The following is a 144,179-nucleotide window of genomic DNA, read 5'->3' as shown; positions in this document are numbered from 1 at the left end:
CTTCTTATGTGTCTTTACCTTGCAGTTATATAGTGAGTTCAGAGAAGATGAGGGAATTATCTGCAAATTGGATAAGTATATTTTGTTAGGTAGTCAAATTTATACAGGTCTGTGTAAGTAAATTAATACCATTTAAGGTGGTTTATTTGGCTGTCTTTCCACATCCATTCTGAGTATATATGCTCCCTTTAAAGTACTGTAATTCTAACTGTCCCCTAAATCACCTTGGAGACTTGTCTTCTGTCAAACAGAATAGGATTAAAGCTATCAAGAATATTCCAAAGTATATGTCTTTCTAAAATCATGATACCAGTTTTATTTTATGTTTATGACAATGCAAAAGAATCATTGATTTATCCAAAGGCAGCAAAGAGACTTTCTGAAAGTATTGAAAGGGATTCTGAATTAGAATGATGAAGTGCCTAACGTCTGATACTCTATGGCAGAAAGTAGCTCTCTATCATTACAATATATGCAACAGCCAGGCTTTTGTTAAAATGCATTTAGCTTTAGAATGTATTATTTATTAAATAAACTTGACTTTCATTTGCCTCTTTCGTTTTCTTCTCCCTTTCTTATTATTCTAGGATATTCCATGGCCATTTGTATTCAAAACAAAATATTAAGATTGTAGAGTGTTTTCTGATAGATGAGTGGTTTAAAAAGTCCAAAGAAATGTATAACAAATGGCAACATATATCTGGTGAAAACATGCTGGTTGCTTTCTCTAGCAAAGTTATATGATTTTGTAAGCATAGTACTTCATTAAGTAAGTGTCTTCAATTTTAAGATGCAGTTGCCTCACTCTTTAATTTGGATATTTCTAATGTTACAGTAAAGATTTTATGTTGCAGTTACTGAAAATAGCATAGCTATCTAGTTTCTGAATCATTATTTTAATGCTTTGAAGTATAACCATAATGGAATCACTTCATCTTCCTATAAAAATCCAGGAGTGAAGCTAAAAGAAAGCAATAGGACCATCTAGGATCATTAATAATGGACTGAAAACAGGACAAAGCACATCTCTGGATATAACTGCGGAAGGAAATGGTAAGGAAAAAAGCATGCAGCACTAGGAAAGCTATGCTCCAGGGTAAAGTTTTATAATGGAGGTCAAAATTCCATTTCCAACAACAACACTAAACAGGGTACTTAATACAGCTGGAACAAGAATCATTGCTACTGAGCTAGAGAGACTCAAAGACAAAAACATCTGTTTGAGGCTTTGAAAGCCAACTAGAGAATTTATCTATACAACTCCCAGTAACTGGTTGCATGGCTAAGGCTGTTTGGTTTGTTCAGGAGTTGTTCTTTGGGGTGGGGTTTTGTGGCTTTTAGCATACTTTAAACAGCTTAACCACATCCTTTACTATGGGATGAAGCCCTAAAGGGAAGAGGAGCACAAGAAAGCTGATTAATATTCAAGGATTGCCACCTCCAAGCTCAGGAGGTGATCCTGACAAAGAGGAAGTCAGGTAAAAACACTAGAAGGCCTGTATGGATGAACAAGGTTATCCTTGATAAGCTCAAACCCAAAAAGGAGGCCTACAGAGGGTGGAAGAAAGGACAGGTAGCCTAGGAGGAATACAGAGAAACTGTCCAAGCAGCCAAGGATCAGGTTAATGTCATGATTTGAACTTGGCCAGCAGCCCATCACCATGCAGCTGGTCACTCACTCTTTCCCCCAAACAGGAAATAGGGAGAGACAAAATGGAAAAATACTCATAGGTTGAGATAAAAAAAACAGTTTAGTGATGGTAACAAAACAATAACCATAATGGAAAGTACAAACCAGTAATGCACAATGCAATTGCTCACCACCCACCAACCAATACCCAGTCCACTCCCAGCGGTGATCCCAGAAGAATGAAGATCCCACCATTGCAGACCAGAAGTGAGAGACAACCTGCCTCCTTTATATACTGAGCATAATGTCACATGATATGGAATACTCCAGTGGTCAATCCGGGCCCGACCCTCTGGCTGTGCTCCCTCCCAGGTCAAGAAAAATTAACTCTATCCCAGCCAAAACCAGGACAGTTAGGAAAGCTAAATCCCTGATATGATTAAACCTGGCCAGGGATGTCAAGGGCACAACAAAAGCTTCTGTAGGTACTTTGGTGATAAAAGGAAAACTAGGGAAAATGTGGGTCCTGTCCAGAATGAAATGGGAGATCTGGTTATGTGGGATATGGAAAAGGCTGAGGTAGTCAACCAGTATTTTGCCTCAGTGTTCACCAGCAAGGTCTCCAGCCACACCACCCAAGACGCAAAAAGTAAAGGTAGGGACTGGGAGAATGAAGAACTGCACACTGTAAGAGAAGATCAGGTTTGAGACCATCTAAGGAACCAGAAGGTGCACAAGCCCATGGGACCTGATGAGATGCATCCACAGGTCCTGAGGAAACTGACAGATGAAGTGGCTAAGCCAGTATACATTATATTTGAAAAGTCATGGAAGTCTGGTAAAGTTCCCACTGACTGGAAAATGGGAAACATAACCCCTGTTTTTAAAAGGGGAAAAAAGGAAGACCCAGGAAACTACAGGCCAGTCAGTCTCACCTCTGTGCCCCAGCTAGATCATGGAGCAGATCCTCCTGGAAACTATGCTAGGGCAAATGGGAAATGAGGAGGTGATTGGTGACAGCCAACACAGCTTCCCAAAGGGCAAATCATGCCTCACAATATTAGTGGCCTTCTATGATGGGGTTACAGTATTGGTGGATAAAGGAAGAGCAACTGACATCATCTACCTGGACTTCTGCAAAACATTTGACACTGTCCTGCATGACATCCTTGCCTCTAAACTGGAGACACATGGATTTGATGGATGGACCACTCAGTGGATGAGGAATTGCCTGGATGGTCACACTGAAGGAGTTACAGTCAACAACTCAATGCACAAGTGGAGACTAGTTACGAGTGGTGCTCCCAGGAGGCAGTGTTGGGACCAGCTCTGTTTAGCTTATTTTTCAGCTACATGGACAGTGGGATTGAGTGCACCCTCAGCAAGTTTGCTGACGACATCAAGCTGTGTGGTGCAGTTGACAGGCTGGAGGGAAGGGATGCCATCCAGAGGGACCTTGACAGGCTTGAGAGGTGGGCCCAGGCAAACCTCATGAAGTTCAACAAGGCCAAGTGCGAGGTCCTGCACATGGTTCAAGGAAATCCCAAGCACAAATACAGGCTGGGCAATGAGTGGATTGAGAGCAGCTCCGCAGAGAATGACTTGAGAGTAGTAGTGGGCGGAAAACTGAATATGAGCCAGCAATGTGCACTCAAAGCCAAACATATCGTGGACTACATCAAGAGAAGTGTGGCCAGGACACTGATGGAGGTGATTCTGCCCCTCTATTCCTCTCTCATGAGAACCCACCTGGAGTACTGTTCCCTCAACATAACAAGGACATGGACCTGTTGGAGTGAGTCCAGAGGAGGCAACAAAGATGATCAGGGGGCTGGACCACCTCCCTTATGAGGACAGGCTGAGAGAGTTGGGGTTGTTCAGCCTGGAGAAGGGAAGACTCTGGGAAGACCTTATAGCAGCCTTCCAGTGCTTAAATAAGGCCTACAGAAAAGATGAGGAGGGACTCTTTATCAGGGAGTCTAGTGATAGGATGAGGGGTAACAGTTTTAAACTGAAAGAGGGGAGATTTAGATTAGATATAAGGAAAAAAATTCTTCACTGTGAGGGTGGTGAGACACTGGAACAGGTTGCCCAGAGAGGTAGTGGATTCCCTCCCTGGAAGTGTTCAAAGACCAGGTTGGATGTGGTTTTGAGCAACCCGGTCTAGTGGAAGGTGTCCCTGCCCATGGCAGGGGGGTTGGAACTAGATCTTTAAGGTCCCTTCCAACCCAAACCGTTCTATGATTCTATGATCCTAGTCTCAGTCCTCCTTAAAGCCACAGAAAACCATCAAAGCCATTCCTAGCTGCTTCTTCATAGGTCTATGAAGATAATTAAAAGATAATTAAGTTCTTTTTCCTTCCTTAGTCAAGAGTGGTAATCAGCAAGCTGGAGATACTGGGGGAAAAGTCTAATAATGTACATGCTGGAGTGTACTTAACTATACATAGCTCATAATGTCTTTGAGAGAAAACAGGTTTAGTGGTCCAAAGTACTGGGCCAAATAAAAATTCTCTTCCTTCCCTCCCATGCACTAAAGAAAAACACATGTGCACATACACAGAGTGATTGGGGAAGGGTGTCTTTCACCCTGGAAAAAAGCTGTATAAAATATTAGACAAAAAATTAGACAATAGTTGCCCAAGGAACAAGTATGGCTTCCTGGTTTCAAAAAGCAAAGCAAGTGGATGCCTTTATGAGCACATAAACTCATCTATCACATGGGCTTCCACTTGCAGATAGAAAGATGGGAAAATGAGCTGAATGGACTCACAGCTGCACAAATACACAAAACAAAGGTATTTTTCTACACCAAAGACTTAACTCAGCATGTATTCAATCAAGATTGTATTCTTCTATCTTGCTAATTAGGCCAAACATAAAAAGTACTTTCTTCTCACATTTCTGCTCTTTTTTGTACAAATAAAACTGTTTTCCTCTGCTACGCTTCCTCTGTAGTACTTACTTAGTTTTACAAAGCTTAATGGACAATTTATTCCATAATAAGTTACTCTATGCTGTATTTAATGGAAAAGTCTTAGCATGAAAACTGAATGCCACGGTATTATTTTGCAAACTTAAAATTTCAAATAAGAAAACTATCTGAATTGAAATTAATAGTGACAAGTATGTCAAAAAGAATCAAAACAAAATAACCCAACACTCCTCCCTCAAGTACAGAAGCCAGGATTATGAAGGTGGAAGCTGCTGCCATAGAGCATATCTAGGCTACAACAGCATTGATTCCCAGCTCTGCACCAGCGCATAGCTGTGCTCGTCTCATATTTCCACAGCAGTGTCACCACTCCTTACCCTCAATATTATGATTTCATGTGTATGAAGTGTCTTTACCTCTCCTTCTTCTGAAAAGCAGGGCCCAATCCTGTCCCTAACTACCTTCACTCCCCTGATACTCTACCTGGGTTCTCCCACCTCATCATCTCTGTCCTTACTATGTCATATTAGCTTAACTATGCCTCCATATTCACAATGAAAAATGCAAGTCTTCTGCAAGCAAAGCAAGCTGGTGAACACATTATGTACATATTGCAGAAGTTTACCAGCAATTTACCAGCAAATATAGTTGGCTGTACATAGAAGCTTATCTTACAACCAAAAGATAACTTCTTTACAGAAGATGCCACTGCTATCATCTTAAAGTGATCACATTCCCTCATTAGTACATGCAACAGATTCATAACAGCTGCTGGAGTCACAATGAAATCTCCTAAAATAAAGAATGAGATAAAAAATACAGACAGCAGTCTGAAACACCTTATCTGCTGTGTACTAACGATGAACTTGGGAAAGATTACTACAAAGGACATAGCACCAATTCACAACTCTTTACAAGTTATCTGCACCACACGTTTTAAAAAAAAAAGTCATCATTTAAGACCACATACCTATTTTGCATATGATAAAAGACTGTTTTGTACTTATGACTTCTAGGTGGGAACAAAACCAAACAACCAACCCAAGTTCAGAAGAGGTATCACTCAAGACTAGTTTCAACAAGATCTGAGGATCACAGATAGACTCCTGTAGCTATTGGGCTTCAATCAGCTATTTACAGACCACTGGGAGTCTGTAAATTACTTTTAAGAGAGTAGTGAATTTATCTCTAAAAACCACAATATTTTCAGCAGGCTTCAGTGTGCCAGAAAGGGTTCAAGTATTCATGGAAGAACTCTTGGACCACATGAAAAACAGACTGGAAAAATCTCCTTAATGGAAATGATTAGCCAATCTGCAGCAATAGAAGCCCCAGTTCACCAAGATGCACAACCAAAAGCTTAAACATAAGCAGACAAGTTGCATCTTTTTTGACCTCATGTAAAATCCAGTTCTATAGTGCTAGGAACATCAGGTTTGAGGTAGGGGTAACACATTAACATCCTAGTCTTAAATTATGTTGCAAGTGCAGTGAGAAACAGAATGCTCTGTTGGAACAAGCATGTTTGTTGAGAGGTGGTATGCTTCCTGAATGTGTTACAAGAAGTTATTTCAGCTGTAGAGAGAAACTAGGACTGACAAACTAAATAATCTTGAAATTTGTGTGTGTGGGCAGGGTGTATTCTGCTATAGCCTTTACCACTGGAACTCCCCAACAACCCTGGTTGCCAGCAGATATTCACAGTCCCTTGAAACAGAATCAGTAGGCAGAAGACCCATTTCTTGGGCTGTTTTCATTTTTTTTGGCTACTAGAATTTTCACTTCAGCCAGCTGCCTGGGGTCTCTAAAGGCTCTTAAAATTTGCACAGAAACTCAATGCAACTAAAAGATATCCAAGATCAAAAGGCCTACTAACACCATTTATTCAAAAACAGTGTGTGTGTGTCCCCATCTGCATTTCTTACTACTTCCATTACGTTAAATTCAAATGTTTTTAACTAAGAAGGTCTAATTTTGAGCCTAGTGCAAACCCTTCCCTGTGAAACAATGAAAGCATCACATATATCCAAGAGCAGAGTTTAGTTGTAAATGAATAGGTTATTGGATTGGATGAAGCTTCATATCTTATTTCTACAGACTTAGATAAAAGGGATAATTTGAAGTGTATTGTTATATAACACTGAGCTTTTGATTTCATGAAGATTCTTTGTTTTTCCTGTGTAACACTGCATTTCAGATAAAGTATTAGCATAAGAAAGCAATCTTAGTAATGGAAAGGGAAAGACATCTGTCCTTACACTTAGGGACAGAGCTTGTGACAATGTTTACCAACAAGATCATCCAAATTTCCCAAGCAAAGACCTATTTTTTTACTTGCTTATGCCACCATAAACTTTGAAGTCATTTAGGCTGGAATTTTCATGCTCCAAATACTTATGTCAAGTGATTTGTGTGTCCACATGCAAGGAAAGCTTCGGCTCAAACAAGATCAGACTAAAAGAACTTGACAAACTGACCAAAACCATAGAATTGTCCCTTTAAGGTTTACAAACTGTGCTTTGTTACAGAATCTTATTTTGCATATTCTTTTCACTTTGAGAGCATTTGATCAGATTTAATTGAGTCTCTTAACCACATTTTACCTCTTCAAAATGTGTTATAGGCTACTGTAGAAAAAGTTAGAAGCTCCACTTATTTGCTGTAGCTAAGTTTCTGAGGGGAAAAAAAAGGAACTTGCATATGATCATTAGAATCCTGCTGGACTTGAGTAGCTTAATTATCTGCAAATGGTGGCTGCAGCTGTCAAGGGTTTTGTATAAATTTCCATTTCCTTACTGCTCTAGACCATGCCATGTGCAGGTTCTAGACCCAAGAGGAACACAGAAACAAGATCTGTCCAGTGTTTGCAGTGTCTGTCTAAACAGCATCAAAACGCAGAGAGCTACCTTCACCAACTGTAAAGAAACATACCACATCAGAGGTGAAAAAATGTCAGACAAGGATCCTGGGTGCGAGATTGGGACTGAAGCTATGGAAAGTATTGATGAGGAAGAAGACCTGATACACATGATGAATGGCACAGACTGAGGTCAAAACAGATGACAGAATAATATATGATCCTGTAATGATGCATATACAACCCTAAAAACCATAAAGTCACATTTACATATATTAAAATAGGACCAAACAGAGAGCTTCTGTCATTTTCTGATTTTGGGGTGTTTGTCTTCAATTTTAGGATCATTTTTCCTGTTTGTCCTTTTCCTAACCCAGAAATATTCTGTGTATGTGCATGTACCCACATGAAAAAGACAATTTTATGAGTTAGTAACTGTGACATTTGATATGACAGTTATATTCTCTACTCAGAGAGGTGATTCAGCTCTTTTGTTAGACTGTCTCCCCAAAATATTCATCTTTCATTTTCAGGACCAGAATGAGTTGATGAAATTAACTACCAACTGTATTTTTTAACTAATTTTAGGAAAAGGCTGTTTCTCAGAGTTTCATCTTTCCCTCTAGTGATATTATTAACAACCACAGCTTTAGCTCTTGTTGGAAATCTTACATTCATATTTAATTGATGACTTTAGACTACAATTAAGCTAAGTTGTTAACAATTTATTGGTCATCTTATTATAATGCTATAAACAGGCTCAGCAGTTACATTGAAAAGGAGACTGAAAGGAGACCCAGCAACTCTCAGGCTTTCTTCATAATTTGCATCAGCAAGTTTGTTTGTTGTGATAATTCAGTAATATGGCAGAGACTGGAGACACACGTCAAAATTTCTTACCAATAGTTTGCTTCTCCCATTTGCTCCTCTAGCTTCAGGCTGCATGTTACCATGAATGCTGTTGTTCAGAATTTGTAATTATACGTCTATAGCTGATGCACTTCAAACAGCAGCACCAGGAACACAAGAAGGGCTTTGGAAGATATATTTAATCTTGTAATAAAAAAGGTTGTTTTTGAGAAGGATTTAAGGATGTTATTTCATTAGAAATAACTCAGGTTAACATTTTCTTTGGATTTAATTTAGGATTAGTGTTTATTCATGAAATCTACTGTTTTGTAGGAAATATAGTTTCCAATGAAAGTATTATATTCACATAGAATTAAAGCCAATAACATATGAGGAACATAATTAAAAGAGTAATTTTCCTCTAGTCATGTTAATCCTAGGAATCCAGATTTATGCTTAAATTTCAAAGAAGTCCATGAACTCCAGAAAAAAATTTAATCAAAATCTATGTAAAAAGTAGAGAAATTAATGAGGTTTGCATATCAAGACTAAGACTTTCTTCAATCTATTCCACACATGACTTAAACCTGAGAAACTTATGGTTAAAGTAGTTGAATATATTCAATTCAGGGATAACTGACATATTCAACCACTATCTTTTATTTTAAATTAATGTTGATGTGAGTTGAGCTAAACTGCAGTATTTTTTGACTCAAAATAGATAGCACATTTTGACTATATTTTGAGATTAAGATTATAAATTATAGTTTTTTAAAAGTTTCCGAATTGTTCCAATAGAAATAAGTAGAAACAAGTTTTTAAAAACTAAAATTTCATGCTTTTACACTCTCACAAACTTCCACATTAGGAACAGTGAAGTTAAGATTTATCAAGCAAGCGTTACACAAAAAATTTTTAGAGTTTGATACAAGTAAGTCTCATGTGCATCTTACTATTTATAGTCTTTTTTCAGGTCTTTCTTTTCACCCTAGAATGATCCATCTCATTTTCTTTTAGTCATATTTTTAAACAACTCAATAAATAAAATATAGCATCCAGATGTTGCAGTAAGACTGAAAAAGAAACAAATTTCTGTGTGAAATTAACAACTCTACAGTGTGAAGACAATTCTTCTCATGCCAGGGGTATTCATAGCATTAATTAGGGAAAAGATAAACTTTAATAGCAACATTAATTTAATCCTTTTAGTATTTTAATGCTAAGTGTTTCTCAACTAGAATTTTTACACAAGGATTATTTATACTACAAGTAGGAGTATTATTTAAAATTGGCTCTTCCTACATTATTTGCGCAACTAACAGAACTGAACTATTCTGGATAAAAAAAAAAAAAAAAAACAAGCAACAGAAACCTGTCAAAAATCAAATGTCTTAACAACAAGGAAGAGACAAAGTTCTTCAGTTAGAAAGATTCAGAAATTACTAGGCAAACAAAACGAACACAGCCTCAGATTTCCATCAGTTTATAAGACAGCCAGAGATACAGCCTTAAAACAGCAACAACCCTAATGCACTGCATATCACTAACTACGACAGACCACAGAGCCCCAAAAAGCTTCTCAATGTTAGTTTTATTCATCATATGTCAAGAATTGCCATCTGTCTTAAACTACATGCATTCTCTCATTTGGTAAAATCAAAACAGGACAGCAAAATGTTAGCTCAAAGTCCTCCTCTCCACTGTTTTCTGAAGCCACTCCCCAAGGACCTTTAAACTTAATAGCTAGAAACCCTACAAGACCAAATAAATAAATAGAATACTTGCCATGGTTTAACAGTTCTTAGTCAAGCAGGTGAAAAAAAGGCTATACTTTTCAGCTATAAGGAAAGAAAGCCAAGTGAACCACCACTACCCCCTTCATCTGGCATATAAGGCTAGAGACAGTATATATTCCTTTCTCTTAATCTGAATTAATTGACTCCAGGTGTCCCTCTGCAGGAGTGGTGGTGGGAAGAATCACTGATTTAAGGATTTTGACAGGTCCTGTATAGTACCACAGCATTCAAATGCTTCTGTGTATTGGTGTTAGCAACTTATTCTTCAAAATATTTTTGCCAGCTGAAGCACTGAAAGACACTTTTCACTTTTGAGACTAAAGATGGGACAATTATTTTCTTTGGGAAAAAATATAAGGTGAGCCAGAAAGGTCAAATTTAAACAGGAACCAGCTTTTGGAATCCTAAGGCTGTCTGCATGGGAAAATTGCAGTGTGTTCAAGGGATAAATAAGACCCAGGAAATAAATCCCTCTACAGGTATTCAGTGAATTCACACTTCCAGTTACTACATTTTTCTTTCACCACATATACAAGCTTTTAGAGGAGGAGTGGAGGCTGATTTTAGGTTATGGCAATGTAATAGCAAGTTGCAATGTTTCAGAAGTGACTCAGTGACTTAGGACTTCCTTTATAAATTACATAGTCACTCAGAAGTTCAAGTTTTATGGAAAGCTCTTTTGAATGTATAAACAGGAATTGCTGAAATAAATCATACATATATTTTTATATATATGTTGATATACATAACCATTTAAATCACATTGAATCAGCAACATACTGATAAAAACTGAACCTGCATATTTTTGAAACTCTGGCATTCAGAGTTCAAAAAATGGTAAAATCAGTGCAGTATCAATATACTATTTCCTACACTGCAATGAGAGAAGAAACCGTTAGAACATGTACACTCATTTCTAGCCTGCAACCAGATATCCCACCTTAATCCAGATATGATTTTTACTTGAGATATTAATAAAACTCAGAACTAACCTTTGGACTATTTAGACCATACATAGAAACATTTTTGGCCACTATTTGTAGTTTCAGGCTGAAGTTTTGCTGATAGTCTAGAGCTCTAGAGATTCATGTCTGTCAAAGCACCTCCTTTCGTCCCAAATTTACTCCACTTAATTTTAAACAGACGGAGATTAAAAAAAAGCAATTATCACTCTTAACCATGGTTAGCATAGAACAGATTGTGATGACACGGACAGATGATTCTGCTACTTAGAGATGAGGGTATTTTTTCACTGACTGCAACTCAAGTAACCCATTCAAACCTAAAAAGGTGAGCAAATTATGCGAGCCAAACAAGTGCAAGCATCTCTCTATAACCCTCAGGGCTCTGGTCCATTGTTCCCACATCTCATCTATACCTAAAACATACCCAAATAATCGGGAGGGGAAAAAAAACCACAGAAAAACTGCACAACAAACAAAAAACCCCACCAAACCCCAGAACATGTCTTGACAATTCGTAGCTTCCACAGCTGTCCATACCAAAGCATGAAATAGCTTCCCTAGTCATTTATTTTGCCTGCATTGAAATGATACATCTAGATCTGTTTTGCAGCAAAAGCTCTTCGTAAGGCAACTAAAGCGGAGTGGCTAATACAAGCAGAATGTTGAGGTTTGTCATTTCTTAGCCTTTAAGCTCTCATCCAGCCTACAACCACTTTCCATATTTTTGAAAAAATATTCTCAAATCTCACTTATTGTATTATAGTAATAAAGAAACCATGAAGGAGAACTTTTGAACTTTGAAAATAGTCTTGAGAACGTATCTTAAGAAAACATTCAAACTGATATTGCTGAAAATGTATTGTGAAAAGTCAAGAATACATCATTACCATAGGGAATTTCAGGAAAAAAATCTACTGTATAAAGATAGTCTGATAACAGAAACCTGGAAAGCTAACTTTTTGAAAAAAATTACCACTTTTCCCATGTCATGATGTCATACTACAGTACAAAAAGTTAAAGAATAATAAAACAATCCCAGTCTCTCTAGAACAGCTCCCAAAATCTTTCAGTTACAAACCCCTGACTGAGCCAAATAAAATACTTCATTACTTAAAAGGAAATGTAATAAACTGGATTTTATACCAGGAGAGCAACCTAATCAAGGAGGTGTTGGATGCTGATAATGAGACTTTACCAGGAAATCTGGAGATTGGTTTATTACCTACTTATGTGTTATTTGAGTTCAGATCCTATTTATAAATTCAGGCACATTCTCTGCTAGGTCATTCCAATTATTCGGTATATAATTCAGCTCCTGAATCAATTCTATCAAGATAAGATGATGCGCTTGATGAGATCCTATTTGCTGAACAATGGTGGATAGACGCTTCCTTAATAAAAGAAATAAAAAATAATGTGAGAAGGTAAGACAAAGTGGAAAGTGGCTCTACAAATGTGGGCCTGTTTTCTGTGGCACGATGAGTCACAGCCTACCATTTGCATGGTGGAGTGTTACTTATAGATGGAACTGTCAAAATCAGGTTTTCATTATACAGGATGACAAATGTAGTCCTCACGGGAGAATTTTCTCAGCATAATGAAATCTAATCTCTCTAATTTCAACATTGATGTCTGTACTTTTATAAATAGATCCAGAAGACTGGAAGGCAAAAGATTCACTGCCTGTTTATTAGTTTTATAAGAGTTTCACACCTTATCATTATCTTTGTCAGCTGTGACCAATAGCAAGAGAGATGGAGAAGAGACAGAAATGCCCATAACTTAAAATGTTTCTCCCTCTTATGCACAGCTGGTTTCTTCTATTTCTGCTCTGTACCACATTGTTGCCCAGCTGGTGGAACATGGCAAAGAGTACAAACAAGATCTGCCAGACCCATACCCACTTGGCACAGCTTTCAGGTCTCTGATTTTTTGTCTATTGTGAGTTCATGCACATCTTCAGATCTTCCCATGCATTTGGAAGATGTAACTAAAGAGACTATTGCAATTATCTTTTCCTGGTTTCCTTGATCGTTGGCTATGGAATCGGCTTTCTCTGTGACTCTTTGCATATCCCACAAAAAACGTCTTACCAACAGTCTCATAGCTTTTTTGCTTTTTGTCTGTCTGTTTGTTTGTTTTATTACTTGCTTACATTGCAACAAGATATCATGTCCCAGACAGGCATTCGTTCACAATAATCTTAAATCTTAGCACCTTTAACATTTCGGCCTCTGACCCCCTTTGAGTATAGTGGTTTTAGTGGCTCAGGAACTAGCTAAGGATGATGGGAAGGAGATCAAATTAGTGGCTGTAAGTCAAGAAGTACATCTAAGCTCCAGTCTCTGTACCAAAGTTGCCAAATTGGGCAGTAGAAACCAGCAAATCTAAGAAAGAGACAGGGAGAGTAACTGCTGGAAAGAGACAAAGAGATCACTACAGCGAACCACAGACTCATTATCTCATGTAAAATTTGCTTTCAGAAAAGACTGAGAATTTCTTTTTTCCATGATCAAATATAGAAAACAGGAAAAAGGGAGAATCCTTTTAAACTTTTCCTTTTCTACAAAGATGTTTCTATGCTTATATGGCCGTCAAATACTTGTGTTTCTCAACTACAACAGAATTCATCTAAGCACTTGTGTATATCCATTGAGCTGCATATCTCTCCAAAAGAGAAGCTTGGTTCAGAGACTAGCACACAAACATACTGTCAGGGCAAAACCAGCAGCACAACATTCTGCTCCAATTCCCACTTTCATCTTGGCCATTTAATCCGCTTTCACTGTGTCCTCAGGTCAGAAATTATATTAATTAATGCATTATTGATGATAACATTTATTTATAAATATTTCCCCTCAACAGTATCTCTGTGGATAAAGATGAAAGGAAGTATCTGCTTCCTACTATGCTTTAGAAAATGAGGAGATTTGCGGATAGACAGCAAAGCCTGTGCAAGAAGCTTTTATTTGTTATATAAAACACAACTAATATTTTCTCTTACATAACAACAAAAATATGCAAACATTACACAAAGCACAGAATCATAGAAACACAAAATAGTTTGGGTTGGAAGAGACCTTTAAAGATCTTCTAGTTCCAGTCCCCCCGCCATGGCCAGGGACACTAACTGGTTACTAGTCTCTAAAACTGTTTTTTCTTGTATATAGTATAAAGTATATAGACATAAAGTATAAAGTATATAGACATAAAGTATAAATTTATTTAGAAAAATATATTATTTTAGTATAGTTTCATTTATAAACTACCACTCTTCATCTAGTATGCCTCTTTTTCAGAGAAAATGCACAAGTCTTTCTTAAATAATGTCATGAAGGTTCACATTTGAGATAGAAGGATCTAATGTGAAGTGCATATGTACAATACAGGATCAAATGTTCGTAAACCCTGTACAAGAGTCCATTGTTTTTCTTCCACATGGGCGAAGAAAGTAGGCTCTAAGGAGTGAAAAAAAAAAGGAAAATAAAGAAAGCACAGAGATTCCATTAGAGCAGGAATCAAGACAATTGTTAAGACATAACAGTACACCTAATGATAGTGGGAAAGAATTTATTCTTTTCCTTGGTCTCATCCCTTAAAATTACTGGTGGCTTGAAATATCTTTCTTGTTATAGCTTAATAACCAGTCCACTTAACAAACTTGGCAATAGCGTTACTACATTTTTATGAAGTTTGATGTTTCCATAAATGTTTTATATTATTACCTATATTAATAAAGTTACATTACATGAGTACTTTGGTATTCCAGAATAGTTTATTTCATTTCCCAATCAGGAACAAATCTTGTTTCTTGACAACTGGAAGAACACACACAGGTACAGTTTATGAATTCTGGTCCATAATGAAGTTGTTATACTGCTAACTGTTTCAATGATGAGTTGTCGAACCAAGTCCTAATATATAATCCACCAAATTTGGAAGAGGCAACAGATCAGAAGAAAACAATCTCTGCATTATTTGTACACTAAAAAGCTGTGTCAAGCAGGGGAAAGTTTGATTAAAATGGGGGTCAGTGGCCAAGAAGAGTGAAAAATCCCCCAAACAAAATAACCATTTGGACCTAGCAGTCATTAGTAATACCACTGAAGACAGTTGCACGCAGGTGAATTTGGTCCCTATTGGTCAATTTTCTTTCAATATTAATACCTGTTAGAGACAGCATCAGAGGAATCATTAATTTGCTTCTACCTGTGAATATATCTGAATATATCTGAAAACTGGTTTCAAGCCCACAGTTTCTCTTGTTTAGGAAGACTGGAGGTTTCCTGGGTATTTTGTGAGTGCTGGGACTACTTGTATTCCCAACACTCAGTAAGAAAGCAAATGATGAAATCTGACGGATTTATGCAATTCCTGTTTTCTTATTTACTTGCCACAAGCTGCTTCTAATGATCCAGCTGCATCAATCTACTTCAGAAGCCACTCTTGATAGTGAGTGAATGGTTTACAGAAGAATTGAGGGACAGTTCTTGTTTTGAATACTTAGAAACTTGTTCCCAAAGGTGTAAGCATTTTTTGGTTTAACACTCTGGGATTCAGTCAGTGAGCTATGGCAAAGAAATGTAGATTTGACCTTTTCCAGCTAGCATGGCTCCACTGGCGGGGTCATTCCTGTCATATGACAGTAAGAAAAAGACAATATGTTTCAGGAGGAATCACTTTCTTATAACCAAGAATTCTATTAGTTAAAGAAACCAGTGTTCTCTTCAGATCTAGTTGCTGCCTTTCTTCTTCAATCCACAGACTTTTCTCATAACTTTTCTTATATCACCCTGCCCTAGCTTCCTGTTGCAATTTTGAGGAAAACATATATATATAGCTCACAAACTCCAGACAGGTAGGTAGCCACTTCCTTTGTGAGTCTTCTGTCACAAACATGAAGTTTGAATTTGCTGTTAGGGCTCCATATCTAGATGTCCTGCTGCCAGAGGCTTCAGAGCACTATCCAGCCTGAGCATCATGCTTCCTAGCTTGTTCACCCTCCGATTTCCAAACAGCAGCTTTTCTGCCCATGTGCATCTTACCAACATATGTGATGATGAGAAATAAGTATAACAATCAAGATAAATAAAAGGTTGAAAGTCAGAGGAATCACACTGAAATGATTATAAATGAAGATGGAGTACACACTCATATGCATAAGGAACAATGAAGATTACACTGTGACCAGTACTTAATGCTTGTCTTCATTTGCTCTTGTTCAGCATGAGTTCACTTTTCAGATGGCCCCTCTGTGTCTGTGGGAGTGTGTGCAAACTTGAGTACTGGTATTTGTAGAAACAAACAGGTGTTTGCTTGTCAAGTCAGTTATAATATCCATAATAACTAGTTTGCACAAACCAACATGTGCTTGTGTGAGGTAAACAGATGGCATCATATTTTCCCACCTGATGCAAACACTTTTTAAAAGCTTCTACAAATATTGCTTCAGGAGAGTTAACAGTGTCAAATACAAACATATTTAGCACCTCTCTTCAGTTCTAATTCAAGGTATTGATGCATTTGGTCTTCCTCTATCCATATGCCTATGCCTTGAGACATATATTATGTCTCAGATATGATGTTTGATAGTAATTGCGCAGTCTTCCAGTCAGAGGGACTTTTGCCATTGATGTAACTGGTAGAAAAATTACTTCTCCATAAAAGCTTTTTATTTTAACCATAAACTTTTTTCATATTTCAGAATTCCTACACAGCTTAGATCTCACAAGTACACAGCAGGCAATACTTTCACCTCTGGTACAGCTCATGTGCTTAAGAGGGAAGCATGTGCCTAAGTATTTGTAGGATTAGAGGTTATACGATTGCTCTGATCCAGTATTATCACACATGCAGGACAGACGTATTTTCTTAGTTTTTGCTGTTTAAAGCTCTGTTTGGTTAGAAGCAAAGTACCTCATGGCTGTAGGAGAGCACAGATGAATATACTTCCTTCTCAGTAGCAAGGGAGTGTCTGGATATTCAACTATCCAGTAGCATATGTACCTAACTCAAATGTGAAACACGGCCTCCTGTAACTGCAGCACATGCAAGAGCTACAATGCCTGTTATGGGGATCAGAACACCCACTCCTCTGTACCTGAAACGGACACTCTCTGACACATCAGGATGTCTTTTAGCTCTCATTGAAAAGGCAACAATGGAAATCCCACTGTGAACAAAACCTGAGTTTTGTCAAAGTCTTGCAAATTCCATGTGAGTAGGTCGTAGATTGACTGTTTTCTAGAAGTCTTAGATTAAATTAGACATATAATATCTAATGAATGAGTTATTTCTCTGGATAGGAAACAACTTCATTTAATTCCCTAAATAGCAGATTATTATTATTTACTGCCCTTGTCTCAGGACAAAAGTCATGGTCATTTCCATGCTTTCTGCCCCTTTCATTTGATTTTCTTTGCACAAAAGAGACAACTGCTCTCTGCTTGATCACTTGTAGGACCCTGTGTCAGAAACAGCAGTTCAATGTGCAGGACAAATGTGTACAACACCACACAAGATAACCAGCTGACAGGTCTGGTAGGATTCACCTCACTTAATTCTAACTTCCTTCATCTGACCTAGCTTGCTAGCCTTGCTTTACCTTAATAAGGAGAAAGAAGCATTGCTGGATACACAGCTCATGTTACTTTATTTAGATTTACTTTCATCTGAAAACACACTGTATTGATTATATTGACTACAAAAAGGGTGACTAGGACAATTAACTCCTCATGTAGACACTAGGATGAAACCAGCTCTCTGATCAAAAGAGCTTACTATTTAAAGTGGGAGGTAAGATACAGCAAGTCACTACTGCAAACCCAGAGACAATTGAAGTAGATTCTCTCACAGATAGCTCAAAAAGCAACAGCTAAACAGACAATATTGATCCAATTGTTTCAAGCTATTGATATGGATGACAAATAAGTCAAGTACTCGTTAATAATACAAGTCAGTGCAAGTTCTTACACCAGTAGGTTTGTTGTTTTGTGGGTTGTTGCTTTCGTTCACATCAGACTTGGGCTGGAAGGAAATTGGAGGCAGTTTACACCAATATAAAACCAATAGCAAGCAAACTGCAACCAGACACACCTAAATTAGGAGAGAGTTTCTTTTTAAACCGCCGTGTAGTTCAAATCAAAATAATATTACTGAAATTAATAAATATTTCCAGAACCCTGTAGAATCTGATTCTTGGGAACTTTGGCCCCAGCCTTTATCTCATCACAGAACAGGCTCAGTAAGAGAGAGGGAGGTCTCACATAAGCCATCTTTGTGATCTGGTGATGCTGACCTGCACCTTAATCTAAAGAAATGTAAAGACTGTATCTGCTTCATCAGACATCCCTCTGTGTCCCCTGCCAGCTTCCAGAGATAATTCCTCCCCCCATAAAAATCTTCCAACCCCAGAAAATCTCTTACTCTCCCATTCTCTTTCAGAAGCTGTGGTGCCAATGTAGAACTGTTGACAGTCCCCACACTCTATCCCCAAATCCACTGGTTTTGTCATATATCCAAGAAGGCAAACATAAAATGGAAGACAGGAGAGCAAATAGGAGATTGTACCACTGAAGGCCATTCTTGTTTTCAAAATCTCTCTTACACAATGTTATCTGTACGTCTTCAGAAAAAAAATGAACTTTTTTTATGAAAAACAGCAAGATTTTGACAGGTGTTCTCAACTTTCATCAGCATAAAACCAAGACATATTTTTATTTCTGTCAAAGAGAAGGTGGCAGAGTCAGTTTCATTTCCCTCTTCCCACCAAGCAGAACAGAAGCTACAGCCTTGTCTCATGTATTCCAAGAGAGAATGTGAAGAGGCCTCTCATTTTCATATCCTGAGTATGGAAAACCTTTCCAAACTTTGTCATCAGAAGCATCATTTTTCTACAGAGCATTTTGGTTTAAACAGCCAAATGTTTCACCTTTTTCTTTTTTTCTTTCTGATTTTGTTTTTAATCTATTTTGGTTATTACACAGACTGCCAAAGTAGCAGAGAGAGAAGATGCTGCAGTGCTAGTGCCTGACTCTATAGACATTGTATTTGTTTGGAAATGGAAAAAAAAAAAAAAAAAAATTTCTTCTAAAACCACATTAAGAAAGACAGAGTAAGACTAAAGAAGTACCATCAGGAAACAGGAAGTTTGCCATGCTGCACCTTCACAATGTCTTTGACAGGTAGAAGGACTTTAAAGAAGAACCAACATCATCTTTCCATCCACTTCTCTCACAGATCCACGAGTAGTATGAAGTAAAGTGGTAGAGTCAATGCATAGTATGAAGTAAAGCAGAAGAAGAGTGATCAGTCCAGGGCCCTGTAGCTGATGTCATATCCTGACACAGTGTTCATCTGTAAAACACAATGCTCTATTCATATTGCCACTTTCCCTGGCTTCCTTTAACGATAAAAATAAAGTGCAAAACAATGCAAGGCAGAAAGGAAAAAGTATTTACAAGCCAAAATGATGCATTTAGAGAAACACAGGGTCTCTACTGTAGGAATCAAAATGCTCAGAGTTCAATAGATACCCAGATTCAGTGTCAAATGAAGAGTCTAAATAAACACTAAAATAAACAGTGTGAATTAAAAAGAAACAAACAAACACCTAGAATGCTGCTAAACCAATTTCTTTTTTAAAATGTGATTAAGATTTAATCTCTCTTTCATTGTGGTAGGAAAACAAAAGTGAAAAATAAAGACATTCAGACAGCAGATTAAAAAAATTTGTGACAATGTTGTCTGAAAGCACAATATCTGTTTACTCTCTTCAGTAAATTTATAACTGAGTAGTCATTGGCAATAACAAATGCTGTAATTTTCTATGAGCACATACTGCAGTGCTGTTCAATTCTGACAAAACCTGTTGAGTAATCAAAGTTTCAGATACTTTACTCTCATGGCACTAACATTCAGGACAGTAATAAAAGGGAAGTCAGAAACAAGAGCACGAAAAGAACGAATATTAGCAGAGAGTTATTGTGAGGGACGGGAGGACAACTTTGTTACAGAGGAAACTTGCTGGTAGCTTCTGTACCTGATTCAGCTATTGGGCACAAATCATACAGGTGTGTTTTAGCACCAAGTCCTGTGTAACTGAACCTAGTACAGAACTGTATCATGACTTTGTAATTATTCTGTTTGCTGATTGACTACCAACAGTAATTTATAAATAAATAAATAAATAGAAACCATACAAAATAACCTTGACAGCTTCCATTTCCAAGTTATGCCAATACACTTCCATATTTCTATAGAATCCATATATTATGACATACTATTAATACAAACTTTCATTTCAGTGAAGATCAAAGTCTCCTTTTCCAAATACAGATCCTTTAGATGTTTCTGCAATATAGGATACTTTTATTTAGATTAGATCTACTTTTATTTAGGTCTAGACACCCAAGTATAAAGGTAGATCCGTACCTCAGTTAAAATATATCTTCCTAGATCACATCAGAAAGCCCTGAAAAACACTTCACAAGCTGATGATTGGTTATCTTAATTCAGTAAGCCATGTGTCCCATATGCTGAGCCTTAGGACACTGAAATAGAGCATCTGTTCTACTGCACCACATTGCACATTAAGATGGCTGTGAAAACCTGACTTCTTCTAAATGGTTCAAAGCAAGTGGGAAACCTATTTCACATAAATCAACAGACACAAAGACTCCAAAACCTTTAAGCTGTTTTCCAAATTAAGCTACAATTTGAATTCTTGCTCACTTTTTCCAAAGCCATATGTTGCTTTCCCTTTTTATTGTTTAATATACTATTTAAACTTCTCATATTCTCCTTATCCCCATCAGTGATTATCACTGCCATTCAGTTTGGTGATTCTCTGCTTAGCTTGTCCGAACTTGCACTTGTATAATCAGATAAAGGAACAAATTCATTCATGCCTGTTCATTCTGGACAGTGACCCGCACTATGAGTTTGGTTTCCATGTCATGATAACAAGAACATGAGTGAAGGTTTGAATATACATAATTAACTGACACATAATAACACAGACTTTTTTTTCCTTTTGTTGATAAGAATAAGGGAAAAAAACACTGACAAGATTTATCCCAATTTTATATGGTACATATAAACATGTCTTACAGTCTTAACGTAGACAGTTTTTAAAGCTCATGAAAATAACCCTTCATTGGTGTTCTGCTTGACATGTTATTTTATGTTGATCTTCCATGTGTTTCTTATTTTGAACTATCATTATGCCAAAGACCAAAATTCATGTAATACATGGAAATAATTTTTGGTTTGTGTGATCATACATGTAGGTGGGCTAGGATACTTCCTGCCATGTCTCACATTTCAGTAATGTGATAACTGAAATAACCTTAAATGTCCTTCAAAGCCATATGCAAATAGGCCTTGGAGATGAAGGAGCATAACTAGTGATGTCAAAGCTGTTCTGCTTTGGAGAGACAAGAGGGAACTAGTTTCCTAGTTTCAAAAACTTCAATTTCACTTCAAATATTCAACTACTCCACCTCATTAACTGCTAATTTGTTATTAGATGCAACATAGCAAATATGGTATAAGTATCTCCTTTTTTCTTCTAGCATATGCTTGATTGTTTCAGAAAATTCATAATCTGTGTAAAAAAATTAAGAAATAACCATAAAATTGTACACCCAAAAAACCCCCCAGAGCCATCCAGATCAAAGAAAGGTGCAATAGTTCTTATCCAACCCCCCCACCCCCCCAGAAATGCTGTGAAGGGCACAGAATTGATGTACTGGGAAATGTGCAAAACTCTTAAATAATCAGAACTACTGCTAATCATTAATCTGAACCATTCCTTGATTGGCAGCTGTATATAATTATCTGTGATATACAAATTGAAAATAAGAATATTATTTGAGCATTCAAGAGATTTTTTAGAATGTTATACTTCTGTGATTAAAAAAGTACATTGATAAGCATTATTGATGAGCAAATTCCTTTAAAATGGAATATAACTGAATAAATGCATCAGAGTCTAGTAGCAAACTTTCTGCACCTTTCAGAAAACCAAAACTGGCAGCCACTGTCCTGTGTATGATTCTACGTCTGTTTGATACATCTAGTTCTCAAAAGATATCCATGTAAATTATTGCTATTACAAACTCCCTTTAGCAAAACAAGTGGACTGAAACACAGTGTGAAAATTGCCAGTTGATATAAGCACTGATCCTGAAGAGCAAGGAAAGATAACAAAGGTAAAACTACAAGACTGGACCACGAATTGAAAGGGGAAAGGAACACACATACATGAGACTGTTTGATCAACTTAACATGGAAATGTTAAACATCTACTGACAACTGTTTACTTCAGAAAGGACTAGAAGAGCCAGCTTAAAGCAGGACTTCTAAATGCTGAGTAGAAATTAATCAAGCACTTGACTTTGTGACATTTGATTTCTACATTTAGAGGATTAGGAGTGTTATTAACATCAGTTCCAGGAATAAAAGACAAATTTACAAATGTTATATGGAATTATTCTGAAAAAATGGAACTGCAAATATGATGTAATGGAGAGAGGAAAAAAGACCTATAACATTTCAGGACTACTAGCTAAAAAGATTGCTTACTAACAAATAATCACAGAATAACAACATCTTAGTTTGTCTTTCAGGCAAGCATTAATCACAAAACACAGGGGAAAGAACTGCAAGAAATCATGGATTCATAAGATAGTTGAGGTTGAAAGAAATCTATTGAGATCACCTAAGTTCAATCCTCCTACTCAGGCAGGGTCACCTAGAGCCAGTTTCCCAGAACCATGTCCAGTTGCTCTCTGGGCATGCTGTGCCAGTCCTTGGTCACCCTCAGAGTAAAAAAGTGCTTACTTGTGTTAAGATGGAATTTCATAGTTTTTCATTTGCGCCCATTGCTTCTTCTCCTGTCAATGGGCACTACTAAGAAAAGCCTGGCTTCCTTGTCCTCATTCCGTCCCATCAGGAGGGAATACACACTGCTAAGATCTGACTCCTGAGCCTTCTCTTCTCCAGATTGAACAGTCACAGCTCTCAGCCTCTCTACATAGAAAAGCTGCTTGAATCCCTTAATCATCTTTGTGGCCCTTTGCTGGGCTCACTTTAGTAAGTCCATATCACCATGTACTGGTGAACCCAGTAAGTCCAAATAAGCCCAAATAAGTTTGTACATTGTTTTCTAGAATGTTGTAGAAAAAAACAGAGTAACACAATATCTATTGCAAATGAGAAGAAAATCTACAAGCGGATTTTTCTTGTCACACAAATTCATTTTTTATATTTGCATTTGATTCTCTTTCAGATCAATGAAAGACTTAGTAGACACCAAAAGCAGAGGGAAACTTACTGTAACATGCAAATAGAGGACAAAACAGTGAAGAAAATGGTAAATCACACCATTCATATCTGATTTGTTTCCTACAGATGTACAGCTATGCTGATACAAAAGAAAGCAGTGAGGCTGTACTACAGGAGCAGTAGTTGACAGTTAACAAAAAGTACAGTCCAAGGCACCCTTGTAAAAAAGAGGAAATCAAGAAAGAAATTTACAGCAAGAACAATCTCTGGGAATTTTCATCAAAGTGTGCTGAATGGATATTCTGGAGTGAGTATGCACAAGACAAAATAAGCTAGAAAGCTGTTCAAACCTCACCTGACTACTCATTTTACAGTTTCCTCACATAATACTTATTTCCTGTTTTCTCTGGGCTTTTTCCATGACTGAAATGATCAGACATACATATTAGGTCTACCTATACGTGCTTTGGCTCTTTTTCTGTGACTGTTGAATACTCTTCTGCTGATACAGATGCAGATGCCTGCAAGCTCAGAACCACTTGCTTTAATTTGTCAGCAAAACCACAGATGTGTCCAGAAGCTGCCTCCTAGATCACAATTACTAAGCATACCTCTGCCTTATTTTGGCCTTCACACCCCAGCACAGTATGCTGATAGTCCTACCCAGAGGTTTTACACAAACATTGTCCTTAGGTCACCATTCATTGGAGACAATCTACCACAAGCCCTGCCATTCCTGAGATTATGTTTTTATGAGTAGTATTTATACAACTTAAAGGTCTCAAACTCTGTCTCTTCTGACTGCATACCTCTGTAAGAAAGTATAGAACAGAATGGCTGAGATCTCAGTCACAACCTTTTCTCAGTACCACTCTTACTCTAAGACAAACTTTAGATGCTCAAAGGCACTGCCATGAAGAATCTTCCACCTTTTGCAGTATGAGGAAAAAGCTATGGAGCACATCTTCTTACCTGAGACATGTAAAAAGCAAAAACCTAAAGTAATTTCTTTACTATTTTTAATTCATGGATTTCTCTTGTCACATTTTATGATAGATTTAATGTCATTATTTTCTCTGTGGGGATAGAATTCGGGAAGGATAACTAAAAAATTGGTATAAATAGTAGAAATCATTCCACTGATTTTTGTGTCAATCCATTCCTATTAAGGATCAATGTGTTAAGTCTGTTTTCTCTCTCCCATCTACAATTATTTTAAATTATAGTTTGTTACAATTTTGTCTTCACATCCTTTTCCTCTTTTTCTGTCATACATCCACAACACAATCCTTTTGCTCCTCTCTGCAAAATGCAAAGAGCAAAACTGTGCTCTCAAGCAACTCATCCACAAACTACCTCACTCTGATGTTACTACATATGTTTGTTTATTTTCTCACTTGCAGGAATTCTGAATTTCTCAACCAGACACACACTGGCACAATTATTTTTACCTCATTTTATGCACCCTACTGTGTATATCTACAGGCTCATAGTCAAACGCCTGCTTCCTCAGCAGCTGATAATCTTCCAATTTCTGTGGAACTTGTTTACTAGTCTGTGCTGAAGGGGCACAATGTTCTTTGAGTGGCTCTAGTAGAGAGCTGTTGAATTTTTTACTAAGAAGAAAATCAATGGTGAGCAAAAGCAAAGATTAATTTGCTTTCACTTAATTAACTCAAAAAAAGTATATTTTCAAAGGAGGGTCCCATTTATTCAAGTCTGCTATTGTAAAGACATAAACTTCATAATTATTTGGGCTGGTTTTTTTAACTAAAGCATAAATGTCCAATCAGAACTTGATCTAAGGAAATTTGGATGAGATTTTGTTTCTCTCTTAAAATATCCAGGTTAAAATACTGACAGATGATGTCAGATGTACAGCATCAGTATATAAAACCACCAATCTAGGTAAGTGCTTAATCATGCCAAACTTGTAGTCACTCTATATCCAGTATGTACTGTTGAATCAGACCATTGGGGTTTTTTAATCAATCACCTACCCTATGATATAAAAAAGATGAAACAAACAGGATTTGTGCCCTTTATTGTGCATGGGAAACAGCATGTCCCACTAGACAACAGAACCTAATTTTATTTCATGCACTTACATGACCCTTCCTGATTCAGCCTCTGGGTGTGCTGGACAAGTCATTTCACTTTTGCTTTTCCTTTGAAGCAGTAATAATAATACTGATCTCCACTGTAAATTGCTTTGAGATTTAATGATAGAAACAAAATAGAGAAGACAGAAATTATCATAACAAGATGATAATCATTTAATTGTTCACACATCAGTAAAACTAAAATCAAAAAGTAGTGCAATAGCCTTAAAACAGTATGAAAATTCAGCTTTTGAATTCTGTTCTGCTCTGCATTTGTTGAACAATATGTGATGGTTCACAACATTCATTTTTCAAGAAGAAACTATTAGTTGCCACCTAGAAGTATAGCAATTATCAACAACTTCACTGATAAGCAATAATTTACAATGGATAATTGAATAATTTCTGTGAAAATTGAACATTTGTTTTAATATATATGAGTATTTTCAGCATGCTCAGATTTTCCTTTCCTACCAAATGGAAGAGTTATTAACTACTTCTGTTAAACTATCAATAGCCTGGATAAGCTTCATGCAAAAATTTAACATGACCAAATTTCAGTAAAAGATAGAGCTGTAACAGCATCCCTCTGAGATGCACTCCCTTATAGGCGCAAAGAGAAATGACCTGCTTCAACTTTATCACCTGAGAGTTCCCATTCTTACAAGATTTTTCTGGAATCTTGCTATTAGACTCTTACTAACATAATCCTCAGAAAATCCTGGTTTTGGCATCAACCCTTTAAACAGCTTGCATTAAATGAGGTAGCAAGATTTAAAATTATGTGTGCTAAATAGCAAGAGTCAGCATCAGATTCTGCAGTTCTTGCTAATGTCATAATAGTTACAGTAGAACATTCATACCATGATATCAGGGTATGTTTTCCCCAAAATAAAAATAAAATAACAGACCCCACACTCACATCCACCTATTCAACCTAGTGTCTTTGGTGAGTACAATTTCAGGAATAAAGTGTAAAGTAGCTATTCTATAACCATTCTATAGCTATTCTATTCTATTTTCTGACTAAGAAGAACATTTCGTGTGTACTTTTGAGCGTTGTTAATTGTCTTACTAGCCTGATAGGGAAATATGATTAAGTGGTCGTGATTATAACAACTGCATGAGATACAGCTGTATGTTTATCTTGACAAATTGATACAGTTGTCTAGGAAACAAATAGGATGTTTTTTCTTATATTCTAACCAATGTCTTCTATCCCAGTAGGAGTCCAGGAAAGTAAAAAAAGATATGTACCAAGTGAAATTACGTGACTGCTTTTCTCCTAGGATCCTCACAAGAACAAAGGCACAGAAACCAGGGTGCAAAAAGTCAGTCATCATTTGACATGAAAAATAAAATAAATGAATCAGCCTCAAGAAGGACAAAAGGAATAAAGGCTAGAGTGCTAGGTCAAACTTCAGGTATCTTGCTGAGGTAACCGTCAAATTTTTTCTCATGTGCTAAAGACTCACCAGATGAAATAAATTGTTATATAATAGTTGAAAAACCTTGATAATATTCAACTATGATAACTTTTTTCTTTTCATAACATACAACTCAAGTATTAGAATGAACAGAATAATATAGAAAGCTACAGCACAAGTGATAGATACAGTCATTAGATTAGAATGGGAAAAGTTATCTTCTGCAGACTGAATATCTGAGTTGACTGAAATCCAAAGTAAAACAAACATCCATAATAGAACAAAGATGGAATAAGGTAATAGGGGACTATTAATTAATTATGAAAATATTAATTTTGTTCTTTTCCCTTTGATATATTCACTATCTTTTTTAATTATTATTACTATCATTAGATAGTATTGGTAATGAGCTGTATACTTTGATATGAATATATTGCATTAAGATTTAGCAGCTTAATGAAATAAGAATAAACAAGATTTTCAATGTCAAAGCATCTCTCATATGTAATATTGTTATATTACAATATGCTTTGTAAGCTCTCTGTATCTACATAAAGTACTGTGCTTACATGGAATCAGATAAACTCATTTAATAATGAAAATTACTAATTATTCTGTAGCTTCATAAGTTGGGCCATATGGGAGATATTTAGAAGTTTTCTTTTAGGGAATCTATATTTCAGAAGGAAGATAGAAATACATTTGAGGGCACATTCTAATCTAGTATACAGGCTTTTGAAAACATATTACAGATACTGCTATACAATCCAGAAATCCCAAATTTTAAGCAAGCATATACTAAAAATTTGTTTAGAAAATTTATATTCAGTAATGAACTTTTAGCTTCCTAGATTCAAACATGAAGTTCTATACAGCGAGAATGGGAATCCTTTTTCTGCTGGTCTATCATTTCTTTGAGACAGTTAAACCTAAGTTCTTGCAGAAAGTCTCTGATTAACAAATCAAATTATCAGTTGCTCACACAAGCCTTGACCCCTCAATTATTTAGGGACAGTTAAGATGCATTTCTTTACATTCCGAAGCAGCACTACTGTTGTCACATATACTAACATAAATAAATATGTCACTACTTACAATGTTCAATGCCAAAAATTCTGATATCACAACATATAAAATTAAGCAGTGACTCCAGGAAACCTGAACACAGTTCACTGGCCCATAAAACCATTTTAGCAATAGGGAAGTTTAGCACGCACAGGGCAGAGACAGTGCAATGGCCTTTAGATTTCCCAAGTGGTTGGCAGTGCTCATTACTGGTGATTACAACTCAAAGTGATAACTGAATGAATCAGTGGGTTCTGATGGGCAGGTCGCCTCAGTTCCACAGAGAGGAATTCCTGGAACACTAAACTACTTTTGGCATGATTCTTAAAATTATGCTGAAAATCACCTACACACTTAACATTTGAACCTTTAGGAAGGACACACATACTCTGGGAGCAATTACTGTTAGAATGATTAGTGGTTTAGTATCATTTTTCTTTCTTTGTTCTTCAAGTCCACATTAATTTGAGGAAATAAAATTTCCAATACCATGTTTAAAAATTGTAAACAAAACAGTTACCAATGTATTTTCTTTCTTAACATGTTTTCTCTAAAATGTTAATATATTTTTGCAATTCTACTAAAAATAATTAATTTACCTAAAAAAGCAGTAGACCAAATTAAATCTGTGGTGCAATTCTACTGTAAATTGATGGTATTATTCTCAGGATGCACTTGGCCATTGTTTTGTGCCAAGACAGCACATTCATGTCTCTAAAAAGCTAAATGAGTTTAGGTAAATCCTTTTCATCTCTGAACTGGAACTTCTTCCTACTGTGTTTGAATCAAATGCATTAATGCACTGAGGCCCACAGAAAAAAACTGTATGTCTGTGCCTGGAAACTTCTGCTACATCCAGTTTAATGGAGTAAAAAATCCTTTGAGAGTGGGGTGCCAATTGCAACTGCACTTTACGGTGAAGCAAGGGGTATAAAAAGTTCCTTTCCCAGTATGAAAGAGAGGATTTCACTTTTGTCTCTGGTGTGCTTGTAAATTAAGATGGGTGAATCTCCTCGACATTGTTAACTTTCTCAGTTGATTTCAGAGCCAAACAATGATCCACATTCCTGTACAATTCAGTTGAAAGGGTGTGATTGGAAATAAAGCATATTAGAAACTTCTGTCTCAAGATCAAACAGTTCTGCATATTATATAAAACCCAAAGATTTCCTTTAACAGAAAAAAAAGAAACAAAACAAAAGACCCACATTCTGTGTTTGATGTCATGACCTATCCCTGACAATTATGGCATCAGACATGGAAAAATCTACACTCAGAGTACCAAGTGCTTCCCAGTCAATTGAGGATAGGCACAATTCAGCCAGCATTCCTAGTCTGTCTGGCCAAAGGCATGGTCTTAAACAGACTGTGGTCTGGGGTCCTTGTTCAGCTCATAAAACTCTGCAGGGCACTTGTTTTAGATCCTGTAATCAATGGTTAGACAGCCTGAGCCCACACTCACTTACATTTGTATATTCTTCATCAAAGTATCATGCAGTCTTTTAATAGTTATTCCTTGGCTTCTTTAGATTCCTCATTAAGCCTTCTTTTAGATTAATATAGTAGAAAACAAGAGAGCACAAACTTAGCCATGCTAAGCCAGGCTTAACTATGGAATATGCTGCATCCTTGCCTTTTAAAAATTTGCAGAATCGAGGTGATAATCTGTTCCTCTGTTGAGAAAAGCAGCCCTTTATTTCTTGCATACAAGCAAGCTGAGTATTTACAACAGTTCAAGTTGCTGTTGAGGAGACAATCCACTGTTAGGAGGAGCTGGACCAGTAATTCTGAAGCAGTCAAAGATGATGGTCTTTAACTGCTATATCATGCTTTCCCAGTCACAAGCCCTCCAGAATTTGTCACAAACCTTCTGTGGAATACATCATAGCAGATTTGCCTGGGCAACCTTAGACACACTGAGAACTTACTACAAAATGCAAAGTGCATCCAATGTGTCACACCCACCTTCTACCATTCCACCTTCAGTTTAGAAATAAAACTGAGCTGCTGATCATTAGCAGGCACTGAAGTTACCATGTGATTTTGTCAGTGGTATCCTAGCCTGATTCTGGACAGATTATTGTATTCTACTTGCCTCATGATCCTTGCTCTTAAATTGGACTGGCTTTTTTTCCCTCACATCCCTTCCTAAACCAATAAATATTTAAGTTTCTATTTTATTACTTTTAACTGACCAAAGCAATTCCTGTAATTATTTGACCTTCTTACAATTTTTATACTAAAAGTGCTCCAGTTACGGCTGCTGCTCTTTCCTAATATTCACTGTATCCACCAACATTTATAAAAGCTTACATCAACATATCACATATTGACACTTGCTATAACTAGAGAAAGAATTTACGGGTCCAGTTCTTTCTAAATAATCTGCCCCAAATGAAAACGTATTAAATGAAATTATTAAGCAAAGGAATTAGCATGTCATACCAATTGGATAATGTGATCTTAATTTTACTTAACTCATACCAATCATGGTGCAGATGATTTAAGATAAGGGACACAGCATGAGGTACCTTCATAAAACTGTGAGGATTATAACTGACAATAATCAAAACAGAATATGAAACTGGAAATAGCCTCAAGATTATCCTTTCCATAAATACGTATGAATTTATTAAGAAAGGAAAGGTTTGGTTATTTTATCTTATTGACTTCTTATCACTTGTCGTGAATGATAACTACTCTACATTCTTTCACTATATTCCCCCTTCACTCCCAATCTGTGACCTTTCAGTATGACAGGATTGTTTTCAGCAAAAGACATGGAAATTATGCAGTGGATGGATATAGATTCTTTCTGCACCATCAACTTGGATGCTAAAAGCCAGCCTCCAAAAATTTAACAGACACCTGCCCAAGTTCCATAAACTGCTTTCTCACCTTTTGTTCTGGGAGTGAAAGTGTTTGATATGTAGTTCAGAAAATCCATGGATAAAATAATGTATCTTTACTATAGACAGATCTCCTGAAACTATTGGATTTTTACCAGAAATAAAGGAAAACCAGGGACAGAATTAAAAGGATGCCAATTGCATAGCTCTCTATGACTATAGATTTTTATTATAAATGCACCTGAAGCCAACTTTTTAAATGGTTCCCAGTCCCTCAGATCTTCACTTCTAATGGTTTTCATTTTCCTTCCACAGCTCAGTCTCCTCAAATCCCCACATTCTGTCCTTCAAAAGTGTCTGTCTTTTCAATGGTTAGTCTTCTAAGGTGACAGGTATTCAGTCTTATACACCTTTTAACAAGTGGCCCTTGTTCTCAGGGATGAAGACAAGACACAATCTTATCATATTGTCTTTAGGGGAAACACATTTGAACTGGCCATATAAAGCAGTCTACAAACCGATTCCTTTGAGAGACCTAGGTGGATCCACAGTTCCTTTACAACCTTTCCATTCTGAAGGATTCAGCAAGCTTTAATCCCTTAGTTCAAATTCTAAGAATAAAATATAATCTAGTAGAAATTTTAGATCTACAAATAGTTTCACCAGGTCAGCACCCTCGTGATTTAAAACACTGTATCTGGGAGTCCTTCCTTAAATTTCAAGAGGGGATCAAAATGGTCGTGTATCTTCCAGCTCCAACCATAGAATAAAAAAAAATTGGTTATCCACATTGTGGATGTGACTAATAGGAATCATTGATCTAGTAAGTGAACCATAATTACAGACTAGATTTGACCATATTTTTGTTTTATTTGGAATAGATGTAATAGTAAAAACTCAGTAATAACTTATGCATAAGAACAACTTTAATTTCATTAGAAAGTTGAGCAAGCAATGTAAAAAAATGAGTACACAAATGGAAGAGGGAGTGATTCCCCAATCATTCGTGCCATATCACTGTTAGACAGTGGCTTTGCTTTGGTTCACTCCAACTAGCTCCTTCCAAGACAGCTCTTCTATAAAGGGGACAAGTCCTAAAATATTCAGACATGAGCCAGTCAATGGCTTTCATACTGAGGTTTAATGATCAATTCTTGGCCCTCCTTTACTTAGTAGCATGGACACAGCCCAAAGGGGCTATAAACCCTGACATCTCCAGAGATTTCAGGAAAGCAATTGCAGACCACAGGATTATATTTCCAAATTAAACCCAGTCCATTCATATCATTGCATAAGACTACATCAAATTCTTATAGACTAATATGGCAATTAAAAATACTCAGCCCAGCATTTTAATAAGTTGTTTTAAACAGGTTTATGAGTCTTTTTGAGAAGAAAAGAGAATAAGATCATGGTCTGAGTACAGTCCTGCAACATGCAAGGTTTAAACAGCTATAGAAGGTCATTTAGATCTGAAATACTTCCATGTAAAGTGACAACTGAAATTTTGAAGAGATATGGTGTAAATTGTAGGGAGTGTTCAGTGGTCAGCAATAGAAGTAGTGACCTTTTAAAACTGACAGAATGAATCTGAGAATCCATGGCACTACTACTTCCCTAAAACTGTAAGTTCTACATGAAGCAGATGAATGTATCAGGATATGCTATCACCTTAACCTAACAGTACAGTTTCTGGTTTCAGGAAACAGCAGATTTATTCCTGGATACAATGAAAGCTTGGTTGAAGATGCCAGGCTGTCAAGAACAGATAACATCAGTGACAGGAATTGGGTTCCTCTAATCCAAATACTGATGTCCAGTACCAGAGCTGAAGAGCCATTCAGCTCCTAGTAGCCTAAGATGTTTGAGTAGCACAGAACCCAGAGAATTTGGAGGGAAAGACATGGCAAAGAAAGGAAAGAAATTCACCTTTGAAAATTAGTGTTTGAATAAATATTTCACCAATGATTTGTATGTGTCTGGTTGCAGACCTCACATAACACAATAATTTGTATCTGTACAGGAACATCCAAGCATACTAAGGTTTTTTAAAAGCCCTGCTTTGCTATAGCATCTATCCTTTTACTTGTCCGTCTTCCCTCTTCAGTTCTGATCTTTGCACTCCCTTTTAGTTTAGTTGTTCATTTTCCTCTTTACCATATGTATCTGTCCACCTCTGGAAAATTTTTTTCTATACTGCAACAGCTTCTGCTTTGGACATCTTGGGGGGTTTGACAGTTTGCTTAGTTTTGGAGGTTAACCTTCTCTTTATTGTTTCTGTTTCTTTTTCTCCTTTCCTTTGCCTCATTTTTTCTTCTTGACTGCTCCCAGAAGACCATACTTTCTGCTCCATCAGGTGTTCATTTTATCCTCATCTTTATCCTGCCCCAATTCTCACCTTTTTGGGGTATTCCTTTTTTGGCATTTTGCTCACATTTTTCACATGTGGCTTACATCCACATCCTTTCTGTTCCTTTCATAATAACTCTCTGCCTTTCTCCTGCCTCATGTCCAATCTGCTTTCCAGCCATTAATAGGAGCTCCATTCACTGCAGCCAGTTTCATGCCTCTCAACATCTTCAAGGATTCCTGATCTACCTAAGAGCTAAAGCAAAAGGAACACCAGGCACAGTATAAAGAAGGAACCTCATTAAAGACAGTATAATTATGATTTTCTTAATTTTTCTTAATGCTGTCAACATCTAATTACTGTGATTTGAATACATTCAGCCTTTGCTAATATAGGAAAATCCTAGAAAGGTTAGTTGGGACTATTTTGTAGTTTCATGTGGTCATTTAGGAGAGATTTTACCCTATATTTTTACCCATACAAAATCAAACAGATGCAATTATGCCATTCTAAACATTTTAATCTCCATATGGAAAGAGGTATAAATTGTATTAACCCAGGGCAGTGTTACATTAGATTAAAGATATCCCCAAGGAGGTTTTTCAGTGTTATGACTGCAGTTAATATATTACAACTTCTGTGTATAGGCAAGACTTCAGATGATTTAGATAGCCCTTAGGCTTGACCATTACAACAGAATTCAGTCACTTAAATGATTTGTTATATTTTCTTATTTCAGCTTATGGAAAAGAGAGCTATACGGTATAAAATTTTCTTTATTGTCAAAAATTATGAAATTATTTTTCCATTTGTTTCCAGTAGCTGTTTACTCCTTGCAGCTAATAAGTTGGTGACAGCACCTGTTTTTATTTTTAATTTCATAATGAAAAAAAGTATAAATTTTAGGTCAGACATTAGAGACAATAGAAGACCCTTTTGTACAATATAGATCTTTTTCTGCTGTCAGTGGTTGATTTTAAACTTATTTTGCTTTTTGGATCTCTTAGGTTTCTTTCAATAGCGCCATTAAAATATAGTTCCATGTACTTGGATGAAACTTTGAATTTTATGTGCAATAAAAAATAAAACATCTTGCTCTAAACCAATGTGTTAATATGGAAAAAGACAAAGCCGTTTACATAAAGTAGACTTCGTTGTCCATTTCCAGTGGGAGCACCATAAAAATTCAAGGAATTGTTTTAACCTCTAAAGCATATACCTATGACACTTCAGCTAGAGGCGAGATTTTCTATCTGATCAGAAAACCGAAGGACACAAAGTCAACTCTTATCACAGGGATGAATACTGCTAGCTAGAATGATTTACTGTTGTCTGCTTTGCTTTCTGACAAAGCAGAAGCACTGAGAGATACAACACTTTTTCACACCATTTCTGATAGCTAAAAAAATTCAGAGAGCACATAATGTGTTTTCTGACATAACAGATTAGAGACTGCGGCTGTAACTTCTTTCATTGTCTAACCAAGACTACTGAGTTTAGAAATGTACTCACTGTTACAGACATAATGTCTCACACTGCTCTTCCTCCTCACCTGTCTGCATTTATCTTGTCATAATCCTACAAAAGAAGGAGAAAGGCAAAGAAAGAAGATATACTTAATTTGTTTACAAAGTAGGGCATGTTTTCACAACTAGAAGTTATGAGACTCTTGAGGTATACTCATCAGCCTCATGTTTTATCTAACATGTATTTCTTCACTCTGGCACTTTGAGTATTTCAGTCTTTAATAAATCCAGTGCTCCAAAGTACTGTTATCCATACTGCAAAAAGACTCAGTCACTGGACTTGACCAAAATCACTGCTAGCTTTATCACTGCTTAAAAAATCATATTTACTTTGACATTCACATTTTTCCTCCTTTGCTTCTACATCCATTTCTCTCCTTCTTCTAAGCACACCTTTCATGACAGCATTTATTCTGAGTAGACCGTATCAGTTATGATTCAGTACATATGGGATCATGCCAGCTTCTAATGTTCCTGCACCGTGTAGAGGATCATGAGACAAATCCTACAACTTTATTGCCATAGTAGTTGCACTGACTGTATTAGAATTATTAATGTGGGTAATATAGCTATGATCTGTGACATGCTCAGTACAACTACACCAGCTATATGTCAGCATATATAAATTCTGAAAATTATCACAGCTATATGCTACATTGTTATTTTACCTCATGAATGACTGTTCCAGAGAGATAAAAGAAGAACTTTAAAAATCCTGAAATCTATACATTCCTCCATTTTATCTTTTTAAGTTAAAATATCCCAGAAACTTGTGTGACGTGCATTCTTCATATGGACAGGTTGAATAGCTCAGTATGTATTTCACATAAAATTCTTACCTATGTTCACAGTCTAGGCCATTCTTCCCTTATTTTGAAATGGTCACTGACATTCACTGCTTCCTCTTAAGGAGATACTGATTATACGTATTTCTCTTCTTTCTGCTCTTTCTATTATGTAACATCAAGATGTCACTATTATGCCTTTTCCCCTCTATGCAAGACAAAATAGACTTTTAAATATAACTTTTGTTTATGTGGGAGTATTTTTCCCAACAGTAGTTTTCCTGACACAGTCCTTAATTTGTTATTTAAATACAGATAATTTGTATATAAAGTATCAATTGGATGTATATATTAGACAACATACAGGCAAGCCAAGAAAGGGATATACAAACCAAGAAAGGGAGTCCCTAGCCAAATAACATTGCAACATACTTGCAATTACTGGGTGTATTTTCCATCTTAATTTTACTTAGAGGTTGTGAAATGTAAATGATAGCAAATTGGTATTGCACACATTCAAGATTTTTCTAGCTCTGTTTCAGTGGTTTGTGATAAGGGTGCGTTGTCCCCCCCCATGAAGAAATTATATACTTCCTCAAATATCATCTCCAAAATAGAGGTAGAATTAGTCTGAAACTGACATAAATCAGATTTCTTTTCAGAGTACTATCTAAAAATTCACATTCTGATTCTTTTTTTTTTTATTTTTAGTAGATGTATTGCATACAGAATTATTTTCTTACTCTGCATGAGGTAAGTGAATATTACTGTATGATTCTCAACTATGTGAGACAAATAAATACATCTATTACTAATTTTAAATTATTTCACATTTAAAAATAAAACTATTTGTGTATTTTGGACCAAGCTGCCTTTCAATCTTTGCTCATGGAAAGCCCTGAATCATTTGTTATTTCTGATTCTTTTTCCTGACAGGTTTCTAGTCATCTTATTTCCTATTCACATAACTAAAGGCACACTGGGGCTGTATTATCTGTGGCTTTCACTTATGCTTTGCTAAGCTTTATCTATATTTATTTAAGCTTTTTGAAGTTTATTTTGGACTATCAAATGAATTAAGGCTTGATGACAGACCTCAGAAATAAGGTCAAGAGTCTGGAAATAAGGTCACCTGTGAATGCATTTGAAAATGTTGCTGTGGAGAATGAAGAGCTCTTTACATTGACAGGTAGGGTAAAGAGTAGCCTCAAAGCTGTTTTGTCTACATGGGTTATTTAACTCAGATCTAATAGAAGCTCCAAAATGAAGACACTTTCATCCTTTGTCTACATGAATAAAGAGAAAGACAGCTTCACTGGCACAAGATTTCTACTTAGATATATCTTCCAAAGACTCTTTGTGAACCACCATAACTTAGCATGAACTTAACACTAGTTAGCAGTTAAACTCACTTAGGCAAGAACAACTTTCATCTTAAAACCAGGAATTTAGCTTTGGAAACAGAAATTTTGCTTAAGAGTCTCAGATATGTTAGCTTTCTGCTCAAGTGTCATATGGACTATATGGTATAGCATAGGAACTGATAACAGGGGATGATATGGAGATGATTTTCTGAAAGAGTACAACTCAAAGAGAATCTTTGTTGAAGTCACAGAGGACAACAGCACAAATGGGTGATCTCTGCAGAGTACTTTCTTAGTCAGCTGCTGTATAATTTTGAAATCACAAAATCTAAATGAGATGTGGGAAATATGAGGAGTGGGCCTTAAGTCACTGAGGCAATTTTCCCTGCGGGCATGTCAAAATTGTAGAGTTGTCATACTTGTTCAAACCAAATTATAAGTGGGATTCATGGGACAAGAGAGGGGAAATTATAATAGATAGTTTGCCTCTTGTAGATGCATGTGGCTAGGTGAAGAATTGCTTAACAGCTTACTGCCAACCTTGTTATGTTCCCTTTTGTTACGGAAGTGTCATACTCTATACTCAGTTCGTAAGTTATTTCTTTTCCTTCTCTCCCCTCCTCATCTCCACTACCTCAATTCTCTCTACTTCAATTTTCAACTTGCACAATCCAAGGAGACAAAGTAAGAATTTCCACGCTAGGTCAGATAAAATGTCCATCCACAACATGTGCTGTCTCTGCCTGTCTCCCAATTGTTAATAATATCAGAACAGCTTAAGCCCTGAAGTATAATGCTGGACATCTTTTCAAAATAAAGGCTATAATACTTTTTTATACTGATGGGTACTCCTTCTGCCTAACAATATGTCCCTTCCTTTAAAAAAATTGCTAATATCTCGATGCATGATACTGAATTTGAGTTCTTACATACACACGGGAAAAGGGTGGGGAAGGGGGAGAATTTAATCATTCTACACAGAGAATGTCTTGATTTATTTCAGTCTCATTTTGCTGTATTGTTCTGTTTGCCCTATCAGCACAATATGCCAATGACTTTAAGGAAGTCCATTCATGTTTCACTGTCATTTTTCTTTAACGTTATTAAAGCACTGATATTTAGAAATTCCAATTCAGTTAAAGGTGAAGGTTTGGTTCCTTTAAGTATCTATCTTTAGAAATCAGATGCTTAAGCAGAAACATTATGGTATCAAAGAGTGGCTGAATGTCAGTTTTTGGATTACTGGTCTTCAAGTGAACTTTTGACATCTGGCATTTTACTCAACCCCCTAAAGAGTGTGCTTCCTAAGTGATATTACTGTGGAGAACACGACACCAGCTAATTAGCACTAACAGATGAAGTGTTGATTTATCATCAGAAGTGAAACCGGCTATGGGAAGGAAAAGAAGATTATTGGTAAATGTAAATAAAAGCTGATGATTAGCATTTATAATCTTAATTTTCTTGCTACACACAAAAAGTATAGAGGGAGGTTTGCACAAAAAGTCTATATGAAAATATCTGCACCTGTACTGTGGGGGAGGGAGGAAACAGGAGGTAGCAGATGGAGTAGCCGCATGGCCTCATCACCTTCTTTGCTTTAAAATAAGTACTTTCTGTCACCAGTTCTGTAGCCCAAATCAGAAGGCATGACAGGTACAGGCTACATGAGAGGCCAGAAGAATATATTGGTTCCAACTAACAAGAACCCAGTCAGCTTCTATAATGGAAGGTATTTGACTGTTCTTTCAGCACACTGATTGGAATAGCAGCCGTAAAGAAAGCTATATTATTACCAGATAAGCCCTGCTGATGGATGCCAGATTGATGGCTGTAGAGATGTTGACCATTAAATACTCACCGGGTTGCCTTCTAGACTCACAAAAATTAAAAAGGCTTGAATAGTTGTAGTCCGATCCTTACACTAGACATCTAGATTTTGGAGAATAAAGAACTGGAGAAATAAATCCCATTCTTAGTTTAAATTAGCCATCTACGCTCCTCCGTAGTCAATGAAGAGGTAAAAGGTAATTCATCTCATCTATCTTAAGATGGAATGAATAGCTCTCTGGAGATAGCTATTTCTCTCCACTGACTAGAGGGTGAGACGGGATGACTACCTTAGATTAGAGATGTATCTTTTTTGATGGCTGAAATAAAGTAAGATGAATCGAAGCAAAAATGACTAGAACTTCTAGAAACTCATTTATTTTTCTTTCATCTCAGGTTACCTGCAATCACTGGGAACAGTACAAATGAGTACATTTTCTCTGCTCATTAATTTTAATTCAATAACATTCCTTACTTAGCTGAATATAAATTTCTTCAAAGATGCCATATTCTGCTCAAGTCTAATAAATTTCTAGTAACCCTTCAACTCTGTTTAATTTTTGAAATAGATTATTTTAACCCTATATCATAAATTTTGCAGTATTTCAGTTTATTTAAAAAGTCTGAACAGTGGTCTGTGAGATGTAAAATCTCTGTTCATCAATTCTCTGTCACTTTTTCATTTTATCTTTTTATTGTTAATGGCTGTTTAAAAGACATCTATAGGCACTATCATATTGGAGAGCTAGCATTAAGTAATTAGCAAAAAATGTTATTTTAGTTCAACAAAAAGACTTTAGCAGCTTGCTTTTCTTTGCTGGAATAACTTTCAGTTTTAGTTTAGTACATACCCTGCCTGGGCCTGTGCTTCTTGCTTTGACATATGAGGGTGTAAAAACCTTCCTTCTAACTTTCACAGAGTAACTTTGGATGCAAAGGCACATGGATAGTAATCGCTCCACATTCTTTCTGCTTAATTATCTCTCTTTTCCTCTCCAGAACAAATGCAAAGGAGAGGTAAAGAATGACTGGACCTTGGTCGTGCCTTTAGCAGACCACTCTGCACAACTGAACTGATGCCAGCCAGAAGCACATTAACAGTCCATGGAGCTGGACAGGATTTGGATGAACAGTATTTCAGGAAAGCATTTGTGTAGAAGATCACACAGAATAGGTAATAGGTGAGGAAACTTGAATATCGGTCTGGTCAGTAATTAAAGAGAAGCAATCTATCGCTCAGTTATTAATTGTTAGCAACAAATGTTAAGAAAATAAGTAAATAAATGCACCAAGTTTTGCTACTTCTAATGCTTTTGACTGAATTATAACAAATATTATCACAAATAACACTACCTTTTTGATGATCAAAACCTGAGAATATTCTGCAGACTTGCTTATTTATGTCAGTATATAGAAATCTCAAATTCTTAATGAATTTTTGTACACCTTGTTCATCTCCAGAAAAAGTTTTAGAATTTAATTGTCAAATATATTCCATTCATCAGATCCAGAATTATCAGTAACATCCTTCTGCTTAGGGGACACACAGTGCCACCTAGGTAATAACACAGTGGTAACAAATAGTATAAAGCCAGGCAAGTTAAAAGAACAATTTTCCACATGCCTTGAGAATAACTTGTTTAAACTCCTCTTTGAGAAGACAGACAGTTATTTCTTGGTTGGCAAGCCATAGTCTGTCGTTCTCACGAGCATAATTAACAGCAGCTGCAGACCATAGAGGAAGGCTGAGCCTGAGCTGGTTTGTCTAATGATGCTCCGCCATCTTTCTACCTCATGATCATTTAGTCAGGACTGCTTTTAGACCTGGTCTGCCATGCAGGTGCTGGCTGCCCCCCTGCCATTGAGGGGGCAGTTTGAATGCAGGCGACTGCTGGCGGGGCAGGGTACCAGCCTGCTGTTTGTTTGGGGTCAGTGCTGGCAGCGTGCGCAGCAGCTCAGGACTGAACTGGACATGGCTCAGAGCAACCCAATCAGTCTAGGCCTGTCTGAGCAAGGTGGGGGCGGATTAAGATGGCCTCTGGGGGTCCCTTACCACCCAAATTATGATCTTATAACGTTATTGTCACTGAGTGCTGATAAACAGTCTGTGGTGCTGCTCAACAATAAAGCAGAAAAAGTGGAGCTACAGTGTTAGCGTGATCCTTGGACACTAGTGCAGGCAAAGCTTGTGGCAGGAGGCGATGCAGTGGGATGGAGTGTAATAATATACACTTGATAAATGTTAATAATTAGATGCAAGTCTAATTCACGTATTAAGATATTTAGAAGAGTCTCCTTAAGCTTAAACTTGAGTGTGGAGCACTATAGATAGTTGAGTAGGCTGGAATTACTACTACCTTGGTTTTATGTTCACAACACTTAGTACTCAGTGACACTTCTACATGGGCAAGGAATTAGACAAGAAAAAGTAAACAAGAAGCAATGTGAATGGGAAAGGTAAAGGACAGATAAAAGAAGAAAATATCTGATACTTTAAAACAAAATTTAGTGCTTTGCAATTCGTTTTTTAATATATTCAAGCATAAATCTATTTGATTATCAGTGGAACTTCTAGTCTGGTAATATGGGTTATAACTTCACTAGTTAAGATTTGAAAGACATTTCATTGAGTTTAAATGACTCTATTTTGTCTTTTTATTCTTGAGAATTTACCAAGGGTAGTAGAAAAAAGTGATCTTTGGAGTAAGGCTCCTGCCTTTCGCTGTATGCAGGGTTCTGCTACAACCTCTCAGAAGGGTCATCATGTTCCTGCTAGCTAGCTCACATGTTTGGGGACTTACCTAGCATGTGTATGAGCAAATTGCTGCAAGGGCTTTCATACCACGCTTAATTTTTCTAACCAAACACTGCAAACTAGGTCAGGCCACAGATGCTTTCACAGGGAGCTGTCAGATACACATGTGAGGTGCATGAGAGTGCAGAGAAGATTTTTAACTTCCTGTGGACCACTTCAGTAGTTAAAACATGGTAATACTGATGGTTTGGGTGGTTAACATCTCCCCCACAATGCTAGCAAACACTGCACTAACAGTCTCACTACCTCATGCCTGCTGTTTTCTTTCCCTTTTTTCTCTGATAGAAGCAGAGCAATTGCCCATAAGTTTTATACTATCATGGTTGGTTTTACAGTAGTATTTATCTAGAAATCACCCTTTACAGGGCTCAGCTGACATCAGTGATGAAGCAGGTGCACTACATGAGCAAATATGCTTTGGCAAGATAAAGTGTCATTTCAGCTGAAGTTGTGATTCTGCAACAAAATCAGCAATGTTCATTCCAGTTTCTGTGGGGGGAAAATCAACAAGGTTTGTCAAAGCAATGATAATTTTCAGTCCTCTTCAAAGAGTGTTGCAGATGAGAAAAATATCTTACTTCAGTCTGTACTCTGGTTTTATTTAACCAGTGGAATGTCTGCCTTCCTCATAATGGATTTTAGGACAAAAGGCCTTAGCACTCTGACCTTCAAACATTGGTCTATTGTATTATTATTTTAAGAATTTCATGCATTGGAGCTGCTGAAGGACTGGCTTCGCCTTCTAGTTTGGTAAGTTCTCAACAGAAGAAAAAGGGTAATTCTGTAATTCTAAATCTTTTATGGATAACTCCTAAACCAGAATGTTTTTATCACAAAGAAAACTTGGCAATGATAACTATGTAACCTAGTGAATGTCTCTTTGTTTAACCCTGACTTCAGAATGGAAGACTTTTGATTGTTCCTTCAGTCCTGCTTGTCAACAGTTGGCACAAATTTCACAGATTTCCGTTAGCACTAATTAGAATTCATTTGCTTTGTAGTACATGACAATTTTGTCACTCCTTTAAATTTTCCAGAGTTTTGCAGAGTTGTCAGAATGAAAAATTTGAAACTATGTGACCTCAAAAGTTCAACAGTTATTTGATGCCAGCAAATGTCTATTCTAAATGGCATCTGTTTGCCTTTGAGAATAAAATGGAAATATCACTTCTAAGAATACTTTTTTATTTACATTTCCCATTCCATACTTGCATAAAAGTCTAAAGAAAACCTATGATAACATAGAAGTAAATCAGATAAAATCTAGATGTGCCTGTACTTTCATAATTATATAATTAAATCTGAAAATTTTGCATGGTTCCCATTGCTGTATTAACTCAGCTTTGTGTCACTAGAAATGCATTAAATTATATTAAATCAATAGTCTGCCTTTCATTTTGATGTATTGCAGAGACAAAACACAAAAAAATGAGTTTATGGTGATTCCATTAAAAAGGTAGTTCCATTCTGATGGGTCTGCAATAGCAATTGACTCACAGTTAAGTATTTCAAATATGCTCAAATCCCCTAACAGTGGAAATGAAGAGTAGGGTGCTCTTGCATGGCTAAAAGGCAATTTTAAGTATTTTAAAAATGGAAGATATGAATGAATATTCAGCTGGGACACTCAAATACCCAAGTGCTCCTGACATGCATTAAAAACATGGGTCTTCACAGTTCATTACTTGATTCAACTAAATTGCCTATAAAATGTTTTAATTAATTTCCAAAAGCGTTGCCAGTGCTATTCCTTGTTCCCTGTACAAATACTCATCTATTCTGATTGTTATGAAATCTCTGAATAAATAGAAATACCTTTAATCCTGCATATGAATAGCTGAATTCCAGATTCTCTTTTCTGAAGAATACTCAACACAATGAAATCCTACTACTAATTAAAATTAGCATACTATTAAATATAAGAAGAAATTAATACACATTTTAGAAAGTGATGATGTTCTCCATAGACATATTTGTCCCAGTATCTAACCATATAGCTGTTCCAGAAGCTTCTTAGATAGAATTAACTAGTATCAAGAACTGCAAATAAGTGGGCCTTCTTTTCTAAATAATGAATGTGATGTTATAATTATTTGTAGCACCATGACAAATCAGCAATGCATTAGGTGTGAGTAATGGAGAAGGAAGAGGATGAAATTGAATATTTAGAGATGCTAGACAGTAACTAAACCCAGAATATCAAAGGTATCAGGTGACAGAGCTCAAATGTTTTAATTGCCCTTTCTTGTCAGAAAACTATCCTTAGAAGTGAACTTTTCATGTGATAGTATCAGATTTTTTAATTCAGTTTTAAAACATAGCTTTCAATTTTCCAGTTTGCTCTATTGCAACTTTTTCAGAAAAAAAAATTATTTTCTAAGACTTCCTTTAGACATTCTAAAAGAGTTGTAGATATAGCATAACTTGATGACTATAATGTAGTCAAAGATTTACAGTGTAACTCCAGGGTACATTGCTTTAGCCCTTAGCATACTAAAAGCACACTTATGTATGTGCTTCTCTTCATACATGTCCATAATTTCAGACTCCCATGAGCATACTGCAAGCAGGAAGAAGTAATCCCTCTTTCCATCACCTTCCACCTCTGATTGCCTTGACAAACAGGCTGATGTTAATTCACTGTTAATTCAGGTCTATTATCGATACACAGCTGTTACTAAATATGTTTCTTAGTTACCATTTTGCAGTTTTACCACAAGTTGTGTTGGGAGCACGCTGTCACTTATTTGAAGAGGCTCTGTATTTTTGTTTTGAAAAATGAGCATGCATTGCTTGATTGTTAAATTCAAATATGAACCAGTCTCCTATCAAGCATTAATAGCTAGGATAGAATAGTTGAGGAACTAAATGGCCAAAAATGGCATTGATAGTTGGATTGATACAAACCTTGTCCAAAAATTTTCTCGTCAGGAAGTTTGTTAGGGGATTCTTGGAAAAATTCCTTCCTGATCAATCTCCAAGGGTGAGGCATTTTAGAAGGGAATACTAACTAATGAACTGGTGTTTTACATATGAACCCTTCAGGACTTTGAAATGTTTACCAGCAGTGAATTTGAGACATGGATTTTTCAGGGAGAGAGGTAAATCTCTGCCCAAAAAAACCCATTATCCAATGCCATATGATAGCCTGATCTTGGGACTATGCAGGCCCTGTTGTCCCTTTAACAGATCTAGCCTATATCTATACCTGGATCCAGACTAGTTTATTTTTATCAATCATTAAAACCTGTATTTCCAGTATTTTTAATAGTGATGTTTACTGTGCCAGTGTTTGTTTTCCACTAACAGCTACTTTCTAATGGAAATAATTTAAGCTTAAAGCTTTTTGCCAGTCTGTTGTTTAGCACATGAAAGCACTGCCAATTATCAGTTTTCTTAAGATGGATTTTAAAATAGAAAATAGCCAATATGAGTGCAGTATTTCCTCGTAAATAATGATAAGTTTACATCTAAGTCTGCCTTACTTCCTTTACAAGTCCAGTCCATCAGTTTTGGCAAATATCACTGAAAATGATGCAGCAGGATCAAAGCATCCTGCACATGTGGAGTCAGGCACTCTAAGAACCCAGTCTTCTGACACAAAAGTCAGTGATTAAGTAGCAAATACAGTTTCTGATAAAAAGGAATCAACTGCCACTAATATAAGTTTTCTGAAGAAAAGTGGTGGTAGGAAAGAATGTCCTCACAGGAGCATTGTGTCACTAGGGTGTAAAAAGCATAAAAATCCTTTTCTTCCCAGATATGAAAGCCAAAGTAAAAAAACAACCTTTAGGAATTTTATGATCTTCTAATTACTCAGAACAAGAGAAGGTTTTTTCCTTCTGGATTTAAAGTTTCCAGATGTTTCAAGATTATAATGCCAATATGAATTCTGATTTGACATCAAAAAGAGAAAGAAGGAAAAATAACAAGTTTCAAAGGGAAGAAAGGGACAAAACATGTTTGTTGGAAACATCTTCATACATTTCTAAAAGAAATTATTCCTTTTAAAAGTCACACAGATCTCCCTGCAAAAGGGACTTCTCCCAAAGCACTGATACTTCATACTCACAGACTAGACCCTAAGCAAATCACTCAGTTACTTTACGTCTCCATTTACACACCTATAAGGCTCAGGAGGATAGGGAGTTTTCCAACCTCACACTCTTTCTGTTACAGACAGTGTAATTATCTAATTTGTTTATTCACATTTACTACAAGTTTACGTGGTTTTGATCCTTTACAAAGTTATATCTGGACAGCAGATAGAAAAGCTGATTCATTTTCTTTGGCTCAGCATGTACACGCTGAGTTGAGGAAAACTGGAAAATGGGGAAGGTTAACTCCTTCCTCAAGGGCAGCTGAGAGAAAGGCAGTGGGAAGAAAACAATACCCAGCACTCGGCTGGTATCAGGTCCCAGAGTGCTTTCTTGAAAGGAATGCACCGTAAACAATTCATCAGTGTCTAACCAAGCTGGGTATATGTTAACAGTTTAAAAAAAAAATAGATTTGGATAAATAAACACATTTTGAATCACTTAATCCAGTACTACCCTTTTTTACATTAATAACTAGTTTGGATTCTGACAACAATAAATGAATTCAGGATCTTTGGTACAATCCTGGTTTTTTACTTAAGTCTTTCAGGGATAAGAAAATAGAACTGGTTTTGTGTCTCACAGCTACAAGGCAATTTTAGTCAGTACTCTGTCACGAACTCTCTCAAGGCTTGTGTTTTTGTAGTCATAGCAAGTTTTGGCATCTTCAGTATTTCCCTCTGTGCTCTGGCTTCCTTCTGCCTCTCTCCAAATACCTCCCTGGCACAAATAGACCAAATTAAAAACATTCCACCTAAATAGCTCCAACCTTTAAGTGATTATACATAATGCCTTTTTTTCTATTTAGAAAATTTTATCTCATAAATTTCTGCAGTCATAAGTTCAGGTCAGGCTTATATCCACACTCAGCTAAGTTTTTCTAAGCTTTATTAGCTTTATACTAATAAGTATTGAATATTTTTCCTGTTCTTTAAAATAGGCTACTTTTTCAATTACTTTGAGTTTCCCATTAAGATATGGGATTTTGAAACATATTTTTTACCTCAGCATCTTTACTGTCTTGGTAAAATTTATATATTTCAAAATTACTTGACGTTACCAAAAAAAAAAAAAGGTTTATCAGAGGTATTTGTTGGTAATGAGAAATATTTACTGCAGACCCAACAAACACCTCATCTTCCTCTGTGAAAAAGAGAAACTCTTTCCTTCCTTTTCTGCTAAGTGGTCCTTAGGGAAGTTTAGAAAGTACAAAAATGTTAACAGCTGGTGGCCTCTGTCCTATGGAATGCAATATGTGGCTTTGCTACTTCTGTTACAGGATGGATTTGGGTCTCCAACTTCTGTGTGTCCGCAGCTCCTAGGTATTTCATAGCACTACTCTGGGATTTTTCCCCTCTTAACACTAACTGATTCTTGTGAAATATGATTTTTTTCCCATCTTAAAAGAAGACATCTTCTCCCTCCAGCTGCTCTCTCCCTTAGAAGTGTTACACAGATTTTTTTCATGGATTTATATTACCTTCTAACTTTAGTCAAAGTTTATCTGATCATATTTTAGTAACACAAGGATAAGGATGGCTATGTTAGTAAAATTGCTCTATTTAGGCACATTAATTATTATTTGCATACTTATATATGTATGTAGATATTATATATACAGAAAAATCTTATACTTTGCTTATAATGGCCAGATTGTAAATGCAAAATTTTTGAATGTCAAAATTACTTTTAATTTAGTTTTAATTAATTAATTATGTCAAAGACCACTAGTTCATGACAACATCTTGTTTGATCTTGTTTATATTACAGATCATCAGGCAAGACCAAGTATTTCAGTCCTCAGAAATAAATGTTTACTACATGTAACAATGAAGTGAGTTTTCTGCAGTGACAAGGACATGGAGAGAGTAGAATTACTCTTTTAAAGTCAGAAATTCTAAAAAATTAAGGTTTCTGCCACTCTCACTGGAGAAGAAATTTATTTCCCTACACCAAATTAAACTATTTTTTTTTATTTATTTATGAAGTGTACTGGCTGACAGGGTCATGCTTCTCCATGTTTTACCTTTCCCCATGGCTAAACTTTGTTGCTTCTGAGGGAGTCAAGAACCCTTGCCCCCATGGTACCAAATAAGGTGTCAAGGAAAAACTGTTATTTTCATTCTTCACAGACATTTTGACAAATCTCAAAGCATGAAATTTGTAATCCTTATCTTAATTGCAGAACTACAGAGCATGTTCTGGATGTGCATGCAAGTCTTGGTGTCCCTGGGGCTCAGAAATAAAAGAAATGACTGATACTAATCCAATCCAAAGAGTTCAAACCCAGAAAGATTCTCCAGCCTTACTCTTCCTTTCATACCATGATCACAAGCTAAGGAATGTTTTCCAAGAGAGAAATTAATTCTGTTTTGGAGAAATATATCTAATCTCACTTTACAGGCTCAAGGTGTTAGTAAAACTGAGTTGCTGAAGTATTTAATCACTGTCATTTCTCTGAAATTTCCTTTTTTGTGAAATTTTAGCTACTTTGAAGTCAACTTGTCTAATTTCTGTTTCCAGTCATTGGATCTTTTTATGTCATTGTCAGCAAGATTCAAAGGCCTCTCACTATCAATAACCTATTATTTCATGTATTCATAATCAGGCACTTATAATTTGAGCTCTTTAAATCTCAAATCATGGGGCTTATTTTTCCTATCCCCTAGTTCATTATTTTGGCCCTCCTTTGAACTGCCTTTACATTTTCACATACTTCATCTGTGGACAACAGAGAAAGTACAGCAGTGCTAGCAGTGGTCTTACTAACACTGGGTGTTAGTCCATAATACTTTGTTGACAGGACCTCCAATTAGTCTGTCACTGTGGGTAGTCTCTTATGTATTGTTAGTGTTGTCACATACAATAATGTCCAAGCTAACTTTTCTATAATATTCCTTACAGCTATTCCCCCAGAGTGGAAATACCACTCTAGGGGTGTAGCTGTATACAATGTATTCACTATTTTGCAAGCAAACCTACATGTTAACTTTATGTATTTATTATTGCTTTTCATTTCCTTTACTTATATCTGCTTTACATATTTAATAAATTAAAATGAGACTGGAGATTATTTTAATCTCCAATATATAATTCCCTCCCATATACTACAGAAAAGGTCATTTTTCTAACATGGTAATACAAAAGCCAAAAATGTCTACCATCATATCAAATTAGATCAAAAGCATTTAGCAAACCAAAGGAGAATGAGTTCTTCAGTACGAACCAGAATAATGAGTGTGTCAGTGTCGTCTTATGCTGATGTCATATATGTGGTTTTAGCTTTTGATTTTGTTCTTCAGATTTTGTTTATAAGTTTAGCCCTTTAAGACACTGAAGAACTACTTATCACATAAGACTCTGCTTCTGTGCAGTTACTACAGCAGTTTTCATCTTCTCAGTGTATATACATAGTTCATCCTGCTGACTGGGTGCAATTTAGCAGTATCCTCCACCAAGAGCCAACCCTTCCCAAATAACAAGTAATTTCTGAACCTCACAATGCTGCTGAGGAAACATATCTATTGAAAATGTTTTCTAGGAATTTAATGTCTGATGCTTTGAACTGAATTATTGTGTCAACAAATCAGGCAATGTGTACACATATATGTGTGTCAGGAATACAGAAGAACGAACAGTAGTGCATACTTTACCACTACATATATAGTGTAAATGTAGATGAGTTACTTCAAATAGCCCACGGAATGATTCCTAAAAATGCATGAAATGAAATCATGATAGAAAAGAGCAGGTGTTTTAAGAGAGATGACTCTATGAAGATTTCTCTGAAATAGTAGCCTGCAGAATGAGAACTGACTTAAAGCAATGAACAGTGTTACTGTAGGAAGGCTGATCATAACCTAACTTCCAGTAAATACTTCATTCCACTACTGCTGCCTGTATGCAAGAGACTGATTTGGATAATACCAATCTTTTCAGTATATTTTTCCCAGAGAGTGATTATGGCTTCTGGGCACTGACATAATCACTTTCATAAGTGGCTGGAATTTCGAAAACAACAGATACATCTGTTTCAGATAACGTGATATATTTTGTTGCAATTCTCAAGTAGAACCTAGCTCAAAGCACACTGAAATCACTGAAAAGTAAATTCCTTAGCTTCAATTTCTTAGAAGTTATGGGTTACAATTATTATTTTATGGTGTGACTATGGTTTATATTATGAAAAGAAGGCAAAGCCTCACATTTCTTATTCATTTTTACATGTTAATAATGCTGTCTTTAAAAATCCATTTCTACAGCTTACTAAATAATCACTAGAGATACATGACATGAGGAAAATAGATAAGAAATAGTCTTTATCTTGTCTCCAACAGAATTACTTTCATTAAGATTCAAAGAAGCTTTTGCTCTTAAACAAGTATTATTCATATTTGTCTACAACTTTCTTCCTCATTCTGGTTTACAGGGACTATGCCAACTTAAATTTGGCTTGTACACTATAAAGAGACTTTTATAGAATTGAGACTGATAGAAGTATTTGTCACATTTTATTCTGATTTTATATATTTGATTCCAAACATTATTATGATGATTGAAAGACCAGCATTGCACTCACTGCTGCCAGTTCTCATGGGCAAGTCTTGCAATGTGTGCTATTTTTCTCTAGCAGGCCATAGCCCCAAAGTCATGTAGTTATGCGAGATTCAGCTTTCCTTTAAAAGGGAATTTCTAACCCTCAGAGAAGAGCTTGAATATATAAAACCTGTATTATTTTAAAAAACCTAAACACCCCCTGAAATAAATAATGAGGGATTTTTTTAAATAAATAAATAAAAAAAAACCCCTATGGATTTTTTTTGTTTAATTTTAAAGGCAATGTAATACCATTTTAGTGACAGGCATATTTACAATCATGAGGCTAACCATAGAGAGAACCTAAAAGTAAAAAAAAATAAAAAATATAAATTTAAAAATATTAATTTGCCCAATTACAGAGAAATCTGGAAAATAAACTCACAGCAGAAATAATATTATTTCAGCTTCATCTTTAAGGTTTTTTTCATCTAGATAGGTGAAGAAATATGGGGTATGGAGCTTGATTTTCTACTACTTCATATCTCTTAAATCATTTCCAGTTATGCAAAAAAATAGTAAAATGTTGTATGCAGGTGTGTTGAGCAGAGAATCAGGTTAGTGTTTGTTAAAGGTTTGGTTAGGTGTACTAGGAGAGACATGAATTACAAATCTCTTAAAAAACCCTCAACAAACTATTTTCTCTAAGTGAATTACAAACTACTCCAACATCCTTGAATGTTCAGTGATTTTTTTCTCCATCCAAAATCCTTCCAAATGCTTCAGTGCTTGAATGGCAGCATTTAGCAATCTTGCTTTGAATGTCCGGATATGAAGATCGGTGAGGCTACCTACAGATGTACAGACATGTACTGCACACTTCCATACTGGGCTTTGTAGTTGTCAAGAAAGAGAGGAGTGGCATGGGGGCTTGAGTTTAGTGCTGGAGCTGAGGAGTTGAGGTTAGCATGGGGTTTTTGTTGGTGTTTTTTAAATAAAAGGGCAGGAATAAGCAGAAGTAAAAGTTTGGATAGGAAAAAGAGGATGAAAAACGAATCTAGGTTGAGCTGGAAACTGAAAAACTGGCATTGAAAAGATAAGAACTTTAAAACTATTCAGTTTTACCTCTACTAAAATTAGCCAGCCTTGATATTTTGTTGCTCTTGCTTTGAATCAGGCTGAGGAAAGCTGTAGATGCTATTGTACTCTTACTGAGAAAAGGCATATCCTGGAAATGTAGACATGGGATTTGAGGTAGAAGGATGTGCTTTGTAGCTCTTTTTTCCCCTCTTTTTTTTTTTTTTTTCTCCTGCTTTCCTCTTACCTGAGACCATGACTGATACAATATTCATAAAGAATTGTCTTCAGATATTTTGGAGTAAAGTTCACAAAGATTTCAAAATGCAAATAAATTAATGCAGTGCTCCAGGAGTCAATGGAGTTTGGTCTGAGATGGCTGAAAGTGGAGAATTTGCACATACAGCCACCACTACATATTTAAATGCAACCTGTTTCACAGTGTTTTCAAAACAAGTGTACTTAAGGAGTTGTCAGAAAATAATGAGGTTCTGATGACTTGGCCACAAGAAATCTTGCATTCTTGTGGCTGAGGCTTCTGTACTAGATTCTTCTTGGAATTATATCTTGCTGGGAAGCTGACTTTAGGGGGACAACTAATTGAAGAATAGATAGAAAACAAATTCACAGAGCTGTAGATTGAAACAGCTAATGTTTTAAACAGCATGATATACCTTCACCCAAAAAGCTGACATGTTACTCAAGTTTATATGAACTGAATAGTAGGGATAGAAATAACCTATATCCTGCAATCAGGAGAGACAGAAGCATCTAGGAGGAATATATGGAAACAAACATGTTCAACTTTAACATTCTTATTAGTTGTACATGAGTGGGGCTCGTGCCAAGCAAGGTTTGTTTGCACATTCAACCTATGTGAACATCACAGGGAAAATTAACTTCTGAATGTCATTTTATAATAGATTCAGAGTCCTGCAGTTTGTGCTCCTAGTCTCAGATTGCTCTAACACAGATGTGTCTTTGTGGTTGCAGGAAATTTCATTGGCTTGGAGTTGCAAAGCTGTACTATAACTTAAAAGTTTAGTATTATTTTATCCTCCAAACTGCGGCCTCATTATATTGTATTGTATTTATTATATTATATATTATATTGACTATAATATAAATCATATTGTATTGTGTTATTATTATATGTTATACATTATATGTATTATATATTATATTATATGTGATAGCTGCTCGTTCAGCAGAAAAGGTAAGTACCTTTCTAACTGCCAATGTGAAGCAGATAACTTGTTGTTTGTGAAACAGGAGGACAGATGTGAAATTGGGCATAAAAAGGTCTTGTAGGAGATGTCTATTTGTCTTCATCAGTTGGAAGAAAAATCTGGAAAGTTTCTTTACAACAGATTACATGGTTATGGCTAGAAGATTTTAAAAATAATCTCACCTTCCTATGGAAAGCAGAAGATAGTTACTTTATTTTTCTAAAGAACCCTCAGTTTCACTGTGAAGTATTTATCAGAATGTCCACAGGGTTTGAGCTTTCATAACTTTTCCCTGTCATTGATAGTTCTTTGAAAAAATTCAGCCTAAGGTGGATGTGAGTGTGTTTGTGTTGCCATTATTATCTGCTTGTTCTTTGAGTGATCTCAAGTGTGTTTTTCCTTGGAAACTAAAAAGAAGAGAATTACAATGCTCAACTTCTACCTTCTCATGAAATGGTTTCCCAATGCAGATCCTTAAGTGAATATTACTGCAGGTTGGTGGGGAGTAAGAATGATTCCTAGTATCTTATCTGGAAATAAGAAATCGATATTCAGTGTGTAAGGAGAAGAGGAACAAGAAGCATATTTGATGAAAATAAACACAAACAGCTTGTATAACAGCCTGGGAGGAGATTCTCTGTACTAGGAGGGGAAATAACAGGGAAGGAAGAGTTATTTAAACTAAACAAAATTGTCACAGGAACAAGTGTGTATGAGTATATAGTGTTATCCATTTCTTGTCATTTTTATATTCCTATTGCACTTAGAAACTCAGAATCCAAACCAAGAAAAACATTTTTGCCATTTCCTGCCTTGATCTAAATGACTCAGTTATTTCTAAGATGGATACTAAGGATGATTATAATATTTTGACCATGTAGAAACACCTTTAAATATATTTCAATTGTGTGAAAATAATTTTCACCAGTTTATGTACAAATCTAGTATTCTAGCACACAGACTTTAAAGAAAGTCTGGGACACAAAAATTACATTTACATTACAGATATTTTTTTCTACTGTGAAAAAATACCTATATTTCAAAATTTCATGCAAACTAAATAGTCCCACAAATCTATAGTTGCTTAGATAAACTGAGATTCAAGTTTTCTGAGTGACTTCTAGGAGAATCTTGCCAGCTGTGACTCTGAGAAGTCCCCTCCTTGCAGACTACTCTAGATTCCTCCAATGTCCTAAGTACCAACTTCATAGCAAAGACTAGAAAGGGATATATGACTTACACTGAGTTTCTCAGTGGTCCCAGGCCCCCTTTTGTGAAGGTGACAGCCGAGCTACGTGGCTAGAGCCTGGGTTCCTCAGTCAGAGAGGCTCTGTTTAAATGGTGCTGCCTAAGGTTGTGGCCTCTGAAGTCACATCAGGAAGGTTGCCCAAGAGCTGGGTCACCAGAGCTCCCAGGCTGCCTGCCTGCCTCTGGGCAGATCTCAGGCAGAATGGATCAGTGTTTCCAGAATGCAGTGTTTCCCTTGGGAAATAAGGTACCCAAGGATTTCAGATTCAGAGCTGCCAGCTATCTTGTGTCAGAGCATCCAGTGCGGGTCTCCCACAGCTATTGAACCACCATGTAACCCACTGCAATTGCAGGAGAGATTTTGTCCAACTATTGTTTCATTCATTGATATTTTCTCAAAGATGAGAGGTTTCAAATGAAACATTTAGGGTAAAAGGGTTTTTTTCATTTTAAAAAAAGAAAAAAAAAAAAAATGTGACTACATTTGTTAAATGAAGCCAGAGAGCTGTGCTTTGGATAAATAGAGTGCTATAGAAGGATAAGCACTCTGAAAAATTAGATTTTTGTCATCTTAGAGTGGACTCCCAAAACTAATGGAAGCTTTTTACCTGAATCCTTCAGTTCCTCATCAGTCAAGTTTGGATAATATTGTGTCATCACCTCCCAAGGCAACTGTGAAGATTTATTAGTTAATGTTTATGAAGCGCTCAGATACCACAGTGATGATGCCATAGGAAAGTCTGTCAAGACTGTCAAGAAAGTAATTACTCTGTCTTCAAAGCAGGTTTCCAACAACATGCAGTAAAAAGATGAGGCATGAACTGAACAGTGAAGAAAGAATAAACTGTTTCTGAGCAAATCTACTCACTGAATGTACTTAGCAAGGCATCCTAATGCTTTTTTTTTTAATCTAAATAAGAAATTAAACTGGGAAAAAGATAATCTGAATGTTTGTCCACACAGAAATCATGGCATTTCTTAAATTCTGAGTGCTCACTCTGCAACCTCCACAATGCTCTTCTAGTGCTGGATCTTTGTATAATCTCTCTGAGAGTAAAACACATAGTTAGATGTGGTTTACCAGATATATATTTAATGTATTTAATGTATCACACATTCAGTGATGTGCTTTATTCTCTATTTAACCACATGAGAATCTAGCTGTTAAGTTCTACAGTGAATATTCATTCAGCAAGTAGCTTTATTAATCAAAGGCTAAATTCTAGTAACCTGTTCCAGGCGATATGACCAACTACAAAAGTTTAAATTTAAAGAAAAGTACCTACAAAAAGTGCCTATGCAGAGTTCTTCAAGTTTTTTAATTACAGTGTAAGCTTTTATTGACTTCTCTCTAAAATTGGTCAACTTCCATTTGAATTGGTTAAATATATCATCAGTAAAATTTTGAAGTACTCAGTCTTGGGTCAGACTCAAGCACAGGATATGTTAATTTTATTAAGAAAAAATCTAAAATTACAGTACAATTATACATCAGGAAAGCAGTGCTCAGAATTCACTGTCTCAGGCATTGACTTTTTCTTTCTGAGAGAACATCAGCTAAGTGCCACTTCTGGTGGAAAACACCTGAATTGGGAATGTGTGCAGGAACCCAAGAAGAGGTAGTGAATTCTCATACAGACAGGCCAGCTCAGTTCATCAAGCATTACATTTCACAAAGGGAAAGATAAGTGATCACTTGGTCAACAGTATCTTGTCTTGTCTTGGTTCCTGACTTGTGCTTCCTGCTGAGCTTTGAGCTTAGCATCAGCTGAATGTCTGTTATGCTGGGGGTAGACACTCTCTTTTAGACAGGCAGCAAGTCCTACCTAACTCTTTTTATCAACTGCATGCCAGGCCAGAAGCTCATGCTCCTCAGGGTGGCAAAAAGTCATTAGCCAGCTGTCGTCATGGTGATCCTCTGAACTGCACAGGTATGATGCCTAATGAGAGCTGTGAATCTATGCTGGACAATGTTAAATCAGTGCTATACTGATGAAACATTGTATTTATGTCTTTAGTACTTGATATTGAGGGACACAATGTACTGGTGGGCTAATTTTAACTGCTTCAAAACCCTTCATATGAAACGATTTCAGAGCTTGCATAGGAAGTAAAAGTAAAAAAAAAAAAAAAAAAAGGGGAGGGGGGAGAAACCATGCTTCTCATCTCTGGAATTTGAAGTCTAGGTTGACTTTGTTTTGGAAAAAAATGAAAAGACAGAATATGACATGTTACTTTAATGCCTGGGGAGTGTGATAGTGACACTGGAACATAGATGAGTGAAAAGATACAGAAAAGCAACTGCCCCAATTGCTCAGTTGCTCCTTCATGCCCCAGTTAGACATAAGACACTGAATAAATTATCTTGTCATATCAGCTGGATTGGAAGAGGCAGAAATAAAGTAGGCTTTTTCATGTTTTTAAAGGCAGAGGAATCAGTAACGGTTTGCTGATCCTTTTGGCAATCCCACATTAACACCAGGCAGCCATGTGTCAGGGTGGACCCTGCTCCCGAAAGCATGCTTATGTTAATGGGTGATTTCAAAATATTTCACAAAAGTATCTCCGGGTTTACTTGAAACTTACCATTGAGCTCGTTTTCCCCAAACTCAAGCTTGGTCAGAGAGCTACTCATTGCAGTTTACATGGACTAACCCAAACACCCTTCTTTCCACAAAGGAATTGATTTCAGCACCTTTTACCGTAGCCCATATTTGACAACTGTGTTATTTAAAACCACAAGTTGAGTACAAACAACTACCTAGGTTGAAAGGAACTAAGCTGCTAATGATTTGCAATAAATTTTTAAATTAGTATGTTCTAGAGGTATCTGAATTGGAATAAAATATGGAGACTATTTTCACTGTTCAACAGACCCAATAGGTTTTTATTTATTGAGTAAAGTTAAAACTTTCATCTGGTTTAAGTCAGGCTTCCTGGCAGGGCAGTGTGCAGATTTTGAATATTAGGTCTCTGGAAAAACAAAACAAAACCCATACAAATTAGTTATTTGGCTTAATATCAGTAAAACTTGATTTGTTACCAGTCAAAACTTGTATTGTTTGTTTCAGTAAATTGTTGTACCTCACAGACAGACATTTTTTCTATATGTAAATAATCACATTTCTAGTAAACTTGGAGGAAAGTGGATGATGGTAATGAAAAGGAGATCAAAAATATTCATAAATTTGATCAAAGGTTGATGTCCTAGTCCAAAAATGGCAAAAATTTATTTTGCCAAGCAAAAAATTTTTATACAATTTAACAAAGTGAAACTTTTCAACACTTCGAATGATGAGTAGAAGAGATTCATATTGACCTACACTGGAAATTTGCATTCTCTTCAAGTTCCCTGTACAGAGAATGGAAATAGTCAGAGCACCAGAGGGCATAAAAAGATGCTGCTCTGAATCGTTAATTGTCTCTTTCCATTGACCATAGAGTGAGCAGTCTCCTACGTCAGTCGTTAAGCTTGGCACCTAAAGCTTAGACTGTACAAATGAAAAAGATTAAACAGATTTATCAACTGAAACAAAGCTAAACATGTCATTGTGCACCAAAATTTCAGCTTTTTCACTTCTCCAGAAGTAGGTTACTTTTCTTCCGTTTTGACCTGAATTGGTGCAAGTTTTTCCTGTTTAATTTCATTTATCATTCAATCCACCCAAGCAAAACCACTGTTTTTCCATCTCTATTGACATAAATTTCCTAACAAACTGTATGAAACTACAGTAGCGTAGTGTACTGCATCCTCACCTGACCAGTAATTAAGCAAAGGCTCCCAAGAGATTTCCCTGGCATCATGATATTTTAATTTAGCCTGGAAGAAGAATACATTTAGATTAAAAAGATATGTTCTGACCTCATATATATTGACAGAGTAGATCTGTTACTGCAGACTTTGTGACCTTGATAACACATAGACATTTTAATAGGGAGGTGGTCTCCATTCAAAAAATAGCAGAGGCATACTGTACACAGACCTTCCCAGTCAGATATGTCAGCCTTATTTATATTAACATAACATACAGGAAGATATGCTGGTCTGTAATTTGGCCTTGTAAGTGAGACTGAGGAATATATAAGAAAGAAAACCAATAAGTCAGCCAAATTAATTGTAAATAGAGCAAAATACTTTGTTTTTCAAAGTGGTATTACAAGCAACAGAATGGTGAAAAAAACTATAAGCGATTGAAAAATAATCTTCCTAGAAAGATTTAAATATAATTCTGTAATGCTACAGGAAGTTTATTATTGCTTCAGGGAAAGGATGCACAATATATATGTTCCATGTATACTAGAAATTCCATTATTATGAATAGGATTTATCCATAAAACTATCCATCATCCAAACATAAACTGGAAAAAGAAGGGATGGGCAAATGTGGGGTTTTTTTCATTGACCAAAACACAAAGACAATGTCTGTCCTAGAGGATGTCACCTGTGGGATACAAACATAAACAACTTATAAATATAGGTCTTGCCCCACCATTTATTCATTCTAGTTTTCCTCAGCACAGAGTTTGGATGTACCCAGGTAAGATAGAAAATTCTTCCTAAGCATCCATCCTCTTAAGCCTTTTTTTAGCCCTTTCACTGACATGGGAAAGGCAACAAGTTTTTATTCTGTATATCTCAAAGCTGAGTTTACTCTTCATTCCATTTTCTCTAGATCCCTCCAAATTGTGTTGTAAAGCTGTCTCTTTGTGTCTACTTTCCAATCATAATTCATCACCCCTCAACACAAAAATAATTATGTTATTAGAAACCAGATTTTGTGATTCTGGCATTTCATCCTGTGTTCATGGCTACCTGTAGTATTTCAGAATGTGAGGGATGTCCCCATGTTGTCATAACCAACAAAATAATTGACTAAAAAGAAAAATAAAAGGTGCAGAAATGAAAGGGAAGTGAAATGGACACCTGAATGCAGGACCTTTAGTTCTTCATCCAGTAATGATAGGGAAAAAACAGAAAAGGCAATGCCCTGCAAAACAGAAAAGGGAATGTACAATCCATTCTCTCTACCTTGTAGAGAAAAATCTTCTATGTCTGTATAGTTCATTAAAGGGCACTTCTACTGGCCCTATCAAGCTTCAACTCTTCAATAGGGTAGGCCTGCAAGAGCAACTTTATATGGGACAGGAGGCCATCCTCCACAGCACACTAGAACTTTCAGGTCCAAGGATGCCCAGCGTGTTCATGCACATTAAGCCTGTCCCACAAGCAGTCTACAGGCTGTGTACCAAGGCAGCCATGCAGATGGAAAGATTGTAGGAAGTGAATCATGCTGTGTTGACATCTGTCCTGGGATGCTGTTCTTTCAGAGGCATAAAGACACAGCCATTGAGTTCCTCCACTGTGAATGAGACATTTTTCTTACAGTGAACAGCTTGGATATTAAAGTAGTAATGTACCATTTACTAAAGGCAAAGTAATATTGATGTTAATTATAATATTGAAAGAACTTTTTCTGAAGAAAAGAGATTTTGAGGGAATTTAGCACTTCAAGATTCTGAAAAATTTTCTGAGAAAGTGAGATTTTTCAACTTTCCCTGATTGAAGTAGGAGCTCAGTGCTTACAGACTTAAGCTTTTGTCAAAGTCTGTTGCTCTGGGATGACGGTTACACAAAGAAATTTTGAGACTGGTCACTCCAGAGCAGTAGCATGTACCTTGCTGTTCAGCATTAAAGAGAGATACATTCGTCACAAATACTTTTGTATGATATACAGAGTCAAGCAAAGTTTGTTCCCTTGGAGTCAAAAAGTGCTTTTATAAATGGTACCTATGTGAACATTCTGAACATAGTCTGAAAAAAACAAATGCTTAATTTCAGAAATATCAAAATAAACTGTTCAAAATATCTGTTTGGTTGGGTTTTTTTTTTCACTTTTTCTTCAGCTGAACTATTAGTGGGACCCAGTGGTAACTGAGTCTGCAAGTGGACATGGGCCCACTGAAATTATTTTTATCAGGAACTAAAGCAAATAAATCTAGGGGAAAAAACCCAACCAAACAAAAAAAACCCAAAAAAACCCCGAGTCTTAGAGTCATAAGCACGGCACAAAAGACACAATCCCACCAGAAACTTCCTCACAGCTCCAGAACATTGTGTTCTGTTAAACATGAGAAAGGACAGACTTCTGGAACAAAAACAAAAGTCAGTTAGCATTTCTTCAGTCAGATGAAATCCTGATCTGAACAGAAAGCAAGAAGAGAGGATGAACAGCTGTGAAGACACTCCTGCAATATGAAAGGGGAAGGGTCTATCCTACAATGGACAGTATTAGTGCCATTATGCCATTGATGTTCCTCCATTAAATCTCTTCCTAAGAATTCCTGAGGACACTCCCCCTCAGCAGGATAGCTAGGAGTGCCCATAGCACAGTAAGAAAAGAAAGAAGAAAATTGAATTTGCAGGTTGTTTTACAAAGGAAGTCATAGGGTTCATCTTCATTCTCCAGAAGAACAATTAAAGAGAACATTAGGACTCCAGGTTATGCTAAATCAGGACTCTGTGGTTTTGCAACATATAATTATAAATTTGTCCATCTGCCATCATGATGGCTCCATGCAACACTTTAATTAAATATTTTATTTATACATATACATATGTAAATGCTATGGTTTCAAATGTTTGCATTAAAAATCCCAAATAAAAACATAACATGCTTTCCAAATAGAGCCAAAATATCTATTAGTTTGGGGGTCATATGCTGAACTAACTGAGAACTGGAATTACCTATTCCATTTTTAACTGATTTCTTGCATGAAGAGCAGATTTTCAGATAAAGTACACTTTTTTCCTGAGAAATGCAACAAGCCTGCAGCAAAGCTGTTGTAGGGGGAGTCATCTTACTACAGAAGTATTGATTTTGGAAAGTCCACTACAAAGATTTATTTGGACTATACCATGAGTGTCCCATGCATGCTAATTTCTGGGCTCTCTCAAATGCTGCCATGCTCTTATGCTGGACACCATTCCTCATTGTCCATATGGACACATGTCTTCAGGATGTAGAGCTTTCTCCCACAGCAACATTTTTTTTTACAAAATGTTATTTATAATAGAAAAAATATTTACTAAAGTATATTTTTTTAGAAATCACATACATCTTTTCTATTTACATACAGGTCTTTTAAAATACAGGAACAAACATTCTTCATGTTCTACACAGTAGTCCTTTACATAGGTACAAAAATCTGCTGAAATCCCTTGAAACCATAGTGCAAGAATAAACACATTGTTCCCAAAATATTCATTCGTTTTAAAAAACAGATAATGAGAATAGTTAAACATATCTTAAAATAGTGTATAAGCTCTTTGAAAAGCTTGAGGAGAAAATTTAAAATCAGGAGGAATAATTGTTTTCCCCCAATAAAATTAAGCAGAAGCCCATCAAAAGAAATTTGTTTTCTCCGTGTTAACATTCGAAACGGCGATTGCCATGGAGACAGAGCTGTTGAATATGGGTTAAGGTAGACAAGAGTGAGAATGTTCTCTGTCTTATCTCGCTTTGAGGCAGATTCACTGAGGGGAAACAATGGGTATCCACCGGTCAGGTCTCCTGGTGCTGATTGGTGCCTGGGTGAGTGGTAGCTGTCCACAGGAAACTCACCAAAAACCTACAGAATATTCTTCCACTTGCATTGTTTCAACCTGTCAGTATCACCGACTTTCAGATAGCTTTGTGAACATTTAACAAGGGTGCACAAAAATTACTTTATAGGGGAAACCATCTTGGTGTTGAGCTAGCTCCGGACACATGCACCCTGAAGGAAACCATCTGTGAGTTGCCCTTGTTTCTTCCTATGCTTTTCTGCTTTTAAAAGGTTTCTGCTGAAGGTAAGAGTTTTAACCAAGGGATTGGCTTGTGTTCTACAGTCTGCTTTTGTTCCAGCAGATGCCTACTATAACTTGAAACATGTGGATTGCCTGGGATACAGGTCTTAGAAATACCCCGCCACCCTGGTCATCCTCATGGCATACAGCAAAAGCTTGTGCCTGCCTTTTTAAATCATTTTCTTCCCTTCTCCCTTAAACAAATCAATAGAACCTCTACCAAACCACTGGGCTTTTTTTGCCTAATTCCACTCTATGTGTTTTCTGCATTGCTATTTTATGTTTCTGGGTATTAGAACTGTATTATAACTGCGTATAGAACTGTATTAGAACTGTGTTATAAAGTTACACTTAATAAACCAACACAAATGGTTTCCTAAATAACTGTCTTTACAGAGAACTTTGGCAGCTCCTATTAGCTCCTTTTGTTACTGTGAAGCTTCTGGTTGCATTTCTGGCAAGAGAAGGAATCAAATTAATGTGCTATTAAAATAAATTGAGCAACATGCTAATTATTGCCAGAAACAAATTAGTGAAACCAAATTGTATTAATTTAAATCAGATAAATAAGTACTTCCTCCTACATGTGACTGTTTGCTCTTGTTGTGAAGACAGACTTTGAAAATAATCTTGACAATGCCATTTGACAACTGCTTTACACTTGCTGGTAAAATGTCTGTTCAGTTTCTAACACTGTTCCCTCTTGTACTAAATACAATTGGCCTGGTACTACAAAGCACTTCAAAAGGAGATAGAGCAGGACACTGGCAGCATAAAAATTTAGCTTCCCAACATTTCCTGCACCTTAATGTAATCTTACAACTGACTTTCTGAATCAGGCATATAGTAGTGTCTACAGCAACTTTCATCTGTTTCCATTTAATTTTATTGTGAAAATACAGACAGCCAAATGAGCAAGGATAACCAGTGTGAAGTTTACACGATGCCTCTGTAGTGTCACAGTCTCTGCATGAAAATCTGGCTCCTGTTAGACATTTTTAGCTATTTATAGGAATTGATATAAGAGACAGATTGAGTTAATTATTTACAGAACTGAAAACCAAATTCTTCAGTTCTTCCTCAAGTGGTGCCTGACAAGGAATCTGAATATGCTGTCAACTGGATTTTCAAATCCAGTTTTCAAAGGTGTCTAAATGATTTAGAAGCTTATGTCCCATTTTTAGAAGCAAATTATGTGCTTGTTAACTGACCTTTGATAGGGGAAAAAAGTAATTTTTTTCTGCACCAATGTCATGTATGTTTTGATTCGGTTATTTTCTGTTGAGTTTGCTGGGGTTTTCTTAAGAAAAATTTAAATGTCCTGCAGAACCTGTAGATTTTCTTCTTATTCAAGTAACAATGGCATAAAAACCTAAAGTACTAACTAGGATGTACTGTCTAGGAAGCAGTTCATAGGACAGACTAGCACTAACTATTCACATGAAGAGACAGTGACCTTCTCAGTTCTAACACAAAACATCTCTGCTCAGCATTTTAAGATACTGGGTCACCCAAGGATACTGCAGGTTCCTGTGATTTGCTCCATTCTGATGTCTGGACAAACAACTCATGAAATTTCCTGCAGAGGCCTGGAATCTGTTTGCGTTACACATCCTTTTTCTGGAAATAAAACCCCCAGGAAATCTGCTGCATTTGGTGCAACAGAACTAAACAAAAGCAAGGGTACAAGGTTTCACATATTTTCCCCTGACTTTTATTTTGAAATGTCATTCAAGTAGCAATATTTGAAAGTTTTTGATCAATTTTCATTGTTCTTGGCAAATAGTACTTGGCTAGCTTTTTAACTGTGCTTCATACGTTGACTGTAGTTATTTCTTCAGACAGCACATAAAAGCTAATTCTCATTTTCTCATTACACTTAGTTATGCTTTTAACAAACCGTTGGTGGCTTGGGGTCTGGTATTTTCCTTGCTTCTTTTTAAGTTCAATGGAAGCAATCCATCCGAGACTAGCTTACAGGAGATTTTGTTTTTTATTTTGACTAAGAGGGTGCTCTTAGGACAGGGGCATGACTGGCATGTGCCCCTGCATCAGTTTGCTTCACAAGAGTCCAGTGCACTGCAGGGTTTTAGCCAAAACAGGCACTCTCCTTGACTCTTGCACAATGTGCTGCATGTCTCTGTCTGATGGACAGAGAGAGAAAGGCAGTGTAAAGCCTGCCATGATGCCCCAGCATTTTGGTTGCCTCCAAAAGATTTTTGTGGTCCTGCTGAAAAGCAGATACACAGCTATGGTTTGCTGATTGTCACTTACTCCTCTTTTACTCCATGGAACATCTACATTCATAATTTGGGCCAAGTTTACTAGTCTAAATGATTGCAAAACTTTTTCTTAATCAATAACAGATATGTCTGACAATTTGACTGACTGTATTTATTCCAGTAGTTTTATTTCCAAAGGCCCCTGCACCCACAGTAAAGGCAGCCACCCAAATTCAGTAGGTGTAGACTGCCAAAAAAGTGGCTTATCATAACAGCTGTACAGGGGAACTCTGTATAGTGTTAATTCTGTGCTGTGAGTGATTTCCAGCTAGGTTTCGTTACAAGAAATAAGGACATATTTCTGTGAATTAGCTGAATAGGATTTGGATGATCCATCAGCTAAATTCTACCTAGAGCTCCCTGGCATCTTTCTCAGTTGAATCCGTTAATGTTTTTGAAGTTTTCTCCTTACTTCATCTTCCATCCCCACTACTGCCAACCTCAATCTTTCAACACTCTCAAAGCAAGCCTTAGAAAAACTGTAAGGTCTGATTTTTTTTGTATGAGTTTCCTCTTTTTATCCTCCCTCTAATTCAGACCTTGTACTTTTAAGCTCCAGTCTACACCAAAATGCTTAGAAATATTTTTTTTTAAAAAAAAGATATTATTAAATTACTCTATGTCATTATTAAATTCCTAATAATCCCCTCATTTGCCATATTGTGAGTTACTGATAATTGTTAGAATTATAAGTTTATGATTTGGCTCATGTTATCTTTGAATATTTTGAAACAAGTTTACAAGCACAAAAATACTAATAGAGAAAATGTAGGCCAAACATTTTCATAAACAATCTTTTGATCCTATATCTCACATTCAATAGTCAATTTTCAGGTAGCTTTCTTCAGAATATTAAGCTGTTTTCAGATATCTGAAGCATAATGTCTGATATTTAAGGCAGGAAAAATAGCTTTTCTTCTCTTGTTACACAATAAGAGAAGTAAAAACTCTCTGGTGAACTTTTTAAAAAGCAGCCATTTAGACAAAAGAGCTGTTTCTTGCACATCTTCCAAAATTTTAATCCTGTCTTAATTTTAGAAAGTAATTAAGGAGCCCTTTTTCTCAGTCAGATGTCCATCTGCTTCTACTGTGACTGCTTACTATAAATCACAAGCCACTATTGTCTATTTCTGCTATCACATGCAGATTATTGTGATTTCAGATAAAGAGCAACCTGCTGTAGATATCTACCACGAATTCCACAAACATGGAATAAATATAATCAGTACAGAAAAACATCAGGAGAAAATTAACTGTAGAAAAATAAAACATTTTGGTTCGCTATTGATATCATTCAGCAATAGCTAAAATTGGGTTAAGGCATTTTAAATTAAACTATATGTGCACACTCCCCTGTAAATATAAAGCTTAAGAATTTTTGTCTGTGAGTTTAAGGCCAATTTAAAACAAAAATGTGAAACAGGCTGAGGATAGTAGAAAGCTCAGAAACAGTTAGTATACATAAGGTTGCAAGGCCCCACCATTTGACAAGTAGCTGCACGTTAGGAGAGAAGACAATAAGACTATTTTTTATTCTCACTACAGTTATTAAGATGAGAGAAAGTAATAGCAGTGGACAATGACAGAGACAGAGTAAATGGAAAAATTACAGATCCCATTTTTATGTCCAAATTATGTGACTACTAAGGCTTCTATTAGGAAATATCAGTCAGACACAAGCAGACAACTGGAAAATTGATTGAGTCATCAGCTTAAAAGAATTGGCAATGCAATAACTGACAACTCTGAAACAGCTTTCAGAAATTTAGATTTCTCCAACAGAACTGCAAAACCAAACTTTTAAAAAGTGTGTGTGTATATATGCGTATGTATTTTAATTCCCTTATTTGTTACCAAGGAGTTTCACAGACCCATAATGTTTAGATTTGGTTTCCAGAGATCCTTTTCAAAATTTATGCTTGGTTTCTAAAACTTAAATCTCACTTCACAAATTCTCACATAAATACTGATCTGTATGTACAGATTCCATTACTGACTGCACAGATGGTAATGGTAGAACAATGTATGCATAAATAAAAACTTGTTCATGTACAAATGGAGATAACATTAAGGCCACCTTTAAAAACATGACCACGCTATACACTTTCTGATGCTGGTCATAGTCATCATCACATCTTCAAACAGACTAACTCCTGTCAAAATTGAAGTATTTTCTCCTCACAATACATGGTACCTCAAAGTTCTTTTCTAGTTTAGCAAAAAGTATTAAGGAAAAAAAAAAAAAAAAAAAAAGGACTACAAATGCATGTATCTAGATTTTTAAGATTCTAAATAAACAATATATTTTCTTTTTCATTGCAGACTCTTTTGAAGATTTGCATTTCCATGAGTCAGGAATCATGAACAAGGAGTAAGTACTGTACCTTAATGTTTGCCAACCTCTCTTTGTCACTCTATACCTCATCCATCTTTCTGGCAGAGCATTTCAGAGGTTTTAAAGAAGGCTAAAGAGCCATCAGCCTAGTGCTAGGCATACAATGCCACTGCTGATGGGATGCAGGGAGGCAGTGAAGCCAGGAACAAATTACACATATGCAACCTTCAGCAGACCTCAAGAGAAAAGGAAACCTAAGGATCTTCTGTTACCTGGGAAAAACAGCTGCAGCACTCGAGTTAGCTTGTAGGAACCTCTAGTAGTAACAGTGTGGATGGGCAACAAAGTTTAGGCTTGATTTTGAAGCCAGCTAAAATACATTGAATGCATGCAAGCCTTCTGAATCCCACTCTCATGTCCTCCATTGAGAAACACTGCTTCCTGTGTTTCTTTTGAACAGGGACATTTGAAGATAAGGTTTTTCAAAGCAGTTCCAGAGTCATATATTACTGGATAGTTCTAATATGTTTTAAATAACCTGGAGCCAGTGGACTTTTCCATGGGTAATAAATGGACTTTAAAAATGTTATTGTGTCACAAATTATCCCTAAAATATTTCTCTTGTGAAAGCATCCAAAGTGAACAACTCATCTGAGAGATGGAGTCAATAACTTTGAACTTTATGTGGTTTTTTTTTTCCTTGCATAGTTCTCCAAATTTGTATCTGCCTCTTGCAAAAAATATTAAGAGAGAACTGAGAGGCAAAGACTGAAAGGGATTTCTGTGTTTGCTGTTGATATTTTCGCCAAAGAAAACCTAATTCTCTAATAAAATGACCCATCTTTCTTCTACTATGAGACATCTTGCCTCTTACCCATAGTGAGTATAACTTCTGCTCAGGCTAATTCACTTACACCACTTACGCTGGTGTTGAAACGTTGTACCACTGCAATCTCTTATCCTCATTTTAGGGTGACTTTGTTTCTGGGTAGCATCACAAAATCACCGTCCATTTACTGCTTTTAGCAATCTCCACCTTATTCTCTTCTGTAGTGAACATCTAACAGCATATTGACTGCCTGGAAGTTCTATGTGCTGCATCAGGATTCCGCATCACACACAGAAAGGAAATACTCAGCACTGAAGTTTATTCCCTTTGTTGCAGACCAATTCAGTCATAAGGAACAGAGCAACTCAAATGCAGCCAGGAATGTGTTTTTACTTTCAAAACATGCCTTAGGTAATTGAGAGTAATTTCTAAAATTGACAACGGGAAACAACTTTCCAAATTAGTTTTTGGTTTTAGATCTTTGTGTCTCAGACTTTTCATAGCTTTAACTTCTTTCTTCCTTATATTTTTGCTGTTCTACCCTTTGCCTCTCTTCCCACATTGCCTCTTCCCCATGGGTTTTTCCATGTCCAAATGATGGGAGCCACCATGTAGGGCCTTTCTTTAAAGACACTTCCATTCCTTTAACAGCTCCTCTGACTACTAACATGAAAATGTATTTTCAAGAGTTGGAAAGCTTTAATTTGCTGTAAAGTGTAAGTGGACAAATCACAAGATGGTTGAGGTTGGAAGGGATGTCTGGAGGTCATCTAATCCAGCCTCCCGCTCAAGGGATCAGCTAGAACAGGTTGCTCAGGTCTATGTCCAGTTGAGTTCTGAATATATCCAAGGGTGGACACTCCACAATGTCTCTGGGCAAACTATGCCAGTGTTTGGCCACCCTCAGAGTAAGGAAGATTTTTCCTGTATTTAAATGGAATTTCCTGGATTTTGGTGTGTACTCATTGCCTCTTGTCCCATCACTGCACACCACTGAGAAGAGCCTGGCTTCCTCTTTACTCCCTCCCATCAGGTATTTATAAACATTAGTAAGATCCCCCCAAGCCTTCTCCTTCCCCGACTGAACAGTCTCAGCTCTCTCAGGCTTTCTCTGTATGAAAGATGCTCCCGTCCCTTAATCATCTTCGTGGCCCTTCACTGAACTCACTCCAGCAAGTCCATGTCTTTCTTTTGCTGGTTAGCCCAAAGTTCCATACTCAAGGTGTGGCCTCACCAGTGCTCAGGAGCCACCTTCCTCAGCCTTGCTGGCAATGCCTCCTAATGCAGCTCAGAATGCAGCTGGCCGTCTTTGTTGCAAGGGTACATTGCTGGCTCATGTTCAACTTGGTGTTCACCAGGACCCCCAGGTCATTTTCTGCCAAGCTGTTTTCCAGCCCTAGCATGGATTGGTGCATGGAATTGTTCCTTCCCAGGTGCAGGACTCTTCATTTCCTTTTCTTAAGCTTCATGAAGTTCCTCTCTGCTCATTTCTCCAATCTGTCAAGGTCCCTCTGAATGGCAGCACACCCAACGGCTCTATCAACCACTCCTCCCAGTTTTGTATCTTCTGAAAACCTGCTGAGGCTGCACTCCACCACATTATGCAAATTATTAATGAAGATATTAAACAGTATTGGCCCCAGTATCAGCCCCTGGGCTACACCACTAATGACTGGCCTCAAGCTGGGCTTTGTGTCACAGATCACAACCCTCTAGCTCTGATTATTCATCCAGTTTTCAATCCTCTTCATTGCCTGCTTATCTAGCCCACATTCAGCTTGTCTACGAGGATGAATCATATATGTATACACTAATCCTATTATGCTGCAATTTTTTTTCCTATTATTTTCCCATTCTTCTAACAGCATCGCATCCCAGAAACACTTTAACGTCCCTGCCATTCCCAGAGCGGGGGCAGGTGTGTGTGTTTGGATGGAGGAATCCACCCTGTGACTGGTGTAGGAGCTGTGCAGTTCAGATGGCAGTAATAGTTGAGTGTCTAATTTTGCTTCAAGTTTTGAGTTTTACTAATCGGTAGTTTTCTCCCAGGGACACAGCAACATTTCACTTTTCTCATCTGTTGGCTTCAGGGTAGAATTGAAATTCACAGGGAACATAAGGGAGGCTGCTTAATTTCTTAGTTACAGGCTTGCAAAACCCTCAGGTTTTGCATGTGACAGAGGCTATGACAGAAGCCATATTTCAGAAGATGTTATTTTCAGCAGCAGCAAGAGGTTGTGGTTTGGGAGGGGGGGGAGGGGAAGTTGCTGGGGTTTTTTTAAGCTGTGACACTCCTTTGTTCAGGCTCAAGTCCATCAGTCAGGATCACCTCACAACATTTCCACAAAGATCAGGGGGCCTGCAGCTTCTGCTTACCATCCCAGTAGAAATGATATGGATCTGTGAAAAAGTTTTTTTCCCATAGTAAAGCTCAGTATCTACTTCATTTACTGTTGTGGTTATTTTTAGGCACTCCAGACACCAAGAAAATGTTACTGCAGAAATACCCTGTAGCTACCAGATCTCTAAAGAAATAGCTAACGTAGCTTAAATTAGTTATCTCACTACTAATAGTAACATACTGACAGCAGCTCACTGCTCAATAAAACAAATCACCAGAGTATTTACCCCCATGAGCAGGCAAGGCTTGCAACTCTCAGTTTAAAACTAGCTTTAGTAGACTCACTTTGGCAAGTTCCTCTAGTAACTAAACTAAAGATATGCAGTTAAGTTTTATGCATGGGGTGGGGGTGTAGGAGCACTAACATAGTAACCTAGCACAAATTCACATTCTGGCAGGTAACTGGTCGACTCTTTACAATAAAATAAAATTGTGTGTATAATAGCCAATGTCAGGTAATTCTGTCTGAAAAATGATACCTATGCTGCACTTTCAGATTTTTCTTTTGTTCAGCTGAGGAAAGGGAGATGTCTTCAATTCTCAGTGCTCAGGCTTAACTAAATAAGAAGACTTCATAAACACTCATTTTCTGAGCATTCACAAAAGATATAATGCATGTTTTAGGAACTTAGACTTTCATGGGGCACTGGACCTAGGAACAAGAAGGGGTAAATCTGATTTAGAAAATTAAGAACAGTTCCTGAGGTCTTGCGAGGTTTATCAGTCATATACTTTGCTATAGCTCTTATAGATGTCAAATATTTAGCTAGTCAGCTCTCCATCCTAGTTTGCCTACCTTTTTGAGACTGACTGATCAGTGGCAGGACTCACCCAATGTGAGTCTACAATTTTGAAGGTGTTTAAAAAAACATCCAAAATTGTGATAATGTATGAATTTGGACCACGACACACAGCATTCTGTAAATATAGAAATTCAGTAATAACTGAATGAACTTCTGCAGTCCCTAGATCTACTGGCAGTAAAACACATGCCCGTGGACCTGAGCAGTACAATTTTTGTGGAACACCCCATGTGTATAAAGTCACTTATCATTTGTCGTATCAGAGTTATAATCAGTAAAACAACACAAAAACACTTAAGAGATGCACACGCTTTTCTCTCCTATCATAAGAAAAACACAGCCATTTATTCCTTCTAACTTGGAAATCAGTGGAAATTAAATACATAAATACCTTTAAATCCATTAGCTTAAACTATGTTAAAGTCAACATTCTCTTTCATCCTCAAGCAAAGGCATTCCCAAAATCTCTCAAAACCTTGCCACAGTCTGTCCTCTACCACAAAAAGCAAAGGCATGACCCAGTATTCCTGATATTTTTAACTAAGACTGTGAAGGAAAATAATGTCTAAATTGGTACTGTCTTTGTACATCATAAAATAACATCAAAGAGAACAAACAACCTTTGTGGTTCACCCTTCCACGTACCGTCGCTCTGTGGTTGCAGTATAGAAATGGGGTTAACACAGAGTTTCTGGAACAGTGCACTCATCCTCTTTTCTGCTTTTTATTTCACTTTCTCACAAAGCTGACCAGAGGGAAAGAACATGTGCCTACTATTATCCTCTTCAAGGTCTTATAATAGCCATGCAATATATCACGTTAAAAAAATATTTTTTAAATTAACAAGTTGCCCTCGAGGCTGAAGACTCAGGAAACCTCCCATGCTAGATAAAACCACCACATTCGGTTTCAGCTATGGCCCCTGCTGTGACTGCTCTTTTGAAGTGTGCACAGGTAGGGACAGCTCAGTAGAGAAAGCCCTACTGTTTTAAACCTAGGAGCTGAACCTGGAGAGCTTACTTTCTGCTTGTTCTGGAAAAACTCCAGCTGAGCTGCAGACAGAGGTATTCAAATAGGAGGGTGCTAGGTACTTTAGAAATATTGCAATAGATTAAATGACATTTTGCATGGGAAAAAGGCTCAAATTTAAGCTAAGGTCTTTGTACCTAACTGTAACATAGCTATAAACTGAATTTTAATCTGTGTTTTAAGATTGATGGCTTACCTTTGCTATGGGAGTGGATTTTTTACTACACCTGAGAGTCAAGATGTGGTATCACCTGCCTCCAAAATAGATACAGAGATGTCTCTCCACATTGAGAAACAAGTCTTTAAGTCAAGTTCCAACTAAGCTATAGCAAATTTAAAGTCAATGTTTTAAGACAGTGGGTTTCTTTATCTGGAGAGAGGAGCTTCAATCTCAGCTGTGAGTACTTCAAAGGCATAGATGCCACAGCTGGAACTAGAGCTAGAATTAAAATGCTAGCTTCAACACACGCTAGGCTTTATGATCCAAAGTTTCCCAGCATCAGTTTATGAATGTACACATTTTAATAAATTAGAAGTCATCTATAACACTAATTTGCAATTTTAAATATAGCTACGCTCTAAAATATTATTTAGATTAAGTAGACATTTTAGCATTTGTAAATTATTTACATTTGTCAGAGGCCTTCCTTTCCACAGGATCACAAATATCCTGTAGTTTTGTAAGGCACTGAAAGTAAGATTTGCCTTTATTAGCATGTCAGGTAGAACTGTTCCTATGATCAATCAAGGCCTCTGAAATATTTGTACAATATACTGAGGAATGACTTCACAACCTAGCCAAGTACAGTATTCATTGCAAAAAAGCTAGCGCTACTATACAGAGAGATAGCATTATTCCTCAGACTTTGTTCAGATATAACCAAAACATTTCAAGCACAGAGCTTGGCATGTGAAGGTAGAGCTAAGAGCAAGACTGTGACTTTTGCCACTCTGTAAGAGTGACAAGGCAGGTGAGAACAAGCTGCTCACCAGAGAGACACTGCATTCTGGGGAAGCTCGGTTCATGCTGGGGAAAAGCATAGGTTTTATAATATTGTTATAAAAAAAAAAGAGATCCCTATGATACATTTTTAAATAGTATTGCCTCGATTAATCCACAAACCCCCCTATCTTTCCCTGATTCACAGACATGTAGTTCTGCCATTCTCCGTCTCCTGAGTTTGAAGTCTAAAGAGAGGATTAGATGTAGGCAAGGGACTCAAAAGGAAAATTCTCTGCTGGTCCATTGTCTACAGAGGGTATTGAGCCAACAGAAGGAGTGGGAAAGTATCTTAAGTCCAGGCTTTTGGGGGGGCTGTCAATTCCATTTTTCAGCCATGAGTTTTATTTCCTCTGAAATGAAGCTCTACTTTTAAGAGCTTGCCCTTTCATTTTTAATGAAAAAACTAAGTCAATAATTTACAGCCTTGCTGACAAAAAGGTCTCTTAAAAAACTTCTTAAGATTTTCTTGGTGAAGCAGCTTTATTTTACTTTGTCTTAATTATTTGATGAACAAAGCATTTTAGTTTATTTGGCTTTATTTATATGTTTCCTCTCCTTCAGAAATAAAATGAAAAGAGGACAAAAACATACAGAATGGGATGAAATCAGGAGGAAGAAGTAAATTAAACTGGAGACAGCTAGATATTTCCTGAGAGTCCTTTCTACATACTCATTACACCTCCCATTTTCTCCCTTCCTCCTTTGGGCAAGAGGCAATACTCCATTTTACTAGCCCATGATGAGAAGCAATACAATGTTTGCTATCTGGCCAGTCTGGAATTACTGTCAATTAAGCTGCTCTGTGCAAGAGACATTAAAGAGTATCTCTTGTTCCATACTGGGGCTTACATTTTGTCCACAGCTATGAAGTTTTTCAATCTTTTTAACAAGGGCAGTACAATCAATGTCTTTGGAGGGATTATACACTTGCCCTTTTCTTACTGCAACTTGAAGTATAATAGAGAGCTATGGAGTAAATATAATGCTGTAATTAACTGGAGTGGCTCTGCTGATGTTATTAACCATGAGCATGTAACTCAAGTGGCTTCTCAATAGCCACAAAGCCCCAGGAGTGAAATACAGCTCTGTATTCACTTCATAGCCATCTGTTATTATTAAAGTATGGTGGATTTTCCAGTTAATGCTGAAAGTTTTAAAGTAAGGCATCACTATGAGATGTTGGAAAATGTTTTTCTAGATGGTACGTGATTGGGGGAGCAGGCAAGAATTATAATACATTGGTACTAAACGTTAGTTTTATTTTATTGTGTCACAGCAAAGACATTCTTGTAATGCTGATTACCCATTTTTTTCCCAATGCAATATTCTTTTTCATTCTAATTCTTCATTCTGAGCAGTTTATGTACCTCCAACATAACTATAGCCTGCATTAGGGAGGAGTGGAAAACATACAGTTCAAAGCCATTACGGCTCTCTCTGCTCTGTGGTACAGAGCCCAGCTTGCATGAGCTGTTGTAGCTTTATTAAGGTCAATGTACCAGCAACTGGTAGAGCATCTGATGCTCCTGCAGTTTTGATCTGAACACGCTCATGATTTCCTTCTCATCTGCTTTCCCTTGCATAATAAACATTTATATTTCAAAAACGTTATGCTTAAAATTTCACCTACAATTCACATGTAAGCATTTAAAAGATTTTATTTTTAAGGTGCTTATGCCATCTCTCACCCCTGGGAAAGCAAGACAGGACCCTGGCAGGGAGACCAAAGCTTTAGCAGGCATCAATCCTTAAGCTTTTAGCACAGAATTGGAATGTCCTGATTTTTTTGATGTTATTCTATTATTACATGCAACATCACTCTAGTTCTATATTTAGAAATTGAGGATATTTCAGGACAAATTATTAAAAACATGAAATTGGTCACGACAGGGAGCTAACCACTCAAAGGAATCCAATAAACTAGGCAAGGTGGACCTCACCATTTTCCTTTATAATAGTACTCTGGGCAAATGTCTCAAGTACAGTCAAGCAGCCACAAGTCTCTGTAAAGCCACTGTAGTTGCATGGAAAGAACTGGGGGCTGAGATGAAAACAATCAGTATAAGTGTGAATCCAGTTGCTGATGGGTGGGGTGTGGAGATGGGATTGTAGGGCATTGTTTCAATTTTGGACACAGTCAGATCTAGGACTGGAGTTCAAGACTAAAGTAACCAGAGCTTGTCTATTACAGGACTCTGCAAGGCATTTGGGGTTAGCTGAAGGCTGCTGCTGCTGCTATGGGACAAAGAGGTTATATTTGTTTGAGGCTATATTAAAACTAGTACTAGAACTAGAGTTGTGTAACGTTCTCAGAGAGTAAGAACTGATGGTTTTGTTGCTGAATACCAGTGAGACCCACAGGGCCAGCAAATGCATATTATTGAAGGTGACTTTACAGATAAACATGGTTTGTTGAGACACATCTGGGGCAAAAGTGAGGGAATTAAATGAGTTGAATTTAATATGCTGGTGGATTTGAGTTAGGATGAGAACTGCCCCAAGGGATGCAGAGCCAGGAGCCAAGGGGGATGACAGGACCATCAGGGCAGGGACCTTGCCAGCCAGGGCCCATCATACCACCCCAGCGGGACAAGCAGGGCACACCCAGGGATGGTAGCCAGGTTCAGACAAGGGTCCAGATCAGACAAGTTCATGGCAGTGAGGCAGGACCAAGGCCAAGATGGGAAGTCACTCTGCTGATCAGGGTTATGATCATGTCTGATGAGGGTCAGACACAGCCCAGTGGTTACTGGGCAGGTTCAAAGTCAGGCTGGGAAGTCCTTCTGTGGGTTGGGGTCTGAAACAACAGGATCTATTGCCAGACATTGACATAGCTGTGGCTGAGCTGGAGACTGAAACTTCTATGACATTGTTCATTGGTATGGTCTGATGACCCCCAGCTGAGCTGAAATGGGGGTCCTGGGCCATGGGCAGGGGTGGGGAGAGGCTCCAGGTGAGGCTGGTCAGGGCCATTAAAGCTCATTAGTGTCCTCAGGGCCCTGAGAGTGGATGATGATGAGTAGTTACAAGAGTCCCTGAGCTACCTTTAAGGCTCAGAATTGGGATTGAGGCTCAAGATCTAGATTGAGGAGACAGCTTTCAACTGTGTCAGATAAACCCCACAGAATTAGAATGTAGGCTGACAGCATTGGTATGGTTAGGTCTACAAAAGTTTTCATTTGAGTATAGGTAAGGCTAAGTTCCACTCAGGGCATAAGTAAGTAGTACAGTAAAAGGTGTGGTTTATTGCTGGATCAGTCAAGGCTAGGATAAGAGTTGTGGCTGGCTGAGTGAATGACTTGTGTTTAGTTTTAGGATGAGAACAGATTGTCTCTATAGGGTTAAGACACATCTTTTTGCCAACTGCGAATGAAAATCTAGGTATTGGTTGAGCTTACTAAGAAGCCAAAATGGGGAAAAAAAAAAAAAAAAAAAAAAAAGCTTTCTGGTGTTTTTTTTCTGGATGTGAACAGAAAAATAGATGGTTTTGTGTGTGTGTCAGTGGTCAATTTAGCATTGACAAATACTGAATGCGGATCCCCCTTCCAAAGAGGTTTTGGTTGTAATTGGCATTATTGAGTGTTAGATCTTACTTATATTATGTTGACGCTGAAACAAAAGCATCTGGGCTTTAGCAGTTCCAGTGATCTGTTGACCTAGATGGAAAATTGGCCAGTCTTTCACAAGATTTTTCTTAGGTCACCACTTTCAGCACACCGCCATATTAAAGCTGCAGGGGTACAGTGCTACTGACCTTATCCTTGAAAGTAATTCTGTGGTAGTATTTTGAACACTAGCAAGGGCAAGCAGCAAAGCTTGCACTCATACCATGTCAGTGGGTTAATTGAAAGCATGAGGGCCCTATATAGCCAGTGAAGAACCTTTGACTCTGCTGTCACAACAGGAAAAATTGATCAAATTATGCAAAGCCTTCTATTTTTTTTAAAAAAAGCATGTCTTTAAACAAATAATGTTCTCTCCAATAGTGAAGGAAAGAGTAGCTCCTCAGACTAATCTAGCCCTCCTGCGGTGGCATCATGAAAATTCAGTTTGTTCATTTTCTACTGTAATAGATACTATAGAAATATTAAAGACAACTGTATTCTAGGACTATGTTACAGGATTAATAGTGCAAAAATGCATTACTATAAAAACTTTTTAGTATGTTAATTCATGTTAGTAAAATAAAATAATCTCCCCTTCTTCCAGCACATGCTCACATTAGGCAGCCTTTAAGTTGCCTAAGTGTTCCTTCTCCTTTCAGTAGCACCCTGATGATGCTACTGGTGACATCTGCAGAGAAAAGTACAAGGCTTTTGCAGCCCTCTGTCTCCAAAATGAAATTGCTGTCAAAGGAGAATATCTCTGTAGTTATCATTGATACCTTGACAACAAGAAGGAAAAAAAAAAATTATTGACACACATAAATGCAAAATCAAACAACCTGAAAATAGATGTTTTTATTAACAGAAGGTAATTCCTTTGAAAATGTGTATACACATACTGAGTAAGGTATGGAGTGTGTGGAATAGTTTTGTAGTGATGGCCAAGACAGATGTGGATAAATGTTGCTTTTGTTTTGATTCTCCTGGACCTATTTTCTAGGTTCAGTTCCATATTCTAATAGGGGAAAGAATATAAAAAATGGTAATTTTGGATGTATATACGTTATTGAATGAAACTTTCACTTGTAAATAGATTAAGCTTTACTTTAAAACCTAGCATAACTCTTTTTAGCTTTCACTAAAGATACTGCTGAAGTATCTTCTTCCCTACAGTGGAGCCTACCAGTTCTCATTTGATTTCCTTTTCCAGAATAAACTTTTATTTGCAGATATTTTGGACACGCTTCCTTGACATTTAACCTTGCATTGTTTAATCTGGGCATGGAAGTCAGAGTCTGGTTTCACTAGGCACGGTATCTGAACATTAGACACTTGGGATAGCATTTTTTAAGTGTCATGTTATGACTTTACAGTGAATCTCCAGTTCATTTTGCTATATTCCTTAATTTAGCTGGAAAGTATATCTATGCAATAGCATGTGCATACGAAAGTATTCTATAGTATGCTAGAATGAGGGCATGCAGTCATGGTACCACTATTGAAAATGGCAGTCGGAAAGGCAGTATATTTGCAATCCTGTTTTTGACAGACCTCTATTGCAAAGAAAGGCATTATAGGAATCTGAACAAAACCTTTTCGAAATCAATGGGAATTTTCCCATAAACTTATTTGGCTTTAGGTCATTCATTAGATTACGAATGAGCTTGCTGATGAAATGATGTAGTATTAATGATTCAGCCATTAATTGCAGAAGTAGCAGAGGTGAAGGCAGTGTTTTGAGAAGGTTATGCCATTAAGTTAGCACTATTGATTTTTACCAAGTAGCCTAACTGTTGTGCTCTCCCCAGATATGAAAACACTATGTTTGGTCTCTGCTCCTCTAAGCAACGTCTGACAGCAACTAAGGTTGCTACATGCAAGAAATAAATACAGAAATATAAAATAAACAATTGAGCAAAACTGGAAGAAATTAACTAGCACAGTGTGGAGCAAAGGTCCATACCTGGTCTGATTCCAAGACCACTTCATGCACAGAGGATAGACAACTTGAGGACTGTTCAAGGTTCTTCAGCTTCAAATCCCCGTGCGTCACAGACAAACTTAACCTAACAAGTTTTTGCTGATCCATTATGAAAATCCACAGTGCCCAGTGATTCACAGAATATGTTGTTTGTGGTTCCTGGACTCTGCTTCTGCTTCTGTTGAATGGCCTTCAAAGAGAGAACTGGGACAAGGATTAAATATTAGGCTGCAGTTGAAAGTGATGATTTAAGAAATCTTTTCTAAAAGGAACATTGTGCTGCTTGTGAAATGTGTCCGGTTTTCATCTTTGACAGCTACCAGAATCAGGCACTTACTCACAAAAGCTTCAGAAATAGCAAGGTCTATTCCACCCCAGTCCCTCTCCTTTAGTAAGCTTTTCATGTAGACATCCAACACTTCACCTGCGTACATGTCTGTAGCTGTCAGGCAGTATGAACTGAAATCCCAGGAGGCCACAAGACTGGGTAGCTGGCAGTGCTGAGCCATAACTTCTGTAGAGTTTATTCCCTCCAAAGTGGGGTACAACTGTAGAAGAGTGGTCAAAAGCAAGAACAGGGTTAATCTGTGATTAGTTACGAACAGGCACAGGTGGCAATCTAGGACTGGTCAAGAACATGAATTTTTACATCAAGTTGGATAATTGAAAGAGAAAGAAAAAAATCTCTTAAATGGAGGGGTTTTTTTAAATTTCAGGGGCACAGCTAAAGCTAGAGAAAAACCAGTCTTTTCAAACATTAATGCCTACAATGAGACAACAGCAGGTTAATTCAAATATGTAATTTATATTTCAGGACCCCAATCTGAGTGATATGAATGTTTAAATGGCAAATATATTCAGTAAAGCCTGTTCTCTTTCTCCCAAATTGTAGCATTTCTTACATTTGATTTTTCAGCCTGAGTTCTACAGATTGATAAATCAAGTCACCAAAATATTCTGTCAGATTTACAGGTAATTAATAGATACTGTTTTCCAGTCAGACCCCTACAAAAATCACTGGTTTACTATTTTCTGTCCTCCATGAAGAACTTTGTGTTTAGGAAATGTTGATGGCTGTTTTTCTAACAAAACACAAAGAGGTTATTTAAAAAAATTTAGATTCATTATTTTTGTTTGTTATTTGCTGTTGATTCAAAAACTCCAACAATATGCATATAAATGAAAGAACCAGCTATGAAGGTACTTGCTCACTTTCATTTTTACTTGGAAGAATGACTACTATACTTACCTCTAATACAGCATGGAAACTACTCCTGTGAGAATACTTGCAGCAATCATTTTCATCAACCTATAAACTGGATTTCATTGGCAACCTGTAACTACAGTGTAATGCTGTCGGGTTCACAGATACTAAGGATGTGGATATAGGTTTACAGTGCAGTAGCTGTAAACTGGAGTGCTTCAGTGTACGCTGTTCTTTTCTCTAGATATATATTTCTCTCCTACCTTGGGCAGGGTAATTTTATTCTCCCTGGATACTAAGAGCCATATTTTAGTTTAGACTCTATGTCTGTGAGGGAGGGATCAAGCACTTGAATTATTATATTTATATGCAGATTACTGCACCTTGACTCAGATGATAGAGTGAAATTAAATTAAAAACTGCTTACCTATTAGCTCCTTCCTGACAGCAGATAGCAAGGAAGGACAGAAACAGCTTTCTCTTTGACTTCTATCTTGTTACTTGCCTGTCATGTGCAATAGGTCTGCTCAGGTTGTTTTATGATTTGCTGTTGTAGAGAAGCAGCAAGCCATCAGCATAACAGGAGTAAGGAGGGAATTTTGATTCAGGCACTTAACTCAGTCAAATGTCTGCTGAAACAGCAGGTAGCCTAGGGCTATGGGGAAGATTGCCAGACTCTGGTATATGCTTGGTATATGCTAGAAAGAGCTATACACATAATAAAAACACCCTGGGCAGTCCTGGGTCACACAGCACCTCCCCAGATTCTCTGGCAAGTAGCTGTAGCCAAGCACCGCATCCTCTGAGATAAGATATCATCTGCCTGGCTTCTTGTCTCTTCACAGGATGTTACTCATCTGCAGAGGAGGAGGGAGATAATAAACCTTCAGCTCCTCTGACCACTGAGACTGGAATAGGTATTCTCTAGGCAAGTGGAAAGCTAGAAGACTTTAGCTTCCTTTTTCACACCAAGCAGTCCCCAAAAGGACTGGCAGATGGTAACCCCAAGATTTCAAGCACTAGTGAGAGAATTAAGAAGTTAAATATTTTTCCTTCTGACTTCCCCAGGTGAACAGGGATTTGCACTCTTCATTACAAGATGCAAGGGCAGACATAAGCAATGTAACCTGATGTATGGACTTTAAAAGCCAGTAAAAATAACTTGGTAGCTAACAACACAGAACAAGTCTGAAAACTACACTGCTTATAAGAGAGAGGCAAAAGAGAAAATCATTTAAAATATTTATATGAACATTCTGAAAGACATATATTGCAGGCAGAATTATCTTTAGATGGAATGTTTTGAAATTTTGTGTGTCCTCTGAGAATGTCTGTGTTACCAGGATCTTCATGAAAATGTAAAACACATTCATTTCCCATTCACATTTTTGCCCTTTATTCCAGAAGAAATTCTCTACCATTTAAATGTGAAAAATCCCAAGGGGTTGCACAGAAGAAATGTAAAAATTAAAATAGTCACAGTGATGTAACCCCAAACAGCTACAAAGTGTTAATATCATCCCAGGACCAAATTCAGATGAGGCATTGTAATTGATTGACTCCCACTTCTATGGTCACAAACCATAGTGCTTCAAGAGCATCTTTTTATCATTATTATGTTACTATAAACCATTTTACATGCATTTAAAACTTCCATCAGTCATGTCCACTCACTTTAGTATTTAGTCTCTTGGACTGAAAAATGTGAAAACTCTATCAACATGATAGATTTGATTCATTTGTGGGTTTCCTCATCTTCTCATAGAACACATGAGTTCAGGTGAGTTTAGCAAAACTTACTGAGATACCATTTTTATTTGCACTTAATAAGCATTTATATTTCAATCCACTGTTTGCCTAATCTCCCTGATCTGTATTGTGCCATGGCAGAGCTGCTATTGTAGATAGGCAAGTGCTTGGCATAAACATGCACAGTAACATGAACAGTAACCACAGGTACCAAAGCCTCCCACTGGCATTTTTCCAAGTGTCGAAAGTCTGTGGCTACTTTTCAGGTACCCACAGCCCCTGTTTCTCCTGACAGCGTCTCTTCAGGCAGCAAGTCACTGCCTGACAATTTATTAGTAGTTCAAACTACTGACATGAACCTGACTAAATGCATGTTAGTCTCAAGAGTGTGGACCGAGGTGGCAGATGCTATGCTTAAACAAGCACATATTAATGAAACTGCATGGGACTGCCTTGTGCAATGTATACCATTAAGGAGACATACAGAAGGGTAAGGCAAGGAGGAGGCAGGCTCATGGTTCATACTATTCTATTCAGGGGCAAAATTTTCATGCCACACCTCCTCGAGGAATCTTTGCAGTGTGGTTCAGATTATATTGCAGCATTCGGCTTGAAGTGTCCCAAACCACCCTGTTGCTGTGTGAATATGTTTTGTCTGATTGGATAGAAGACTTGTGGGAAAACCTTGCCAAACACCAAATCTTTTCCAGGCGTTTCTCTGCACGGCATGGTGTCATGCACAACAAAAAACAAATCTCAGTTTTGCAATAGTAATGGCCTAAAAGGGTCAGTTTCTGTGAGTATTTGCAATTAAGGTTGAGTACAATATTTTCTTCTCCTACAAGATCATGAACATTTTGCTTGAAACATGCCTCAGTATAGCGCCATCCTTTTCTTCAGTTTATCATTTTTTCTCTATTTAATCTCTCCCATCCAGTGCCAAGTCACCTAGCTAGGATTCATTACAGCAATTCCAAATGAGATGAGGCTGTAATACAAATAAAGGTGCATTTTGGGTATCCTAATTGTCAGCCTGAATACCTGTATTAAACAGTACTAGAGAAGTGGGATTCATAACAATTTGTCAGGGGACTTGTTTCCCTGATAAAGCTAGTTTTAATATCTTTTAATATTTTTGTATGTGGACTTGCAAAGAGCTGGCATTTTGCAGCTTATTAATGCAGTTTGGCACTAAGGAAATGTTTCTATTTGGCATCTCTAAAATCTGCATTTAACCAGTACAACAATTAATTAATGTTCATTGTATTTGTGTTTCTGTGAGGTTATTTCAACTGATATTACACTGATTGGTTGGTGTGTTTATACATATCATTTTAAAGGTTGCCAGGGAAACCTAGAGCACTCTTTTTTGAAGAAAATAATTCAAATTAACTGTGCCCGTCATAATTTTTAAATAGTTTTGCAAGTGATCAGTTACATAATTATGCTAAGAGAATATAGCCTTTGATATTTATTTATTATTATTATGTTCTTAACATTTACTTTAGGTAAAAAAAAACAGAACAAGTCTACTCCTACATGACACACTTGGAGGACCACAGCTGTAGCAGTTTAAATATGTTCATCATATGAGCATCTGTTCTATGGAGTTTTTTTTCTAATGTCACAACACTAAGTACAATGCTTCCATGGATGATCTTATTACTGATTCATAAAACTGACCTTTAAAAATTCAAAGAAAAAAAAAGCTCCATTTTAGTGCAATATCTGGAACATATTTCAGAAAAGTGGGTAGGCCTTTACCTCAGACCCAGATGATGCTTATATGCCTGCGTCAAAACTGTGATCCTGAAACCCCTGTGACAGCTGGAAGGTTAAATAACTCTTCCCTCCTTTCCCACCAGCTCTGCTTGGTGGTGTGCATGTGGCGGGCTGACCCTGGCCAGCAGCAAAGCCCTGCGGAGTCACTTGCTCCCTCCACCCCATGGGACGGGGAGAGGTGGAAGAGCAAAAGTGAGAAAACTTATGGGTTGAGATAAAGACAGTTTAGTAAGAGAAGGAAAGAGAAAGGAAAGAAATGAAGCAAAACAAGTAGTGTGAAAGCAATCACTGAGCAGTGGCTGCCTCTAAAAAAAGCCTCCCTTGGTTTTTATTGCTGAGCACGATGTCATATGTTACGGGATATCCCTCTGGTCGTCTGGGGTCAGCTGTCCAGCTGTGTCCCCTCCCAACCTCTTCCCCACCCCCTGCCTGCTCACTGGGAGGGCACAACAGGAAAAAGAAAAAGCCTTGCTGTGCAAGCATTGCTCAGCAACAGCCAAAACACAGGTGTGTTGTCAGCACTGTTCTGGTCACAAATCCAAAGCACAGCACCATAGGAGCTACTCTGAAGATAATTAACTGCATTCCAGCCAGAGCCAGTACAGCACACTGCAAATTATCTCACATATATAGAAAGGCAACTCTGTGCCTGTCCAAAACTACCTCAAAAGGGCTTAAAAGCTGAGCATGTACCACAGCCAAGTCAGGGTACGGAGGCTCAGTCTCAGCCTGTTAAAGGCCCTGAGCAGCCTTGCTCAGATGTGTTCTCCCTACGGGAACCCCCCATCCACAGGCAGGATCGGTCCCTAAGTCACCACTCATTGCCGCCCCATAGGAAGGATGGGGGGAGTAGTGAAACTCTCCCACTGCCCTTCTGCATGTAGTGTCAGCATTCAGAAAGATTTGGGCTCATGTCCTTAGGGGATCCAAGCCCCCTTTTTGGAAAGCACCCACAGAACGAGGACTGCAGGGTATTTTGGTGAGAAGCACTCATCACCTGCACAACTGCCGTGCAGAAGAAACATTCCTCCTTCATCACACACAGCAGAGCAGGCGGTGAATGAAGAGACAAGAGGTTCATGTGCCTAGCTGGGGCATGGGAGCCCACGCCATGTTCCTGTACCTCTGCTTTCTTTGCAGTGGAGAGCAAATATAAGAAAACACAGTAATGATCAAGGTACTAAGCTACATACCTCCTCTGATCACTAGATTATTTCATACAAAAGATGGTGGATAGCTATCCTTCACTTTTCCTCAGAAGGAAGTGTCTACCTTATGCTCCCAGCTGTGTACTGCAAGTACAGGGCTGCACCTCCTCTGCAGCCTGAGCAACCACAGAGGCTGTGATTTCAGGCAGCTGCTCTTCACTAGCTCATGAAATCTCCCTGTTCAGCAAGCTTATGATTTTGGACCCTTCTTTGAGGTGTCTAACTCTACAGACACTAGCCAAAGACTTTCAGTCCAAGATCTGCAAAAGACCTAGATCCCTCCTGAGCAGCATCTGGAGGCCAGGCAGGATATACCAAGGCACACCTGTGTTCAGACAACTTTGAAATCCAAGTTTATTTTCAATAGTGAGATAGCCCAATCAAGCCAGGTTCATGATCTCTCTTACTTGCCTGTATCACTTCCAAAAGTGAACTCTCTGCTATGTGTGCCCTTGGGATTTTTTGACAATGTTATCTGTTATTAGGTTTAAACTATTTTTAAATCACTTCAGCCCTACTGACTTCAGTTTTGCTTAATCGGGGCTGCAGCAGAGGTGACTAAGCCTCCTCCCAACCCAAACACTGCTATTAAGTAACAGCATCCATAGAGACAGATGTTACCAGAAAACAAAATGAACAGTACAACGCACTTTCAAACCACCATGTAACAGAATGACCTTGTGATTCCAAAGTCCCCAAAATCCAATCACCCTGTCACATGCAGCACACGTAACACTTTTAGTCACCATTTCAGGAAACAAGCTGGTTTCTGAATGATAGCATACCTTGATAATCACCCTAGTAACCATCTATTCAGAAAATAGCTTTACACCATGGATTGGGATAATCAGTTACAAATAGTAGGATCCTTTTGCTGTATTGGGTAGCCCTTATAATATAATACTGATTTCTTTCAACAGTAGTAATGATACAATGGTGGTTTTCTCTCTCCACGGGCCTGACAGGTGCCTGGATTTTCAAACTAGGGACTGACTCCCTTCAGATGTCTACAGTTGCATGCTCCATGTTTTATTCCTTTCCTTCTAGCAAAACTTTTTTTACCTTCAGCTTGTTGTTTTACCCCTCAGTTCTTAGTTGCATCCACCTGTTTTCTCTTGGTTTATGCATCCTTTGAGCTGGGGGACTGACTTTACAATTGCAAGTCATTTGGCACAGGGGGGATCTCTTCTATGATAGGAGCTCTCAAACATTTCTGCAAAACCAAATAAATATGCAAATAATTGCAAAAATAAGTAACTAAAAAAAACAGCTAACCACAATAATATTTAACAAATAAGGAATTCTGAATATTTTGTGCCAAATTATGCCATTTACAGTCTCTCACAAAGAAGGATTTGTCATGAGCATGGCAGGGCCTTTGGAATGTAGTAATTGATTGAATAAAATGTCAGACAATATTTAACTGCTTCATGTAAAGCATTGCAGTCAGAGAAGAGTTATTTAATATAATATCTACTTTGGTTTTTGTTGTTTCACTGTTGAAACAGAAGAAGAGAGAGAATAAAGATAAGATGAAATGGACTTTTTTCTCTTTTCTTTTAACCATCTGTACTTCAGCTATTGACTTAGCCACCTTTTATTCCTGGCGAGTAAATTTTACTCTAGTAATAATTCCCTTAAATGCTGTGAAGTAAATAAACTTTCAAATGGAGTGTCTTACAATTTACCTAATAATTTCATGACTCTTGAAACTTTTAAGATTTTTGAAACAGAAATTTTTATACATCCAATTCATCATTAATTAATCATAATTTATAGCAACAAAACCTATCAAGATTAATTCAGTTGACATTAATCTCAATGTCATCTGTATTTCTGTAGGTGCTCCATTACAATTTGTCTACAGTTAAATAGTCATCACTTAAAATGAAGCCTACCCTCTAATTTTTCTCCCCAGTATATCTGCTGGCCATACATAATATAACTTGAATCTTGAGCTGAATGAGTATTGCTGCTCTGTCTGTGCCCCTAAACTGCACTATCATGGACATACAATTTTTAGGGTTTTGTGTCTGGTCAGTCTGGAATGAGTATCATAAATGGAAAAAGTTATAGAACATAGCCAGTTAAATGAAATTCCACATTCCCCTTAAGTTAAAAGAGGTGAAAGTGTCTTAAATTGCATAGAAAAAAAAATCCCACCTTTTTGCAGAAGCAGGGAGCAATGTTGTTGTTGTAGCATTGACCAGAGAATGAAGAAAATCCTGTGAAGGAAAAATCCTTTGGTCCTATAATTAGACATGGGGATTTTAAAAATTCTTTTTTAAAAAGCAAAAATGGTGAAAAAGACTTTTTGTAATCTTTTTAGGCAAGGTGGGAGTTTTATTAACATAGATCACCCAAAAGGTGCCAAATGTCTTCACAGTCTGAACCCATTATAAGTTTCTGACAAATCCTGTACTTGTGAGACATTTATACTACAAGTTACCAGTAACATGCATGTAGTTCCAAAGGACTCATGGAGATAGCCAGCAAAAGAGCTATTCAACCTCAATGTTGCATCTCACACGCAGACAAAAAACAGACTAAACAGACTAAAATAGTTCCCTGCTGCAGGCACCTCAATGTTGCATCTCACACGCAGACAAAAAACAGACTAAACAGACTAAAATAGTTCCCTGCTGCAGGCAAGGGAGAACTTGCAGAAGGTCACCCTTCAGGTGCATGTTGGGAAATTCACCACCAGAAGGGTCAGGGAGGAATGCAGTAAATTCAAACACACTAAAATTATGTTCACTGTATGTCTAGTATTCATATGCAATAGACATTTGCATTTGTAATACACACTGCCTTAGAGGGACGGGGGGAAGAGTTTTGCAAAGAATGAAATTGGTTTTTTAAACAATTATAAAACATTATACATGAATGACAAAGAGCATAGAGATGAAAGAAATCAGTTACCTGTTTGTATTCCTGATGCTCCAGAGTGATAACTGAGTGGTATAGTGTGGTGGTTTGACCTTGGCTAAATGCCAGGTACCCACCAAGTCGCTCTATCACTTCCCTCCCCTTCCCCTTTTTTTCTCAACAGGGCAAAGAGGGGAAAGAAAATAAGATAGGAAAACAAAACAACCCTTGTGGGTAAAACAACAGCAGTTTTAATATAAGCAAAGCGAAGCAAAGGTCCGCACGCGGAAGCAAAAAAAAAGAAAACAGATTTATTCTCTACTTCCCATTAACAGGCGATGTCGGGCCTTCTCAGGAAGCAGGGCTCCAATACGCATAGTGGTTGCCTCGGAGGACCAAGGGTGACCCCACCCCCTTCCTCCTTTCTCCCAGCTTTATACTGAGCAGACGTCATATGGTCTGGAATATCCCTTTGGTCAGTTCGGGTCAGCTGTCCTGGTTGTGTCCCCTCCCAAGATCTTGCCCACCCCGTCCCACTGTGGGGGGGGAATGTCGGAAAGAGCCTTGGTGCTGTGTAAGCACTACTCAGCAGTAGCCACAACACCAGTGTGCTATCAACACCCTGACAGCTCCCAACATAAAACATAGCACCATGAGGGCTGCTAGAGGGGAAAACCAATTCTGGCTCAGCCAGACCCGGTACATATAGATTTAACCATTTAACCGAAATTCTCTACAGTTATAGGAACTGTTCAAGCATACCTCTCGTGCCAACTCCACAGCTGAAACTAAAATCACATCTTCTCATTCTTTTAAAATTTGCATCTTTGCATTTGTGGCCTTTAGCATTTCCACACTGACAGTTAGAAAAATTAATTATCAATGTGCACATTCAAATATTGATTACAGGGGGGTTTTTTTGGGGTTTTTTTGTTTGGTTTTGGGGGTTTTTTTAAATAGGATTTGGGGGTGTGTTTATAAAGAAAAACTGAAGCTAGATTTGGCAACGCTGATTACAGGATCAATGAATTTAAAGGAATTTGGGCAGGACTAGGTCCAAGTGACATTGTGCAAGAGAACATGACCATCTTTACAACCTGTAGGAATTATTTGGTGAGATAATCACAGAATCACACACAGAAACACAGAATCATTCAGGTTGGAAAAGACCCTTGGGATCATTGAGTCCAACCATCAGCCCTACTCTACAAAGTTCTCCCCTACACCACATGCCCCAGCATCTCACCTAAACGACCCTTAAACACATCCAGGGATGGTGACTCCACCACCTCCCTGGGCAGCCTATTCCACTGTCTGACCACTCTTTCTGTGAAAAATTTTTTCATAATGTCCAGTCTGAACCTCCCCTGTTGGAGTTTAAAGACATTCCCTCTTGTTCTATCGCTAATCACCTGTGAGAAGAGACCAGTACCAGCATCTCTACAATGTCCTTTCAGGTAGTTGTAGAGAGTGATGAGGTCTGCCCTCAGCCTTCTCTTCCTCAAACTAAACAGTCCCAGCTCCTTCAATCACTCCTCATAGGATTTATTCTCCAGGCCCTTCCCCAGCCTCGTTGCCCTCCTCCGCACTCGCTCCAGCACCTCGATATCTCTCTCGTATTGAGGTGCCCAAAACAGGACACAATACTCCAGGTGTGGCCTCACCAGTGCAGAGTACAGGGGGAGTATCACCTCCCTGCTTCTGCTGGTCACACTATTTCTAATCCTAACTCTTTTGCTGCAAACACTGAAGTCTCCAGAAGTCAAAGGGTAAAAGTTGAAATCATCTCAATGTTTTTTTCAAGGATTTGCAGATCAGTACTATTTCACATGAGTAAAATAAGGAGGTCTGTAAAAATGAGTAAAAGAAGGATCACCCAAAACACTGAATGTAGGAATTCAGTTTCCAGCTTTTCATCCTCTCAGTAGGAAACTGTTGTTCATTTTTCCAAATAGTTGGAAACAACAAGAAAATCAAAAAAATACTCAGACAATGGAAACGTTTGAGGTAGAGAAGAAGGGAATCATTTACCTATATGCATTTCCCAGATTTGAAAATTTGTTTTTCAACTCTGTTCACACTCATTTCTTCCCCACTTAGTGCCACATACTAACAGCAAACTTTGTTCAATTCTGTCAGAGCTAACAGGAAAACGATAGTACAACACCCAGCAGATTCAAAGAGCAGGAAGACAACTTTGCCAAAAAATAAGTAAGTAAATAAATTACTTTTTAAAGCATTGATAAGTAACATCAATAAAAGTTTTATTATTGATGTGTCCATGCTCTAAGCAGCAGACAGCAAAAGACCAGATGACTCTAGTGTGGTTTACAGCCTGCTCACTGAACAGGAAACCACTCAGCTTCACTCTTCATTCAAAGCTGCTGCTAACCTAAATTATTTTGTAATCCTAAGAGTAGGGCAGTTGAACCTCAAAGATTTGTGTTGACATTTCACAAACTTTGGGCAATTCCAAGGGTGGATGCTTTGATACTAGATAAAATAAGTGTGCATTAATGCAGTCTTAATGTGATTCCCTAGTCACATCTTCATTGCAAAATATTTCTTGTTGTTTCTGAATACTAAGTAGTACTAACTGCAAAGATCCATAAATGTTGCCGGACAGGCTGATACAGAGTCCGCTGGGTAAAGAGGGTGATGGCAAGAGAACTGTCATCCAGGACACCAGAGTAAGGTTAAGATCCATTTATGTGTTTCTTCTGTACTCAATATAGCTCATATATTCCCTATGGCAGAGTAATAGCAGAAAGGAAGAATACCACAGCAGGACTGAGGGAAATTGTTATACTTAGTCTGCTGGCTGGCAGAATGGGAAGGGAGACAGGTGCAGTGGCACAGCTGCATGCTAAAAGAGAGGTTTAGCTCCTATCTCCCTAGGCAAATTCATCCCTTCAACAATATACTGAGTAGGCTAAAGCATCAATAAGGTTGTTATAATATTTATGTCTAAAATGAATGTTTGCAAAATGAGTAGAGCTCTCTGTAACTGCACCAGACTTGAAGCTGTAAGTGAATAAAAATAGGACGTTTGACCCAAGATTGTTGAATTTCCAAATCTGCCAAATCATTTTTCAAATTTAATTATTATCCTTGCAGCTTTCATTCATTCTGATAAGCTAAACTCTTTGTGAAGTTTCATAGAACAATGGCAATTTCTAATATTTAAGTAGATTGTTTTTTTCTTTTTTTATGTCTTTAGATCTTGTCCAAACATATGTGCAGCAATGAATCAGGATATACAGCCAAAAGGTAAAATTCTTTCAGTACTGAAAAAGGAAGTACTTGTAACATGTCTTTTTACCATACTTATTACTCAGTCAGTGATAGTTTGTAACATGCAAGGCATGACAGATCAGAACACTGTAAGATCATAAAAGTTAAAACTAATTGTAAAAATAAAGGAAAATAAATTGATACCCACTAAGTGGAAAATGGATACCCACTAATGAAGAAAGCAAAAAGGTGTTTACTTCCAGAGTGCCCCAAAAAATGTTGGCCTCATGACATTACATACGGTAAAAAGCCATGAACAAGTCATCCTCTTGTTGGAGACTGAAAACATTATGTTGGCTGAGGACCTCTACAAAGCAGCTGAAGGAATTTTCCTTTTTCCCTCTGCACCACTCATGAAAGACTTTTTGCTGTTTGCTCTTTCAAACCAATGGGACAACGACGCAGGATCTCTAAATCTAATTTCATGACAGATTATGGTCAGTACTAAACATGTGTTTAAATCACATTGGTTTCAAAAGTGAAACACTGCTCCTACTTAAATCAGTGGAAAATTATACTGTATTTCACAACTGTAGCTGACCTAATAGATATTTAATGCAAAGCATATAAAATTATCTAACTAAATAGGGGCACAACTAGTCAGATAAAATTTGGTATACCATATGTTCACTGTTTTATGCAAAGTTTGCTTAAATGCATTTGATATCCATATAATACAGAAGATTTCAATTTAAGGCTGGAAAAATCAGTTCTGGAAAAATAAAACCCAGCAGTCTACCATCTTACAGCAAATCTTTTATTCTCTGTGGATAGCTGGCCATATCACAAAAGCTTACCACAACCAGCATTTATTCACATGCCTTTTTCACAGTCTCTGAAGCAAAGCCTGCCTAGCCTTTTGCTTTGTTATGGAATTAAACCTGTGCAGTTCAGAAAGCTTCTACTTGTCTTACCTAAACCCTCCAGAGGCTGGAGGAAGATGCACATATACTTAACAGGACAAGGTTTTACACCATACTTTTGGACTGGACAGAAAAAAGTGACTGAAAACTGCTGTGCAGATTCTTCTTTACAGTATTTCCAGCCTCATTTTTTCTACTGAAGGGGTTAGGAGACACCCTGCCAGGATCACAAGGTTTATTAAAATATAACCCACAATACTTTATTGCATTCTGTCACTGGCTGAAACACCACAGTCACTGAAAAACCACTGTGCATGCATAGGCTCAGAAGTCAGTGAGAACGGATTTACCTTCTGTTTTCTCATTTCAAGAAGGACTATGTTTCTGACACTGGGTTTTCATGTACATATTCCTAACCTGTCACTGTTTTGAACAGACTTTTTTTAGGTCACTATGAAAAACAAGCCAGGTTGCCACAAAATGCACATCATTTTAGTCCCTTGCAGATTAAAGAGAAATTAATTACTTCCCTTTTGTCCTTTGACATCAGGCATTCTCTGTCAACTGACAGAAACACACCCACACATATGCCATAGAAATGTAATACCTTAGTATTGTTATAACTGATATACTCCATTTATTAATTTCACAGAGAATGTAGCAAAGCAACAAAAAATTTTCAGATCCTATATTTTCAGTCCCTTTAGCTTGAGGAGACTCTGATTCCTGCCAGCTCTAAGTCTTTAGCTTGCAGTGAAAAAATATCGATGCCAGAAGGTCCAGCTGATTGCAACTACCTGGCACAAAGATTCTGTCCTCTTTCATCCCTGTACAATACCCAGTGCACCAGAAGCCAGGAAATCTGAAGATGTCCCCGCTCATTGCAGAGTGTTTGGGCTAGGTGACCTTTAAAGGTCCCCTCCAACCCAAACTATTCTATGATTCTATGATAAATTGAATGTTCCAGGGAGATATATATATATATAGTAAACAGCAGAAATAGTCTCCCCGCAAGTGGTGAGCCTCTGCAATGGTCTTCCACCACCCGGTCGGCATGCAGCACTTCTCATTCTGAAGGCCCAGTATGTACAGCGTTGCTGACAGAGTGAAATATTCATCTTCAGTACCAAAATGTCATCCTTAAATAACAGGAGTGGCTTCTAGCTGGTTTGCACTCCTCAGCTAGCACAGAGCAAATATTTGGGCATTCACCTTATGTAAGGGGAATGCCTGCAGGAGAGCAGCAACGCTGCCTCTCCCTTCACTTGTGCTGTGCAAAGGAGGCGTTAGAAGAAAAGGAGAGGGAGGGCTGGAGTTCCTCCAAACTCTGGTGATTCCTGCATAACAGAATACATTATAAACTAACCTGGACATCAAATTGTAAACTGATATTGGATAGCAATAAATCACCCCAAAGGCTTGTGTTAAACAGTCCCTTTTTAGCATTAAGCCTTGAAATGCATGGCTAATAATTTCTTATTCTTGAGGATAGAATAACCATTTTTATTAACAAAGCTAAAAAGTCTACAATTTAAGACACTGACTGCCTTTTTTCATTATTACATTGGTACCACCTAGTTTTCCTCATCTGCATCAGTTTTCCTCAGTAATGCCATTGCTTTAACTGGGCTTACTTCTGATTTGCACCAGTATAACTAAACAGAAAATCATACTAGTTTGCATGAATAACTCTCCCTCCCCACTCCCTGCGAATGACCTGCAGAGAAGAGATAAAAGCACTACATATATTGAATAAATGAACATTCAATGCCATCTGCTGGGGTATACAAAACTCTGCAATACCAGGCTCATGCAGTATTCAGAACTTAAAAGAACAATAGTGACAAATGTAAAGAGGCTGTTTATCTAAAGACTGGCTTCTTTCAAAGCACATCTGGAAGGGAGGGTTGTGGGATGCTGCCCATCCTTCACACACTTCAATACAGGGTACAATACCTGAGCAAGAAGTGGGTCTGGTTTTAACTCTCTCCTTGGCATAAAAGGGTTTCAGTCCACAATTGTCCCTTCTTCCTAAGCATTAGAGCATGCTGTAATTATATGTTATAGGTTAGGCTTAATAAAAGGACTTTCATGCTCTGATTTAGAAATCAGGCTATTATGTAGCCACAGATGCAAGATTTGTGAGGCTACAGGCAGCCTAATCAAGGATTGCTTCAACAGTCCAGAACAAGAGCATGTACTGGGCAAGGACATACTCTCTGTTTTGCATTGAAGTCACTGGATTAAATGTGTAAATCAGGTTAAGGGTAGAACTTGGGAGTCTCCTCTCAAGTAAATTCACTCTCCTGTTCACCAGCTCTTTGGCCTTGTAACTCATGCTCTCCTGGCTATACCATGAGCAGACAGCCACTATCCAGCCTGTGTTTATAGCCTGGTAGTTGGAGTGCTCTCAGTTTTGGGAAATGTGAATTTGGAGCTTCTCAAGCTGAAACCAGAACTCCAATCTCCTGAGTGAGTGCTGTGCTACTACAGAAAAGACATCAGCACAACTAATTTTTCTGTTCAGTTTTGAAAGCAGGAGGTCTGCTGCTGCTAAAGGAACAAGATATGTTTCTATTCAGAACAGGGATTTCCAGACCAGGATCCCCAAGCTCACCAGGGTGAGCCCTTACAGTTCTGCATCAAGCAGCAAAACTCAGAAGAGAGAGAGGAATTCAAGCACATCCTTGTTTCGGTCTTATCTTTGGGCAGACTTAGACATGCTTGCTAGTGGTTGTGAATCCCATTTCCACACAGCTACTTCCTCATGCATTGTAGTCAACAAACTCATTGGTGGGTTTGCTTCATATCCTTTGTTTTAGTATCTGTAAAATACTGTGCAGCTGGCAGATTTTTATTCCTTCATATAAGTTATTAGTTATTGTATCATTTTCTACAGAATGACACCTGCTGACATGTTTTTCTCCATTTCATACAGAAAACAGAAGAACTATTCCTGCTAATACCTATAATTTTGTAAGTATCACACTGTTATTCCTAAAATTGTACTTTTCTTTCCTTTCCTGATGTGTGTTAATATCATCTTGGCTACAATGCCGGTAACAGAAAATGTAATCCTCACTGTTTGTTAATGCAAAATAAAGCATGAGAATTGTGAAGTATATATGAGAACTTTTACTTTGTTTTAGTGGGAGCTAGATTAGAGAAGTGACTCACTAGTCAATTCTCCATTTACGGTCTGCATCTAAATACACCTTTATGATAAGATGATGTGAAAATAACAGGAGTCAAGATGAACAAGTAGATAAGTCATAAACCTCAAGGTTTAATATGTAATCAATGCAAATGAAAGCTGAAAAGCTAACAGTACACATTTTGATGTCTTCCCATTTGTATCTGAAAGTTGTCTTTGAGTTTCAGCTCAGGCATAGAAGAAAAGACAGCAAATACCTTACAAGTCAGAGAAAGATGAAAAGAAAGCACATGTCTATTGCTTAATAAGTAAGTTGAACAAGTAAAGGATGACTGAAGAAGGTTGATGCAATCAATACTTTGACTGCTTCAGGTTTCATAAAAAGGTTAATTACAATCAGATGCTATATGGGATTAATACCAACTAGAAGGCAGTAGTAGCACAGAGTGGAACAGGGAAAGAACAGCCAGGAGAATATTTACTTATGCTAAAGCACTTAAGTAAGTATTTGAAGTAATTTCAGAGACATTAATTGATTATCTTTGGGAACTCTCCAAGGAGTCCCGAGTTCCTAAAGCAATGGAAAAGAACAGTGGTAAACTCAATTTTTTACAAGAAAGAAAGCAAATTCTGAGGGTTCTATTAAACAAAGTCAGTCTGAAAACATATATTGGAAATAATTAGTCTGATTATGTAAAAAATTGCTAATGTGAACATGAAGAACATCTCATCAACTCCTCAAACCAGAGTAATTTCCTTCTTGGCAGAAATACAACCATAATGGGGTGAAAGAAAACAGTAGATGTGATATATCTTGATTTTTGTAAGGTCTTTGACATTTCCCAGAAGACAGTCTCATAAGTAGAAGCCTGGAAACCTAGTCTAGATGAAAATCTGTGAAGTGTTTGCACAGCTGATTGAAAAAAATATCCACCCTCAGCCTAGCTGACAATAGTCTGCTAGTGAACTGGAAAGAGTTATGCAGCAGAAGAGCCTGCAAACCCAGGTATTCTGCAGGGGTCTGTCTAGGGTGTGGTGGTATTTTTTTATGTAGTGTTGTAAAAAGGCAAACCTCACCTTGAAATGTACTGTCAAGAACACTTCTTGGAGGTCTGCTTGATGTTGTAATAAAGATGTGTACAACCTGGAGAGAGTTCACAGGAAAGTAACCCTGGGGATATGAGGTCCAGAATCTTTTAAGTTGGTTGACAACTTAGGGAAACTTTAAAGAATTATACTTGCTTAGTGAGAAGACTAAAAGGAAATATAATTATAGGCATTAAGCATAATAAAGGTTGAAATAAAGTGGATAGCAATCGATTTTTTAGAGTCCTTGGAGGGTAAAACAAATTGGTTTAATTTGTAGCACTCAGAGAAAAAGCATGAACTGAAAGGACAGTTAACTAATGGAAGAAGACACCCCAGGAAGCTATTGATTCCTCTTTACTAGTGAGTTCAAGAAGAGATTAAAACAAATATCCGGGAAGATCCAAGTGCATGGATGCACTTGTACTGTCTCTGGTAGCAAAATATGACTTACAAAGACACCAGATACCCTCAGTTGAGTTCACTCAGCAGTAATCTCAGCTCTGCGCTGTTTGTGCATGTCTCCTCCTGAAGGAAGCCAGCAGTTATGTTCCAGAGTATGTGAGTATGAAGGGTGGATCAGAACTTCAGAAAATAACCTTGAACAAACCTAGTACAAGTGTATACACACACCCAGGACATCCTGAGTCACTCTCAACACCACATGTCTGTGGACTCCACTGTTCAACACATACTTGCTATTGCATTCACTCAGACTGCACATTTGCTAGCACAAATTCCCCAAAACAGTGCATGTTTTTATTTTAAAGTGTGACATTTATGATGAGTTAGATAATATAGTCTTGCAAGTAACATACGTAAACAGTCAGTACAATACAAATACCACATGGATAATATTATAATGAAAGGCACAGTTTCAAACGTCTGCAATGATCATAAAACTAAACACTCGCATTATATTTTCAAGAGTGGTGACAGGCCAAATTCAGAGACAGACCTAAACTGTCTCCCAAATAACTATTCTATGAATCTAAATAAAAAATTTAGATTCTCAAAACCCTTGTTCTACTACTTTCCAACCCTTCAATTCCCATCTGAAAATTTCCTGTGCACCAAAATGTCCAGTTCTGGTAATCAAATATTTCTAAATCTGAAATTAATCTTGAACTTAAATTTATTTGTATTATCTGTGTATCTCTTCTTCTATCCAGAACAAAGACTTGACAATGAAGGGCAAGAGTGACTTACAATCTTCCCCCAAGGTATCTGAGGAGGAAGAAGGTGATTATGAGACTGTAAATTCTTCCACTCTGGAGGCCATCCGTGCTTTGAGAATCCTTCCTGCCAAACCTCTACAAGAATCCGAATATGCAGGTAACTTTTGCTGTCTGCAGAAAGTGAGCCAAACCTAGAGGTAAACAGGAACAGTACAGGTTTTCAGTACGGGTATTTTTTAAAATGAAATGGTTCTACTAAAAAATAAAACACTGGCGGGCAGGAAGAGGAAAAGAGCTTTATCTGCATCATTTTCAACAGTTACCCTTATTTCCATTAGATTATGTTAAATTAATAATTACATGCTGCTTTTGTAATTTTAATGTTGCCTTCATAGGAGAAATTCTATGATCCCATTCCACATGGAATGTGAAAAAAATGACTGGTCAAACCCACAAGCATTTCAAAAAAGCCCACTGCTATTTGAGCCTAGAAACCTTTAAGATGGAAATCATATCAAAGAACACATGAAACTTTCCTCCAGATGATAATTTGCAGATGAAGGAATGTAGTATTCTTTTCAAAGGTGTTCTCTGCTGCTTTCAATAACAGTAATAAGCAATTACTTTGCGTCTATTTCTCAGGCATTCTTAGCCTTGCAAGATAGCTGTATTAATCAAGTTTTGGTTTACTAAAGCCATTCCAAGTCATATTTAATGCCCAAACATACATAGCAAATTAATATCCCGTTTAAGGAAGTGAAATATCCTAGCTATCCATTGCTCAAAGCCATTATAAACACCCTGTGGAGGCTTTAAATCATTTAAAAAATGGGGAGAAATCCTAGATGAGGAAGAATGGAAACCAGAAAACAAAAAGATCTGAAAATACAGGATCAATATATGTATGGAGGCCTGCTTCAGTTCACATCAAAGTCAGCACAGATTTTTCTACTGATTTTTGCAGGAGTTAGTTTGATGTCTAAACAAGTAGATGTTTTTTAAGGTGAGTAAATTTATCTGGACATTCAGATATTCTACATTATGTTCCAAAGACTCATCCACGCATTTTATTTGGAAATTTGAAGTAAATTCCAAATATAGTTTTTATCTTGGTTAGTAGTATAGGCTTTCAGTCATCAGTCAGCATCTTTTGTTGTTTACATCAGACTGTCCTGAAATACCAAAAAGACACTGGTTTTGTTTAGTGATTTCAGAGAAAACACATTAAACAAAAAGCTGGTTTTTGCCTGTCTGTTATGCCCAGTAACTATAACGTGTCAGGATACAAGAGTGAGGACAAGTCTGAAAATGTATTTCGGAAAGGCAAAACTCAATGTTAACATCCCATCTTGCCATCTTTCCTAGGCAAATAACAATGTCCTTGAGATATAAAATTAATGACTCAAAAACACATGCTAGTGTACAACCTGTGCATTTCTTTTAGATGGCCATGGGTGCAGTATTTATTAAAGCCTAAACTAAAAATTAAAAAGCTCTCTAGAGAGTAAACCCCCCCACACCCCTTGCAAAACCAGAACAGCACAATGGCATTGCCAAGAACACAGGTTCGAATGAAAAACAAATTCAACAATCTATTCACAGTTTAGGTCAAATATCTGCCTTAACTGTGTACCAGCTTATGAAGGTTGTATTTTTAACCGCAGTGAGGAGGTTAACCATAAAGCTATTACCAGGGTCATGCTTATGTCCTCAATACAGCTACTAAAATAACGGTTAAGTTCTGAAAAGGAAAAAATTAAAATGCTATAACAATGGCAAGACCTGACCTGAAAAACATATTTTGATCATTAAAACCTCTTCTTCTTAAAACACAGTATTACTGAATTACTCAGGCTTGCTTTTTCTTCCTCTTTTACAGATAAACGTTTTTTAAGGCCTTCAGGTACCACTTCCCCGATGAACAGCCAGCACACATCTCAGCCCCCTCAATACTCAGCTGTAAGTAAAGATCTTAAACACTATTCACAAACAGAGTTTCCCTTTTCTGTAATATCATTTAAAGCTAAGTGCAGTCTATTTAAAGTCTTAGCCACACAACATTCAGTCATACAAGGTCGCACAAGTTCCTGTGAGCCGTTCCTGTTTCACTTTGCACCAATGTACCTCGCCACTTGCTTTCACTTGTTGACTGCTGGGATCTACCAAGTGTTAGAGGGATCCCAGTCAGGAGCAGCACCGTTTTTACTAACCATAGTTTCAAGGATGATGACTAACATCACATCTTTATTTTGCTTTATTAACAGAAACACACATCTGTTCTGGAGGGGAGAAGCATGCCAAGTGTTAGAGGTATAATAAAAAAATCTACCCATTTCTGCAGTCAGAAATAGAAATTGCTTCCATATTTAGCTTTTGTACATAAGCAGAGATTGCACATGATAGAATAGACATGGTTTTCAGAACAGCAGCTGCTTTCCAAAATAATCATACTGCAAATTTTGCAATACTGTTTCAACTATCTAACATCAAAGTAATTATTTATAAAAGGAGATATATTGAATCTCATGAGCTTCCTATTCCTCAAAGAGGGGGGAAAAAAAAAAAGCAATTCAATTTAAAAATCAGGTTTTCCTTTTCCCTACAATTATAAGGACATAAAGAGGGGGGGCGGGGGACAGGGGGATTCTGTGTCTCGTGAACTGTTCCACCAAAAGGCTACAGGATCCCTGCTATGCTTTACTTCTCATGATCTGATGCTTTTTGTCTCCCTATGCTTCCCAGGCATTTTGTATTAATATATTGTAAAGCATAATCTAGTAACTATTTTTAAATAGTAATATCAACTTTAGCAATTTCTATAAAGGTTATACATCCTTAGGTATCTATTTACAAAAGCTATCTGATAATGTTCTCCTACTAAGAATATGCTAATTATGTGGTATATCACGTAGCATATATTTTTTATCCCCTGCTTTAACTGTAAATTTGCTTCAATATCCTACAATTTTGAGTCACAAATACACCTTTAATTTTTGTTCGTTCTATTTTGTTTCTTGTGGTGAAATCAGAGAGACTGCTATCTTATTTTTCAAGAATCTAATGAGGTGTCTAATTGTTAAATCCTTTAACTGATGTTTTTACTCAATCATAAGATTATTTTAAATATAGGTTTCTATATACTTTTCTATATATTTTTTTATATTTGATATATTTTAGATGTAGCAATATCTCATGAAGTCAACTACTGAAGGATTAAATATCTGATTAACCTTGAAAAGGAATGATAATTTTTCTTTACCACTTTCAAATCTTTGAATCATATGCTAAATATGGTCAAAAAGAATGCAGATGCCAAGCCAGGAAAATATGATTCTTTCTATGTTTGCTATAATGGCTGATTTTCAGAGAGTAAGTATAATATTTGATCAGCCAGAAAAATAATGCAAAAGAATCCATGCAAAACAGAATTTGGGGTTGCTTTTTCCCTTTTAGTTCATACTATAATACAAAACATAGAGCCAAATAATTCCTACAGATTATGAGAAAGCACTATCAAATTTGCAAAATGAAAGGTTAGATTGACTCTTGTGAGCAAATCCTGATGTAGCTTGTAAAAAAGCTGAATTGAGAGGAATTCGAGTAAATCAGTTTCAAAATCTGCCAAAACTGGTAGGCAAGGTCCCAGTGACAGTTTGCCAGTTTAGATAAAGCTTCAAATCCAGGATTTAGTAGGTTGGATTTAGATGCTTGTCTGCCTCCATGAGATTGTGTGCTGACATTAAGAAAGATGAACCAAAGACAGTGCAGGCAGGTAGATTAAACTCTGCAGTTTGAGAATGCAACTTATACGTATTTTTAGTACATCCTAAACTAATAGTGCTTATAGAGGACTCTTATTTTTTGATAATGACGACACTGTTATTAAATGTATCTTAACATTTATTCTCACACCCAGTGCTGTTAAGTGGCTTTGCCACAAGATGGCATGAACAGCACAAAAGAATTTTTGCAAAAGATATTTTCTAGAATTGTTAAACATTTAAGGTACCATTATTATATTCAGAGTAATTTGTTATGGTTTACTTGAAGGAGAACTTAAGATACATTGCATCTCTTTTTGCATTAGTTAGGATTTCAGTATGTAGAATTTATGAAAATATTTTCAAAATCAAAACCTAATGCAAATAGAGTAAGATAGGTTTTTAATTAGTAAGATCTCCTATGTTCATTTAAATAATCAGTCATATTTGGCTAAATTTGAAAACAAAAAATATTTACTTTCATTGCTTTTTGAGATTTTTATAAATTTCTATACAAAAATCAAAACAGGCAAAAAATGCATCCCAAAGAACTTGATAAGCATATATATAAAGTCTCTGAATAATATTTATATTTACAATACCTGAATATCACTCTCAAATGTTTCATTCTGAAAGCCAGAGGTAAAACCAAAGTTCACTCTGTTCTATCAAGTATCATCACAATTTTTAAATTTTATTTTATAATTTAAGCTGAAAAAATTAAAAATACTTGGTTTTTTTCCTGCTTTAATTTTAACTGATTCTGAGTTATGTCTCTGTTGCGGTTTAAACCCAGCCAGCAGCCAACCACCACACAGCTGCTCACTCACTCTCCCCCCTGCCCCAAGGGAGAGAGGAGAGAATTGGAGGGGTAAAGGTAAGGGGACTCATAGGTTGAGATAAAAACAGCTTAATAACGGAAATAAAATAAAATTAAAATAATAATGATAATAATAATCATAATAAAAGAATATGCAAACAAGTGATGCACAACGCAATTGCTCACCAGGCACTGACTGATGCCCAGCCCGTTCCCAGCTAGTGATCCCAGAGGAGGGAAAATCCCGAAATTGCCATCCTGGAAGAGAGAGCCAGCTTCTCAGCCAGCTTTCATCTATGAGCATGATGTTATACCATACGGAATATTCCATCGGCCAGTTTGGGTCTGGTGCTCTGGCTCTGATCCCTCCCAGCTTCTTATACACCTGCACACGGACAGGACATGGGAGGATGAGAAGTCCTTGATCTCTTAGCAAGAACTAAAAACATCTGTGCATTATCCACATTCTTCTCATACCAAATCCCATACTGAATCCAAAACACAGCACTATTCTAGCTACTACGAGGGAAAATTAGCTCCATCCCAGACAAAACCAGGACAGTCTCATGAAATGAATGTTTGTGAGTGATATTAAAAAGATTTATTGACTACAGCACAGGAAGATTCTCAACACCTCTATGATTGCCATAATTATCTAAGTACACTTAGTCTTGTGTTTTATATGGAGAGAAGCACAAAAGGTTGGAATAAATTGCACCTGAATCCATCCTTAAGAAAGGCTAAATAAAGTCAGATCAAACAAAATCCATTCCACTTCCAATAAGCTTCATTCAGAGCCCATTGGCCTCACGTGCAGGACAGTTTACAGAGAAAACACGCACTTCAGTGACCTCTGTCTCAGGTCTAGGCTGTGACTTGCCTTCACTCCCACACATAGCAATCTCCCACTGAATCTCTGAAGCTTCCAGCTTCTTCTAGGTTCACAGAAATTAATGCTCCCCATTCAGTAGCAAGAAAAGTTATGGAGATACAGATGTGATAGGTAGGACGAATGCTGTGGGGACAGGAACATGACCTTGGAGCAAAGAGTTCTGGACGTAGAGCCGCAGTGGAGGGGTAATAGGGCTGGACTGCCAATAGTAACAATACCAGAATAAAGCTCTACCTTTATTTATGTATTATATGGGTAGCACTCTATTAACAATTATTAATAATTATTTTTAGGAGAAAGAATGAAGATACATGGGCCCCAGGTAAGCAGAATCTCTCATTAATTAAAATTTTTATAGATCATTTTGCCATTTAATATATTTTTAAAAGCAGGCTGCAATTTTGCTAGTGCTAACTAAAGGATAAGAGAACTCACATCTGCAGTCCTACATTATCTCACTTACTTGCATTCGTAGTTTATGTAGATGTCTTTTACCCCTCGGTGATTTTAAAATGGCATATTAAAGTATGATGTTATGAGCTGTGGAGCACATAAACTCGACTGTTCACACAGGCATGTCTGCTTAATCTAAACTCTTTACATTTCTCTTACTAAAACAAGGAAAAAAGCTTATACAGATTTTTGTTTTCTCTTTTTCAGGAACCTTTGCCTCCCCCACGGTAAGATCACTTAAGAGATTGCTTACTGCAGTCCTTGGGGAACTCAGTGCTAATGAACGCTCACATCCATCTGTACCGCTCATGGTAACGAGATGACTGGAAGCGAGCCGGCATGCTTTCACTACCTGGCTTTCTTTGGACTTTTAGACAACACCAAGTTGGGTGGGAGTGTTGATCTGCTTGAGGGTAGGGAGGCTCTGCAGAGAGACCTGGACAGGCTGGAGCGATGGGCTGAGGCCAGCTGTATGAGGTTCAATAAGGCCAAATGCCGGGTGCTGCACTTGGGCCACAACAACCCCCAGCAGCGCTACAGGCTTGGGGAGGAGTGGCTGGAGAGCTGCCAGTCAGAGAGGGACCTGGGGGTGTTGATTGACAGCTGGCTGAACATGAGCCAGCAGTGTGCCCAGGTGGCCAAGAAGGCCAAAGGCATCCTGGCTTGTATCAGAAATAGCGTGGCCAGCAGGGACAGGGAAGGGATCTTACCCCTGTACTTGGCACTGGTGAGGCCGCACCTCAATTCCTGTGTTCAGTTTTGGGCCCCTCACTACAAAAAGGCCATTGAATTATTTGAGCGTGTCCAGAGAAAGGCAACGGAGCTGGTGAAGGGTCTGGAGCACATGTCGTACGAGGAGCAGCTGAAGGAACTGGGGTTGTTTAGTCTGGAGAAGAGGAGGCTGAGGGGAGACCTCATCGCCCTCTACAACTACTTGAAATGAGGTTGCAGAGAGCTGGGGATGAGTCTCTTTAACCAAGTAATGAGTGACAAGACAAGAGAGAATGGCCTCAAGTTGCACCAGGGAAGGTTTAGACTGGATATTAGAAAGTATTTCTTTACAGAACGGGTTGTTAGGTGTTGGAATGGGCTGCCCAGGGAGGTGGTGGAGTCCCCATCCGTGGAGGTGTTCAAGAGTCAGGTCGACATAGTGCTGAAGGATATGGTGTAGTTGGAAACTGCCAATGCTAGGTTAATGGTTGGACTAGATGATCTTCAAGGTCTTTTCCAACCTAGATGATTCTGTGCTTCTGTGATATGAAGTTAGGGAGAACAAAATATGAGCCACAAGTGTTCATAGCAGGAGCTTGGGCCTGCATCTTCAAAATCAACTTGACTGAGCCTAGGACCAAGTCAAAAGCCTAGAAATCTTGAATCTGGTTCAACCCAGATATAAATTGCTGGGGAAAAAAAAATCTTCAAACAATTTGTATTGGTGCCTTAGGCTCTTTTCACCACAATAATATTGACTTCACTGCCTCTTAAATATTTCTGCCAATTTATTTTGCTACAAATCTATATCATGTCCATAGAAATCAACTGGAATATTGCCACTTATTCCCACAGAAGATGGACTAAGCTCTATTCCACAAATATATTTTTCTATGATATGCCCACAAACAAAAAATTAATTGCTTCTTGATCTTTTCAATTCCAAACAATAACTGCTACAATTAAGACATCCTTCCAAAAGGTCATCCAAGACTGACAAGCTTATTCCAACGTGCCTACACTGACTGCCATAAAAGCTATAAAGAAGTTTAAAATACGATTGGCATTACAGACATAGTTAGATTATTCCTTAAGTTAAAATATGAAATAAGAGCATAAAAAGACAGTGTAGCTTCTTAAATTCAAAACTGTAAAAGGGCAGAAATAAGAACATTCTTATTCCATTATTCTACAAAATTTCACTATTTGTTTCTGCTTGTATTATGGTGGCCAGAATGGTTCTTAATTCTCTCACCATACTTAATTTTGGTCTGTACCATGCAAATGCACAAGGGTCCCTCCCCAGGAGCCCACCGCTGAAGGGCAGGTCTGCGGCGCAGCATGGATGCACCTCCGGTTTTACTCACCTGCTCTCTGTGCTACAGCTTACAGTTGGAGCTGGGCTATGACTGGCTGGTCTCAGAGCACGGGCAGAGTGTGCCCACATCTGCCAGAAAACACTGAGCACGTGTTAGCTGTGAGTTTTCTGGGATGAATAGCATTTTTTCCTGTGTGTCTGAACTGCAGTGTGTTCCCTGGCTGGACCTTACACATGGCTGTATCCACCCAGAAAAATCAACACTGGAGAGCTATACTTGGCAGATGCTGGTGAAGCACACGAAAGCGGTGTTAAGTGGCACATAACACAGTACAGTAACGTCTTGCGAATGTAGAATATTATCCAAAATTATTATTGTTATTGAAGGGCTCCAAGAAGCTCCTGGACCTGAGCTAAGCTCAGCACAAATACATTGGAATGTTTTCAGAAAATTCCAGTGTTTTATTTCTTGAGCTTGCATTTACAGTCCCTGTGCCTCCTTTATTCCCTAATAGTTTTTCAAATTCTCCTTTGACTTCTCTAGGCCTCTGAAGACACTGCCAAAGCAGTATCAGCCACTTCCTCCAGAGCCGAAGATAAGCAGCCAGTTCTTTCACATGAGAAAAACACTCAGCCAAGCTCACACCTTTCCAATATCAGCAAAAGTCACAAGGTGAGCATTCCTCATCCTCATTCCCTGAGATCCAAAACACTCTTCCCAGTCAAACCACAAGACTTTACCTCCATCACACCTCTTCTTTTACTTAAGAAAAAAAAAAAAAAAGTTATTCTTTAGACAGCTGTGAAGAATTGAGAGAAGTACTATTTAGTGTAATGTGACACTAACATTTTTTAAAGAAAAAAATGCGAAAATAATGGCAAAGAAGTAAAGGAGTAGAAAAGTGGGCAGGACTTTCATGAACACTTTGTTTAAGGTTTGTCCTACTTTTTCTTCCTAATATTTAGAGGTTTTGCATCCACTTCTAAGTAGAAACAATTGTACTTGCTTAGCACAGTTAGTGAATCAAGTGATGGGGAAATACACTGACTGCACCAGGGATACAGAAATACACTCCACACACCGAGGATGTTACATTCAGCAAAAGAAATTACTAATCTGTAGCCAGAAGTCTTGCTCCAGCCTATGAGACCAATGAATCCAGACTACGAGTTGCTTCCTACCCTTTCCATCTTGCCCTCCTCTGTCATACGACACCCATGGTCATCTGGCATCCTGACATGGCAGTGTGGATGAGCGCTGAGTCCTGAAGCACAAACCTCGTGTCCAGCTGTATGACCAGGCATATGCATATGTCAAGTTATGAGTCTGGTTGCTTTTTTCACACAACACATGTATATAGTCAGAGGAACATGTATGTACGCTGCTCATTGCCATGTAACCAGATGCGTATGTGCTCTTGCTGTGTGATGAAAATGCACTTTCATAAATGGGGATGGTGGCAGACACATGTTGGGAAGAGGAATGAAACACATTCAGGGGCCACAGGGTATGATGCTCAAATGCCTCTCAATTAAAACCTACCACAGCCAGAAGTTTAGGCACAACTGAGCTGTGTCAATCCTGTCCATCCTTCCTTAATGGTTTCAATTTCAGTTCATCAGGATGGAATTTTGCTTCATTTTACAAAGGTCACTACAAATCCCATGAGGGGGGAAAAGCTTACAAATCAATGAAATAATCTTCTGCTTAAAGTTAAGTATATACTGAAGGAGTGAGCTCTAAGTATGTGTTGGGTTTTTTCCTGAATGGTGCTTAAATTCTTTCATGGATTAAGTTCCAAAAGCTGTTGGTTGTTAAGACATTTTATGAATACGAAGTAGCTTCATATTCAGATGTGTGACCTGACCTATAGCTGCAAAGTTCCAAATCCAATGACTGATCCCCTCCCTCGGTAGGGCAGCACATACATTGAAAACTCTATGAGAACTGTGTTTGCCAGCAGACATCAGTATGCAGAGCACTTGGATTTGCAAGATCCTATTATAAAGCCAAATTCTGTAATATAAATACATGTCATTTCTTATTCTAGAGGTAAAAGGCAGCAACAAAAATCATAACTGCCAAACTCCACTTCTCATTGCAGTTACAGATACCAAAATATTTCTAATAGTTTGTTGTTTGGGTTTTTTATTGTACTAGGCTTTTTAATCATATGAGTAAGAGGAGTGGCACAGACTAAGACCACACATGATCTGGGGAAGGCACTTCACAAATTTCCCACACAAATACTTCATGCAAAATATTGCTCACCCATCTTCAGTCCTTTGTGAGGAGAAAACATACGTATGAGCTGCAGCGTGGAGGAGTACAGCGCTACAGCCATTATCTGCTAGACTGTAAGCAAAGCTGTCAAACTGCAGATGCGATTTAGGAGTGCAAGTCCTGTTTTCCAACAAGATTTGGAAGACATAAAATTAAACACATCATTATTTATACACACTATAAATAGCCTCATAAAAAAATAGGCATGTGCAGGATCCTAGAATGTATCTTAGAAGCTCTGGTGTGATTTAAACTTACATGTGCCCAAACAAGTGTTGAAAAATAGTTCCCATGGTTTTCTATACCATGTCTTCCTTTTGTACTCTCTCTGACTGATTTAGCAAAATAACTCACTGTCATATTTTCTTGGTCCAGGAGGTAAGCTAAGCAGGCACTAAATCCCAGAGCCTTCAAAAAACTACTAGATGCTTATCCACACCTTATGTTGCTAAATAACTTCTAAACTCTGGTCCTCTATCTCTTTTATTATGAGATACATGCGGCTAAAAAGTGTGACTGTTTATCATACCCAGGACATCTAACAAAAGATGTCAGACAATACACTGTCCCTTTTCGGGGGGAGAATATTTTCTGAGGAACTTTCTCAGGAAAGGAAGATATTACTGCTGATCAGGTATATCAGGAGAAGGCAGAAAAATACCTAAACACATTGAATCGGGACCATGAGGAGCATTCTGCATTCCTCTTTCTCTGGTTTGCACCCCCTTTCCTCTACACTTTCCATTCTGCCTCTGTGAATGTTTCATTTTTGAAACTCTTCAGTCTTCAAGGAACTTGCCACCATTTATAGCTGACTTGAAAGTTCATAATTAAAACTTTTTGGCATGAGATGAAAAGTGTTGAAGAAAGCTGATAATCATTCATATCTCTTCTCCCCTCCTCCCAGAATAAATCCTTAACAAAGACTTTTCTCATTTACCATAATGAATTCAGTCAATGCTACTCTTTTTAATGGAAGTCCATAACCTTCCCCTGCAAATAATTTATGTAAAAAAATAACCAACCTCAGTTTCTATAGTTGTAATAAAATCCTTCCCTTGCCAAGGGCTGTTAATTGTCAGTGATGATGTAATCAAAGTATTTAAATACTCAAGGTGATTTTATGATAATGAAATGCTTTGCATATAATTCTTTCTTTTCCAGACATCTATCTGTTCAGGAACTAAATGAAGTAAGTCATCATCTCTGTATATATTAGGACCATAAAATCCATACACATTCCATGGTTGCACAGCCTCTCTTGTAACAGTATTTTAGCCTGTTAGGTAAAGATACTATAAAAATATTAGCTTTGGGTCATAAATGCATCTATCTTTAACGTGTGTAGTATTTTCAGTATTGCTACTTTCTGCCTGGCAGGTAAGTTCCTGAAGTTACTTGCAGAAATAAAAACATACAGACAGTGCAAAGCTACCTTCCCAAGTATCCACATAAAAGCGTATCTCTTAACTGCCATATGCTGTGGATACTTATGAATGGTGAGCAGCAGGAGAGACACTCTGTCAGAGAAATAGAGGTTCCACATAGATTTTTAAAAGCAGAAAACTGAAATAAAATAACTACTATTCCCATGTGAATCAAAATAATACAGAAATACAGTGAAAGTTTATGAGTCAAATTCTGGTCTTTAGACACCTGTCTCTCATTCACTTCTTTGTAACATAATATGCTGAATTAAGATTCTCCACACAGTGATCTTGAATCAAGTATCTGCCATGACAGTAAAAATAACTGTACTGTCACAGTTAAGGAGCCTGAGAAGAAATGACTGATTTTAATCTTTGGATAGTATATTTCCAGTCAATCAAAATCAATGTCTTGATTTAATACAAGACCAATGAAGGAAAACCATATTGTAAGTTAAACCGATGCACAATAGTTATCATAAAATGGTGATCATTGCAATAAACCATATGTTCACTTATACTGCTAAAAATTCAGTTCCCATTGTTGTCAGTGGACAGAGATCAGCATTCAGCCTGAATTTTTGACAAAGTGATCAGGTATTATGATTGAATGTCTATAATTATTTTTTTTAAATTAAAAGATAGTTTGGTCTGTTGGGGTAAATTCAAGTTGGCAGTCAAAAGAAAAATATTTACTGTCTATGTTATCATTTTATATAGGTACCTGGAAAAGAACAAGGTTAGTATTTAAAAATATTAATTTGTTGTCTTTCCTTCATATTCCAAGAACAAAATATTCTATTATTAAAATTAAAGCTGAAGTAATAGGTATAGGAACCTGACATCCATCCTGCTATGTAGGATCAGGCCATCTGGCTCTATATTTATACGAGTAAGAGACATCCCCCAGGTATACATCTGCTTTGAACAGAGATTTACAGTGACCTCAACAGTTATGGAAGATGTAGCAGAAAAAAAGAATTTAACTTGGCATTAACTACAGTTATTTGGGTAACTAGGGTATCACATTTGTTCTAAGCAAATCAAAGTCTTAAGGTTCTGGGGAAAATAAGAGTGCTGGAACCTAAAAATCTGAGGGAAGGATATCCCAAAGAGAAAAGACTGAATTAACCTGGTCTGCACAGAGGACATCACCCTTCTCTCCATCTTGCTCCTCTCTCATAATCTGAGGGTGAGAATTTTGAAAGAAAGTTTTTTAAAAGCTTTAGGTTTTTAAAGCTACAAAACCCAGGGTTTGTTGTTTTTTTTTTTTTTAAAAAGAGTTTTAAAAACATGTCAATTCTTTAGATGTACATACAGCTGTGAAAAACCAACTTAAGCCACTGGCTGTGTATGTGTGCAAGAAGGTCCATGAAAAAAATGGTACTCTGAAATACTCTGAAGATAGATACAGGCTACATCATTTTTATGCTGTTTACACATTTGTGTTAATGAGTTCATAACTTCCTCTGACATTTCCTTTTCTGGATTAAGGCATAGTTTGCTGATTTTCAGCTAGAAATAGTATTGACTGCATTAATACATTCAATGCCTATCTATCCTGTCCTATAAAAAGGATTTATGAACCCTCCATATACTTCTAGTGCACCATTCTACATTATTTACCATTATGTTAAGCCATATTTGGCATCAGCAAAACCTGTAACGTTCACCATGTAACATTCAGTACTAGTATAAATGTTTCCCACTGAAATCATTAGCTGACTCATTTAAGCCAGACTGGTTGCAGCCTATAGGTTTTTCTATTGAACTGCCTGCCCTTCGTATATTAATTTAGTTAATTTATTTCACAGTATTTGCTAGATACTGTCAATGTTACATATAAGAGGAAATAGTAAGTTCTTATTTTTATTAATAGTTACATATTTGGGAAAGGAACCTGAAATACCTTCTCAAGCACAAGAGTATAAATCAAAGCATCATCCTGAAGCCAGGTAGGAATATAAGAATTTCAGTTTGTACTGGATGTTTCAAGGACTAAACATTCTGCTCTAGAAAATTATACTTCCCTATGCAAAAAAGCAAGATGATATAACTTTCTAATGTCATGTTTTGTTTTGTCCTGATGCATGACAAGAACCATCTTTGAGAATTTCTTTCAAGCTATTGTAATTGCACATTCAATTTTTATCTTTAATAGCATGCTACTGTATTACATTTGTGCCTCACTTTGTGATAGGGTGTTAAATATACTGTATAAAGAAGCTCTGCCATCTCCAGCCTCAGCATTTCCTCTCCCACTTATTTTCTATTTTTATATACAAAGAATACAACCTTGGCCTTTCAAAGGCCAATTATTTTTCCATAGAAATCTGACACAGTTGCTCCTATTTTTCTTCTCCAACCTACACAAATTTTTTTTTTCTAAATGTGCTTTTAAATCTATATCATCCTAAAGCACTCAACAAAACCTGAAAGTATAGGATACAGCATAAGTGTATGAATGATTTAAACGTCTTTCCTAGATAAACACTGAATCTCTCATCTAGCCTTGTTTACAATGATGGCATTTCCCCAAGATAAGATTACTGTCTGGAATAAATGTGATAGTATTTTGTTTCTTCTTGTGTGGTACCAGTGGCTCTGTTACGTGAAGTTACTTAGTCGGTGCACTTCCCAGTGTAACTAACAGCACAACAAAATGCCAGCTGGGTACTCAGCAGCAGTCTAGAAAATCAGAAAAGGCAGGGAACAACTGCGCTCTGGGTCTTCCTATAGAACTGGGAACGTCAGGTTAAATTAGCAGGGAACAGGCTCGAAACAAACAAAAGCAAGTTGTGCTTCACTACCTATGCATTTAAAATGTGAAACTCTTGCCAAATACTCTTGTGGAGAGTAAAAATTTATATAACTTCAAGAAGCAGCTGATGAAATGAAGAGAAATCTGTCAAAAGATGCTAAATACAAAATTACTACTCAAAACCCAGGGAGGCCCAAAGCTGCAGTCAGTAGAGGACCGGGTATTCTGGGGAAGCACAGCTATGCATTGCTCTCTAACATGACTCTTACTTTAAATCCTGACATTAACAGAAATACTTTTCTGACATTGCTTTCATTCATTGCTTTTTCCTAGCCTTCAATGTACACAGAGCTCTAAAACAGTTTGCAGCTCAGGTAAGAACTAGAGATTGCTTTGAAAATTAAACCAGGTGTGGATAAATAAGAAATAGGTCCATGTTTCTACGTGTGTATGTCTGCATTATAAGAACATTATAAGAACTGTGTAAGCAAAAAAAAAACCAAAAAAACCAAAAAACCACCATTCTGTGAATTTATGGTAACAGCAAATACCAGGAAGAACATACAGACTATATTATTTGTTCAGATAATGTAGGATTCACCTTAATTTCGGATACTGCCAGGCTAAACAAGCCCACCATCCCCAGCTTTGTTTCACAGGCTCCGGCTCCCTGATTCTAGCGGCAGCCCTCCACTGAGCCACTTCTGGTTATTAACATCCTTCCAATCTGGATACCTGCTAAAAATCTGTCTTTACATAATCTACAAAACTCATCTAGGTCTCTGTTCGCTACTGTTCTCAGGAGCCTCTCAGTCTTTTTCCTAGGTGCCCCACACCCACGTCCACTTCAGACACTTCTTACCATCCTTCCCCCTGCTCTTGGTCAGTCAGGCTCTCTGGGACAGCACAATCTCCTTTTCCCTCTGTAAATTCCTGCCCTCCTGAAACTGCAGGGAGAGAACAAGCAGCCTTTCCCCATGCTACCCTACAATTACCTTTAAAATCCACATTTAGATTCTAAAATATTTTAAGAATATTAATTTTATTAAATTTATACATAGAAATATCCTTTTTTAAATCCTAAGCACACCAGTGTTAGGTTTACAGTTGGACTCAATCTTAAAGGTCTTTTCCAACCTACAAGATTCCATGATTCTTTATTTCTCTCTGGTAGTTTTAGCTTTTATTGTTGAAAACAAATGATTTTCTGTGCAAAAACCATAAACACTTCTCTTCAATTTCTTGACAAGCTGTTGTTAACTCCACCCCAGCCAGACCCAATACATGATCACTGCGAGAGAATTTTCCAATTCTTGTCCCACAGCTTAAGACATACCAGAAAAAAATTTTTACAGAATATACACAGCACTGGTCACAAAGCAAACATGGTCCTAGCTGTGGGTTCAGGCTGTTTTTGAAAAAGAAAAAAAGTCTTTTTGAAAAAGAAAAAAAGTCTTTTTGAAAAAGAAAAAAAGTCTTTTTGAAAAAGAAAAAAAGTCTTTTTGAAAAAGAAAAAAAGTCTTTTTGAAAAAGAAAAAAAGTCTTTTTGAAAAAGAAAAAAAGTCTTTTTGAAAAAGAAAAAAAGTCTTTTTGAAAAAGAAAAAAAGTCTTTTTGAAAAAGAAAAAAAGTCTTTTTGAAAAAGAAAAAAAGTCTTTTTGAAAAAGAAAAAAAGTCTTTTTGAAAAAGAAAAAAAGTCTTTTTGAAAAAGAAAAAAAGTCTTTTTGAAAAAGAAAAAAAGTCTTTTTGAAAAAGAAAAAAAGTCTTTTTGAAAAAGAAAAAAAGTCTTTTTGAAAAAGAAAAAAAGTCTTTTTGAAAAAGAAAAAAAGTCTTTTTGAAAAAGAAAAAAGTCTTTTTGAAAAAGAAAAAAAGTCTTTTTGAAAAAGAAAAAAAGTCTTTTTGAAAAAGAAAAAAAGTCTTTTTGAAAAAGAAAAAAAGTCTTTTTGAAAAAGAAAAAAAGTCTTTTTGAAAAAGAAAAAAAGTCTTTTTGAAAAAGAAAAAAAGTCTTTTTGAAAAAGAAAAAAAGTCTTTTTGAAAAAGAAAAAAAGTCTTTTTGAAAAAAAAAAAAAGTTTTTTGGACAGCCACCAAAAATGCAATGTGAACACAAATGTCAAAATTAGGATCCGATAAGCTGTGACATACAAGCTGATCTGATAAATGGTGACATATTCACATTTTGACAACTCAAACTGACTGCAGAAACAAAATGCAGATGCCTGGTCCCAGACCCTTTGAACAGTGATTTCATTTCTGAATGGACTGATTGCCTGCTGAAGACCATGGTTGTTTGTTTATTGTCTTAAACAAATGTAATGCTGTTAAAAACCAGAACATGGTACATGTATGCATGAAACAGTGAAACACAGTGAAGACTATTATCCTTCTGTAAAAGAATGTCCTCCAAGCCAAGTTTCTTGAATATTCTGTCATATACTATGTATGGGCAGAAAAGTAACAAACTGATAAAGCATGAACAATAGATTAAACATAATGAAATACCACTCTGGCAGGCAGTACTGTCTCTTGTGACAGTAACCAGAAGATGGAAGCCATTGATAATCACATTTTTCTCATTTACTCTTACAATAGACACTAGGTCATTTCTCTCACCAACACTGCATGAAACAAACAAAAATGCTTTCTGTTGCAGAGCAGGCTATGATGGTTTTTATCTTCAATTAACCATTTTTTCCTTATGTCATGTACCTGCAAACTGTGTTTGGCCTACACATTGAAAGCAAGCCCTTGCTTTTCTCAGGCTGTTTCCGCTGCATCCTAATTGGACTCAGCCCGAGCCTCTCACATTACCCCATGCTTCGTGTTCCTGCCTCATCCCCTGTGCTCGCACAGCTCCCCAGTGACACGGCGAGCTGGGTCCAGCTGGTAAATGGCAGCCCTAAATCTACAGATGGCAAATCAGATTTGCTTTGGGAGGAGGGTTTTCAGCTATGTAAGCTCCCTCAGTCTGCTGCCTTCTCAGCAGTGCAGCACGGAGCAGGAACTCACAGCTGGGGACAACCACCTTCATCTTTTTCTTAATGCAAGAGTGACCTCACTTCTTGGTCCTACATTTGTTAATTGAAACAAGTCACACAAGAACCTGGCAGAGTGATGTCGATTAAAAAACATCAGGAAACTAATGTATTAAATATCCTGGGGCATGAGTCTGAAATCACTGGTGCTTCATTAGCACAAGGCCACTCATAACTGACAGCTCTAAATTTTAAAGGTTAGTACCACAATATTGTATTTCTAAACTGTAAATACTGTTCTCAGACCTACCAAATAAAACTGATAGGGTACAATGAAACTGTGACTTAAGTTTAAAAAATACTTTTTTCCTTCTGAATTTACTTTTACAGGGTCCATGTTAAACGTAGACAATCTGTCAGCGAAGAGGTCACCATCTCCTACGCCGTACACAGCATGCAAAAATAAATCAAAACATTCACTTGTAAAATGGGAAATGCAATCTCTTACCCAACCCCCTGAAAAGGTAAAGAACACTTCTCTTTATGAAGAGACAGTTTTTTAGAAAACAGGATTATCACTATAGGGCACACACACACACCTCCCAGCCACAAGAATTGTTGTTTACTGAAATAATTCCCCCAAGAACTCAAACAGTCTGAAAGCTGTGGGTATTCAGCACGCCTGAGAACAGACCAATATGAGCTCTTGGAACAATGGATAAGATTTAGATGTCTAATTTGATTCATATTTCCTAACAGGGCTTCTTAATATAGATGCATTATTTTTTATAAACTGTGCTAAACTTGCTTTAAATGCAGATTAATCTGTTTTCACTGGCTTTTGCTCTGCCAGCTGTAGTTAATTTCTATACACTGATTATGCTATCTTAAAATTAAGGATTTAAACAAATATGAATGGTACATTGGAGAATATGATCGCCACGAAGCGGAGAAGGCACTGTTACAGGAAAACACTGTAAGTACAATTTATCTTAAAACCTGGGTTGCAAACTCTTGGAGAAAGTGTCTGTAAACTGTCTACGATGGCTTACAAGTTTTATTGTGAACTAACCATACAATCCATAATTTAAATCTGTGTCATACAGGATGAGACATTCTTGGTTAGAGACTGTTCAAAGAAATCAAATGCTGAACCGTACGTTTTGGTTGTCTATTACGGAAGAAGAGTATACAACATTAAAGTACGTTTTCTGGAAGAGAGCCAACAATACATGCTGGGAACAGGGCTCAGAGGAGATGATGTAAGATACCATCTAATTTTAATCTATTGCTTTTATGTCACACTTCACAAGTTCTTAATACTAAAGATTAGTTACAAACTCCCCTACCTAACAAACTGCCTGCTTCAATTAAAGTTTATTTTACAATACTCTCATTTTAAGTATGTCTCAGAAGTTTCAAGCACCTTCAAGACAATTTAAAACAGAATTTTACATATCATGCTCAAATTCAGATTTAAATCAATGTGAAAATTTCCTAAGTACTTATAGTACTTCCACCTACTCTAAATAACACCTGCAAAGTAGAGGGGAAAGAAAAGTCCTCCCTTTCCAGGTATACATACTATTTTAGTGTATTTTTTAATCTGTTATAATATAAACAGATACTTTAAAATACATACAACTCCACATATCTGACAACATGGCCTGCTGCTGTTTTTGCTGCATAATGTCTCATCATCTGTCTCATACAGCAAAATGGGAATTCATATCTTAAAATGAGGAAATAGGACAAAAGGTGTCATAGATGTTCAGAAGCAATTAAATCATGTGGGTACCGATCAGTCTTTCGGATATGGTAAATTTCAATTACAAAATCCCTTTAGATCAGCAATGCTTTTTTACATAATTAAATTCAATTAGACTCTTATAAGGAATATAACCTATATGGTTAAATAACAAATACTGTATCTGCACATCTTTCACAGAAGAAAAAAAAAAACGTTACAACTGAAACAGTCATCTCTATAAAGATGTGATACTCACAAAAAAAATTAAAAGAAACTTAAGATTATGCTCAGCCGCACAGTAAAAAAGGAAAGCAAAAACCTATTAGCTATGTAAACAACAGGCAGAAATCCAACTAAGGTGAGGCAGCAAAGCCTCTGTAGCTGAATCTTCAATTATGTCCTTTGCATGCATGTCAATACTTTCAAAACTTACCTTTTCTATAGATAAGACTTAAAAAAACCTGAAATCAAAACTGACCCAAGTTAACAAGAAACTTGGCAGGTCCAAGATTTACATTTGGATTCTCATTAGAAAACGTGGGATAGGATTCATTTCAGAGATGAGGGGCAAGGTTTAATGGCAAGTTGTTCTTCAGGAACATTGGTTTAATAATGAAGGGAAAAAATATCCTTCATTGTTCAAGCACACTGGAACACTTCGGGAAGCAGAAGGGTAGAACAAATAGAGAACTGTACTGCAGGCACCACCATCCTGACGCTGCTGTAGTGAACCATCAGTCTTCTGCAATACATTGACTGCATTTCTGAACTGAGCCTCCCAGATAATTTCCTAGAGTTTTAGTATGATTGAGGAGAAAGCAAGTTTAGTTTTCTGTGGTTCTTATATTGTTTAATCTTCCTGTAACAGCCCTGATAAAAAAAAGGCTCAGATTAGAAACAATGACTGACAAATAAAATATGGTACACTACACGATAATGTAGTATGTGTATGGTACACTACAGAATAAAGACATAAAACTAAATTTTCCTCATTTTAACAGATTCAACAATTAAGGCAACTAGAAAATTAACTGAACAATACACGAACAATTTTTACTGAACTAAAACGAAGGAGAACACAATCCCTCCCATCTCTGTTAATACCAAAATATATGACTTTGTTGTTTGTTCCAACTTGTGCACAGAAAGTATGTATCTTAAAAAGTGGGTCTGGACTGACAACAGTCAAACTGGAAAGGTACAATTCTAGAATAAGGATTTCAAGCATCTAGTTAACAACCAACAGTACATCTAAGACTTGGCTCTAACAGGCCAAATCTGTAATCATGACACGTTACCTTAAGGCTTCTTTGTTAATATTGAGTATTGTTTCTAACTCAGAAATTCTCCTGTAGATCCACTACAACAGAAAAATCCCAGAATTCTCTTGCTAGTCAGCTATGCGTAGTACCAGGGAGTGAGAGATGACAGCCTCCTACTTCCATGATTACTCTCAGCAGCAGACATGAAAATAGAATTAACTGGGCATGAAGAACATGTGCAATAATGATCAGTGGCACCAACCTTAATCAGAAGAGCTACTTCTATCTCAGGCAGCCTCAAAGGATTCCCCCAAAATGCTCTTTCTTGAAAACTGTCACCTCAACTTCTGCAGCTCACTTAAGGTTCTTATCTCAGGAGGGTGAAAACAATTTGTAAGGCTGTGAATTACAGCAAAATTGCTGCATGTAATTTTCCAGTTCCTGTTAAAATGCTTTCCACAGCAGTCTGCATTGTCCCTCCACAGGGAAACCCTTTGTTTTGCAGCATGCAGTGCAGACAGACCAGCTGCTTTATCTAGATTAGCTGAATATTCCCTCTTCACCTGCTAAAGAGAAAGAAAGCTTACCAGCAACAAACAGGTGCAGACCTATTACATTTCTCCCCAGCTGGTGATTTATTCAAAGGTTGTCTTAGATTTTCTGCAGTGTGTTTTCACTTCTGGATTAGTCTATTTTCATCCATTGAAAACATGTTTTTCCTTACACATAAATGTAATTATTCAAAGTTTTCCCTATTCTATTGCAACTTGTGATTTTTCATATACAGTTTACAACTTGTTAACACTTTGTATCAAAGAAGATTTTCGATTAACAATTTTTTTTAAATGTGCTTAATTCAATTTTCATGAGTGCTTCCATTAGTTCTCATATAAGGCCATAAGGGAGGGGAAAAAAAGCATTGATCATCAGTCTTTTGTTTATGATAGAAGTAACTGAAGTTCCATGCAGCTAAATTAGTATGAAGATGGAACATAATGAATACAAGTAGAGGGAAAAAAAACCATCACTAACTCCCCTAGTGGAGCTATATATTTTGCTAGCAATTTAGCCAAATGTTCACACCTACACACATATTTAATAAATTATACGGAGCTCACTAAAGGCCAAATCATATAAAGCTATAAAGACCAGATCCCCAATGGGACATATATGGAATTCAGGCATTTACATTCAAAACTGCTGTCCTGAGCACCCTTTACTTGTCTGTTGTCTTTCTCTACTCCAGCCAGTTTTCAATATTAAAGATCCAAAGATACATGAAAAACAGTGTTACAGGTATGTAGTCTTTTTGAAGTTAAAGAAATCAAAATCTTGCTCACATTTAAAGCTGATCATGACACTAAATTTAAATATTCTTATCTCCTTTGCAAAACTAGATCTGCCACAGACAAAATACAGGTTTTTAAGCATATCTGCAGCATCAGGCTCCACTCAATGCAATAATTGAAAATCAAAGGCAGAAGTAGACTCCTCTTCAAAACAGTGACTGTTTTATACAGAAGCTTAGAGCACAGCCTGACATGCATCTCTGGATCTCACTGTTCTGGCCACAGATGTTTTCTCCATCCTCACCACCCCCTGTCACTACTGGCAGCTAACTTTCAAACCATCGGTCACACAAGTCACATCATTTCAACTCAGTTCATTTCAAAGTGAGTCAAATGGATTAGCTCCCTCTACCTTCATCAGCCATTAAACTGGCCTGTCTCATCAAGAGTAGATGAGGGGGGACTTCCACAATGCCTTCCACTGACAGCGTTATGTCAAAAGTTACTTCCAGGAACATGGGCACAGTGTACACCTGTCAGGGGATGCCAATACTGTCAACCGAGACAGATGTTTACAAGGTAAATATCTTGTCCACATCTTAAATGACAGTTCAAGGATGAACTGTTCTCATTCAGGATATGCGACATGTAGTCCAGAATCCTACCACCACCCCAATGCAATTCGAAACTACACCTTTCATGAGCAATCCTTGAGATCCTATTCCTATCTCCCCTGAACAGTCTGGGGACCAGTAGATAGGACATTCCTATGACAGTAGAGATCAGTTTGAGTCTCTTTAGACAGTGAAGGAAAATGAAGAAATCTGAAGTATTGGATTTTCTTCATCTTCATGTCTTTAGGCCTAACAAAGTGTGGGGTTCCATTAAAAGAGCCAGACAAAAAATTCTGGACCATCAGTGCTCATCGCTATCATGTCTAAGTTAACTTCATGTTCTAGCAGCCATGAAGAGATGCAGAGCTTAGTATTTTAAACCTCACTAATTCAAATAAGAGTACAGGACAAAATAAAATAGGAAAAAAGTAACATCTGTGACTTTCTTCCTTCATTACCAAAGAGCTACAGCTTAAAAGTACAGTGACAAATAATGTGACATTAGCCAAGTAAAGCCAAGTTAAGTTTCCAAAGCAGATGAACAGTTACAGTAAGCCTTTTTAACTTTCCAACCAACAAAAACCAGTAGAAAACAGGAAAAGAACTGGTGCTGATAACGAGGAAGCCTAGAATAAAAAAAGTTAGGATTACTTTGGTATGACATGAAATACAAACTATAGTTTTGCCTACATGTCTAGTAGCAACAGTGACCCTGAACATAAGGCAAAGAGAAAACAGCAAAGTGGAACAAACAGATACAAGCAAAAATTATCAAAGCTTTTTAACAAACAGCATACTGGTTTTGAGATTAAATAGTTTTCATCTTAAAATAATACAGGAACAGTTTCACCAAAGATTTAATCAGATTCTCTTGTTATAAACTAGGTGTGGATCACATGGAGATGACAGAGACTACCATGAGATACCATTATGTATACAATGAATGCCCATGCTTACAATAAATTTTATATAGATATGGGATAAATATTAATGTCACGGTAAACTTGCTGTGTACAGTTCTAGTAATTTAATACCAATGGAGTCCAAAGAATAGCTCAAGAGGAAAAACAGTGGTGTAATGACATCTTAGTGGTGTGATGAGAATTTAGAAGTTACACACCAGGAAGAGAACTATTTAAACTGAAGGACTGCTAACCACTGGAACAGCAGGATTAAGAGACTCCCAGCAGGACAGATGAGGATAAATACCTTGGATAGCTTTCCATTGCTGTTTGATCAGTTCAGGAATCTTGAACCACACCTTTATCATTTTAGAAACGGGCTTGGAGTATGTGATTGTTTTGAACAACAGAGAACAAGACTAAAATGCTGCCGAGACCCTTCTTGTTCCATACTTTAAAAGGGATTTTACAGCAACTTTCTCAGTAAACTGGATGGGAAAATAAAGAGTACATTTAAAAAGGTACAAAGAAACTTGCAGTGTGAAGTATCACGTACTGCTAATCAAGTGTACCTTTTGACAGGGTAAACTTAGTAATTATAAAACTTATAGTTGCTTCACCTTTTCAATATTTATCATCACATCTGGCACCACGAATTTTTACAGGTGATACTGCATTCTCAGAGCTTACACATGCTCCCCTTTTGCCCTAAGCAGCCAGCTGCTTTCTCCTACACAAGAGACACACAAAGGAAATAAGAGGATTAAAATCTGGTGCTTTTCCTTTTATGATTGCTTCTATCTAATCTAATCCTAATTACATGAAAAATATTACCTATTTCTAATACTGTCATTTGCAAGTCTTTTAATATTATAGATAAAACCACCTAGCAATTTAATTTTCAGTCGCTGATTACAATTTTTCTTTTTCCCCTAGAAATTTGATTCTGTGAAAGAGATCATTGACTTCTACAAATATGTTCCCATCACACTCATTGATGGAAAGGATAAATCAGGAATCCAGAGAGAACAATGCTACCTTACGTATCCATTCAAGCCACGCAAAAGATGTTTTCTGCCTTAATGTCACTGATTTGTTTGTGTAGATGTAAATAGAATAATTAAAATGTCTCAAAAAATCAGATTAGCCTTTGAGTGAGGAGCTCCCCATAACATTATGAAGCATTCTAAATATTCCACTAAAAGCTTCTCTCCAACTGAGAATACAGATCTACTTCGTTTTTTGATCCTTGCAATTTTTTTTTAACTTTGAGGATACAGGTAAAATATATGGCATTGTATTAATTCACAGAAAAGTGTTAAGAGAGACTGACTCCTGGTATCTTGACAATGATTGAGCAATTTGCTTATCTTGCACTCTACCTTCTAACACAAGACAAAAATCAAATTCAGTTTCACTTACCTAAATGTCACTGAAGCTCAGTTAGTAGCAAAACCTAATCAAGCATACTGGTCATATAAAAAATATTCTTGCTTTTAAAAATACATGTGAAATGCTATTTATCCAAGTGCTAACTGTTTAACCATTTGGTGTGCTTATGTTTTTGCACAAAGCTGTGCTCAACAGCTACTGAAGTCAGTGGGTGTCAGCTGATGCTCACAGGTATTGAAGCAGATTGTAAAGCTATCTTTAATTATGTAAATTATTTACTTAACTAACATTTGCTCTTTAGCTTAAGTAGCAGATACTTGTATTCCATATCTGAGCCTTGAAACACTTACATAGTAGGACCATTATGCAAATAGTCCCTTTGAATTCATACCATGTTCAAATATAAAAATCATCAGCAGGAACAGTAGATGTGCTTCAAACTCTGCAAGAAAACATGATCCAGTGCGTATCAAAGAACACGAGAAAGCTATTTTTTTCGGCAAAAAATACAGTAATATTTATTCATATGAGTTTTGGAAGGCTTAACTAAATTCATTATAAATATGAAAGGCAAACTTTAGTGTTTTTCTGCAAAGCATCCATAATCTTCCTTTCTAAGCACACTCAGAAGTTTGACTAGGTATTTGGAATATACCAAGAAAGCAACCTCCGTTACTTTATCCTTACAGAATAGGAACAAGAAGAATGAAAACATTCAAGCCCAAAACATGACATTCCAACCCAATCTATGATGTAATTGCACAAACTAGTTCTAAAAAAATTTAGCAGTTGGCTGTTATTTCCTTGCAACCTTTTTATTTCTCAATGCTGCATCAAAATGAAAGAGAACATTCATTATAATTATTTCTCTCAAACCACTAAGACTGTTAAACTTGAAGGAAATTATTCTGACTTGACATTATCTAATAATAAGAATGAAAATTAACAAAACAGAAACTAGTAGAGTTTGGCAGAGTTTATAAAAAGGAAAAGAGGTATGATGTAATCTGCTTTGAGAGTTTCATAGCCACCATACAATTTAACTGACAAAAGGTTTTCAGGTTAAAACAAACAAAAAAAAGTTTCTAAATTAAATGCATGAAAAAAACCACAGCTTAACAATTTAGATAGCAGATTATGGCAGTGACATACAAAGCTTTGCAGATGTCTACTAAAACAGTAAACTTGCTTACAAAAGACAAGCATTACTAGTATACTTAAACCACCTAGAGTTTATAAAGCTGAGCAGCAATGCCTCCCCCATCCCCCTACAGTACAGCTTTCATGAGGAATGTTCTAATTTTGTCAGTGACAACTCTTACAAAGAAAATTCAAAACTATTTATTTAGTAGCTTCTACAGAAAAAGAATTAATTCAAACAGTAGCCTGGACTGAAGGAGTTAAAAAAAAAAAAAACCATGGTTAAAATTCCTCCTTTATGTTAACAATTTCAATATTTATTATATGTGATATGCCAGAATTTTAAAATGGAAGCTATTATCACAATCAAAAATGCAAACAGTACTGTTAGGTTTGGCATCAAAGTATATGAAGTGAAAAAAACCCCTCTAGTGTACCCATCTAAAAAAATATAATTCCATTTAAATACAAAATGAGAACTGTCATTTCATTATTATTGACAAAACAGACAAAAGGAAGTTTGTTCTGTGAAACAGATTAGTCTGATACAAATGATACAAAAATTTTCCATGTGTACATGATGAAAAAGATCTGACTTCAAAAATCTGACTTCAAGCACCAACTATCTGAAGGATTTTAACACTGTATTGCAAAATGATGGGAAAGCAATGTTTTAACTGGTTTTGAAAATAAGCCTCAGTCAAATGTAGTTTTAAAATATTTACATTTCAATGCAGATATGATACATACTTTATCAAAACAATGTATAATCTGCTGGAGGTTATAAAAAAATATTCCCAGCTTAAACTGTTTACAAAAATGCACCAACAGTGAAAAGTTAGGGACTACCAGTTTCTCAAGAGTAGTCCCAGTTCAAACATAGAACACACATCCAGCATTAGAGTCAGTATTGATTTTCTTATCTGTAAAAATGCAAGAAGTGATTTTCATTGTAAATATGTGCTTCAGTATAGTTCATTCTATGATTTTTAAATTATTTAAAATTGACAAGATGAAGAAAAAAATCTATTGTTCATGTACAGAAACGTTAAACTTCAGTAACATCCATCCCTCTTCATTAAAAACTTGAAATTTGGCCCTGATTTAGGAAAGTGTTTAAGCAACTGACCAATGTTTATACTGCACTGAAGTCAGTGGATACACCTTAGACATACATATGTAACCAGGCACATGCTTGTATGAGTTGAGGCCTACAAAAAATATATTCTAACAACATCAAAATTCATAAGATAAAGAAGGATGAAACATTGCACTGCAAATCTGGTTCAATATTGTCAACGTAAAAGCTGTGCAACACAGTTTTGAAAAATCTTCATCTTCAGCAAGTTCCCCCTGTAAATACGCATTAACTCACCAACTAGAGTTCTAACCAAATGCCCAGTTCTGCAAACGTGCTTCTATCAGGCTACACACACACGGTGGTAAAGTTTATGTCTGGCTATTACTCCCTTAGATTTCAGACCAGCCTTGAGACCACATAGAGGAAAGCTTCTCTCTCTCTTCTATCGGTCCAAGCCTGATGGTATCTCTGGCTCTGCCTGTTCAGAACAAAAACAGTACAGAAAGCTGACAGTGTTCTGCTCTCTCTCATTTACACAATAAATGCTAGGTAAAGACTAAGTACTAAACAAAATTAACTTTTTAGTGCTATCTGACCTTGATCGCAGCAATTCTTCATTTACACCCTTGTATCTCCTCTGAAGTCAGCAGAAGTGGTTTTGTTTCACTGAAACAGAGTACTTGCATTTAAGTTTTACTTTTTAAGCATGGTGCTTAATTTGCCACTAAAACCTATGATCCACACTTGCTGCCCACAGAGGATCAAAGGTGCTTTTCAATACACACATACTTGATCTCTGAAACACCACAGTCTAATAAAGCAAACTGAACTCTGTTAAATTTATAAAGATCTTATCATCTAAGACTTTAATCTATACAGACCTAGCACAAACCAGTTAACAGCACAGTATCCTAGCACAGAGAACAGTAACTAGAAAGGTGTTTGCATAGCAATTCTTTCTCAGATTTCTCCTATGGAACAGATGAAGTTGACCTCCAATACAAATTTCAAACATGAGAGTGCAAAGTAGTGCTTAATCCTCACTATTGGTTTCTCTGTATCTCTATAACTCCGCTCTCTTCCTCTACTTTGCTAACAGTAGAGACCTTTTGGCAAAATAAAAGTTACTTCAGTCTTCCTTTCCAAGCAAGTTAGTGGCACTCATTAAAAATAAGAGGGGGAACCTCCCCCAGTCTCTCACTTAACGCTTTTTTGCTGGAAGAGAAAGAACATCCCAACCCTTGGTTGCCTCTATCAAGTGCCTCTGACCATGACTTATCCATTCTTCTTGGTCCATATACACTCTTCCACAAAACCAACACTTAAACAGACACGGAAGTGCCTCAGCTGGTGAAGTTTCCACCACCTGGTAGTTGTTTTTATGGGTCTTTTTTAGTTTCATTTTTAGCATACTCTGCTTTTTTGCTTGGTTTCCTGTCTCAACATTCTGAAGAGTAAGACGCTTGCGATAACGTTTGACACCAAGACAACTACTTGTCCTTTCTGATAGAACTACTTTCAGGACTTGACCTTTATACTTGTTGATAGTCTTCATGACATTAATTATCTCTGGCGAGTCAACGTCAGGATGGTTTAGTACCACAACTGGCTGGTTACGACGAGGGCATTTTATCAATTGATTCATTCTCAGAGGGACAAGCCGAAGTCGTCTTGCTGTCAACAGATACGACATGTCAGAACTTGAACTGGTTTCTGACTGAGTTCTTGTTTTCCTCTTAGGAAGTTCCCTGAAGCTTGTTTGTTTTGCCTTATTTTTGGGACCTAGTTGACTTTTTGAATAGGGTTTGCTTTGCTTACCCACGTCACTGCTTTTCTGAAATAGTGCACCACTTTGTTTGCCATGATTTTTAACGCTTGCCTCTCGCTTTGGTCTTTGCCTGAGCGATATACTTCGGGACTCAGCATTCGGTTCACTCTGATTAGGCAAACACGGCAAATTCCTGCTAGGTGTCTCAGAAACACTGACAGGAACCGGGCGAGGCAGAAACATTTCATTGCAATACATAGGAGGAGCTGATGTTTCGCTCCTGTTTTCTATTCCATTTGAATTTTGATTGCTAGTAGCATTCAGCACTCTCAGCATTGTCCCTTTGGGGATAAACACTGGAGTAGCAACATGGGAATTTTTAGTTACCCTGCTTTTAGCTGTTCTTGCAATTGTAAGCAATTGATCTTTACTGTGTTCTTCACTACTAATCATACTGTTTCCACCATGCACTTGAGGCAAAGATGCAGACTGTTCCACTTCAGTGGCTGGAACAACTCTCCCACAGCTTGCTGAATTTTCTTGAGGGATAAGCACCTTTTTACTAGAAGCCTGACATCTCAAAGGCATGGATTTCATGTTAGATTCAGCAGCAGACATGAGCTGAGCAATCTTTCTACACAACACTGTTGCCGACTTCTTATTGCGTGTTGTGTCATCCCATCTGATACCCTCTGGAACGTTTTCAGCTCCAGAGCTCAGAGAAAATACAGACGAAATAACAGGTCCCTCAAAAGGGTTGCCTTTATTTTCCATCTTCTGTGGTTTTAATGATTCCAGAAGATGACTGTTCTTTTGACTTACAGTTTCAGCTCTCTTTACTTTGCCAAAGCCAAAAGTCATGTTCTCGCAAGGCAGAGTTTTAGTGACATGAAAGTTTTTTCCTGCTTCAGAAGATGTAACAGATTTTTTATCAAAACCCTTACCAGCTAAATGTGTTTCTGTAGAGCTGACTGGCAGAATCCTACACACTTTGTCATCCCTCTTCAGAGGCAATGTATCCTTCTGTTTAAGGACTGCAGAAGAGTAATTTTTACCCTCCTGAGCAGCCTCTACTGAAATGTTCTTGGAACTTTTATCTTCAGAAATAGCAGCATATTTTGGAAGGGGTATATCCACACCTTCTTCATAACAATACAAGTCATAATGTAAGTTATTTTTTCCATCTACTTCCCACCTTGAGGATTTACGATCACTTTTTTTTTCAGTACTATTTATCACCAGAGATGGAGAACAAAGTTCTATAACACCTGAATGGACATCAATACCTTTCACCAAATGAAAGCATAGTTTTGATGCATCTTCCCTCTGTATAGATACAGAGTTACCATCTGAGAGTTGAGAATCAGAAAAAGCAAGACATTCAGAATTCTTGTCATATGTACTATCCAAATGAAGTTGATTACTAACACTGGATAATTTGTCTACATTCACTTCCATGGTTAGTAACTCATTTTGAGACACAGATGGTTTTTTTCCTCCGGCAGATCGTTCTACACCTTGATTCTCAAGTTCCTCTTCAGCACCATTCACAGTTTTGGAAGTTGCTTCTTTCATAGGAATTAGTTTAAGAACCAGCTGTTGTGCTCCATTCACTATTTTAATCTCTACTATCTGAGCTAAACAGTTAGAAGGAACTACAAGTTCAGATGGTGCAATTACTGTTAAAGGCATCCCAGGTTCTAAAGGCTCCGTTTTTGGAGAATAAACCTCAACTTCCACACTTTGATTCTCACATACACTTATTTCAGATGCCTCCAATATTGTTTTATCCTGGACTGATGCTGTGTTTATGCTACATTCTACATCACGAGACGAACAGACTGTTTTAGTTGCTTTACTCGGAATCTCACAAACCATATTCGAAGACGAATGTGAAAGTTCATTCTGAAAAGAAATTTTATCATATTTCTGCTTTTCAAATAAAGTGCTTTGACTCGGCTTCTTTTGCTTGTGGTTTATGATAGTATTTGACAGCTGTTTTGTGGGTGTTTCATGTACTCTTCTTGTATGTTTTACTATATAGTCATGTCTAACAGCACCATATTCACAGTATTCACACTGATACGGAAAAGTTCCAGTGTGTTTCACCAAATGTCTCTGGAATTCTCCTTTGGTATAGGATATGTAACTACAGTGGGAACAAATAAATTTAATTTCTTCATGTTGACCTACATGCTTTTTATACTGTAAAGGATCCTTTGTTGAAAATCTACATTTATCACAGTAGTATTTACCTGGCAGAAAGTTTTTAACTTTAAATGTTTTCTGGATTTTACTTGGGGATTTTTTTTCACGTTTTTCGAAGATTACTGCATTGGCAGCCTCAGGAACAAAATGGAAAGATGGTGGTGTAATATGATTGCACTTCTTGCAGATAAAATTTTTGTCTTCAGTCCACCCAAGCTTCTTATGCTTTTCTATATCTTGCACTGAAATTTTCTGAACACTTCTGCATTTTATACAGCTTATCAGCGACAACTTATTGTTCTCAGCCTCAGTCCCTTGGTAACAGCAGTTTTGGTCATCATCCCCTTTTGATGGAATTTTTTTATCCTCAGAAGATTGCTTTGGGGATGTAGTTAAGGAATTATTTTCATCATTAACTTGGCCAGGGTACAATCTTGGTAAAATTTCCCTCATTTTTTTCAACTGCATTTCAGAAGACGTGACTCTGCACCAGTTTTGTCAAACACATCAGCAAGAGACAGAATGTTTTCTTGATATTAGTCTTGTGTATGCTGCTTATCAATCAATCATTCAGGCCACCAATCTGCAGAATATACACTTTGGAAGAAATGGTGCTCAAGCAACTGCATCCATATTATATTCCACGTTCTTATTTTTATTCAGTCAACTTGCAGCACTAAAGAATAAAAAGCAGAAGATTAAGTCAGTTATGATTCACTTATCACTGAAATACAGTGAACTAATAATTGAACTATTAGTGGACTACAGATGAATTACAAAGTGCAAGTTAATATGCCACTGATTGTATTCTGCACGTACAACCATTAACTCTAAGCAAAACATACCAAATCAAATAATACTTTAACAATTGTTCTTACCCAAAATGTTCAGAAATTCATAAAATTATCTGCTATGCGTCAAGAACTAAAAAGTTCATGCTATTTCTTCCATGTCATAAAAAATTTTACATTTAAGAAATGTATTTATAAACCTAACAAGACAGACACTTGGTAACAAAACTGAGCAGCAGAATATGATTTCAGTTCATATACAGCCCTTAACTCGGGAAAACACTGCACTTCCATGAAACACTGCAAGTGCCACTCATTTGTGAATTCCAGCAGGAAAAAGGGAAGTGACTACAATGGTTACTAGAAACACTCAACTACAAATCTGTTTTTAAATATAAGGATTAAGTTAGCATGGAAATTCCTGAAGTAAAGTTCTTTTCTAATCAGTGACAATGTTTCAGATCCAAACAGTCTTAAACACTAATTCATAACATGATGTCATTTATACTTCACATGTTCTCAAAGTGAAGAAGTCAAAACCATCTGTGGCTGCAAAATTAATTACTTTCACTTCTATTAATATCACAGCATAATCACTTCTATGCATGTGGACAAGCGTACTACTCCATCCTGATAATACAGAATGTGTCAATCAAGTAAAATAACGTAACAGAAGTCAGAGAGAGAGCAGTAATATCAGTGAAAACCACATTAACTTGTGCAGTGTATTTGGCCCCACATGTTCCAGCACTCTTACTATCTCTTTTCTGTATTTAACATGAACAAGATGTCAGCCTTTAAGCTTTTGCAAAGACTATGAGACCACTATTATTTGGAAAATAAACAACTAAATTATCTTTGAGACATACATAAAACAAAAAAAAGTCCAACTCTAACAACAAGTAAAATCTTCTCAACATCTTTCTTAGTCACTCTTACAGACAGATCTGCATTCATGTATAGATCCTACTTCATTAGGTTATTTCTAAATTGCTTTAGATTTCAATACATCCTACAGAAGGCTTCTGCTTCTGAAATCCAGTTCCTCTCAAAGTCTATCTACAGAGAGCAGGGCCTGATCTGGACTCCAAAAGCTGTGACAGCGCTGAGATCACCTAAGTAGCATCCTATTACAATAATCCTACATGGATGAGGAAAACTTTACACTAGGGTGTATCACCACAATGGTTTGACAGGAGTAAGCATCTGATGCAGAAAGTTTCTCTCACAACTCCCTGTGCTCCATTTGCAAATATCCCTAACTGCTATAGGAATGCTGCCCTAAAGATGGGGCTCTACAAAGAGTGAGTATATTGATGTAACCTCAAACAACAGTAAAAATAAGTTAGAAAACTGGTTAGCAACAACAAATTGGGCTTTTCACTCTTTAGCAGATGGCTGCACACCTGTAAAACTCAGCAGGTAGTTCTTAGGATCGTAGTAATCTCATCCCATTGCAATGCAGACAGCTGTACATTCCTATGTGAAAAACCTCTACATCCTGATGTGAAAAACCAATCAATGGCAGCCTCCCAGGCAGGAGGAAAGTGTATCATGAGCCGAAGATTTTTTTTTTTTAAGCAATTCTAGTATTGATAACATTATGTCCTCTATTATCTAAAGAGGAAAGAAAAACAAATGTTTCTAGTAGTCTCAGATCATTCTTCCCCTGCTAATACCAGTTCTTAAGACTTACGATGAACCTACCGACACCAAGTGTTATGGTAGGCCTATGTTCAGGAGAGCCACTGTTATTTCAGGAGAAAGATAATAAGAAATCTTGACAAGCTCAAGATCCAGACCAAAGATGCTTTGAACATTTCTGTATGGCTTTAAGAAAGAACAAAAAATGCAATTGAAAGGAAAGTGTCAAGTTAGATCAATATTTGCCTTTTTTTGCTGTTAACAGCTACTCACTGATACTGAAACTGTCCTCCATACGAACTGACCAAAAGATAAGCATAGAGTACTTTATGCCATCAACATCCTTGACCACAAAAAACGGTACTAAAAACACTGACAGTTTTCTTATATTTTTTTAAACACTGTAAACTTCACCTTATGGGACAACATGAAGAAGGATCCACCCGCTTTGAAGAGCAAGAAAGTACAAGAAATACTGTCAAACATTTTACGAACACTTCTGGGCTGCTCAGTCCAACAGGAGACTACAAAAATTTAAGAGGAGTAATTCAAAGAACAGGCTAGTAATCCCTCTGAACTTTCCTCCCTCAAACAGCTTTATATATGAAAGTGAAAATAAAGCTGCCATTCAGACCTGTGACAAATACCATGTTTCTAGAATCCAGGTTTCGATCGTTGTTGGGACATGATAGAAAGGAAATCTCTCACCACCTTCCACAAGGAGACCAACAGACCAAGGCCCAGACAGTTCCCCAGCAACAGACACCTTGGAAGCCACCCCCCTCTCCCCCTCTTCTTCCTCTACTTCCACTTTTCACTGCTGAGCATGACATTATATGGTATGGACTACCCCCTTGACCAATTCTGGTCAGCTGTCCCAGCAGCGTGTCCTCCCAATCTCTTGCCCACCCCGTGCCTACTCACTGCAGCAGAAGCAGAGAGGGGGTAAAAAGAAAACCTTGACATTGTGCAAACGCTGCTCAGCAACAATCAAAACACTGGTGTGTTATCAACACTGTTTTAGCCATAGACCCAAAACACAGCACCCTACAGGCTGCTATGAAGAAATTTAACTCCATCCCAGCCAGACCTAGTACAAAGTGAAAAAAACCTGAATAACCAGGTGATGCTAAATTGACACTGCTGTTATCTCCCTGGCTATTTTTTCACCAATCTTTCCTGAACACTGAATAGTTAAGAAGAAAAATTTTGATGCAAACAGGTCCACTTTATCAATATTTTCCATAAAACAAGTCTAAAAGTACACTGTAGTTTCATTCCTCTATTTTAAAGAATTATTTGCTTTTTCTGGTTACTTAGAAAAATAAGACCATCAACACACACGGAGAGGTGGTGCAATCCAGCATCCAATCACTCCATAGTTGGGGTGTGTGTGTGTGTGTGTGTGTAAATATGCTTCAGAAGATTTAATTAAAAGATATATACCAAGTTTTTCAAGTTACAATCAAATGCAGAGCACACAGACCAATCCAAAGATATCATTAAAAGGGAGAAGTGAAAGTCTGCATGAAGTCTGAACGGCAAATGCAAGAATAGGATGGATGAAGAATGGAGTAATAAGGAGTGTTAAAAGCAATTCCAGTCCCTGTCTTTACAGGAATGGATTCAGAAGTTGTTTGTAAAAATACTTGGAAATACCATAGAGTACCTGAATTGGGAGAAATTGAAAAAAATTTCTACTTTTGAAAAGAATTGAAAGCAGAAACTTAAGAGGTAGATGGAAAAAGGACAACAGAAGGAGGATAAACCAAACTTTCTCATTCATTCCACCAATCATCTGCAATTCAGTGATATTAAGAAGTGGGGCATTAAATAAAAGGAAATATTCCCACCTTTAACACAACACTAGTGTATCTTGAACCTTGCTGCTCAAGACACAGAGATCAATAGATCCACAGGAGTCAAAAGGCATTCCAAACAGTGGATATCAGATTTACGTGAAGGTTACAAAACAAAGACCAATTAAAACCAAAACAAAATAGTCATAAATATCCTCTGCAGCTGACTACGCCAAATTCATCCAGTACAAGTTTTTTTGCACTGCAGTAGATGACAAACCACTGATGTGGCCACTGTCAAGACAGGAACTGCTAGTGTCCTCCCATTATTCTATACGCCTAAAATTTCCATTTACTTCAAATATATGAATAACTTTGTTCATCATTTCAAAGAAAAACATTTCCAGTGTTTTAGTTCCAGTTTTTATCTCAAATTATATGCTGCTATCAATGAAATGGGTGTGACAACCAGCATGCAATTACCATACATGATCACGTTAAGTAAGACCCCACTGCAGCAAAGCACACACCCCTTGCACACTAAGCTCAGGAAGACACAGTGCGTAAAATTTTAGTCTCTAAAAAACTTAAATCTCTGTGTAAGCTTAAGATTACCTTGTTTGTATTTTACAATTATTAATATGGCATATACTATCCATTTAACATGGACTGACTCTCTCAGTTAAGCAGAATTAACTGTTCTACTGATCCAACTACGTAACTGAAATTAACAGTCATTAATTTTAGGCCTAATGACTGGGAGAGATCCAAAACGCCTCACTCAAGTATAACATACTGTACTAATTAAAAGAATTGATCCTGTATTAAAAACAAAATATTCCAATACACCAATTTTATCTACCGTTATTTCTTCTTAAAAAGACATTGTTTCACAGTAACAGCTAATCACACAGTCGTAACACTTTTTGTATCTGAAATTCACATGAAGTTTTTCCATCAACATGAATAAGGAATGCCAATGCAGAGAATTAAAAAAAGCAAAGACCATGCACCAGATTTTCAGAGCTTCCTTTTATTATGAAATACACAGTTATTTCACACTACAGAAAAAAATTACATTCAAAAATGATACTACTTATGATATAAAGTTATGAAAAATACTAATTAAAGGTAAATCACTATTTTTAGAATGCATAGGTGAAAAATTGTCCAATTTATTGGTATTTATTGGCATTGTAAGAAGTCAGATACATATATAGACTGTACAGTATTCTACCGAAATGGAGGTCTGCCTCTGTGTGGCTCTAGGACTGAGGCCTAGTTTTATTTGTATCTGAAAGAAACACATTACTGACATATTCAATTGCTTGGTAGTCGTCATGCAATAAGCTAAGCAAGCCATTCTCAAATAACTACTGTATCAAAAGTAGCATTTTAGAAAGTACTCAGGGATGTTTGTAGAGTTATTTATCATTACATATATTATCAACTTCTAAATTTATGTTGCACATTTCATACAATTCACAATCATTTTTAAAATCTTTCTGTATATCCGAAGCATACTGACTAGGATTTAGCATTACCTTACTCTAAGCTTTAAGGCCTGTAAGCAATAAAGCAAGGAAATATGGCACTGAAGAAAATGGGAGAGGGGGGAGACTCCCATTAAAAGTACGTATCTCTCCATACCCAGTTCTTAAAACACTCATGTAGATGCTAAATTTCATTTCTACAGATTTAATTCCTGCTAAAATTGGCCAATACTATCTGTATGTGCAAGAAAAGGGCCTTGACTATAACCATTTACTGTAGTAACAATGCAGAACAGAATGCAAGCAAAATCCTGTAAAATACCATTAGTCTTTTTAACAATAAAACAGAGGGGTTTTATTAAACGTATGCTGCAGGACACTTCAGCTACACCTATAATGACACAAAATCATTTATGTAGAAGAAATCCAATGTAATACTTTATGATAGATTCTCTTCAACAAAACTTAATGTAGGATTTAATTAAGCGAATATTTTGCTCAAGTACTCTAAAAAACACTATTTACATCCAAAATACAGAATGTTCTATTTTGTTCAGTAATACAGTTACTAACCCGAAAGCTCCTTTTCTTCCGGAAGCAGCCAAGATGACAAACCTGGACAACAGCTTTACAGTCCAGACGAGTCTAAGGCAGCCTGATGGCGTCCACGAGACAGCAGCACCCGCCAGCCAACACCAAAAAATCCCATTTTCTCGGGCATCCAGCCGACGCACGCAGAAGTGATGTCGCCTCGCCGGGGTAGACAAGCGTCCCTCGTCCAGGGGCCGTCTCCGGCGGCCGAGTCCCGCCGCTGCCCGGGCGGGTGGCGGACCCTCCGCAGGCCGCGCAGACCTCCGCCCGCCACCGCCGTTGCCGCTGCCGCCGGGGCGGCGGCTCCGCCCGCGCCGCCGCGCAGGGCCGCCGCCAGCCCGCAGGGGGCAGCACCGCGCGGCCCGCCGGGCCGCAGCCCGCGCTCGCCGCCGGGACCCGGCTGCTGCGCGGTGGGGAGCGGCCGACAGCCGCGGCGCTGACCCGGCTGCCACAGGCCGAGGGAGGGGGAGCCTTACCTGGCTCGGAGGAGGACGAGGGAAGAAGAGGGCTGCCTCCCTCACGGGAGACCCCGCCAGCCGCCGCCGCAGCCCTTGTTTCCAGACGCACAAGGAACGCGACGCTCATCACCATCCTCATCCTCATCCTCCCCGGCCCGCAGCTCCCGCCCTCCCGCCCCGCCCTGAGGTACTTACCCCCGCGAGGGCAGGCGCGCACCGCCGCTGCCGCCGCCTCAGCTCGGCCCCCGCCCACCGCGGCGACGGAACTGACCTCAGCGGCCGCTCGGCGCCGCGCCGCCCCATTGGCCGGCGCCGCCCCGCCGCTCCCGCCGGCGGCGCCGTGTAGAGCTCTACTGAGGCGCCCCGGGCGCGGCGGCGGCGGCGCAGGCGCACTGCGCACCGCGGCCGGCCCGGCCCGGCGGGGGCGCCGACGGGAAGGCCCCGGCGCGGCCGTGACGCCTCGAGGAGCCCCCGGGAGCGCGGCCCGCACCCCCGAGGGGACCTGTCATCCGTGTGGGACCCAGCGCGGGGCGGGAACACAGTGCGAGCCGTGGGGGAAGAAGCTGGGCTGGTGTTGAAACACCTGCAAGATGGCAGGCGAGGGTATATGAGAAGGGACACCGTCAGGTTGTTGCCTGCTGGCCGTCCATCAACAGGCCAAAGGCCAAAGGAAGAGCTGTTGTGCCCAGTAATCTCTCTACATTCTGCCGATACCACCGTGTGTTATTAGTATATGGTGTGAGCATACATTTCACCGGGATTGCTCAGTTAAGTACCACAATGGCGTAGCAATAGCATATTTTGAGATGCTGCCTATAAAATCGAAATTCCTCATTAAATAAACTGTTCTTAGTCATATTTGAAGGGAGAAAAAAGGAGCTTACCTGCCAGCATCTTGCCCTCTAAAAGTACCTTTAACGTCACGACAGTATCTAACCCCTCTGCTTCAAATGGAAACTGTATTTAACCTAAATAAAGGTTAAGGGCCTAAAGTCTTTCCAGATGGTGTCTTTAAAAAGGAGCTTTTCGGCACATGACTTCAAAGTTAAACTCTGTTTTGCTGATGGCTCTGTTAGCATGGATTCTGTGTGATAAGAGGAACCATGAGTAAGTTACATCTTCCGATCAGTTCTGTACTGGAATGACCTATCCTTACCATTGTCTAGACATGGACACAGATCTTCAGGGATCTCGGATAGGCTCTTCTGGTGACAAAAAAGGAAACAGCTAAAGCTATCAGACAGGGAACTTCAGGGAAAAAGAATCCTCTCAACTATGATTTTTTTAGTTCAAAATTAGATGTTGCCCTTGGAGTCTCTTACATCCTTCAGTCAGCAGGGTAAGAAAACACTGTTAACAGTGGAGTTTGGAACCTCGTAGTTTATTGAACCTTTTTAAACCTTGAAGAAGGTCTTAGGCTGATAGAGCCTGTTGGGAATTCTTGAAGGCTTTTGACAAAGACTGTCAAAGAAACTTGGCGGTAATGGCATAAGACCGAATGTCTTGGAATGAATAACTGGTGTGATGGTTTAGCCCCTGCCGGGGTCTGAGACGACACAGCCGCTGCCCCTCCCCCACAAAGGGAGTGAAATACAAAGCCCCAAGACTGAGATAAGGAAAGGTTTAATACAACAGAGCAACAGCAACACAACAGTAACAATAACAATAACAGTGATAACAATGAACAGAGCAAAGTATATACCGATACAGCAAAGAGAGAACCAGCTGCGCCAACCCACGCGATCACCGATTCTTCCCACGCTTGCACCAGGATGTGACATCAGCATGATATATGAATAACCCGGCTAGAGCTTCCCCCCACTGCTGGGGAAACTTAACCCTGTCCTGGCTAAACCAGGACAACTGGTTAAAGAGGGAGCAGAGGTGGTGGGAGTGAGCATGCAGTATTTGTAATATAGAGGTCACGGATGCACTGCTGTTGCGATCTCTGCTTGGACCTGCTCAACGTACTCAAGTCACTTGGAAAAGGAGCTGGGCACTCGAGTGACAGCCTTCTGATGATATCAAGCTATTCAGAGACTTAAGGACAAAAGCCCATTGAAGATCTGCAGAAGGACCTTATGAGACTGAGTAACTAGGCAGTAAAATGTCACGTTACATTTTGGATAGATAAAAGTAATTCACAGTGGGGAAGAACATCCTAACTTCAAATATAAAATGATGAGCTCCAGGCTGACTAGTACTGTGCAGGAACAAAATCTTGGAATTACGTGTCTGAGAAAATCTCACTTCAGTGCTTAATAGGGTTCAGAAAAACAAGCTGTATGCTGAGATTTGAAAAGGAACAGAAAACAAAGCACCCTTATGCTGCTGTGTAAATTCATTATTTGACCACATCTTGAAAGCTGTTTGTGGTTCCGAGTTCCCTCAGCTTGGGAAAGACAGCATAGTAGTGGAAAAGGCTCAGTGAAAGGTAAAAATGATGACCAAAAGTGCTTTGCTCTCAACTGTCATGTAAGGAACAACTAAGTAAGCTTCTGTCTGGAAAAAAAAAAAAAAAAAAAGAGTACTATTGATATAACAAAGGGCTAAAAATCATGAGTGAACATTGTAATGTAAACAGTTACAGGTGGGAATTGTGTATGTGGATCCCATGAAAGCCACCAGAGACAATTTGCACTTACTGACTAGTGTCAGCTACTCTGCAGTGGTGATTATGTGGTGTTATGAAAATTCACTTCCCTAACTCTTATGTCAATTATTCTTTATAATATAAAAGTGTATTAACTTTGTTAATATATACTAGTTCACATTATGCACTGCAATGTAATGAGATAGTGGAATTTTACTGGAGACTTTGGTATTGTTCACTCTCAACTAAAAGAAACTAAAGGACAGCCCAGTCCTGGAAATAAGGGCTTTGCTTCTTGGAAGCATAGAGCTGTCAAGGAAGGATAAAAGATACTGTTGCATTTAAGGTGACAAACTAATTTGGTAAAACATGAGTCCCCTTGCATTCTAGCCGGTCCTCAGAGATTAGAGGGGCTATGGGTGGCTTAATAGGTATGCCATTCATTGGTGTGACTGTAGCCCTGGCACCAGATGCACAAACTGCCCATGTGCTGTAGGTCCAGTGACATTCAAGAGAAGCAGTCAGGTTCACGAATAGTACGGTTTATTCTTATGCAATATCTACAGATTCTTTGAGATTGCTTGCAATAAATGCACAAACTGCAGGGTGGCTATATAGCACTACAGACAAAAATGATTGCAATCACACACTTAATTCCCGGGTAATCACTCGGCGTAGCTGAGGGCAGAAATCTTACCAAAAGGCGTCCCTTCTGGCAGGGGGGGCCAAGGAGCACAAACCCGTCGATCTGTCCCTCCGATCTGGTACCGGAATCTCGTCCCTCCAAGTTAGATACAAACTTGGGGTAGTATTTATCTACGTGTGTATGTGTGAGTGGGTGAGACTGTGGTCAAGCCATTGTTTCTTGAATAATGACACAGCACATTCCTTGGTGCAATGTGCATACAGTTGTTGTGGGAAACGAGGAAGAACAGGAGATAATGTCCACAGAGTTGTGCAAAACATTCCCTGAGAAAAGCGGAAGAGCAGGAGATAAGTCTGTATAGTTGTGTCAAATACTCCTTGAAAAGTGGAAGAATGGGACCACGCAGCCTCCACCTCGCTTCACATTCCTCCTTGGTGCCATGGCAACACAAATCACCGGATCTTCACCCCATCCTATGTTTGTTCTGGGAACCATGTGTTAAGGAAATGTGTGTTTTGCAGTTTTTTTGCTGTTTTGCATTTACCACACTTCCAACAGATACCCATGGACAACCCAGATAAAGCCAGCATCCTAGCCCCTCTAATACATTTCTGAAACCCTCCCAGTGTCATCTGGCATCACAGATAAGTAACTGTAGCAAGGCTGACTCTAGGGACGTCTGGGTCAATAGACAAGCAACAAGAATGCTGCAGAAATACAGTTGCTTTGCAAAGTTTTACTATGATTAGCAATCGGTAGTGTGGGTCTTAGTAATTAGCCAAATTGTGTTGTGCCTGAATGGTTGGAGGGTGTAAGAACCTTATATAAAACCACATTCAGGGTGACCCAGTTCGGCTGGGACACCTCATGCACATGAACAAATATTTACCCTTGTAATTCTATACTTTGTTTCCTAGCCTCTCTCGGTCCCCAGGGGCCAGTTGTACATTTTCCTAACACTGAGCTACACTTAGCAGATCGTTTTCTTCAAAACCAGAAAAATTTGAAACATTCCTAAAATAAAAGATGATATTCTGTAACACAAGTAATAATTCAATAAATAGTTTGCTAGTCAAAATGGGTTTTTTCAGCTCATCTATCTGTATCTGAAACAGTCCAGAATGCAGTAAATATACTTCATATCGGTAAAATGGAATCAGTTATCTGATACACAATACTGATTAAGCACTTTACCACTCTTTCTTAGATATGTGTAGCTAGCCCGCTCTAAAGTTAGAAAGGCAATTGCCTCTAACAAATGCAAATAGATTATTCAGTATTTAAATAAGGCCAGGCTAAACAATAAGGCCATCCAGAAGAGGTTTTTTTGTGGAAAGCTTGAGAGTCAATTTGCATCTTCCTCAGTGTTTTCCAGCTACATAAATTCATACCCTTCCCTGCATTTTCTAACCTTGCGTTCAAAGCTACTCGTTTCCTTTCCCCAACACATGAATGCTGTCTTCACGGAGATGAGTCAGACCCGATCAGATCATAGCTCCTCTTTCTTGCTTAGTTGCCAGCCCTGAACCTATTTAGACTACCAGAGAGGAAATAATTCTGCAGAAATTACAGAATCACAGAATCATTCAGGTTGGAAAAGACCCTTGGGATCATCGAGTCCAACCATCAGCCCTACTCTACAAAGTTCTCCCCTACACCATATCCCCTAACATCACATCCAAACGACCCTTAAACACATCCAGGGATGGTGACTCCACCACCTCCCTGGGCAGCCTATTCCACTGTCTGACCACTCTTTCTGTGAAAAATTTTTTCCTAATGTCCAGTCTGAACCTCCCCTGTTGCAGTTTAAAGCCATTCCCTCTTGTTCTGTCACTAATCACCTGTGAGAAGAGACCAGCACCAACCTCTCTACAATGTCCTTTCAGGTAGTTGTAGAGAGTGATGAGGTCTGCCCTCAGCCTTCTCTTCCTCAAGCTAAACAGTCCCATCTCCTTCAGTCACTCCTCATAGGATTGATTCTCCAGGCCCTTCACCAGCTTCGTTGCCCTCCTCTGCACTTGCTCCAGCACCTCGATATCTCTCTTGTATTTAGGTGCCCAAAACGGGACACAATACTCCAGGTGTGACCTTGAGTATTGCCACCTTATCACTCCACTTTCTGTTGCCATTTGCCAGTCTTCTTTGGTGACCTCTGAATTCTCAGCTTTTTCAAGGCCTTTTGTTCCTTCTCAATTTGTCCTGTGACTCACCCACCCTGCAGTGGTAGATAGGCACTTGTGAGCGTCCCTGCTGAGGACCCTAAAAGGAGGGTCATGACTTCTTAATGGTAAGGGTTGTTACCTAAGTAAGAGATGCTGGTGGTAAGGCTACTAATTGGCCAATAGAAGCAGCATCCAAGCAAGTAACCTATTCTACTTCACAGTGGGTCCTAGTTTCTACAGCAAGGACGCGATGCCCTTTCTGCGTCCTTTGCACCATTGCTATCCCCTGTGAGCCTGGTCCTGTCATGCACTGTGGGACACCCACACACCAGGAATTCACCACAAGTCCTCTGCTGCTGCTTGTCCTGCTGTCAGCCTGCATTTCTTTCCACCCTCTAACAAGACTGTCTGACATGAAAAGCTGATTGTGGCTTGTAGAGCCATGAGAGCCACAGGTAAACAGTTGCTGCTGTAGAGCTTCAGCTTCGCATTTCAACTGCAAAACTATGAAAGAGCTGTGTTTGGAGAAGGCTCAGGAGGAAAGAGAATAAAGAGGGTGAGTAAATGGGCTGCAAGATTAATCAGGTGCTCTAGGAGCTTTTCTTGAAACAGTTTTGCTTTGTGTATTACTAAATTCACAAGCCATCCCCAAAAAGTAAGAAAGCAATGTACTGGAATACCTGAGAAAACCAGCACTGACAATCCACGTTGAAAATGAAAAAGGGCACTTTTTGGAGACATACAGAATTTCTCTCTGGACCATTGCAGTACCCTCACATAACAGCATCTCCTATCCCCCTTCAGGACACTATCATACCTGTAGTCAGGTGGATATGGAATTTCACTCTTTAGGCTGCAATAATGCAATAGCACAGTCTATTGAACTCTGGGAATGGAGAGGAAAGAGCTTCTTCTGGGCATGTATTCTGTGAATGCACTTTGTAGATCTGAATTATGTTGACTGGAACATTTTGGCTTCCAGGGTGAAAATATACTACTTTGTAAGCATTCAGAGCACTTAGAAAAGAAAAATGCAAGCTTTATTTTCTGAAATGTGCAAGTACAAACTGCATACAATGACAATACTCAGGATTTAAAATAGCAGCAAAAGGAATTTCAGTTCTGAAGGTTTCCCAGACCCTCATAGTGCAGGTTTGCACTTTGAGACTGAAAGAACCAACTTAGTTGTTGCTTCGCATTTCTGCAGGTGATCTTAATGCTGTATGATACATTCCCACTTCAAGTGGCTAAGCAAAGTGCATTCTAGAGGTTTCTTTAGATACAGGTTGCTGCTAATTACCAGAGTGCTCCCTCCTGCTATTTTGTTTGATTGGAGGGCATTAGGACTATTAAGAAGTGTCAAGAGGGTAATTTTACATTATGATGTTAATTTCTTCATCTGTAATTTTAAAAGCTTTACATGCCTATAGGGTGCTCAGATTTTGCTGTACCAAGCATACAACTACTGGTTATCTATTGCTCTCTAGTGGCCAACGTGTAACGCTGCTGCTATACTCTATAAGGAGTGTTTGTTATCAGAGTGTATTACTGTAACATTATAAACTCATCTGCAGTCACCTTCACTCTCATGCTTCGGGCCTTGGGGAAGAAAAAAATACAAGTCTCTTGCATTTTTCTGTCTTCTCTTGCCCCCACATTTCTAATTTTTTCACCCACATTCTTATTTGTTGATGACCTCAACAACTCACAGATTGTATCTCTTTTCTCCACCCCAAAATGTACACAGATAAAGCCTCGCTCCCCTGTTCCTTAGCTACGTGGCAGTGCCTCATTCTGCCTCTCGCCAAGCAAAACATGTTTTGATGGGCTAGTAGCAAGCAAGGCAGAACAGCTGCTAGTTGGATTAATTTAGTTGTCTCTCTCCAGGTTTTACAGTCTTACAGGGAACTCATGTAGACCTCTACTCATTTATTAAATTGTTTAATTTGGGAAACAGATTTAGGCATGAGGGTGAAGGTTGTATGCTGTGTGGTCACATAAGCCCTGTTCCCTTGGGAAATCAGGTTAACAGGTGAAAGTTAAGGCAAAGAAGAGAGAAACCAGCTGAGAGTATGGTCAGAGCAGAAACTGAACTATTGGAGATGGGAGCTTTGTCAAGAGCTTTTCAACAGAGAGCCTGTGAGCAATCATTAATTTGAGGGTGACTTGGGGACTTTTGTGAAGGGCAGCACGCAGTGATTACCTGAAAGAAAGAGACCGGAGCTGAGCCAGAGCCCATTCTAGCACTGTGTTCCCTTTTCGTGGCTCAGCTGAGAAAATGCCCTGGGGTAAGGGCCTAGGGACAACCACTGTCAGCTGGCTCATCTCCAGTAGGAGCCCCCTCAGAAGGAAGCCAACAGCCAGTGATGGGAATCCCAGTATTCCCTACAGCTTCCTAAAGGAGAATGGGGAGGAAATATGAAGTGAAAGCAAAAATTAATAGTAGATCAACTAGATTAAAGACACACACAGTTACAAGTGTTCTCTCACACCACTACTTTTTGTGGCTCATAGCTATTCCTTAAAAACATTTGAAGCTACCTAAGGATAGAACAACAACAGTCTTAGTCAAACAACAAAAAATCTTCATGGTAAAGATGTATCCTGTAAACCGATACAGTAAGAGAAATCTGAAATAGAGTCTTTAATTTTACATAGAAATTTGAAAAATAGTGCTTAGCCTGATATCATGAACATGTATTAGTACTCTTTTCAGGCTTTTCATATACAGTCTGCAGATTCACTGAAACACCAATGATATAGTATATTTTAAGAGAGATAAATACTCTGCTAGATATTTGTTTCACTTCCAAATATATACAATGCAGTAACACAATCCATTTCTACTGTACGGTGGTATAAGCTGGTAAAAACAAACCTTGCAGTAATCCTGTTTCAACATCTCATGAACTCCCGTAGGAACCGCTGCCATAAGCACTGGCTCCTCAGGCTTCATTCATTCATTTCAGATCCTCTAGAGGAGTGTTCATACAAAGAATAATATACCTGTCTGGGAGAAATACAAGAGGTTTACCACTCAGTGATGAGGAAACTGGTGGTAAAATCAGTGTGGGCTGTATTGGTGCTAGCTGCTGTGTGGTAACAAAACTAGTTTTAACAAAACTTCTTTTGCTTTAGAATTTAACTGGTTTCATACTTTTGTGAAAGCAGATTTGCCCCACTGCAGTAGGGGCCTTATTCCCCAATTTATCAAAATTTCAGAGGTACCTTTGACTTCTCTTTTAAGTACTGTAACTATTACAAGAGCTTTTTCAGGTAATTAGCCATTCTGTGAAGCTTCTGTTATGTCATCTATGAGGAAATTAAATCTATACATATTTAAACCCTGTTAAAGCTATAGACATCTTAAATTACATTCCTTTATTTAAAAGAATTTTACATTGTGACCTTTTGTAAAAGACTCCTAGTTTCATATCAAAGAAAATATTCAAGAGTAATGTAAATCCAGAGGAAGACTGCTCAGTGTGTGCCTTTTTCTTTAGAATAAATGAAAAGAGGAGTTTGGGGGCATTTTTGGTTTTGTTTTTCTTCAACAGCTCAGAAATTCAGGTCATTATTATTGCTTGTGTTTTACTGTTGCATCTATGGGGTTTAATTCCTGAAGAATTCAAGGTGATGAATTAATAGAAGAAAATGCTTTTAGTCATTCTCAGGGTTCTAGAATTAGTAAATATGTGTTTCGGTCAAGCCCGAGAACTGCATTTTCTTTCTCCTGCTCAACATTCCAAGCCACTGAGCACTCCCAGCACAAAGCACTGAGAATGCCATGAGACAGGACCATGTTTTATGAAACATGAGCCCTTCAATACAACCCTGAGACACAATGTGATATCTAAACTGCCTCATTCTGGATCAAAATCACATTTATGGGGCATCTTTTAATTTCTTACCTTAGAAAGGTATGAGAAGATGAAAAGTTTATACTGTTTCTGGATTAAATTTTTCCTGAACCTATAGATTGCTGGAAAGTATCTCAGACATCTGGTAGTTAAGGATGCCAATGCTGCACCCATACAATTTAAGAAAAAAGAGTGTATTTTTTAGGACAGTCTTCCAGCAAGCCTACTACTGTAGAACTTATTTGCTGTTTATCATTTGATGCAAAAGAACCTGGATTTTAGAAAATGCTGCAGATTTTCCATACTTGAGACCCACAGGGTTTTAAAGTTTCCTGCTGCTATGGCAACTTCAGTAGTAAATGCATTTTAAATACCCTTTGATGAGTCACAAGTGGTGAGTCACCACTCTGTTTGTGGTGATCTACCACTTCCATTTAAAGAGTCTCATTGCTCTTTTAAGTAATCATTCACTCTCTCCAATTTAATATTAAGGACCAAAAAAGTAATGTTTCAGATTTGTACAGTCACAAAAGAAATCGTGCCAAATTCCTTGATCTTCAGACATAGTCCCAAGTGTAGTGAGAGGAAACATTGTGTCACATTACCAAACAGCTCCAAAATAGAGCCTCAAAAATCTTGGATATTCACAAGTCTGAAAAACAATTTGTTAAGCATCAGATACAACCTACTGAATACTATAAATTCTGGGTTTTCATCTCTACTGTTTATCAGAAATTAGATCTGATAAATACTATCACACTTGCTCCCTATACACTACAACTATAGATACTTTTATTTTAAATGTGCCCAGAAGAAAAAGGCGGTAAACAATAAATTACTGATAAGGCTAAAAAATAATCTTTTTTAGTATAACCACTTTCAGTCCCACATAATTAAGGTTACTCTCTTCCCTTTAGAGCTGTAAACCTCCTTAGTTCTATAGAGAAGCTCAAAAGGCCAAACATAATTGGTGCTGTGCAAGAGCTTGGATGAGTAATTGAGGAAATCTCTTAGGCTTCAACATTTAGCTGCCGAAGTCTGTTTTGATGGCATCAGTCTGGACAGTTCAGAGAACAACACTAACTGGGAGGAGAACCACGCTGGCAGAATATTAGAAACCTGGAGACTCTTGTTTGAGGACTGATATACCTAATTTCGTTTGCAGCTTTTACAAGATACATCGGAAGGAAATAGATTTGAGCAGCTTATGATGGG

The 144,179-nt window shown here is 37.7% G+C and overlaps 2 protein-coding genes and 1 long non-coding RNA gene across 5 annotated transcripts; 1 reads left to right on the top strand and 2 right to left on the bottom strand.

The window, feature by feature from the left end:
* Positions 1-56,477: 56,477 nt before the first annotated feature.
* On the bottom strand, positions 56,478-77,817 carry LOC141942089 (uncharacterized). Its single transcript, XR_012628519.1, has 3 exons — positions 77,717-77,817; positions 57,377-57,440; positions 56,478-56,593 (listed from the first exon to the last, which is right to left on the bottom strand). It is a non-coding gene; the product is annotated as an uncharacterized LOC141942089 (long non-coding RNA).
* A 4,995-nt stretch (positions 77,818-82,812) lies between these two features.
* CLNK (cytokine dependent hematopoietic cell linker) lies at positions 82,813-121,106 on the top strand. The gene is made up of 17 exons (XM_074864928.1): positions 82,813-82,976; positions 88,685-88,756; positions 89,766-89,928; positions 96,115-96,277; positions 98,000-98,079; positions 98,385-98,430; positions 101,887-101,915; positions 102,254-102,273; positions 104,620-104,748; positions 107,524-107,551; positions 108,507-108,525; positions 109,666-109,741; positions 110,881-110,921; positions 113,909-114,042; positions 114,417-114,494; positions 114,625-114,780; positions 120,272-121,106. The coding sequence occupies exons 1-17, from the start codon at positions 82,813-82,815 to the stop codon at positions 120,416-120,418; spliced, it is 1,545 nt and encodes a 514-aa protein (XP_074721029.1). The 3' UTR covers positions 120,419-121,106.
* A 111-nt stretch (positions 121,107-121,217) lies between these two features.
* ZNF518B (zinc finger protein 518B) lies at positions 121,218-133,967 on the bottom strand. 3 transcript variants are annotated; one of them, XM_074865778.1, is made up of 2 exons: positions 133,896-133,967; positions 121,218-127,600 (listed from the first exon to the last, which is right to left on the bottom strand). In XM_074865778.1, the coding sequence occupies exon 2, from the start codon at positions 127,390-127,392 to the stop codon at positions 124,150-124,152; it is 3,243 nt and encodes a 1,080-aa protein (XP_074721879.1). In that variant the 5' UTR covers positions 127,393-127,600; positions 133,896-133,967; the 3' UTR covers positions 121,218-124,149. The 3 variants fall into 3 exon arrangements, with proteins under 3 accessions (XP_074721879.1, XP_074721880.1, XP_074721881.1); XM_074865779.1 differs by lacking the exon at positions 133,896-133,967 and adding an exon at positions 133,719-133,880; XM_074865780.1 differs by lacking the exon at positions 133,896-133,967 and adding an exon at positions 133,225-133,538.
* Positions 133,968-144,179: the final 10,212 nt, after the last annotated feature.

Source organism: Strix uralensis, chromosome 4 (genome assembly GCF_047716275.1).
Source record: "Strix uralensis isolate ZFMK-TIS-50842 chromosome 4, bStrUra1, whole genome shotgun sequence".
Lineage (NCBI taxonomy): Eukaryota > Metazoa > Chordata > Aves > Strigiformes > Strigidae > Strix > Strix uralensis.
Note: the sequence above shows the minus strand (reverse complement) of the source record. Positions and strands in the feature narration are given on the sequence as shown.

What these genes read in the sequence shown, in the direction of transcription:
- CLNK (XM_074864928.1), top strand. Translation starts at nt 82,813, where the DNA reads ATGTCATATGTTACGGGATATCCCTCTGGTCGTCTGGGGTCAGCTGTC. An exon ending in AAGCATGCCAAGTGTTAGAG is followed by an intron (nt 98,431 to 101,886) that starts GTATAATAAAAA and finishes AATTATTTTTAG; the next exon opens with GAGAAAGAATGAAGATACAT. An exon ending in TTACCCAACCCCCTGAAAAG is followed by an intron (nt 114,043 to 114,416) that starts GTAAAGAACACT and finishes CTTAAAATTAAG; the next exon opens with GATTTAAACAAATATGAATG.
- ZNF518B (XM_074865778.1), bottom strand. Translation starts at nt 127,392, where the DNA reads ATGCAGTTGAAAAAAATGAGGGAAATTTTACCAAGATTGTACCCTGGC.